The 126,051-nt window shown below is 32.6% G+C and overlaps 10 protein-coding genes, 3 long non-coding RNA genes and 2 pseudogenes across 22 annotated transcripts in view; 5 read left to right on the forward strand and 10 right to left on the reverse strand.

Moving 5' to 3' along the window:
* The window catches only part of LOC101206093 (binding partner of ACD11 1), a 4,232-nt gene extending 1,338 nt beyond the window's left edge, over nt 1-2,894 (reverse strand). The window contains exons 1-7 of the mRNA XM_004151801.3: nt 2,736-2,894; nt 2,508-2,617; nt 2,140-2,215; nt 1,260-1,331; nt 1,109-1,174; nt 367-707; nt 1-21 (exon numbers count right to left, since the gene is read on the reverse strand). The exon at nt 1-21 is cut by the window's left edge and continues 103 nt beyond it. Of these exons, the coding sequence (XP_004151849.1) occupies nt 1-21; nt 367-707; nt 1,109-1,174; nt 1,260-1,331; nt 2,140-2,215; nt 2,508-2,617; nt 2,736-2,741 (692 nt within the window). The 5' untranslated portion in view covers nt 2,742-2,894. The remainder of the gene's footprint in view (nt 22-366; nt 708-1,108; nt 1,175-1,259; nt 1,332-2,139; nt 2,216-2,507; nt 2,618-2,735) is intronic.
* Nucleotides 2,895-8,280: 5,386 nt separating this feature from the next.
* LOC101205625 (pentatricopeptide repeat-containing protein At5g14770, mitochondrial) lies at nt 8,281-13,307 on the reverse strand. Of its 5 annotated transcripts, none has more exons than XM_011651754.2 (7): nt 13,020-13,307; nt 12,477-12,527; nt 10,263-12,386; nt 9,847-10,094; nt 9,655-9,714; nt 9,001-9,140; nt 8,281-8,725 (listed from the first exon to the last, which is right to left on the reverse strand). In XM_011651754.2, exons 1-3 carry the CDS (start codon nt 13,236-13,238, stop codon nt 10,299-10,301), a joined length of 2,358 nt encoding a protein of 785 aa, XP_011650056.1. In that variant the 5' UTR covers nt 13,239-13,307; the 3' UTR covers nt 8,281-8,725; nt 9,001-9,140; nt 9,655-9,714; nt 9,847-10,094; nt 10,263-10,298. The 5 variants fall into 5 exon arrangements, with proteins under 5 accessions (XP_011650056.1, XP_011650054.1, XP_031736915.1 ...); XM_011651752.2 differs by having other exon boundaries at nt 9,001-9,144; XM_031881055.1 differs by lacking the exon at nt 9,655-9,714.
* Nucleotides 13,308-18,017: 4,710 nt separating this feature from the next.
* LOC105434702 lies at nt 18,018-22,837 on the forward strand. Of its 4 annotated transcripts, none has more exons than XR_004214480.1 (4): nt 18,018-19,938; nt 20,206-21,591; nt 21,664-21,861; nt 22,133-22,837. It is a non-coding gene; the product is annotated as an uncharacterized LOC105434702 (long non-coding RNA). The 4 variants fall into 4 exon arrangements; XR_004214479.1 differs by having other exon boundaries at nt 20,206-20,990; nt 21,126-21,861; XR_004214478.1 differs by having other exon boundaries at nt 20,206-21,861.
* Nucleotides 22,838-23,705: 868 nt separating this feature from the next.
* Nucleotides 23,706-27,816, reverse strand: LOC101222758 (probable folate-biopterin transporter 7). 2 transcript variants are annotated; one of them, XM_011651755.2, is made up of 3 exons: nt 27,244-27,816; nt 24,017-25,110; nt 23,706-23,908 (listed from the first exon to the last, which is right to left on the reverse strand). In XM_011651755.2, the coding sequence occupies exons 1-2, from the start codon at nt 27,494-27,496 to the stop codon at nt 24,041-24,043; spliced, it is 1,323 nt and encodes a 440-aa protein (XP_011650057.1). In that variant the 5' UTR covers nt 27,497-27,816; the 3' UTR covers nt 23,706-23,908; nt 24,017-24,040. The 2 variants fall into 2 exon arrangements, with proteins under 2 accessions (XP_011650057.1, XP_004151911.1); XM_004151863.3 differs by having other exon boundaries at nt 23,706-25,110; nt 27,244-27,814.
* A 3,813-nt stretch (nt 27,817-31,629) lies between these two features.
* On the reverse strand, nt 31,630-41,615 carry LOC101205390 (probable 37S ribosomal protein S5, mitochondrial). The gene is made up of 8 exons (XM_004151799.3): nt 40,814-41,615; nt 39,861-40,384; nt 38,701-38,751; nt 38,522-38,629; nt 32,641-32,736; nt 32,176-32,274; nt 32,024-32,083; nt 31,630-31,936 (listed from the first exon to the last, which is right to left on the reverse strand). Exons 1-8 carry the CDS (start codon nt 41,310-41,312, stop codon nt 31,871-31,873), a joined length of 1,503 nt encoding a protein of 500 aa, XP_004151847.1. The 5' UTR covers nt 41,313-41,615; the 3' UTR covers nt 31,630-31,870.
* Nucleotides 41,616-50,884: 9,269 nt separating this feature from the next.
* LOC105434703 (cytochrome P450 89A2) lies at nt 50,885-51,898 on the forward strand. Its single transcript, XM_011651756.2, has one exon. The coding sequence runs from the start codon at nt 50,885-50,887 to the stop codon at nt 51,896-51,898; it is 1,014 nt and encodes a 337-aa protein (XP_011650058.2).
* Nucleotides 51,899-53,951: 2,053 nt separating this feature from the next.
* Nucleotides 53,952-59,201, reverse strand: LOC101222518 (growth-regulating factor 4). The gene is made up of 4 exons (XM_011651757.2): nt 58,444-59,201; nt 57,383-57,740; nt 54,365-54,771; nt 53,952-54,289 (listed from the first exon to the last, which is right to left on the reverse strand). The coding sequence occupies exons 1-4, from the start codon at nt 58,682-58,684 to the stop codon at nt 54,282-54,284; spliced, it is 1,014 nt and encodes a 337-aa protein (XP_011650059.2). The 5' UTR covers nt 58,685-59,201; the 3' UTR covers nt 53,952-54,281.
* Nucleotides 59,202-73,242: 14,041 nt separating this feature from the next.
* Nucleotides 73,243-75,150, reverse strand: LOC116402009. The gene is made up of 3 exons (XR_004214366.1): nt 75,032-75,150; nt 74,860-74,935; nt 73,243-73,732 (listed from the first exon to the last, which is right to left on the reverse strand). It is a non-coding gene; the product is annotated as an uncharacterized LOC116402009 (long non-coding RNA).
* Nucleotides 75,067-76,644, forward strand: LOC116402008. Its single transcript, XR_004214365.1, has 2 exons — nt 75,067-75,231; nt 75,346-76,644. It is a non-coding gene; the product is annotated as an uncharacterized LOC116402008 (long non-coding RNA).
* Nucleotides 76,645-88,853: 12,209 nt separating this feature from the next.
* On the forward strand, nt 88,854-91,785 carry LOC101205148 (tocopherol O-methyltransferase, chloroplastic). 2 transcript variants are annotated; one of them, XM_031881431.1, is made up of 5 exons: nt 88,854-89,469; nt 90,307-90,411; nt 90,553-90,756; nt 91,104-91,154; nt 91,349-91,785. In XM_031881431.1, exons 1-5 carry the CDS (start codon nt 88,951-88,953, stop codon nt 91,361-91,363), a joined length of 894 nt encoding a protein of 297 aa, XP_031737291.1. In that variant the 5' UTR covers nt 88,854-88,950; the 3' UTR covers nt 91,364-91,785. The 2 variants fall into 2 exon arrangements, with proteins under 2 accessions (XP_031737291.1, XP_004151846.2); XM_004151798.3 differs by having other exon boundaries at nt 88,860-89,469; nt 91,052-91,154.
* Nucleotides 91,786-96,284: 4,499 nt separating this feature from the next.
* LOC105434768 (RING-H2 finger protein ATL16) lies at nt 96,285-98,043 on the reverse strand. Its single transcript, XM_011651917.2, has one exon. It carries the CDS (start codon nt 97,713-97,715, stop codon nt 97,047-97,049), a length of 669 nt encoding a protein of 222 aa, XP_011650219.1. The 5' UTR covers nt 97,716-98,043; the 3' UTR covers nt 96,285-97,046.
* A 1,984-nt stretch (nt 98,044-100,027) lies between these two features.
* On the forward strand, nt 100,028-104,228 carry LOC101204899 (NADH dehydrogenase [ubiquinone] iron-sulfur protein 6, mitochondrial). The gene is made up of 3 exons (XM_004151797.3): nt 100,028-100,254; nt 103,565-103,649; nt 103,765-104,228. Exons 1-3 carry the CDS (start codon nt 100,138-100,140, stop codon nt 103,872-103,874), a joined length of 312 nt encoding a protein of 103 aa, XP_004151845.1. The 5' UTR covers nt 100,028-100,137; the 3' UTR covers nt 103,875-104,228.
* A 1,527-nt stretch (nt 104,229-105,755) lies between these two features.
* LOC101204659 (ATPase family AAA domain-containing protein 3-B) lies at nt 105,756-112,449 on the reverse strand. Its single transcript, XM_004151796.3, has 8 exons — nt 112,035-112,449; nt 111,361-111,456; nt 110,678-110,788; nt 110,274-110,583; nt 108,847-108,937; nt 107,617-107,947; nt 106,974-107,122; nt 105,756-106,690 (listed from the first exon to the last, which is right to left on the reverse strand). Exons 1-8 carry the CDS (start codon nt 112,341-112,343, stop codon nt 106,171-106,173), a joined length of 1,917 nt encoding a protein of 638 aa, XP_004151844.1. The 5' UTR covers nt 112,344-112,449; the 3' UTR covers nt 105,756-106,170.
* A 5,698-nt stretch (nt 112,450-118,147) lies between these two features.
* On the reverse strand, nt 118,148-121,340 carry LOC101222040 (annotated as a pseudogene).
* On the reverse strand, nt 120,201-121,282 carry LOC116402047 (annotated as a pseudogene).
* Nucleotides 121,341-126,051: the final 4,711 nt, after the last annotated feature.

Genomic DNA, 126,051 nt, shown 5'->3' on the forward strand with positions numbered 1-126,051 from the left:
GCAGCACTTGCTGTCACATACCTGTTCAAAGCCAAGATGGAGTGAAACATTAATTCACTTCCGTCTGTTGTCATAACTGCTTAATTCAAAATGAATAGTAGAAACCATTGTAATTTATTTGGATAAAGAAATATACGACTGTATGTGGATGCAAAGTTTTCAAGAAGTTGAAACACTAGGGACCTGTTTTAGAGCTGTTTTAGAAAACTAGTTTTCTGCTTTCTTGCTAAGAGTGGAGAATATTCAAGATCTAAAATTTGAAGATAGCAGAAGGGAAGTAAAAATTTCTTAAGGGATGAGCTAGCAGAAAAGAGCAGTGCAAATGAAAATGACAACAAATGCTTCCTCAAGAATGATGATTCATACTTGCTTGTTTTGACAGCAGAGCCTGTATCATTGAGTTTCCTCTCAGCTGCGAAGATTGCAGCCATTGTTTTATCTGAAACATGAAGCTTTTGATCCACAGACTTGACTTTCTCGTTAACCACTGATATCCCAACTGTTAATTTCTCTGTAAGCCCAACCCTTCTGTCAAAGGATAATACTTTTGCAGATGCACTGGCTGTTAACTGATGTTTTTCGTCAAATGCTTTTGCCTTGTTCATGGCATCTTGTCCAATTGCTGAACCTTTAGCAAGCACAGTTGCGACTACTTCTTGTGCTCTATTAACATACATTTTTCCACTGCTAGGCTGGCTCGCAGAATCCTAGTAAATACAAAAAGATTTAAGGTGCAAAACAAAAACAAAAAAAAAGAACAGAAAAGAGGAAAGAAAAAAAAAAAAGAAAAGAAAAGGTGCCTCACTATACACTTGTATAGTTAAATAAATCATGGAAATCAAGATCCACATGAAAACTAAAACTGTGGAACTGTTTCACCAGTTCTTCACATTACTTTTAGTAAGTGTAGTGAGGTTCATGACGGCATGCAGTAAATGAAGGTTTTACTTTTCATCCAGCTACATCAACTTAAGAAAATCTGAACAAATCTTAAACATTTCCATTTGATGAAACTCCCCAGCCTTGGTTTTCCTTTAATAGTATATCAATGTGAAAGGATATGCTACACAAATACTTGATATTCGTAGAGTGGGGTAAGCACATTTACCTCAATGCTAGGAGAATTATTTTCTGTAGGCGTGAGACATGCAGCATTGTCTGCAACCCGTACTTCCTAAAAACATAGTAAATTTAAAATATTGAACATATAATAAACAGCTAGGTGGGCCTGGAAAAATATTCAAACACAAGAATAATACCTGCATTTCTCTTCTTGGTACATGATTTTCAGCAGGAGTTATGCTCACGATCTTATCCACAATTGTTGCTCCCTAAATAACAAACAAATAAATAGTAAAAAATGTATATAGTAGCTTATGGCATCAACCAGATATGAAGAAGGAAAGGTATATTTCCGGATAAAAATATAAAATAATTCCATTATTGTGTAAAAAAATGATTATGCAAAGAAAAGGTATTAGCTTACTTCTTTTTCAATAAACATGTCTATTTGGTACTACTTCTCACTTATGCTTTTATTTGTAACAAAAAGTAAAGCAAGGCAGATGTTTGTTCATAAAGTTCAGTTTAATAGATTCACTTTCAACTGTTACTCTCATTTCTTTTTCATCCTTGCTTTCCTTGAGTTGTTTTCCACTCCAAAATTATGGACTTAAAACCAATGCTAAATAACTTATGTATGGTTTTAATATTAGTATTATTTTATTAGAAAGAGCAGAGTGTTGACCAGAAAAACAAAATGCAAAAGCAGGGTAGCTTCAACCAAAAGATTGTATATTACAGCTCTAAAGAAATTTCCCTCTTTATGTTTGAGGTTACGTGTAAAAAATTCTTCTTCTGAAGAAAAGCAATAAACCGAGATTCTACTCATCCATCACTTTTCAACTCAATCAAAACTAATGGCAAGAAAATGAAGGAAATAAAAGCAAAGAGGCTATAGAACTAACTACACACTAACAATCAACATGGCTTAAATAAGAAGGTAAACATTGCTAAATGTTCAACCAAACTTCAAAATAACGCTCTTTGAATTCATTGTAAAAACCACAAATTCAACAAACGCATCAGGATAACTGACTTCATGGATATGAAAGAGAACCGAGATAGATAATGACATACCGATAACAACAAGGCAATTTCAAGAGCTTTAGGATCTGTAAATGTAACAAACGCAGTCTTGGATTCCCCTTGTTCACTGCAACAAGAAGAATAAATTAGACAAAACAATCTCAGGGCGGGTGTGCTTCCTTAATTAATTACTTGTCAGCTATAACAATTACAAGCCTCACAATTAAAAAACAAGAATAAAAAAGAAAAATCAAAGAGAAAGCCACAAAACCCACATGCTTAAACAGTAGGAAACCTAAAACTAAATATTCAAAATGAATGAATAAATGAACTAATGAATGAAGCAAGCACGTGATTTGTTTAGTTTACCACTTTTTGCAATTGTAGAGAGTAGTAACACAGAGTTAATAATTAGTTACCATTGAATCTCTATGTGCTCAATTTCTCCAGAGAAGGAGAAGAACTCGTGAATCTCCCTCTCAGTAGCTAGATCCGAAACGTGCTTGACTTGAACCGTCCTAGTCTGAGACTGAACAGAAGAAATGAAGATGAAAAAAAAAAAAACAACAAACAAACGAAAAATTAAAATTGATAACGGAAATCAGAGAGCAGAAATTGAAAGAAATGGGAATTGAGGGATTAACAACCTGCATAGCTCTAATGAAAATGATAGAAGAATACGAAGAATTTCTTGTAGAGAGAGAGAGAGAGAGAGAGAGAGGAAGTTTGTACAGGTTGGAGCTTTGGAGGAAATTTGAAAGAAAATAAGAGCACCAGACAAAGCGTGGGAGAGATAAAAAGTTGGACGATTAGTATGTCAGGAAACTCCACTTTCCAATTTTGCCCTTTCCATTTTTCCTTTTTCATTTTAATATAAACTCAAATCAATCCAAATATTTACAATATTTACTTAAAAGTTAACCCATTATTTAATAATTATTATTTATGACAACAAGAAAATAAATAAATGACTTAAGACATCGTCAATCTATAAGTCAAAACGCCATAAATCATATGAAAAAAAAGAAAGAAAGTCAAAATACCACACATTGTTTTTAATGATAAAAAGAAAACGTCGTGCATTTGGGTCCATATGCATTAAAATTAATAATAACCCTACATTAAAATACCCAATTTTAAGTAATATTGTTGATGCAAATTTTATAATGCAAGACCGTGTATGTGTTTAAATCATAATATAATTATAAAAAAAGGAAAAAGAATGGTAGAATGGTAAATAAAGAAGAAAGGGAGGGGGCAGGAGGGGGATAGGGAGAAATGGTTTATTAGTGAAGGAGAGAAGTTTGAGCGCCGAATAAGACTTTGTTTGGACTAAATAATAAAAGTAGAGTAGAGAGAGGCGTTGATTTGAATTTACCACTTCCCAGTTCCCACGCTCTTCAAAAACCTTTATAACCCATTCAAATACAAATACAATTAATTAATTCTAATCATTACTCCTCTTCTTCTTCTTTTTCAAAATATAAATTAAAAAGTAAAACTTACAATGATTAATTTAACCTTTCTTTTCTTTTCTTTTATTTAAAAAATTTAAAGAGCTCAATTTATAAATATTTGCAACACTGGAGCTGTCTTTTATTGTCTTATTCAATTTAATCTTTCTTTGAAAGAAACTGAAGTCGTTTGCTCTTCTTTTTACTTCATTCTAATTATGTGTTTATTTTATTTTAATAAATTTACAATTAATTTTTGGTGGGTGATGTTTTGAAAGAAAATAATGGAAATACAAATATAAATTTCATACCATATCATAGTTGATTTTAGGGTTTAAGTATTTGGAAGAGTAGGTGGTGAGGGACTAAATTTAAAATACAATTTAAAAAATGAAACTATTAGCAAAATATAGTAATACAATCGGTTGTAGAGCTCGATTTAACGAATTTTTCTGTATTTTGTAATTAATTTTAATATTTTGTTATTTTTAAAAACGTCTCTAATTAAAATATACCTAATCAAATTGCCATAAACTCTTACAATATTTAAATGCATAATCTAATCCTAAAATTCAAAGATCATCAACTAACTAAAGCAAAATTCAAGATAGGAAGCTACCCTTTTAATCATTTCACACTTTTCTTTTTTTTCCATCACATTTCCATGTTTCATCTTTTTCAAAAGTTTAGAGTTTCACGCCGTCTTCTCCAAACTTAAGATGAAGACCACCTTTGAACGAACTTCAAACAAAGTCCAAATTTCAACCTCGGTCGAAGACCATTTTGTTGACACACTTCAAGGAGATCGAACTTCAACATTGTCAAGGAACTTCAATCAAAATGACAAGGTATTTCATACACTTCTATTCACTTCATGGAGACCATTTGATTTATTTTTCTATTAGTTTATATTGTTGTTGAATATAAACAACTTTTTAAAACTAATATTTTATATATTGTTATTGACTACAAACAAAATAGAAAAAAAAATTAAAACGACAAAAAGAAAAATGAACTTTGAAAAGGCTGAAGGTTCAAAAAAAAAAAAAGAAGAAGAAAGAAGAAAGGATCATTGTTTAAGAAAGAGGTACTGTTGGTACTTGATTTGTTTTATTGATGTACCGCTAATTCACTTGTTTTTTTTACTCTCTAATACTTTACATATTATTAGTTTGATACACTTGATACGTTTTTTTTACTCTTTAATACTTTACATATTATTAATTCAATACACTTGATGCACTAAACATGTTGCACTTTATGTATTGTTGATACATTTGTTATGGTTTACTGATAACCTCACTGATACATATTATTAGTTTGATATACTTGATATGTTATTGATATACTCAATCAATTAAATACACTTTATGCACTAAGCATGATACACTTTATGTATTTTCGACACACTTTATGTATTTTCGACACACTTGTTATGATTTGATGATACACTTAATGAGTTCAATACACTTGATATATTATTGGTACACACTCGAAAGATTTAATGCACTTGATGTAGTTTATATGTTTGATACATTTGATGTATTGTTAAGTGTTGTTGGTACACTACTGATACACTTGATTGATTAAACATACTTGAGGTACTACTGATATACTTAATATACTTCACTAGTACAATCGATACATATTATATGCTTGATACATTACATGATCAACTTGATTGCTTAAACACACTTGAGGTCTTGTTGATACAGTTAATATACTTCACTAGTACAATTGATACATATTATATGTTTGATATACTTGATATGTTGTTGATAATGCATTGATTTGCAATAAAGTTGACCATGCAATATATCAAACATATAATATGTATCAATTGTACTAGTGAAGTATATAAGTGTATCAACAATACCTCGAGTATATTTAATAATCAATCAAGTGTATTAGTGTATAGAAAGTGTACCAACAAAACTTAACCATACATCAAGTGTATCAAACATATAAACTACATGAAGTGTATTAAATCTGTTGAGTGTGTATCAACAATACATCAATTGTATCATCAAACCATAAATTATATCGAGAATACTTAATCATGCTTAGTGCATCAAAGTGTATTTAATTGATTGAATGTATCAACTACATATCAAGTGTATTAAACTAATAACATGTATCAATGAAGTATTAGAAAGTAAAAAAACAAGTGTATATGAGCAGTATATCAGTAAAACAAATCAAATGTATAGTTATGTATAAGTAATTATCTTTTTATTGAACGATTGTCATTTCTTCTTTTATATTTGTTTTTGTCTTTTTCTACTTTTTTATCATTCACCCTTTCCAAAATTCTTTTCCTTTTTGTCATTTTAACCTTTTAAATCTTTCCCCTGTTTTTGTACAATATATAAAATATTAGTTTTAAAAAGTTATTTGTATTCGAGAATTAGAAAAAGAAATTAAACAATAGTCTCCCTGAAGTGAATAGAAGTGTATGAAATACCTTGCTGTTTTGATTGAATTGAATCGAAGTTTCTTGACAATGTTGAAATTTAGTCTCCACGAAGTGTATCAATAAGATGGTCTTCGACTGAGGTTGATGTTTGGTCTTCACCTGAAGATCGTCTGAAGTTTGGACTTTATCTGAAGGTGGTCTCATCTTAAGTTTGATAAACTGTTGGTGGAAGACGATTCGAGGAAGATGAAACGTGAAAACCTGAACGGAAGAAAGAAAAGGTAAATTTTACCATTTTTCCAAAGGTAAATGTTGTGTGCTATCGATGTAATTTATAAAACTATATTCACATCAATAGCCTATATATATATTAAATATCCCAATCTCTAATTTTCAAAATTTCTTATTAAATTCACGTTTTTAATTTTTATTTAATTATTTACTTATTAGCAAACTTATTTAGTTTTTTTTTTCCTATACATACCCCAACTAAATATCCCAATTTTCAATTTTTCTTATGAAATTGAGTTTTTTTTTAAATTTTAATTTGATTATTTTCTTAATAACGAACTTCTTTAATATTTTTAAATTGATTAGAATAATTTTGTTTCATTATTAAGGTTTGGAGTGATCTCCGTGATCAAAATCATAATAAACCATAAATAAAAGAGTTTTTTTTTTTACTATTCAAGATTTTTGTCTTAATTGAAATGATTTTATGTGAGGAGAATAAAAAAAAATAGATTTTATAAAATATTTACGATTTATAACAAATTCTATCACCGATATGATAGTCATTGATATACTATAGTGATAAAAAAACAATAGAATCTAAAATTTTGCTATAGCTTGTAAATATTTTAATTTACTTTGCTATTTTTAAACATGTCCCTTTATGTTACTCTCTTAATTCACTTTTGTGTGTTATTAGTTGTTTTTAGTTGAATGGTAAAAAAATAGCAAATTTGACAAAATATTTACAAGTTACATTAAAATTTTCGATAAATATTGATATTCTTATATCAGTGACATTGATAACTAGTGATAGAAATCTTTAAATTTCCAATATTATTGATAGAATCAAAATTTTTTGCTATAACTTGTAAGTATTTTAATTTATTATTTTTAGAAATGTCTCATTCTAAATGCATAGATTGCTTAACTTAATTGAACAAAAATATGTTAAGTTATTGTATGTTTGAGACCTTACCTACAAAAGAAAAAGTTATCAAAACATGGTACTCATGAATCAAATATTGTTGGTCACCTCAAACTCGTCGTCACCTCAAAACACGACCTCAAAACAAACCAAATCAGTCTCGATATATAAACATCATGTAATAAGACCTTACAAATTTAAATTTTGACAATCCATCGATATTGGATTGAGTTAGCTTGTCGCACTTTGACTATTTTCGTGAAAATAACCGGTCTTATTTTGATTATTTTCACTAGAAAATTACATGATTCGACTATATTTATCTACTAGAATGTCTTTAATTCATTATCTAGCATTTTGAACAACTAATTATGAAGGTCTTTTTGACCAATCAACGAGATGAGGTTTAGGGTCGGTGCACCGTGGTGGGAGTTTGGGAGCAATACCCTTGAAACTTATTCAAAATTTGTATACCGCCTATGTGATTATTTATGATTATTTATAATTATGATCCTTGGGTTTAGTGGCGCACAATATATAAACTGTATAGTTTAGGGATGTCATTTTGTACTCTTAAATAGTCTCTCTGACAATATCGATCTTAAATATTCTCTCTAATAATATCGATCTTAAATATTCTCTCTAATAATATCGATCTCCTTCTTGCTCTGTAGACATAACTAATAACTAATATTTATGTGTTGATTTTTCTTTAGGTTTCTTCTACTTCTAACTCGTTGATTTCATGACATTATCCTGTCTGTCAAAGAACTCTGAAGTTATATTGATATATAATTCAAATTTTCTATCAAAATTTGGAGAACTGCAAAAATCTATTTAGAGTTTCCTTCATCTCCATGACATTTTTTCTCATAAAAAATTTATGGGAACCTGACTTTCTTCATTAAACTCTATGCGAACTTTGACACTGTAGTCTGCAATTTAAAACATGAACATCCATCAATGTCCAAACGATTTCAAGAAATATGTGCTCGACATCAATGTTACACTAGTAAGAAACATGACATTTCAAAATTCAAATTGCCCGACTCAATGAACTGGCATTGAAAACTCCAAAAGCTTCTTTGAGCTCTATCCGAACTATGACTATTATTCTTTTGATTTTTGTTTTATAAAAATAAAGACTGATTGAGAATCGTGAATGAATTCAAGGGCATACAAAAGAAGTAAGCCCACAAAAGCCTTACTAAAGATTGGGGTTTCAATTGAGTAAAATGTTGCCTTATAGAGACTTTTTGAAGTTGAAGTCTTAAGAGAAACATAGAACCTCCACAAGAACCAAACATACCCACTGTATTTTTCTCACCCTCAAAGATCTTATAACGAAGCATACCAAAAACGATCTCTCTCAATAAAAAGCAGATGGAGGAGGAACTCCCTGATCGAGTCTCTCACAACCCTTGACAAGCAAGCACAAAACGATTCTTTTAAGAACAATCTACTCTGCTATATTCTAATGGCTTATTCTTCCAGCTACTTCATTGCAATGTCTATAAAGTCATTCTATCGACCATCATCGTCAATAAGAATTAGGCAGGCTTGAGGCTGAGAGTTAGTTGCTCTTAATAGTGCCCAATCATCTTTTTCCTGAAAATAGACAAGAAAATATTGATTTTCCACTTGGTTCTAAGATATTACGAGACAAAGTTTGACAAAATGCTCTAAAGATATGCTAAAAAATCAACACAGACAACCAATTTTGTTTGAACTTTAACCTTATACCATCAACAAGTCATCAAAAATGTAAGAGAACTCATAAAATAAGAGACTAAGTGAGTAACTAAACCTTATGAATGAGACTCCTCGATTACAGAACAAGTGCCAAGTCAGTATCTAAGTATGAAGAGAAAATAACTACTCACCTGAAGCTTTCAAAATCCCCATGAAATGCTTTGAAAACGCCGTCAACCTTGTTGCATTGTCAGCAAAGAGGAGCATGCAAGAAGTCTTCTTGCTTCTAATTTGAAGACTCGATTCTATTTTTCCTTTTTCCTTCCTCCAACTTTCTAACATAGAAATGAATAAATTAAAATACATCTTGCAAACCCCTATGCAACATGAAAGAAATACTACATTATGAGTTTGTTGAACCGGAATCACTTCGAATTCAAACTAAATTCTTCATATGTATATTTTTTTATCTTAGCATACATGCATAATCAAAATCTGCATTAATATTTTAGGGTTCAATGTTGTGACATTCTAAAGCAAGAAAGTCCTACGTCAAAAGAATAATTATTGATTGAATTCAATAAGATAATGCAAGAAAAGGATCAAAGAATAGTCTTAAAACCTAATCAAGAATCACTACATTATGCAACTTAATTCAAACAGTTTTGCATAGAGCTATTTGAATTATGCAAACAAGAATGCGAGTCTTAGGAGCTGTCAATTGATTTAACAGGAAATCCATTAAAGATTAAGCATAGAATCCAATCAAGAATGCATCTAATTCAATAATTAAAACATGGATTCTCAAGAGTCAACTCTAAATCCCTATTCTCAAAGAAAGTTACCTCTAGTTTTTCATTCTTCTTGGGAAAGCTTCAAGAATCATGTTGAACTTCAAAAGCCAACTTCAAAGAGATTGAGAGAATTTTTATTGAATTTTGAGAGAGAATTACAGTGTTCTAATGAAAACTGATAACTTATGTCAGAAATCTGGAAAAATAGGCTATTTATATTTCAAAACTAGTTGAGGCATGCACCTATCTTTTTTCTCGGCAAGTTAGATAGCGCAGTGCCGTTGGGTGAAATTTTCGTAGTGCAGCGGTGCTCCAAGATTGTGCAACGGCGCCCTTCAAGGGCTCTCTGATCTCCAGCACACTGGTGAGAGCAGCTGTACTCCAGGGGCAATTTCATAATTATTTTCAACTTCGTCATTTTATGCTCTTTTGCTCAGTATTGGGTCATTTTTGTACTGTTTGACTATTTTGCCCCTCTTAATGCATATTTCCTACAAAACACAAGGGAATTGATGCATAATTTTCGCTATTCTAGAATATTTTAACATACAAAATATATAGCACCTTTACGGTGCTATCAGTAACCAAAATTTTTGTTAATTACAATGCCATGGCACGGGAGATAATAAGATAAATTTCAGAGTAAAGATAATACTCACTATTTGAAGGAATTCAGCCCCTACAACGAACATATCTCACTCGCGCTTTCTCTTGTATGTACTCTTCAATAACATTCGAGCATCAGCCTTCTTCCCAGGTGCAGCAAATGTAGAACTAATGCAAGCTTGAGTACTTTCACATGGAACAAACCCTCGATCATTCATCTCAATGAATAATCTTTTTGCCTCAGCTCGGTATGATATTTTTAGTGTACTACCCAGATCTGGCATTTTCAACAGATTGCACCACCCACAGATCAGTATGTCATATGTGGTACAAGTGGGGGATACACCTTTTGTCTGCATCTCATTCATGAGCTCCTTAGCTTGTTTCATTTTTCCCATCTTAGAAAAATAGCCAATGAGCATGTTATACGCTCTTGGTTTTGGAATAAATCCTTTAATTACCATCTCACAATAGATTCTTAAACATTCCTTTGTATTTCTAACCTTGCAATGGCCGCACATCAAAGTTTCATAGGTACAAGCATTGGGAACTAAGCCCCTTTTCTTTATCTCACTAAGTAGGTCATCTGCCTCGTGTATTAACCCAGCTTTAGACAGGCCACCTAGTAGGAGATTGTAAGTTTCAATATCGGGAGAAACTCTTTCAGACAACATTGTTGAATAAGTCATAAAAGCTCTCTTTAGATGGCTGCTAATGCAGTATCCATGAATCAGCGCATTGTATGTTGTGGTGTCTGCTATAATTCCTCTTTCCTCCATATCTTTCAACACTGCAGTTGCCTTTCTAGTCATTCCTAGTTTGCATAAGTTGCTTATGAGAATATTGTAAACATCCTTATCAACTTTAAGTTGCATATTAACAAGCAACTCATGGGTCTGTAAAATAGTGTCAGCTCTTCTACTCTTTGAGGATATATTGAGTAAAATTCTATAAGTAGTGGATGTGGGGTACAAACCCATCAAAACCATTTCTTTTAAAATATCAATTGCATTTTCCATCCTTCCAGCTTCACAAAGACCATTAATCATAATGTTACACGTGATTGCATTTGGAATCAACTTTCTGCTTTTCATCTCATTCCACAACTCCAGGGCACTTGTCCAGTTTCCCTTCTTAAAATTACCATTTAGCATGGTGTTGTACGTTGCCAAGTCTGGAGATAACCCCATCTCCCTCATTGCTGAGTAAATTGATTCTGTATCACTTTTCCCAAGCTTGAACAAACAATTAATTAACACATTGAAAGTAACAATATCAAACACCACATTCTTGGAAGTCATTTCCTGAGCCAGGTTAAGAGCAGATGATACTTTCCCAGACTTCAAGAACCCATCCATCAAATTTGTGTAGTTGACAAGGTCGGGTTTTAATCCTCCAGATGCCATTTTTGCAACAAGTTCCTCAGCTTCCTCCATCCTTCCACTTCTTTTCATGTTGTTCACAAACGCATCCAGTATGAAAACATTATCCTTCAATCCTCCCTGTTTCATTTTGCTATAAAGATCAAGGGCAATATCTTGCCAACCAGCCTTGAAGGAACCATCAAGTAGAATTGCATATGTACATATATTTGGCATGGCATTTTTGTGAACCATTTTTCTCAATACTTTAAATGCGTCATGAAGCAGTCCTTGCTTCACATAACCATTGATCAAAGATGAATAGGTGATGACATTAGGGACACAATCTTTCTCCTCCATCTCATGCAGTGCAGATTCAGCACCATTTATGTCTCCTAGCTTGCAACGGCCATCAATTAAGGCAGAATATGTGATATAGTTTGGAACAAGATTAAGTTGATATAAGTTGCAGAATAGATACTCGGCCTCTTTTATTTGTCCACTCTTGAATAATCCATCAATCAGAACAGTACATGCTATTACATCAAAGTTATTCCCACGCACAATCATACAAGCTAGCGTCATTAATGCTTCTGCAACTTTTCCAGCCTTAAACAATGCATCAAGTAGAATAGTATATGAGACATTATTCAGATTCATACCCATCTTTCCCATCTCTCTCAAAAGCAGTTTTCCTTCAGACAACTTTCCATGCTTACAAAGACCATATAAAATGGAACCAAAAGTAACTACATCAGGGAAGATTCCACTTCCAACCATTTCCTCATACAAAGTAAGTGCTTCTTCGAGCCCATTCTGTTAACAGTAAGGATCAACATATTACACAAAGTTCTCCTAAATAGCAGACGTTTTAACAAGTAAAAGTAATTACAAGAAGAGTGATACCTGTCTAGCATTTCTTGTTCTATTCACGTCAATCAATTTCTCATCAGAACCCTATCGTTATTACAAAACAGATATATTAGTCAATAAAACAGGGCTGTTTTATGAAAAAATTCATTGAGGGAAAACTATAACATAAGAAAGAAAACACAAATTCAAACAAAGCTGAACCGTGAGGAACACAAGTACATAGAGAAATTAATCTTTTTGAACGTAAAATAGACCCAAAACAATACTATAAATGCAAAAGTTAACTCTTGTTGAACTTTGTTCTCAATTAATCAATATAAGCCACAATTTGGCAGATTCTTCACCACATACATTCACTAACAAATTTAAAAGTAAACTACTTTCTTATTTCTAGTAAATCCCAAAAAGGGATAACATGATAATCAAACAGCAGAGCAACTCAATGCATATAAGACCAAGAAATGAAGAAAGAGAGCAACGACTTTTCCATTCTAGAAAGCATAAATGAAACAGAAAGCTTGTCGGGAAGCAGAACAGCAAAATGAAACAAAAATACTTGGAGAGGAAATTCGCAACCGATTCCATCAACTTCAAATGCTTCTCCATCTCCATCTTGGCAAGAAGATGCCGCACGGCTGTAGGTGTGGAAGTGGAACAGAAGGGTCTGCCCAACAGAGATGGATTTGAGGTTCGAGCTGAGGGGTACAATTCATGGTATGTGGCGCCCATAGGGGTCTTGAGGGCTTGATTGAGGAGAAGGCGAGAGAAGGGCAATCCTACTGATCTCTTCGCCATTGATATTGCTTAATTCATAGAACTCTAATCCGAACACGGAGAAGAAGACGGGCAAATTTGAAGGAAATTGATAAAAATGACCCATTTTTGTTTTTATTTGTGAAAATGGGTCTACTTTCAGAAAAATTGTTTCCTTAGACTCACTAAAAGCCAAAAGTGATGAACCTCAACCAAATATACTCAACGCTGTTCGGCCCTCAGATTAGGAAGAATTGGAGTGAACTATTTTAACTCACTTTCATGCTTGTCCGATAGATTATTATAATTTTAGAATTAAGATTATAATTATTATTTCTCATTTGTCAATATTTTTTCACTTTTCCCTTCCACTATTACTCGCTTACTTCTTTCACTATTTCTCACTTCCCTTTTCACTATTTCTCACCCTCATCTTTCCTACGTGTCTGTTTCTCATTTCTCTCATTATTTATTCACTTTTTCAAACATACATTGTAATAGCCAAGACTATAATAACGTGTACTCCAAACACAAACTATAATAACCCACTAACTATTATAATCCAAAGGCTACAATAACCACATATTATAATAACTCACTCAACGCGCCCAAACGTTCTATTAGAGGCGGTTTGAGCCTCAAACTAAGAAGAATTGGAGTGAGCTATTAGTTCACTCATTGTTTTTTTCATAAGAGATAACCGTGAATATGAAAAATTTTAGTAAAATAAAAGAAAAATAGCAAATATGAGAATTAATAAGATTTTAGCAAAACTGGCAGTTATCATTTTTATTTACCTGTTTTTATCCCTTTAGGTAGGAAAATATCTTTTTTTTTTTTTTATCGTTGCAGTGTATTTGCATTATGCGAAAGTGAGACGAGATATTACACATTGCATTGGCAAACTACAGTAAGTATTGAAAAGTTTTGAACTAGTTTATGATATTTTTTATAATAATAAGATTTTTCCAATATTCTCTAAGTATTTGCCTATAACCCACAACATATTTTTTTAATTTTAGTATTTAAATCAAATGAATTAATATTTATTCATTTAATCAATAAGACTCCTGTTTGAATAAGGATTTTTGGTTATGAGAATTTCAATTAATAAGATTTGTTGTATTTTATAATATTTTGAATTCAAATATTATATCATAGGTCTAAAGTAATGGCAAACATACATAAATTAATAATTTTTGTATTATTTATATTTCAAATTATTTAAAAAAAATTATCAGATAATACATAACACGTTTGATTAATAATAAAAAAAAATAATTTATTGTACCAAATGTATCAAATAATTATTTTCTTCACCTAATTGTGCATTTAACATAATAAACATAATCTTGTAATTATCATTGCTGTGGTATGTAGCTTGTCTTACTTTTTTTTATGACATAATAAACATAATGGATCATCATACTTTTCTTTGAATACCTTTTTTTGACAATTTTTGTTGCAACCATTCTGGTTGTTTCTTCTCAATCTTAGTTACCAATAATGACATCTTACCCATTTGAATCGACTGAACTTGCTTTATTTTTCTTTTCCCTCATTATTTCTTTGGTAGGGTAGTCTAGTGTACTGGGTTACGAATAGTTCGTTCACTACAGTTTAGGTAATGTCTTTGCTTAGCTTTTCCTAAACAAAGAACAAAAAATCCACCATGACCAATTGTTGTGTGAACGCACTTTCAGAATAAAAGATCTGCCACTTTCGTTGATACCAAATGCTTGTGAAAGAAATAGTTACAGGTAATGCTTTTCGGTTTTGTAACTTTGTCATGCTCTAGTGTTATCGATGGAAATAGCTGAAGATGTGAACAAAACAGTCAAATGTAAATATTTTAGAGGAAGGGTCTAGTCCTTGTTTTGTGGTTATTCTTTCCTCCCCTTGTTTAAAGTTTGAAATGGGATTGTGTTTGCATAGAGGATTTCTTTCACTAGATTATGATATTTAAAATTCATCTCTGTATCCTATTTTAATTAGATTTAACACTCATTCCATCCCGTGGTTGTTGATGCGGATGAGATATCCAACAATGAATCCTTAGTATAGAATGAGCAGCATAGTAACATCAATCCTTCGTATAAAATTAGCGATCTTCTATAATAAAACAATTATTATAGTACTTAAATGATAGACCATTATTATTGTACTTAAATGTGGTCTATCACTAATAGTACTTATATGTAGATTCCATTTATTGACACCATCTTATTATTTTTCTTTCTTTCATTCTTTTATGCTTGCTACAAAGTAAAATGTTCTGTGAATGTCTGCTATATTTATGTTGTACTATCTTTAGGTGAGTTGTACTCTTTTGCCCTGTGATGTATGCTCATATTCATGTTGTCTTTATAGGTTCAACTGGAGCCGACAACTGCATGAGTCTTCCTTCAAAGAAGCTAATTTGGACCATCAAAATACACTAGCTAGCATGGTTCAAGCAACAAAGAATATTTTCATATATGAAGGCTTACTGGTTGATTGTTTATGCTTGTGCAGAAAATCATGTTATATGTATTCTGATGGTATTTGCACTGGTTTTGATTAAGAGTTGGAATTTCATACTTGTAAATTTAAATCTTGATTGGAAATGTACGAATATTACAAAGTGTATTATAGCGTATATATATTAAAGTGTTGACTATTTGTTTCTATGTGGGTGTGATGTATTATAACATGATTGTCATTTAAATTATTCGTGTAATGGCAGAGTGACAAAAAGAACAGAGAAAAACGATAGTAATTGAGGAATTTGCAACAGGAAATAAATGTCATAATATATGAATTCGTGACATTCCTTAATTGTCATCAATATTACAATAATGACAATTTATGATAAAAAGAACTGTCACGATTGACCTAACTTTGACAGGAAAAAAATATCGTCAATAGCGAAACAATGACATTTAATTTTATATAATAACTGTCACGATTGACATATATTTGACAGGAAAAATTGTCATAAATTACGAATTCGTGACATTTCTAAATTGTCGTCAATTTCGAAAATATGACATTTATTTTTATAAAAACTGTCACAATTGACATATCCTTGACATTTAGAAAATGTCATAAAAACGAATTTGCGACATTTTTTTAACTGTCGTTAATATGCAAATGATGACAGTTTTTTGTTGTCATAATATAAAATATGACAATTATTTATTGTCATAAAATAGTAATTAATGACATTTACTATCTGTCATGTAAGGACTTTCTACAACAGACACTATGACGGTAAATAATTGTTACAGATTTTATTCGCGACAAAAAATAATTGTATTTGTAGATCATTTTTGTTGTATTATACTATAAATAAATGTTGATAACAAAATTAAAAGAAAGATTATTGTAGATGAAAAAACGACTAAAAATATATATATAAATAGTAAACTTTTCAATATCTTTCCATGATAGATATATAGACATCATAGATACTTCTATTATAGTCTATGACGTTATTGATATTGTTAATTTGTGAAAACATGTACTAAGTGTATTTTATATATATTGGATTAAGGACATAGGTTTTTTCTTCCAAAAAAATTATGTACTAAAAATTTTATATTGCATCAAATGACAAAAGAATTTAGAAAAAAACAACCCATAATATATCTTTTATGTATATTGTAAATATGACAAGTAATTAGATATATTATAAAACTATCATAAGGCTATCAACTCACTTTTGCAATTTAGAAAACACAATCTCATGGCCTCTATTATCATAAATTTTCTTTTACTATTTTTACAAACGTCCCTTAAAAATGTATTATCTTCATGTATTTAGCTTAATTATATATTTCACCAACCACATCCTTCTCTAGTATTACTACGAAATAATTCATTCCATTTCTATATACCAGACAGAAAATGCAATGGCATAGTTTGCATTTTCTATCATTGCTTCATGAAAATCAAAATAACACAACTTTATTTACCAATTCTATTAAAAATAACAGTGATGGATATTATTGATTTTATTCACAAGGGATCCAAATTAAGAATAAAATATGAGAAATGAAATAGAAGCAATCTGAATCCAACCTCAAAAACATTAAAAAAAATTAGATCATTTTGCATTGATATCATATCTTACCTTAAATATATAATTATCCTCCTAATTAAACATCATCACAAGAGCTTCTGGCCCATATAAAATGAACCAACAAAACCAAAATAGTTGAAATCATTAACAAAAGAAGTCCAAAAAATGATGGAAAAACTTTTATCAAACTTGTGTTTGATAGTATTATTGTTTGGTTTGGGATCAAACATTTTTATCAACACAGGTTTTGCAGGTTCCAAGAAACAAGGGGTGGGTTCGGACTGGGTAGTGTCAATTCACAATTTTCAAAAAGACGCCACTCTATTGACTCATTGCAAATCGAAAGACGATGATTTGGGTGCAAAAGTTCTCGACGTTAAAGGTCAATACAGTTGGAGTTTCAAAGAAAACATTTGGCAAACAACATTGTTTTGGTGCGATTTTAGTAGTTTGAATGGACATGCTTCATTTGAGGTTTTTTGGCCAGAGAAGGGGGAATGGCTTGAATATAGATGTGACTATGGAAATTGCACCTGGGCAGCTACTAATGACGGGTTTTTCTTGGCAAATATTCCTGAAAGGAAGTTTGAATTTATGCACTATTGGGAACATTAAAATAAGTAAAATATAATGAATGAAAATAATCTACATCTCTCCCCTCCCCTATTTTTCTACCCTAAAATGATATCACAATTAATTTCTTCAATGTTGTTTACACATGTACTAAAAACTCGATATTGAGTTTATTGAAATAATATCTATGAATAATTTCGATTGGATGTCACTATATCTTAATAACTATTATAGATGTGGATTCAAGTGAGAGGACTAATTACCCCTATTGCCGTAATTGACACAATCAAGCTATCATTTTGGTGTATAATATCTTGTGTATTTATTTGTCGTATACTTTCCTTCTATTGCTTTTGTTTGTGTATAATTGTACATGTAATTATGGATTCTATATACAAGAAAACATCCATATTCAATAAAAAGTCCACATGGTATCAGAGCCCTAATTTTCTTTTAGAAATTTTGCCGCGGCTAGTTCAATTCCGTCCGCCGGTCATCTCCCGTTCAACTCTCCGACGACCACCTCCGTTCAGATCTCCGACGAGATCTCTGAAGCAAGTCGTACACATCTGTCACTCACACCAGATCTGTCTGTGACTCTTCTTCTGTCCACGATCCCAGATCTCACACGCCTCAGTCGCTCACGCCACCTGCCAATCCTCGCTCTGCTTGTCACGCACGTCCGCCATTTTTCGCCGAACCATCTGACCATCAATCTTCCTAGTCGCCGCCCGAAGAGATCTCTGAAGCAAACCACACGCGTTCAACTAGATCTATCCGTGGTTCTAGTTCTGTCCACGATTTCAGATCTCGCACGCGTCTGCCACTCACACCAGCCGTCTTGTTTTTGTCCGAGAGTTGAAGAGTTGCCGTTTTCGTCCACAATTCCGTCCACGATTCCAGATCTCCTAGTCACACGCACGTTCACCATTTTCGTCCGAGCATCTCACCTTCAACCTTCTTGTTTTTGTGTAACCCAGGTCTAAAGTCCAACTCATTGCCAAAAAAAAAAAAAAAAAATCAGATCCATCCACCTCTGCACAATCTATTTCCGTTTCCAGATCGTGGTTTCATTGTAGTTCACAATCTGTCGCATGGAGAAACATGATGTTCCTCGTCCTATAAGCCCCATACTTGATGGCTCCAATTATATCACTTGGGCTCACCAAATGAGGAGCTTTCTGATCGGTCGAAAACTATGGCGTATAGTTATCGGCGATATCACCAAACCCACTCCTCCCAAGAGAACAATTAGTAAAGTCACCAATAAAGACATTGATGTCAATAGAGGACGACAAGTACATTGAAAAACTTGAGGACTGAGATAGTAAAAATCATCAAATCATCACTTGGTTGGGTAACACCTCTATCCCTGCAATTCATACTCAATTTGATGCATTTGATATTGCCAAGGATCTTTGGGATTTTCGGTACACAAGGTTTCAGTCCATTGGGCTTGCTCATTATTATCAATTACACTCGTCTTGTGAGTCTAACCCAGAAGGGAGGACAATATGTGAATGAGTATCTTGCCACCCTTCAGCCAATTTGGACTCAACTAGACCAGGCAAAAATTAGTCCAGATCATATTCGCCTCATTCAAGTCCTCATGAGTTTGTGCCTGGAGTATGAATCAATTCGGGCCGCTCTCTTACATCGCAATCCTCTACCATCTCTCGATGCCGCCATTCAAGAAATTTTATTTGAAGAAAAACGTCTTGGCATTGTCTCTCCTTTACCCTCTGATGTTGCGCTTGCAACCACCTATCTACGACCTGCGAATGAGACCACTTTCTGCAAAAATTATAAACTTCATGGTCATAAGTTTGCTAATTGTCCTACTATTGAGTGCAAGTATTGTCACAAGCGAGTGCAAGTATTGTCACAAGCGAGGTCACATCCGGGAAAACTGTCCCACTCGCCCACCCCGCTCTTCTGGTCACTCCTATAAACCCAAGTCTTCTCCTAAAACTGGTTCTCACCCTGTGATTGCTACTGCTAACCCATCTGATATTATTGCCCCTCAAAATGTTCAATTAAATGATCTGCATGACTTACTGAAATAGGTGATCTCTTCCAACTCTACTGCTCTTGCAGTCACTCCAGGTACCTTTTGGCTTCTTGATTCAGCTTGTTGTAATCATATGACTTCTGACATTTCATTGTTGACTTCCCCTATTCATGTTCAATCTCTTCCCCTCATTCATTCAACTGATGGTAATCACATGTCTATTTCTCACATTGGCTCTGTTAATACAACCACCATAAATCTATCAAACACATATCATGTTCCAAATCTCACATTTAACCTAGCCTTTGTTGGCCAACTATGTGATCTCAGACTAACCGTTATATTTTCTTCATGGGTGTCAGGTTCAGGATTCTTAGACGGGACAGGTGATTGGTACGAGACGGAAGGTGGGACGATTATTTGAGCTCACATCTCCTCAGCATTCTCCTATGTTCCCACTCATCTCAGCACCAGTCACTGATAATACTATATACTAGTGGCATCTCCGTCTAGGTCATACTTCCTCTGATAAACTTCATAATTTAGTTTCTACTGGCACCTTGAAAAATGTCCCAAAATTTAGTCCCTTTGACTATTTAAATTGCAAACTTGCGAAACAACCTGCTTTATCATTTTCTAATTCTGCTTCATTATGTGATACTCATTTTGGTCTTATTCATTTTGACATTTGGGGTTCTGCTTTATGTACTACTGTTAATGGTTATTGATATTTTGTCTTATTTATTGATGACTATTCTCGTTTCACTTGGATTTACTTTCTTAAACACCGTTCTTCGTTATATCAAATTTATGTTGATTTTGCGAATATGATTCACACACAATTCTCTAGCACAATTAAAATCCTTCGCGCTGACAATGCGATGGAATATAAAGACTCCCGTCTTCTTTCCTTCATTGCCCATCAAGGCACTTTGATTCAACGCTCATGTCCCCACACCTCCCAGCAGAATGGAAGAGCTGAACGCAAACACCGTCACATTCTAGACTCTGTTCGTGCTCAACTTCTTTCTACTTCCTGTCCTGAAAAAATTTGGGGAGAGGCTGCCCTCACCTCAGTCTATGTCATCAACCGCATTCCTTCTCATGTCATTCATTCACAATGTTTCCCCTTTTGAGCGACTATATGGTACTTTCCCTTCTTACTCTAATCTCAAGGTCTTTGGTTGTGCATGTTTTGTATTATTACATCCTCATCAACATACCAAACTTGAACCAAGGGCTCGTCTTTGTTGTTTCTTGGGTTATGGTACTGAACATAAAGGATTTCGCTGTTGGGATCCCATCTCTCTGCGATTACGAATATCCCATCATGTCACCTTTTGGGAACATCGTATGTTCTCTACTCTTTCTTCATTTCATGCATTTCTTTTTGGTCCTCACTTATTTTTCACTAATCCTTCTACTGACCTATTCCCTACTTCTTGCTTATCACTACACCTTGTCCTCTACCCATATCTGAGCTCACTCAACCAGAACCTATCCCTGCGCTCCCGGATCTTCCATCCGTCTCTTGTGAGGATTCTGCATCTGCACCGGCCCGACGGTCTACCCGGGTAAGAGAATCTCCTCCTCATCTTAAAGATTACAATTGTTTTTCCACTATCATGTCTTTGGTTGAACCTTCCTCATATAAGGAAGTCAGTACTAACTCATTGTGGCAGCAAGCAATGAACGAAGAACTCCAAACCTTAGAAAAAACTCATACTTGGGACTATGTATGAAAATAAGTAAGCACAAGGTGAAAATAAGCTTTTAATCTTGTCAAACTTCCCCTATTTAGTATTTATAGACTTTTTCAGTGAAGCCTCCCATTCTGGAATGACTACCTCTACGTAACGGTGAGGATCATTCAATCTCAAAACGCCACATGGCTCCTGCCACTCTTATTTTGAACTTGGTGGGCGACAAGGTCAAATCAATTCGTTGACCTTATGACATCAACTATTTTGTGGTGAAGGAAGCTCTCATTCACCTCCCATCTCAAGGTAAAAAAAATGGTATGTATTTAACAAAAACTGAAAAATTCAAGGGAGATGGTTAAAACCACTTAAAATGTTAAGAAAATTTTAATAACAAATGAATGTACAATAATACATGTATATTTAGTATTTCACCGTGCTAAGCTTATTTTATTTTGATAATTACACGTTTAAATAACTTTTTAAAACACAAACTAGATAAATATTTAAGTGATTTATTATGTTGGCGGTAGAATTAAAATTATGTCTCGATAACATTTTTGCAACTAATTGAATCTTCTTCTTTTAGGTTTTATTTGAGAATAAAAAAAGGAGATTGAGAGAGGTGGCAGTCGACGCAAGAGACAAACACAGTGAGAGAGAATTTTTCTTGCAAACAAGAGAGGAGAAAGTGTGGCCGACGAAGAAGAAGACATTGGAGTTTCGACGTCAGTGATGATAGACTTTTTCGAGCAGCATTTTACAGCGTATGACTTTGGTCGTGGGTTTGTAGGAAGTTCTGGCATTCCAGCGTTTGTTGGAGTCAGATTTAATCGACTTTCATAGGTTTAATTGCAGATAGGAGAATAGAAGGGTCGAGTGGCGTTTTCGACAAGTTTAATTGTGAATTTTGTCGTTGGTGTTTTTTTCTTTCAATTGAGGTTCTTCTTGGGATTTTTAGTGGGTTGTTCGACACATAAGTCTCCGATCAAAGGAGCCAACAAGAAGAAAATCCCAAAGCTTCCAATCAGAGGAGCCGACAAGAAGAAAATAAAAGTATGGAGACTTTGAAGAGTTTGAAAGTGACGAAACTAGAAGCTCCAATAGTTTCTGCAACTGACGAAAGAATTTAATGTTAATTTGTGGATTTTGGAGGAAATTAGGATTTTGAGAGGTGTAAGTTGTGTGTTGAGAATTTGATTTTAACTATAGGGTATTAGTGATTTCTTGAATAATTGTATTCATGATTCAATTTTTGAATTAAGTAGAGACATTTAAGATATTGTTCCAGCAATTATTTTTTCATATATTTTTATTTTATCAGTTTATGAATTAAAATAAAAATTTGTCATTTATTCAAATATTTTGTTATTCTTTCTTATCAGCCTTCATCCGTAGGAAATATTTTCTACTATTTTTTCCTTTTTACTTTGGAGAATTTTCTTGATTAGAGAATTTTCAAACGGAGCAAATTTTACAAAATATTTACAACCTATAACAAATTCTATACTGATAGTCATTGATATGTTATAGTAATAGAAGATTATAACTTGCAAATATTTTAATTTATTTTGCTATTTTTAAAAAGGTTCTTTCTTGATTTGTAGTGAAAACGCAAATTAAAGCTAAATTTATTTAATAACATTTTAATTGACAAGATTTAATAAAATTAGTTTAAAAAATGTGTATTTCATATACCGTATATATATATGTCAAAAAAGAGTATGAAAAACACATATTATAATAATCTCCACCTCAAACACATATTATAATAACACATAGTATAATAAAGTTTACACCCTAAACATAGATTATAATAACCTAAGCTATAATATTCAACACCTTTAAACATAAACTATAATACTCTACACTTGAGATGCAAACTATTATAATCCTCAAACTATTATAATCCCTAAAAACTAAAATGCTTGTATTGAAACTTAAAAAATCAGATAGACGTGAAGATTTTATGACTAAATGTGCATTTTACCTAATAAGAAAATACGATTTAAAAGCAAAATATACAACTAGCGAAAATGACAAAATATTTTCATATCTATCATTACAATGACTTTTTTTCTATATTAAAAATATTTCTAACCATTTTGTTATTGAAAATAACTTCTAGGTTCTCAGATTCGTTATTCTATGAAGACAAAAAGTACTAAAAGGACAGTTTATTTAGATATCGAAATATTACATCACCATATAAAACCACCTGAGATGTTCGTGATAAATTACTATACATTCCTAGACTCATCTCAAAAAGCTAAATGGTAGGATGATCAAAGTAACTTTAAAATTTTGAATACTAGCACCCGTATGATAACTCTCTTTGTTTTGAATAAAGCTTAATGCGCTTAATCTACAAAATAAAAAAATTTAAAGCAAAAAAAAAAAGGAAGAAAAAATGGTTATCAAACGGAAAATAAATATGCAATGGAGTGTATATATCTGTATAGAATTCACTGACCATGCTATCAAGTCTTCCACTGTGTTACAGCTGTTTTTTGGAGTCTTTTCTTCTGTCTTTGGCTTTGATATCATCAGGAATGCACCATGAACAACACAGTGGCAGAAGAGTGCACACTGCTTGTATTATTAAACCACGAGCAAGGCCAGAAAAGTCATTTGCGGTTACACCAACATAAGATGCAAGCGCTACACCGAGACATCCACTCACGATGAACGCGAGGGCAATGGCTGACATGACAAAAGCCATGAGAGAGCCCTCACATCCTGGTGGGCAAAGCAGAGCAATCAAAACACTGAATGGCAAGATCTTGAAGAATAACAGAACCTCCGAAAGTCCAGAGAACAAAACAACATATATGAAGTCTGGCACGCCCATTTCTCGATAGACTCCCTTCACGAACAGCATGTCTGAGATCATAAACACCGCCATTAAAACCTGAATACTTGAAATAAGTTTCCTAGACGGGATTGACTTCAGATGCCGATTGTAAATTACGCCCCATAACAGTAGGGCTGCTTGGCCAAAAACTTTAGAGATGCCTAAAACAGACGACTCAATTTTCAAATGCTCTGTCTGATAAAAAAACATGGTGCCAGTCAATGCAGGTGTTATGCTGTAAGATACAGCAAGCCATATTATGGAATAAGCAATTTCAGGTCTTTTTAGCACAGCTGCGAGTTCTGAGAGTTGTTTGTTGATACCAGCATTCATTGAGCTTTGAGGGAGATTAAGAGAGCGTTCACGAACAATGATGGTTAAGAAGAATTGAAGTGAAAGGAGAAGGCCAAAGAATAGGAACATTGCTTGGGGTGAGAACCTATCAATAGCAACGCCTCCAAGAAGATTTCCAAGAATCCCACCAGCAGAAGATGCAACCCAAACAAAAGCCTGGAGCTCACCCGAGGAAGATGCTCGAGAATTCTTGGAAGAAGTGGGCTGTTTTCCTGCCTCTGCAACGATGGCATCGTTAGCAACCTCAGCTATTGAAGCACCGAGGTTGCTAAGTAGAAGATATATGCTGATGGTGAAAACTGAAATCCTAGATGGTGGCATAAGTGCTATGGGTAACCATGACACTGCCTGTAAGAAAGCTGCATCAACATAAACCAGAAGAGGAATCAATAATTTTTCAAAATTGACCAAACAATTAGAGAGTTTCAAGTAAATATCATACAAATTAAAAGCTTCATTTGATAACCATTTATTTTTTAGTTTTTGGTCATTGAAAATTAAGCTTGTAACCACTACTTCCACTCATTGGTTTTTCTTTGTTATATTTTCTACTTTCTTAAATAAGGGCGTTTTCAAAGTTCAAAGTCTGAGTTTTGAAATTCTTAAAGGTTGTTTTTGTTATGGAAATCTGGTCAAGAATCAAAATGTTTACTAAAAGAAATATGAAAACTAGGATACATATTTTGTAATGTAACAAAAGAACTTTCAAAATCCAAAAATTCAAATGGTTATCAAACAGAAGCTAAAAAATCAAACATATTGATAAGCAACTTGAACAATTCACATTTATAACTCACGATAAATGTTTGGTGCCAAGCTTCCTAAGGCTCCAGCATATAGTTTAATGCCTTAAAAGCAGTTCTGACATCTTTTAATTACTATTCAATACATATCAGTGGCAATACCAATTCATTTCTCCAAAAAACTCATACAATCAGCAGTGAAGTGCAGATTTATATAATGCCTGTTCGCAGGAAGCCTATGGTTAACAAAAGCAATCATGTAAAACAGTTTATAGAGAAACTGATGAACAGGCAATGCAAAAAAAGCAATCCAGTTGACAGTTCTAATAAGCTACTTTTAAAGATACTGGAAGAAGGCTGCCTTCTGTCTACCTCTCTGTTGCCAACCTTGCTTACCCAAAAAGGGAAGCATTTATGTAAAAGTATTGTTTTATAAATCAATAACGTGAAGGTGCTTTGGCAAGGTGAAAATCATTTTACACTATGCCAGAAGGCATCTCCCTCACAAAAATCATCATGTTTGATATTAGCATAAATCGCTTTGAAAAACGTCATAACTACCTTAAGGTACTTGAAAACAAATGCAAAGTGCTTTTGGCCTAAATGGTTGACGAACTTTGTTAATACGTCATCAAATATTTTACTCTTGTGCTAGATGTAATTTATTTACAAGCACTCCCACACTGAACATTTTTTACAAGACTCCCCCACTCACATTAAACATATTTTCGTGCATTTCTGGTTTGGATATTTATCAAGTAAAAGAGTTTGAATTCTTAGCCAAATTTTGAAAACAAATACTTTTTTAAAATCTCTTTTTTTAGTTTTCAAAACTTGGTTTTGTTTTTAAAAAAATGGTAAAAATAAGATAACAAAACAAGGAACTTAGAAATGAAAGAGGTGTTTATAAAGTTCATTTTCAAAAACTGAAAACCCAAGACCAAATAGTCAATGAGGGCTTAGTTTTTCTTTTTCTGTTTGAAAATTATTATTCTTTTCTCACCATTTCATAATCATGGTGAGAATTAGAAATGAAAGGGGTGTTTATAAAGTTCATTTTCAAAAACTGAAAACCAAAGACCAAATAGTCAATGAGGGCTTAGTTTTTCTTTTTCTGTTTGAGAATTATTATTCTTTTCTCACCATTTCATAATCATGGTGAGAATTAGAAATGAAAGGGTTGTTTATAAAGTTCATTTTCAAAAACTGAAAACCAAAGACCAAATAGTCAATGAGGGCTTAGTTTTTCTTTTTCTGTTTGAAAATTATTATTCTTTTCTCACCATTTCATAATCATGGTCTACATCTTTTACAAGTAAAGATTTGGATTCTAAACTAATATCTCAAAACGAAAACTACTTTCACTTCTAACTTTAATAACTTGACATGGGTTTTGAAACATCGGACAAAGAAATCAGTAGGTGAGAATAGTGTTCATAAGGTTAATGGGTATGAAAGAAGCCTAAGTAATTGAGGAGTGGCCTCAGGACTTGTACGCCATCACTGCAATGTAGTTTCATCAAAATTCTAAACAATTCAAAGAGTGATCCGAAATTGATTTCAAAAGAAGAAACAAGAGAATTCAACTTGTTTAATAAACATATTCCAGATTTTCCACAACAACAAACAAACGTAATAACGAACACAATCGAATTCAGGCACAGAACAAAAGGCCACAATCGGTGTTAAAAAAAAAAAAAACGCTTCCATTAACCGAATCAGAGATTAAAGCAATTCAGAAGAACTCACCTCCAATGGCGATGTAAGGGATGCGATGTTGGCCGGAAATATAAACGGCATCAGAGAGAATCCCGTAGAGAGGCTTGGCAACCATGGGAAGATTGGCGGAATTTTGAAGAAGCTGAAGAGTAGAAGGGTCGACATTGAGGCCGTCCTTGAGGAAAAAGTTAACCGCCATCCATGGAAAACAACGGAAACCCTGAACCCAATATCCCAATCCGAGAACCTTCCGGATCGGATTATCGGAATTGGATTTGGACATCGTAGAGAGTAGGAAAAAAAGGATTGGATGCGAAAATAGAAGAAGATACAGGCAGAACTTTCAAAGATGGAAACTATGTGGGACGGCGGAGATGGTGGCGGTGGTGGTGGTGGTGGCGATTTTGAGTGTCATTTCATGCTTTGCTTCTTAGGAAGGTGATGATGCTGTTGTTTGTCCACGTGGTGGTTCTTAACTTCCTACTAATTCTTTTTTTAATCAATTTTTTTGGTGCCCCTTTACTTGTGGATTAACCCTATTTAAATCGTTTAATTACAATATTTTGAATAACACGTATCCATTTTGAGTTGGATTTGTAAAAATATAACATCCTACTCATTATAATTAAAAAGATTAATATAAACTTTCTATTTACAGGTCCATGTAGAATTCAAAAACATAATTTGTATAAATCCAACTCTAATTTATAAATTTGTTAAAATTATAATCAAAACAATTTATTTTTGTATATGAGTTGTCAAGCATTAAAATATCAATATTATAAGATAAATTAACAAAAAATTAGAAAGAAACTAAACTTTAGGTGATGATCACGAAAAAAAAAGGATGTAAATGAGAAGTAGAGATGAAGAAAAGAGTAATACAAAATGGTTGTAGATTCCATATCAAAGTTGAAGTGTGGAACAAAGCTGCTTGTTATTCCAAACTCATGTAACCCACAAGTATCGTAATAAAAGAATATAAAGTTAAAGGTAAGTGATTATTTGAATACTCTCTACTACTACATGAACATATAAAATAAAAGTCCAAAAGGAAGTGGACAGCTACTAAGATCAAATTCCTCCCATTTACATTTTTTCCCTTTACACTTCATCATCACCTCATATTTTATTTGAGGTATATTTATAACTTTCTTTAATTTTGAAGTAAGTTGGAAAATATCCTTAGGTTCATCGGATGGATTATGTTTGTTGATATCAAAATTAAGTTAAAGTTAATTTTGGAGTAGCATGCCTTTTTCATGTCTTATTCAGGTCTTACTCTTCTCCAAGCCCAAAATAGGTTGAGGCATGCATTATGTATACTCCATTTCTTAGGTGAGGTCGATCGATCTTAACCTTCATCAAGGTCGACTATATTTATTTGGGTCCTTGGTCCAAACTTTCTTCTTCCCCATGTCCAATTAAGCCTTGAATGTGGCTTTTTGCTCAAGTTTCGTTCCTCTTTTAATCCGATTGTCTGTAGATTCACTTACAGTTGAATATGTCTTATAGTCCAAATCTACTTCAATGTTGATTTTATCGAATCGATTAGATTTTTGTTGTTTTAGTTGAGTTAAGTTTAAAAGTTGATTTTGATTTCAGATTTTAAAAACTATTTTATAGATAAATTAGCTTCAATTCTCACTAAAACTTAAGCTTGAATAAACGTGATTACTCCCTGGTCATGGAATGACTTTTATCACGTGTTTCAATATGTTTTTAAGATACATTTTCAAATATAATTAGGAAAACTGTAGTTGACAGTCTTGTGAGAATATGATATAGTAAATATAACACATTGTTTTATAATTTTGTAAGTACAACAAAAGTCTCACTTTTTAAAATACTCCCTCCATCTTAAATTTCTTATTATTCTCAAACTGCTGTTTAATAACTTATTTCTTCTCCTCTTTTTAATACCCTATTCATTCTTTATTCCTTTTTCCGCTTCTAAGGCCCTAATCATCATTTCTTATACGGAAAAAACAATTTGTTCTTCCTATTTTAATCTTGATTTTAGGATACCAATAGTACATTAATTGAAATATGGAATATAATAATTGTTGATTGAAGTAATTTAATTTTGTTTGTGATTTTCTCTACTTTCTTTAATGTATATTTTGAGTTGCATGTAATTTCAAATAATTTTGTTTTATATTTTTACATTGATTTTACTTTGTATCAGTTTTGTATATCAGTGTTGTGATGTACTTATATTATGATATATTAGTTGGTTGATATACTTGTTATATGTGATTTTCATTTTTTTTCAAATTTTACGCAGTTCATTATAATATTATTAAGTATATTAATAGTATAACTAGTATATCATTATCATATATATCAACGATATATTATTAAAACATATCAGCATATTAGTAAAGTAAATCATTATCAAGTATATGAATCAATTTTACATGTGTATATCAATCGAATTTAAAGCATATCAAATGTATAAGTGAAAAATACTAAGTGTATGTACAGTAGATCATGTGTATCAAACTATATTACAAAATGATGAGAAGAAGAGAATTTTTGGATGTGAGCCTAAAACTTCACAGAAATGAAGATGCTAATTATGGTTAAAGTTGTTTGATTTTAAATTCTGACAAGTGTTTTTAAGTGCTTTTCCTAACCATTACTTTAGCCGAAAGTACTTTAACAGTGAGGTACAAAGCATTTAAAATGCTATTTGACTTTATCTAAAAGCACTTGGAAACCACCTCCGAATAAGTAATGAAAGAGTGGTTTTTAACCACACCAAAACTACTTTTTTAAAGATTGAATTGTAGATTATTGCTTTATAATTTTAAAGATCAACCCTTGAGGCAGCCTTTCAAAAATACATCTAAATTATTGGGTAAATTATCTTCACTTTCATATATATTTGTTTTTATTTATATTTAAATTATTATTTTACTTAAAATTCAACATTTTAGCATCGGGCATCTAATATACTTCTAATGTTCCTTTTTCGTGATTTTTTTTTTAAATCGTTGTTTTTAGCAACAATTGTCGAACAACTTTTGACCACAATTCTGTCGACTGTTTTCCAACGATCGTTGATGACCAACTTCATGCAACTGTTTTTCAGGAGTCGCTTCCAAAAAACCTCTAATGACTGTTTTTCAACAACCGCCCTCAACCAACTTCCAATCAATGTTTGGCAATGGTCATTGATCATATTAAGTAATCGTTTTTAGCGATCATCGGGTCCGACCACCGTTTCTTGATGGCCACCTCCAACCAGTATCTTTGATAGTTAGTTTTTGGGTGATCGTCAACAACCAACTTTGTGTGACCATACTTATAGCAATCATTTCCACTAAACTATTGACGACCGCATTTTAGTGACCATCATTAACCAACTTTCGCGACCACTACTACTAGCGTCTAATCACCATTTTTTAGTGACCATCATTGAACATTGTTTCCGACTATAGTTTTTCAACAATTGCAATGACCAACTTTTTAATAAAAACAATTTTAAAAAATTTATATGATTATAATTAATTGATTAAATAATTTTCAAATATAAAATATAATTCGGTAGTTTAAAATTCACTTTTTGAACCAAACAATACACTAATTCAAAATCATTTTTAAGTATTTAAAAATCATGTTCAAAAGTTTTACATTCTAACATCTTGCGTAATTTTGAAAATAAATTTTAAAAAAGTTATCGTGAGTAACCCAAACCAACCTAACCTACATTTAGTGGGGTTCATTATTCAATTATAGTTATTTGAGTTGAAGAAATGTACAACTCGATCTAAAAATGTTGGAATCCAATCCACAAACTAGGGGTGTTGATGATTCGATTTCAAGCTAAAATCGCACCAAGTCGCAAAATGCAAAAAAAATCTCATATGAGACCATACCAAATTACACATTTGTGTCAAACCAAATCAAAACCAAACTGCATATGCAGTTCAATTTAAATTCTAAAGAATCTCATACAACCAAGGCATTGAGTTCAATAAAATTTTCCTTTCTATTTTACATATCGAACAATCTCAAGTCATCAAAGCACCAAGTTCACAAAATTTGCCTATTTCTTTCAAATTTCAAAAACTCTCAATCCACCAAAGCACCAAGTTTTATAAAATTTCCTTTCTATTTTAGATTTTAGTGGATCTCGAGTCAACATATTTATCCGAGTTTTAGAAACAAAACATTTATGAACATTTCTTAAAATTTGTTTTAAATTAAGAAGTTCGATTTGATTTTAGAATCGGTTTAAAACATTAAACCGAACCGAACTGCATAAGAAGCAGTTTCAACATAACACAAACCACACCAAACCGCATACAATTAGCTTCGATTCGGTTTGGTTTGATTTTCAAATATTTCATGAAAATCCGTCCGACATACACTCTTATCACAAAGAAGGGGGATATAATAACAAAGGCATGCTGAAAATGATGTTCTCTTGATTATTGATGTAAGAGATTGACCACCTTGAACATAATCTGTCCTACAGGTTAAAAAATGATGCCCTTGGGTTTTAGAAGGGAGATAATCAAACCTTTAACAGAAGTTACAGCCTCGATGTCTTAACTTAAATACCAAAATTCCTTTTTGTACATCTACTTGAGAATCGGCAACTTTTGAATTAGAAACAAAAAGGAAAGAGGAAAAAGAAAACCTCCTATCATAGCAAGTACTTCTCAACAACAGTCCGTCCGAACTTTTCTTGAATATCCTTCGGAGTCTCAATCTGGAAAACACGACATATGATCAGAACGTAACTAGAATGTCCCTTGTGGAATCGGAAAATAACAATCTTAATTCAATGGCTACTTACTGCATTTAGAGCTTTGAAGAGGGCCCTCATAGTGTTCAGGGGGTTTCTTGAGCCAATAACCTGTTATTTGAACTCAAGTTAGAAGCAGTGGAGGAACGAAGAAAAAATACATTTTACGTTAACCTCCATAATAGAGGACAGGAATAAATTACCTTAGATTTGACGTTTTTAAAACCAGCCAGATTCAGAACAGTTTGAACAGTTTTCCCTGCTTTCATGCCTGTGGTAGTTGATGCTGGCCAAAGATATATCTTAACAGACAACAAAAACAAGGAGATTTAAGAAAGGAATCATTAGTTTCCATCAAATGAAATACAAGCAAAAAAAAGTAATTTTTGTTGGAAGGACTCCATATGGATAATCTAAAACTAGAAAAAGAGAGGATTGTTGTCCAGCAGTCGGTACAAGTTGTCAGGGTGCAACCCATCAGCCACATCCACCGGTGTGGTATTTATCTGTTAGGCCTCCAAATTGTAAATACTGCGAAAGGATTTAGTGTCCTTACTTTTTCCTCTGGTGTTTTCCAGATGCTGGAGGGGGCAGGACCCCTCAATCCATGATTAGAGGTTGAGGGAACTTTTGATGCAGAAAGAAGAACATTAGAGATGGTTGAATACCTTTGTTTTCTTGTATGCCGTCTGAACTGCATGTGCAATTGTGTGCTCCTCATGTCGTTCCACATAATGAAGATTTTGGAAACATTTCTCATATGCCTGCTCAATAGCATCAAACACACATTAACAATGTAAGCTGAAATTATAAGTACTATGCACTGGTTTGATTTAGATAGAGAGATAACATGTACTTGTAAACTGTTAGTATGCTCCTTCCAAGTAACTGGATTTCTTTCTGAAGGATAAGTACTAGATATTTAGTATGTGTTGGTTAAGGAGCATAAAGGTAATCACATAGATAGTGAGATACTGGTAGTCATTGAATAAGGGTCGTTATACTTGTTATAAATAGAGGGAGGGCAACTGAGTGAGGGGAGGTTATTTTGCAGAATGATATACTGCAGCGTTTCTTTTAGAAGTGTCTACGATGTCAACCCAAATCCTTTTTTTATAATGGAAGATGCGTTGGTTATGTTCAAACCAAATCTCAATTAGAAGCGCTTTTATCAAATTAACCCAAATATGAAAAGGTTTTTTTGATAGGTAAGGCCCCCTCAATGATTGGAACACACTGGTACTTAGCAAACCATCAAAGACCCAAGCTGTTTTAAGCATTGAAAATATGCTAAATCAGCAATTAGATGAAAAGGGACAGAAAATGAATAAGAGGGCACACTGATGGTAACAACATATTGGGAAGCGTCCTTTGCATAGTCTCGGAACAATTTAGAGAATCAACTGCCACAATCCAAACCAGGACACTTATTCTCCTTGGACTGCTGGTTTTCCAAAGTGCTTTAAAGCAGTCTTTTTCCAAATGAGAAGAGGGAGAGAGGTGCTTCGAAAGGGACTTAATTGAAAAATGACCGGAGTATTCTAATGACCAAACTCTCTTAGCATCCAAATCCGTTAGACCTTTCAGAGATATGAGTGCTAATAGCCTTTGAAAATCTTGGATTTCATCTTTTAGCAATCCACGAAAGACTAATGACCAAGAATTAGTGACATAATCCGAATGGGCAGCAACTGAATCATTGGGGAGCTGAGTTAATCTGAATAGATTTGGAAACTGAGATTTAAGAGGGAGATGGCCAACCCATGAATCTGTTCAGAAAGCTACTCTCCTTCTGTTCCCTGGTTTAAACGTTGCCAACTCAACCACCCTTTTCCGATCTCTAGAGATACCAATCCACAGACTTTTAAGGTTGTTTCCTGATTTGTTTAGAGTCCGCCAATCAATTTTTTTGCAGCCAAGGACACTTTTAATTACTTGTCACCACAACACAGAATCTTCTTTCAGAAACCTCCAACCCCATTTAGCAAGGAGGGCCTTGTTTTTATATTTTAAGCTGCCCAAACCTAGCCCCCATCTAATTGAGAAGGCTTGACCCTTTTCCAGGAAGCCAAATGATTGATCTTGCTGCCCGAATTCCCCTCCCAAAAGAATTTTCAAATTAGCTTTTCAAAATTAGAGATAACCTTTTCTAGAATGGCAAAGATGGACCGATAGTAGGTAAGTTGGGAGGCACCAATACCGAGTTGCAAAGAATTTGTCTTCCACCTCTTGATATATTAAACCTTTTCCATCTATCCGACTTTTTGTAAACTCTGTCTACAACTGGCTGCCAAAACAATTTCTGCCTAGGATATCCTCCTTGAGAGGGAATATCGCCCTGTTGTGGTTTCCCATCAGAGTGATTTTACGGATATCCCATAAAGTAAGGATGCCTCCAGATGCGCCAAATGAATCCATTGATTCCCAACCTATATCCATAAGCTCCATATTGTTTTAATGAAATTTAATTCCAGAATTTCCATTTTTGATTCTTGTCCTGGTGATGATTTTTTATAAACTTCTTAAGAGCAGAACGTTTGGATGGGTCTTCTTTTAGGCCTCTTGTGTTCCAAGAAATGATCGTGAAAATTCTGAGCATGTGAATTACACAGACTTACTTAAACTAACACAACTTCACAATCGTTAGGCAACAATTCCTTTGGAATTACTGCTGATTTGATTGGGGAGAAGTAAGGGAAATTACTAAAATTGCAACCTTCAACTTCGAAAAGGGAAATCAGGTCTACTGCTTCGATTTCAACATTTGCATTTTCTTCTAGAATGTGAGCTAAACCTGGAGGTCTACTCAAGTGGGAGATTTCAGGTGCCTTATACTTGGGGTTATCTTGTGTTTCTTTATAGTTATATTTTTTTTATATTCAGATATTGTTCTTGTTAGGAAGACATGATCACAGGAGAAAAATGCCAGCGAATAATTAATTTTTCAAATAGCTTGTAAAAAATATCCAATTTCGATATATTCTTAACGATGACTGATAGTTTCTAAAGTTTATACTAATAATCAAAATATCTTACTTTTCCAACATCTCAAGTTCTAGAAGTTTGAGTGAGGAAGAAATATTCATTGTAGTAAATGAAGTGTAGATGTTTTTAACCAACAAAATAAGACAAACACATGAGGGTGACGAATGACTAGTGGAACCAAGATAAAGTAAATAAAGAAACTGGTCTAAAACCCAATGCTGCTACCATCTTAAACCGCCAAGAAAAATAGAAGAATCATCTTATGATAGGAGTTTGAGTTCTTAAACTCGAATGTTGATTTCCCAATTTGAAGCTCCATGCCAGATTAGAGTTCTCTATGTCCCTTATTATTCAGGGATTGTGTGACGGTGTGAGGAGTTGGGTATGTTGAGAGGGTCATTTTGGTGCATTGTTCATTTGTGGGACTTGAGGAAAGAGATGGTCCATTCCAAAGGTCAATGATATTGCAATACAGTTATCTTTTCATTTTATGTTGTGTTCTTATACTTGGGATCCTAACAATATCATATTGTGTTTATACCGCCAAGACATCAAGTAACAAAATCTTCATAATCATGAATCCCAACTTCTCCTCAAGCCACTGATTGTATAGAATATTTTTCTACTTAGATCTCTCATAGGAAAAAAAAAGGTAGCTGATTGATCATAGAAGAACATCGTTTTAATCCAATTTGCAATAAGAATTTGATTAAACAATATAGTTATCATGGGGGACTCAACACATAAATATCCGTTTAACAATCACAAACGTGATTCTCTCCTACTTGTGCAAGAAGAAAATCAATTCAAAGAGAGAGTTAGTTAAACTCATTATGTACCCTTCCAAGTTGACCCTTTCGTCGAACAATAAAGTTCCTTTAATTCTTTCCAGGGTTGTTTTAATTGATTCCCATGGAGACTCAAGAGTTTTGATCTCTGGCTATCCTAGCTTTAGGCTTGATTGATGATTGCACATGCCTGTTCCAAGATCATGCAAAACACTTGGCCTATGATTTCAGGATCTCATAAAAATCTCCAATAAAATTCAATTTCAACCATGCTGTCAGCTATGCTCTTTTAGAAATAGAAATCTTTAACAAAATTATCAAAATAATTTTCCTTGTCCCCCAAGGTGGGTGCGTTCCTTTCACTCCAAAGAGACTAGAGGAGAGCCCTACAAAAGCTGAGCCAAAGAAAGCAGCGGTAATACACTTTCTTTAGGGGTTTAGCAGAGTTTTTCGTACGCCCTTGAATTCTTTCATCCTTGTCTTGATGAAATATTTCAATTAAAAAAGAGTGAGCAAAAAAAATCTTGATAAAAGTATCCTAACAGGTACCTAAGAAAATCAAGTGGCAAGTTTTGCTAGGTTGGGTTAATACCGTTGAGAGGCTTGTTAGGAGGACTTCGCTTGTTGGGCTTTTTTTCTGCATGCTTTGTCAGAAGTCGAAGGAAAACCTTAATTATTTTTCTTGGGATTGCCGGTATGTACGGATGTGTGGAGCTTTATTTTTTATCTTTTATACGAGTTCGGTGCTAGCCATCAGGGTGTTTGTGCAACAGTCGAGGAGTTCCTCTTCCATTGCCCTTTAGATAGAAAGGGAGTTTTTAATGGCTTGCAAGAGTGTGTGCCATTTTGTGGGACATTTGGGGGGAAAGGAACGATTAGGTGTTTCATGGTAAGGAAAGGGATCATGGTGAGGTTTGGTTTTTGATTAGAATTTATATATTCTTTTGGACTTCGATTTTGAATAACTTTTGTAATTATTCTATTGGTAACATTTATTCAGTTGGACCCCTTTGTTTTAGTCAGGAGTTTTGGTTGACTAGCTTTTACTTTTATTTTTTTGTATGCGCTAGTAGTCTTTCATTTTTCACATGAAAGTTGTTCTTTCTATCAAAAAAAAAAAAAAAAAACAGAGGTAAAGGAGCAAGGGAGAAGTAAATGGTAAGGGAGATAACACCTTTTAATGACCTCCCTTAAAGTGTGGGAAGAGTCGTTTCAAATCATGACAATACTTCCCAAGGCACCCATACCTTCAGTAGTAGTCTAACCAATGCGCCTATAGCTTTGGAGCGAACTAATGGTGACCCTATCAACAAACTGAAGCTTAGTTTTTGTAAGATATCCAAAACAAGGATATGGTTTAAAAACTGAAGCTTAGTTTTTCCACACGTACATGCTTTTCCCAAGCACCCCAACCTCGTAAATTCTGTGAGACGATGATCGATGGAGGTCAACCCATCCTTACCTGGTTTTAGAAAAGACTTAACATATAGATGAAACAAGTCCATCTAATTCCTTAATGTCCTTTACATAATTTGTTTTCAATTGGCCAAGAAAGAATATAACATTAGTACTCTAAGAAAAGGCTAAAGATACTTTTTCTGGATCAGTTTCATCGTCAAGGTTTGTGCACTTTTCTTCCATTAATGATTAAGGTCACCCATACCATTGTGTTTTGTAGAGTGATAACAAGTGAGAGGAGGAACAGAAAAGAGTATCAGGGGAGCCACGGAAGGGGTCGAGAGGGTTGATGGAGAGATCTTTGAGTCAAATTGATTAGGTCAGCAAAGATCGACAATTTAGTCCCAGTGATGAATTCAGTTTGCTCTTTGGTTAAATGGTAACTGTTAAGTCTTTTTGAAAGAGAGAAAATTGATTAGAGTTAGGTATGGAAGTAAAAGATAATAACTTACTGAGAAAAAGTATGAAGCTGTGTCCCATCTCCAAGTTGTGGTCAGTGGGCCGACCAAGTGATTTATTCCTAAAGCCAAATACTACCTTCTGAATTTCCTATAATGTGAAATAAGCTTCCAACTCTTCTCTCTCCCTTTCTAAGATGGGGCACCAATCTAAACCATTGTGGACAGGTCTAGGAACACACTAGGAGGGGGCTCAGTCGAGAAAAATGAAAAAAATGTCCTCAATCACCCTTTCCTCCACAACCACTGCACCAAGAACTCAATCAAGTTCGTTTTTCTCCTCTTGTGATACTATGGAAAAAAGAACTTTCATCCTCCTCTTAAGCCCACTTAACCTTTGTCTTTGTCTCAAACTAGTGTCCTCCTCATTAAGACTTCAAATTCATTTTTCAGTGGAACTCTCCCATTTCTCGAGGCCCTTGATAAACTCCCTTCTCCTCCCCACAATCTTTTGTAAATGTTATTCGAACTAACTTCTTTTATCGCCCATTTCATCTATCAATGAACAGTTTCTGCTTCATTTTAAAAACAATAATAACAATAATTGAGATTATATAAAAATATTTCTATAAATTTTTGTTTCTCTCACTTTCGCATTACCACATATTCAATTTCTATCTCGTTTACATAGATCAACCCAGATGCTTCCATGATTCCATCCCTTAACTATTTGATTTCAGATAAAACCTAGCTAAATATTTTCAAAGCAACTCAAGCAAAACACTCACTGAGCACCTTAAAAATCAAATCACTCTGTGGCATTCAAGAACTCGAACTTTAAGCATTTGATTAAATTCTCAAATTTCAATAAAACTAAATGAGGAAGAAAAGGAATCTACTGAATAGGGCAAGCAACATGCCTTTTGTAAAGCAATCGGGACTGCCGGTCCTTTGGCTGTTGCATAACCAACAATGCCATGGTAGTTCCCACAAGCCAAGATAGCAGTGTATTTGACAACTTTTCCACCCTAGATCAAAGTGTACAATCATCAAACACTATTTATTTGAATAGGATATTTAGAAGGGTGGTTTTGCATACCTTTGTAACTTTACATGTTCTGTTCACATCAATTAATTTCACATCAAAGCCCTGCCATCATTATGTAACAATCAAAGTTAATATTTTTTATTAATAAATTCAAATATTAACTTTCTTTTCTTTATTGACAAAAAGGTAAACTAAAAAATACTAAGGGATCCAAAAAACTCAAGCCCACAAAAGCACCACCCAAGAAGAAGGGTCTCTAATCTAGAAAATATGACCTAATGAATAATTATAAAAAGAACTTGTCAATAACGCCCAAAGAAAAACATTAACATTTCCAAAACTATAATCATAATTTATAAAACAAGTATAAAGATATATAAGACAAGGAACATAATATTGTATGCTCCTTTCAAGAAAATAACAATTAAAATTGTGAACTCCGCCCACATTACAGACAATAAAATGCACCACAATTGCATCCATTCAGCCTGTCTGATAAAACTACCTACATTTATAGATCAATAGTACTTCCAAGAAAAATCACTGTAAAAGTATACTTTGTATATGTGTTAATAAACCCAATTGTAAAAGAGTTTTTCATGAACCCAATTATAAAATTGTTGAGCAATAATCTAATCACAAATAATGAAATGTTACATTTTGTTAGATATTATATTAAATTTGCTTTTCACCCTATCAGTTAAGCTTTTGGGTTGAATTGGTGATTTAAGACACTTAACTCAATCAGTTTCAGTATTAAATTGTATTTGATACCAAAAAATATGGTTCTTTTTTTTCCTTGTCTTTTCCAAAACATGGTATAGGAACATTGTAAAAAAAAATGCACTAGGCCGCAAATCAGAAACAAAAAAGCTCTTTTCAGAACTATAGTTACAAATACTTTGCTTTTAAACTAAGCAAAAAGCCAAATATATACATATATATACACAACATAAAGATTTAAGGAAACAGAGAAAAGCTCATGCCTAATTTCTAACAAATTTGTCAGGTCCTAAGAATAAGCAAAAGTAAGAGAGGAAGCCTCAACTTAGCCCTTTGAATCCTCGAGCACAACATTGAAATTTGATGATCAAGAAAATAAACAATTAACTATTGAATCTGCAAACTTAGTTGGAAACTATCAACTGCCAAAAGAAGACAGAAGACAACAAAGTAAAAGGTGCACACAAACAAGATGAGGAGTAACATACTTTTCGATAAAGTGGCCTTCTCTTCTTCTCAGTTAACGAGTTTCTCTCCTCTGCAAGATCTCGGATTTCCTCTTCTAGAACCTTCCCTTTCTTTCCAAAGGTATGGTCCAGCTCTGCTAGCTTCTCTTCGAGTTTCTTATCTATAGCATTGAGCTTCTCCAGTAGTATATCATCCCTTTCTTTCATGTCATCAAACTCTTCCTCATCATCATCATCAATCCCCTGTATGGTTTGCTTCTGTTTTGCAAATTCTGATCGTTCCTCGAGATTAACTGATGGACCTCCTTGTCTACGTTGAATGGCACCATAGTTGGCAGGATTATTTGGGTCATAAGCTTCCTTCCACTCCACTATTCGCATAGCCCTATTTAATTTCTGCTGAAGCATGAACTTTTCCTTTCCCTCCGCTACTTTCAAGCGGTTCATTAATTCACCAATTACCCGATATTCAGGACGAAGCTGGAAGTGTTTTTGCTCAAACCTGTCGATTTTACTCATCCATTTGAAAGCATCATCAATGTTATCTGTCAAAAACATGTTGGCGATGTTGGAAGATTTTAACACAAGTCCAAAATGTTGAACAAACGAAAAAAATGTTCAAATGAATTTTCTTTTGGTTAAGATAGAAAGAAAGAGAGAACATATTCCAATGTCAAGATCAAAGAACGCCATCAACAACTGCTGGACTCTTGCAACATTTCAATACATTTGTTCATGTTGCGTTGCATTCATGGAGAACGTTACTAAAAGTTTAACCCGCATATTAGTCCATTGCAACAAAGTATCAAATAACGAAAAAAAACAACAAAAGTTAAGAAAAACAGAAGTTAAAAGATGCCACTATATTCGGAGTCCTCCAAAATTCGAGCCAATATGCATTAACAAAAACTACTCCAAATGTTAAGAAATTAAAACAAGTAGGAAATGAAGGCACTCTCCATAATTGGTCATACCAGCATCAGTGAAGTTCTTCAGCAATTCCTTGTGCCTCTCGAATTTCTTCTGAAAGTTTTCAAACCTCTTTCTGACAGATTCTCTACTAAACCTTTCATCGTCTGCATCACTATCAGAATCAGAGGGTTCTTCATAGGCGTTCAAGTCCCCAGTGACCCTTGAATTTTTCTTGTCGAGCTTCTCTATCAATGGCCCAACACCCATATAATCCTCTTCATCTTCATTGTCAATATCCTTGGTATCAAGGCCAGCCCTTATCCTCTGCTCCCTTTCTCTCTTCTTCTCCTTCTCCACCTCAGCGAGAAGATCATGCACAACTCTAGAATGAGCAGTGGAGTAACACCGCGTCAACGAAATCTTCGAAATTTTCTCGATAGGGAAGCGTTGGAGACCGGAGATTTTACGGGAAATATGAAGTGGGGTTTTGATGAGGTTTTGGTGAACGACCTGGTTGAGAAGGAGACGCGACCAAGAAAATGCTTGCGACTTGTTCACCATTTCTTTGAGCCTAAACTTCAATCACACAACTAAACCGTCTCACATGCGTAAAATGTTCAAACCATTCAATTCAATCAAATTCTTTTCCTAGAAAACGACATTAAGTTATGGGTGTGGTGGGTGCCGGCGGCCGGCGACGGAAGTAGTTGAGAGAGAGAGAGAGAGATGGGAAGCGGGGGGATGGAAGGTTGATGAGTGTGGTGGCGTTGGGAAGCAATGGAGATACCGGTAGGAGAGAAGGAAGGTGCCGATGGGGCGTGCGGCTGGGGTAAAGAAGAGAAGGAAGAAAAGGGACGGTAAAAGAAATATGAATAGGGAAAGAATCGAGGAGACGAGTGTAGGATTTTCTCTCTTTTACAAAGGTCTAATGAAATCCTTATGCTTGTATAAAATCGGTATCTAACAATTTTTGGTTTGCTAACCAAATAAATATTCCAACCATTTTTTTTAAGTCGGCAACATTAAAGATGGGTTGATTCTCATGTTTGCTGAGAGGTCTACTCGGTAAGCATTGGGGCCGAGTCTTTCCAATATTTGAAATGGGCCCATGCGCTTGTTGGTCACTTTGGAGTGATGTCCAGCAAGTAGTCTTGACTTTCGAAGGTGCACCATAACTAGGTCACCTACTTGATATTCCTTAAAGCGTTTGTGATAGTTGGCGGCTGGTTTGTAGGAGTCATTAGCAAGCTCTAGATGTCTCTTGACTTCTTGGTGTAGCTTGGAGATACGTTCAGCCATTGCTTCAGCCTCCATACTGACATCAACAACAGAAGGTAGATTAGCTAAATCAAAAGTTACCCGAGGGAGACTAGTGTATACAACCTCAAATGGAGACTTCCCTGTTGAGCGATTTGCCATGTGGTTGAAGGCGAATTATCCTTGAGGTAAAGCTAGGTCCCATTGTTTAGGCTTGTCCCCGCTAAGGCATCGAATGAGGTTGTCAAGAGTTCGGTTGGTCACTTCTGTTTGGCCGTTAGTTTGTGGGTGGCTGGCGGTACTAAACAGGAGGTTGGTGTCGAATTTCTTCCATAGGGATCTCCAAAAATGGCTCAAGAATTTTACATCTCTATCCGAAACTATAGTTTTAGGAATTCCATGCAATCTAACAATTTCTCGAAAAAACAAGTTAGCTATATTCAAAGCATCGGAAGTTTTTTTGCAAGGAATAAAATGAGCCATTTTGCTAAAGCGATCTACAACTACAAAAACAGAATCATGGCCCCTTTGGGTTCTTGGTAATCCTAAAACAAAATCCATAGATAAATCCTCCCAAATTGTAGAAGGAATAGGTAAAGGAGTGTACAAACCTGTATTTTGAGAGTTACCTTTGGCTGTTTGGCAAATGGAGCATCTTTTGAAGAAATTAGTAACATCCCTATTGAGTTGTGGCCAAAAGAATTTAGAGCTGATTGCAGCCAAAGTTTTGTCTCGGCCAAAATGTCCTGCTAATCCACTAGAATGTGTTTCTTTAATTATTGCTTCTCTTAAAGATGTATGAGGGACACACAAAACATCACCTTTAAAGAGAAAATTATTAACAATGTGGTAATCTTTGCAAGGTTTATGGTTAGAGCAATTTTCCCACATACTTCCAAAATCAATGTCAGTAGGGTACAGTGTAGGAAGGTGATCAAAAGCAATTATTTGAGATTGAAGAGTGGTGAGAAGTATACCTTTTTGGCTGAGAGCATCAACAACCTTATTAGACTTACCCGAAGTATGTTTAATCATAAAATCAAATCTTTGCAAGAATTGTAGCCATTGGGCATGCATTCTACTAAATGTTTTTTAGGAGTTCAGAAATTTAAGAGAAAAGTGGTCAGTGAGCAAGATGAAAGTATTAGCAAGTAGGTAATGTTCCCATTGTTTTAGAGCATGCACTAGGGCATATAGTTCTTATTCATAGGTACTCCAATTTTGTCTAGAAGTACTTAATTTTTCACTAAAATACTCTAAAGGGTGACCTTCTTGACTAAGGACAGCTCCTATACCTAAACCCGAAGCATCTACAGTGACTTCAAATGGTTTATCAAAGTTTGGTAGTTTTAAAACAGGGGGGCTAGCTAAGGCTAATTTTAATTTACAGAAACTGTCTTCTTCTACTTGTCCCCATTGGAAACTGCCTTTCTTTAAACAGTTTGTCAAAGGTGCTACTATGGTGCTGAAATTCTTGATGAACCTTCTATAGAAAGAAGCTAAATCTAAAAAGTATTGAATATCTTTTGGAGTTTTTGGTTGTGGCCAAGAACTAATAGAGTCAATCTTTTTGGGATCAACAGAAATGCCATCACAGCCTATAATAAATCCAAGAAAATGAATACTATAGCACAAAAATTCACATTTTTTTAGATTAATTTGTAATTCATTTTCTTGTAAAGGCTGTAAAAAGTAGTTGGATGTGTTTTAGGTGATCTTCCCTAGATGAGCTATAAATGAGTATGTCATCAAAGTATACCACAATGAATTGATTCAAAAGAGGTTGTAGGATTTGGTTCATCGATCTCATAAAGGTGCTAGGGGCATTAGAAAGACCAAAGGGCATAACTAACCATTCAAACAATCCTTCATTGGTTTTTAAAGGCTGTTTTCCACTCATCCCCTGGTTTAATTCTAATTTGGTGGTAGCCACTCTTAAGATCTACTTTGGAAAAGATGGAAGCTTTACCTAATTGATCAAGGAGGTCGGATAAACGAGGTATGGGAAACCTATATTTGATTGTAATTTTGTTTATAGATCTACTATCTACACAAAGTCTCCAGTTACCATCTTTTTTTGGTGCAAGTAGAGCTGGGACAGCACAAGGACTTAGGCTAGGTTGGATATGACCTTTGTTAAGAAGCTCTTCTATTTGTTTATGTAATATTTTGTACTCTCTAGGGTTCATGCGATAATGTGGCAAATTAGTTAAGGTACTACCGGACATTAAATCTATAGTGTGTTGTATATTTCTAAGAGGTGGCAGAGAAGTGGTTGGTTCTATAATGTTTGGAAATTTGGTTAGAAGGTTTGATATCTCACTAGGTAGGTAGTTTTTCTGAAGGTTCACTGTTGTTTCCTTTAATGACAAAGGCTAAGATAGGTGTTATTTTTGAAGGCAGGAACTCTTTACCCTTAATTACAGAAAAAGTTGTTTTCCTTTACTAGGGTTAGCTTTTGTGTCGGTGGAGCTGCCTATAGGTAAAAGAACTACACGACGACTCATCCAATCAAACTTAATAGTGTTAGATCTTCCTCTATGAATGTAATCTGTGTCATATTGCCAAGGTCTTCCTAAAAGGATGTGGCAAGCATCCATATCAAGAACGTCACATATTATTTGGTCTTTATAGTGTTGTCCTATTGACAAAGAAATAGTACAAACCTCACTAACAGTAGCTTCACCCCCTTTTTTTATCCAACTAACCTTATAGGGATTCGGGTGTGGGTCAGTTTTCAAATTTAGGGCAGAAACTAGTTTTTTAGATACTAAATTTTCACTACTACCACTATCAATGATAACTTGACACACTTTACCGTTAATGGTGCATCTTGTTCGAAAGAGGGAATTCCTTTGAGGTATTTGTCCAGCCGTAGGGGTGAAAAGAATTCTCTGAATGACACAAGATAGTTGATCTCCTTCATCCGGTGTTGAAATCTCAAAGATGTCATCCGAGTCATTATCTTCTTGTCCTTCTTCAATTGTCAAAGTTCTCCTTTGAGGGCACTCGTTGGAGAGGTGCCCTTGTTGTCCACACCTGAAACATTTACCCAAAGTAGGACGGTTATAAATGTTGTCAACCTTTTTCATTGTGTTATTCTCACCTTGTTTAGTGGCTGGAATCTTTGATGAATTTTCATCTTTCTTGGCAAGCTGTGAAGTTGTGGATGAACTTCCTTGTTGAAAGTTTCTAAATGAATTAGTTAAGTTAGTTCTTTGTTGTTTGTCCCAATTATTCTTTCTTTGAGAATTCTTGGTTTTCTTGATCTCTTCACTATCCTCAATCTTGGAAGCTAAGGAGATGGCATCTGAAAGAAAAGTTAAAGGATGTAAGTGTACAATATCTTTAATCTCATCTCGTAGGCCATGAATAAACCTGGAAATTTGTTGGTGTTCTGTCTCGAGAAGATTATTTCGAGCACCAAGTCGATAGAATTCTTCTGTATAATCCATGATGCTTCGTGAGCCTTGATGACATTGTTGATACTGATTGTAAAGTAGTTGCTGATAGTTGATTGGTAAGAATCTTTTCTTCATTAGACGTAACATCTTTGGCCAACTTCTTATTGATTGTTTACCGAATAATCGTCTATTGTTTTGTAATTGATCCCACCAAGCGCTTGCGCCACCTTGAAGTTTGAGAGCAACTAATCGGACCTTCTTGTGTTCGGGTGTATTGGCATAGTCGAAAAAAATTTCTACGTTCTTGATCCAATCAAGAAACTTCTCCACGTCCATTCGACCATTGAAGGTAGGGAGATCCACTTTCATACGTATTTCTTGATCTTCTTGAAAGTATGGTCGAAGTCCAAGCCTTTGTTGAGGTTCTTGATGAATGTTCAGCAAGTTGTCTTCATCGGAAGAGTCAGAATCATCTAAGAAATGTCCAGGTACGTTGTTTCCATACAATCGATTATTGTGGGTGTGAATAGGTTGATTTCTTAGTAGTTCTTGGTTTACAACATGATTTCTTGGTCTTTCTTGTCTTTCTTGGTTTGCTGCAATTGGGCTTCTTGGTCTTTCTTGGTTTGTTGTAATTGGGTTTCTTGGGGGCTGAATTGTTTCTTCTAAAGGTTGGACATGAAATCGGGAAAAAAAGTTTGTTAATTCTACTAACGATTGCTGTATATCCGACTGCCCTTTACGAAGTTCTTCAACAGCTTGTTCTACCAACTGCAAGCATTGGTTGAAGGAGGCTTCCGCGTCCATGGATAAGAGTGGTGGGATCCAAGTTTTTTTTAGGGAAGAGTGAGCTAGGATCACGCTCTGATACCAATTGATGCAGTGACTACAAAGTTAGAATTCTATATGTATAATGCCTTTTTTTTTTATGTCTTATTAATGAAAATAAGAAGCCTTTTTATAGGCTAGAGATTACAAGAGTTGTTAAACTAACTTGGGGTTGAGTTAGTTTAACTTGAAGTTGAGTTAGTTATAACTAACTCAAGATACAAAATTGGTAATTAATCCAAAACTATAAAAATGGTAATTCAAACCCCTCTTCTAGGATAAAATTCAAGAAACATCAAGAAGGGAGATGTTCTACATCAAGAAGGGAGATGTTCTACATCACTTATGTTGATGCTTATTGTTTGCATAATTATGCGTTTGAAGTAAGTTGTTGAGCTAACGCTTCTCATTTGTTGATTGGGATGATTGTGTGATGTGCAGTGTTTGTTGATCTTGAGGGGATAAAAGCCCAACATAAATTTTAAATAGAACCTTAGCTTAAATTTAATTCAAATTTTAAAAAATACCATACACTAAAAAAACAAAATTTCTATGGCTAAGCATGCTATATAGAAAAATGCATAGAAGAAATGCAAAGAAGAGAAAAAAAGTACTTACACTCGTTGAAGTCTCTATATCTGTCAATCACCAATTTTAGACACCACCACTTGGAAACATCTCTATGCTTTGAGAATGAGATTTTGGCTTTATAGAAACCAAAATTGGACATTAAATTTTTAAGAATTTTTTTTTAGAGAGTACTAGTTACAAAAGTCTAAAAGCACCTCACTTCTGTCTACTCTTATTTCCCCATTTTTCAAGACGAAGAAAAATGAGTTAGAAAGATTTTGGGATACGTGGGAGAACCACCCCCGTTCCCTATTAATTTAATTTAAAGGGAATTTACATAAATAGAAGAAAATTGAAACTATTTATATACTATGGCAAAAAAGTCAGAAGGAAATATATTAATTTTCTTTTATTCCAAAAATACCCCTAGCGTTTTACTCAAACATTTGCCCTCCATCTTTTTTAACGACGACATATTCTTATAATTTATTCATCCATTGTTTTTATTATGATCTTTGTTTGTTTTTTCTAATGGTGTTCATCATCTTCTTCTTCGTATCATTTTCTTCGTCTATCTCAAATCTTGGGTTTTACGACCAGTGTTTCCACATCCATCATCGACGACACTTTCTATCATGGTATTCCTTTTTTTTTTTTTTCCTTTCCTTAATCTTATTCTTCTATATTCTTGAATCACTTTTAATTATACAGTGTGAAATTAATAGGAAGACATGAAGATCGAATTCTTGAAAATGATAATTTGATACTTACTTACAAGATTAATAGTAATTAATTCAAATCAAATAAAAAGAATATTCTACTTAGTTACCACAAAACGAGAAATTAAGTCTTATAGAATTCAATGAAAAACGTTTGTTATTGTAACTCTTAAAATAATCGTAAGGATAACAAAACCATTAAATTCAAGATTAGCATACAACATCAGCGTATCCACAAAATTTCTTTTTCTAACATTTTCCCCCCTTCTTTTTCTTCTTGTTCTTCTTTCTTTGGTGGTATTTTTTTTTTAATCTTTTAGGTTTTAATTAATTGATTATGTGTTTTTGTGTGTGATTTTGGTGAAGTAATTTAAATTTTGTGTACACTGATGGACAGTGATAGAACTCTATCACTTCCTATAATTGATATAGTTGTATTCACATCTTTAGCTTTTTATATAATGTTTTTTTTTTTGTAGGAACTTGATATCATGGTTAATATTATCATAGTAGTTTTGTATGGTGGACAATGGACACAATACAATTCTTACGAGAATTATAGTGTTGCTAGAGTATTTATTGATGATATGATGAATTTGGGTGGTTTAGTTAGTTTGATTCTGAATGAAATTCAATTGAATGTTTCTATTGATTTATCGGTGTTATTGGACTTTGGACACATAAATATTCAAAATGTGTTTCATTTAAAACAAGATAAGGATGTTCGTTGGATTCTGTCTTTGAGAAAATCGTTGAGAAATGGAGTTTCCTTTTAAAACAAGGGCAATTTTGGAATATTTTAAAAAAGAATACAAAATTTGCTATACTTACAAATTGTTTAGGAAATTGCTATATACTTAATATTTTATGAAAAAAAAAAAAGGTTATGCAGTATAAAATCTCTTTAATTTTTCCTTTTTAGATTTTGAATACACAACATACATATATATTCAAAGTGTTTTCAAAATTTAGATTAATTTTTTGAAGACTTAAAAAACAAATGATATATTATTATTTCAGAGTTTGGAGATTAAATGTGTATATTATTATTTCAGAGTTTGGAGATTAAATGTGTCTTAATAATGCTAAATTTATATATATATAAAGTTAATTTTCATAAATAAAATAAACTATCGAAATATTTACATTTTGGTAACAAAATGAAAAATTTCATGAAACTAGTCATTTTTTAAATATTTCAAGTTTGTTCTTCTTCTTCATTGTCTTTTTTCTCTTCTTCTGCCATTTTTTTCTATTTGATAGCCATAAATGATAGTGTACAAATGATCTTAAAAAATTGTTTAGGTTTGAGTAGCCAAAATTAAACGATCAAATCTAAACGAGTGTTCGATTTTGTACCAAGTATAAACGATTATGTACAAAAGAAAATTATGAAAAAAAATAGTTTAGATTTGACATCAAAATTTAAACGATCAAATCTTAACTACAAAAAAATCTTGAAAAGAAATAGTCTAGCCAAAATATAAACGATCGGAAAGAATAGCTCAAATCCAAACAATCGTTTTCCAATTATATTACTAGCTAGATTTTGGTACTTCTCATTGTGGAACTGAACTTTTTTCGTTTTTAAAATTGTTGTATAATCATATAAATATTTTACTGTTTGGTTATATTTTTGAAAAAAAATGCTAAAAAGTAAACGATGACAAAAAGAACTCAAAATAAATAGGTTACCATTGTCATCAACATCAACCTAATGTGTGTGAATTGATATTATATTAGGACAATAATTATATTAGGACAATGATTAAGTGCATTCTATCTATATGCTTATCATCTCTTGGTTGCACCAAAATAAAAGCTAAAAAAAATTGAGGTGGCATCAATGCGTTTTTTTCTTTTATATATTATATTATTGATAATATTGGTTAAATATATATAAAAAAAGAAACAAAACGTCACTAATTTGGGACCATAGGGAAAATAATAAGAAATTATAATACAAAAGATGAGAGGCCTACCTCTATGCTAATTGAACATTTTTTTAAAAAAAAAATCACTCAACGATGACATTTATTAATTTTAATCAACGTTTCAATCCATATAATAAGCTTGGGACATAGCACACATCATTCATAATCACATTAACCATTTATATAATAATAGTAACAAACCAACCACTCCTACTTGACCATTTGTATATTTTTTATACATCAAGGTGATGTATATCATTAATCAATAATATTTTAAAAATAAATTTTTTATATAATTAGTAAGGAGATAATTTTTAAAATAGTAATATAAATTAAAATATTTACATGCTTTTGGATTCTATCACTGTAACATATGAATGACTACAATGATAAAATTTATTATATGTGGTAAATATTTTGTAAAATCTATTATTAATAATAAAGTAAAATTGATATTTTTTTATTTAAATTTTTTATAAAAAGATAGAGATTATTAAAAGATAAATTTTTTTCTAAAAAGTTGTCAAAATCTAATCAAAATATTATTGAAATTTAGTCATTTTGTGAAATATTAGCTATAAAGTAGGTTATTTCATAAATCTATTATGAAAACTAAATCCAAAGCTTACTATAATTACAACTAATGGAGAGAGAACGATAATAAATCAGTAGTGATTGGATTGAGATCGAAGGTGAATGGTAATATTAAACTCATTTCATTTCAAAGATTCTTCTCACTTTTGCATGTGTATTTTTAGGTATATATATATCTAAGCTATAAGGCTGAGCAAGTCCAAGTACTCTTTATTTGTGCATGACTTTGATTATGTCTTCTTCCATCAAGGGAAGACCCTAAGACCTACTTCAAAATGGAAATCAAATGGCTTTCAATTCTCATAACAACCACCATCTTCATCATCACAATCTTCAAACTCATCCGCCATGGCCGCTCCTTGAACAACCTTCCACCAGGGCCATCACCTCTCCCATTTCTTGGCAACATCCTCTTACTCCGTAAACACTCTTCTTCATTCTTCTCTCTCCTTCACACCCTCCACCTTCAGTACGGCCCCATCTTCACCCTCCACTTCGCCTCTCGCCCTGTCATTTTCATCGCCGGCCATTCCCTCGCCCACCAAGCTCTCCTTCACCACGGCGCTGCCTTTGCCGACCGCCCCCCTCCCTCCATCACCACCAAAATTCTCTACAGCAACCATATCACCATCTTCACCGCCTTCCACGGCCCCAATTGGAACCTCCTCCGCCGTAACCTCATCTCTGAAATCCTTCACCCTTCTCGCCTGAAACTCCACTCCGACGCTCGCCGGTGGAGCCTGCTCTCGCTTGTCTCCCGCTTGAAATTGCACTCCCAGGGTGGCACAGCCGCCGTTTGCTTTGTGGATCATTTTTGGCCGACGATGATGGAGTTATCGGTGTTTATGTGTTTTGGGTTGAAGATTGAAGAGGATCGAATCAAAGCCCTAGCCGATGTCCTCCATCGCGTTCTATTGTATTCGAGTAGCCAAAACAAACTGAATCAATATCCATTAAAATTGGGAAAATTCATCTATCCTAATCTATGGAACCAACTCTCAACACTTCGAAACGAACTCGAAACTGCAATAATTCCTCTAATTGAAGCTCGATTCAACAACAGACGAGCCGATACTGAACAAAGGAAGAACGAGTTAGAATCAGAATCAGAAACAAAATCAGAGCAAATTTTGCCATATCTTGATACATTGATAAACCTACACTTACCAGAAGAGAATCGGAAGCTTGAAGAAGGTGAAATCATCAGTCTATGCGCGGAATTTCTCAATGGAATCGTCCATTCCACAGTAGTGGTGATGGAGTGGGCAATGGCAAACATCGTAAAATATCCAGAAGTCCAAGAGAAGCTATGGAGAGAGATGAATCAAGTAATGAATATAACATCATCGAAAGAACACATAACAGAGGAGGATCTAAAGAAATTGCCGTACCTGAAAGCGGTGATAATGGAAACGTTGAGGCGGCATCCGCCAGGGCATTTGGCTCTACCACACTTGGTGACGGAGGAGGTGGTGTTGGACGGAAAATTTGTTGTGCCGGAAAAGACAACGGTGCATTTTGCGGCAGCGGAGATGGCGAGGAATGGGGAGGTGTGGGAGGAGCCGATGGAGTTCAGGGCGGAGAGATTCTTGAGGAAAGAGGAAGAGGAAGAGGAAGAGGAGATTTTGTCGGGGAAGAAGGAGATTAGGTATATGCCATTTGGAGGAGGGAGAAGAATCTGCCCTGGGATTGGGATTTCGATGCTTCATTTACAGTACTTTGTGGGGAATTTGATATGGTTGTTGAAATGGGACGCCATTGGTGAAGTTGATCTTGAGGAAAAGCTTGAAGTTTCCATTGTGATGAAGACGCCATTGGAGGCTCGCATTTCAGCTCGCTAAGAATACGAACATGGAGATGTATAGACAACCAATGTGGCAATGTGCATATGTTTTTCTAGTAACTTCCAAGTCAAGGAATAAATCAAGAGCATCAATAACCAACGTCAACACCCTTTTATTTCACCTTTTTACCAATGAGACCTTATTTTAGGTTTCGCATTATAATTTTATCATTTCATAAATATTGACTCCTTTTGTTCTAATTTTGTGTTACTAAAATAATAAAAACCCAAAATAGTATCTAAAAAATCACTTTCACTCTTATACTATTTTTAAATACAACAAAACCTTTCAAACATATTTACAAAATATACTAAAATACCACAATAAACTATTCATCTCCATATCTATTTTACTATACTAAATTTAGAACAATTTACTATACTAAATTCGTTGTTTTCAACCATTTTCAAAAATATTTATAATATATAGCAAAATTTTATTACTGACATTGATAAAATGTGATAGAAGTCTATCGACTTCAATCATACACAGAATCCAAAATTTTACTATAGTTTGTAAATATTTTATTTTATTTTACTATTATTAAAAATATCTCATTTTATTTTATTTTATGTACAAGTTTGAAAATAATGAAAAATTTGTTGAATTTGAATTATAAAATTTATTAAAAAGAATAGTAAAATAATTAATAGTTAATTTTAAATAAATTTTGGCGGAAAAATAAGAAATTTTTCGGATTTGAAGAATTTATCACAGTTTTTAACCGTCATAAATCTATGAAAAATTTTAAATGCCATTAAATATAAATAATAAAATATAATTTTTATTAGAAATTATTAAAAATATAATTTTTTCTCCTTAATTTGTTTCCAACTTTTCATTAAAAATTATTAAAATATAAATTTACTTTTATTTCCCCTTTCTTCGTGATCATACTCATGATAGAATCCCAAAAAATCCAACCCCAATTCCATTCTTCTCCATCTCCACTACCTTTTTTCTCAGCAACGGAGTACGGCGAGGAGACCCACTAAGACAACCTACAACGACGTCGAATTTAAACGTTTCGAAGACAGCGACCCACGCTCTTTTTAAAGATCTCAAGGACAAGTTAGTGGTTAATACCTAAAAAAATAGACCGTGGGTTAATTGTTTTTTATCTTAAAAGATTAAACAGGAAATAATGAAACTCAAAGAATTTGCCAATGTGAAATGTCTACTCCAGATTCCCATAAATTGATTAGTAGTTCAATTATTCTCTTTTTCTTTTTGTGTAGCCTACATAGTTGATTGATAGAGATCTAAAAAATCAGTTTTCCTTCGTATATAATAATAGTTACATATTTTTTTCAAAAGAATAAATTTGAACTAATAATGATAAAAAGTTACTTTTTAACCTTTCTTTTTCAAGTTTAAAGATACATAGAGATTGAACTCTATCACCAAAAAGGTTCAGAAGTTTTATTAAAATAAAAAAAAAGTTCAACTTATCAATAGGTTTAAAGATGTATTTGATCAAATAGTCTACAAACTCGACCTAAAATATTGAACTACATGAACAGAAAAATAGTTCTATGAAAAAGAATAATAGTTTTATATAGTCTCAAAATTCATTTAGACTAATTTTAAAATGCAATGTGCACAAAGAATTTCCAAAATTTCGTATTTTTACCAAGTCTAGCTGCATGACAAAAATGATGAGCTAAACTATTTATTGAACTAAATAGATGAAGTGGTGAGATACGCATAAGTTTTACAACCAAAAAACCAATTGGTGAGCCACATGAAAGTTTTAAAATCACATATATTTTAATTCTGTTATCCAATATCCAAAATAAAAAATCTTTCAAAACAAACATGATCATAAATCAACAAACATAACTATGCTTCCCACCCAAGAGGTTAAAAGTTCTAATCCTCACTTCCATAAGTTTTTGAACTACATAAATAAATAACTTTAGATATTACATTAGTTACATTCCTACTAGTTTTCAAATACAGAAAGAAGCACAAGTTTCTGAGGTCCATTGTCAAGCAAAGCAACTTTGTCCAACAAAATATGTTTATGATATATATATAAACGTAAAAGTAGAGAAGAAACATAACTAGAAATATCCATTTGTTGTCATCCTCATTATAATCTTACTTTTATCTAGACTTTCAAACCACAGTTTTGTATTATTCTAAGCCTAATAACAACATTCACCTTCAGCTTCTACTAAACTGTTTGCACATAACCGAGTTTTTGATACCCATAAAAACAGAGCAGCAAAGGGAAAACAAGACAAGAATACAACAGAATTCTCCATCTACATGGTTGCTCACATATACCGAATGTGAACAGCTAGCTTTCAAAATACAGGCATCGAAGTTGAGAGATAAAACTTGAAAATTTTCTCAAAGCATCATGCGGCTTTCATCAATTATCTGTGGAGAACAATATTGAGGATGGACTAAGAATATGGAAGAAACCGAACAAGCGTGGTAGTAGCATGTACTAACCATGGGGAGATTTTGAACTTGTGGTCGATAAGTCAGACGAAGCCATTGGAATTGATATGGAGAGCTGTGTTGTGGAGAAGGAAGTTTGATTGGATCTTTCATCGTCTAGTCCAGTCCATGACTCCCTAGTTCTCGGCCATTCATCAAAGAGCGGCTGAAGAGATTGCCCCTCTTGTTTCAGAGTTTCCCCAGATGCATATTCCCCACCAAAGAACGAATGCTGTGCATATCCGCTTTGGAAGATTGAGTTTTCAGTTGATTTCGATGCTGGGAAAGAAGGGGATCTGGATGACATCATTGGCCATGTGTTGTCAATCGGTGCATCCATTTGAACAGCCCTGCTGCTTCCAGATGCCTCAGAAAAGAAACTATGCACTCCAGCTTCAGGTCTAAGCCCTTGAAGATACCTGTAATCCAACAAATACAAAAATAAGTTAAGAATTTGCATCCATATCCTCAACTTCCTAGCCAATTTGAATTCCAATACACAATGATCCATGTCAATTCATCCATTTTCACTATGAGAAACATATACTACTATGGGTTAGGAAGACCAGGCATCAAATTTGCTTTCAGTAACTTGATTTTCATCTATGAACCAATGACAGTATGACGATATTTTGGGCTGTAACCCCCTTGCTCCGTCGCATTCTTTTGATTGTATAAATAGCTCCAATAACATCATCATGCCGTAATGCTATAACAATGACACAACAGCTGATCAGAGTCTCTGACCAGTTAGATTTACCATGTCAGATGGATAATTAATGTCGAGTTCAAAACCGTGGAAGCTCTATATTTGTAGTTCCCTAAAAGATGCCCCCCCTTCAACTCACTTCCACTTCCCTTTGTAATTCACAAAATGCAGCTACCACGGCTTGTGATCAAGATAGATAAAGGAGTTGAGTGATTAAGGGTATATAGAGCTCTAGATTGATCCCAAAAAGGGTTAAAGAAAGCAGAAGGAGAACAGGGTAGGAGGGGAAATCAAATTAGGAGATTGATGCTGAATAAAAATAGAAAGATGAGACATTAAAGAAGGATGAGGCAACTTAATTAAGATATTTTGAAGATTACATTCAAATACACATATTACCAAAATTATAAATGAATCAATGATAATCAGAAGTTGAAAACAGAAATATCAAATATTGCTTTAACCCAATATGTTTAAGGCTGCATTTTGTGGTTCTCACACACATCTTGTGACTATGATCAAAGACATTGAAAGTGCAAGAATATAAGTTATACAATAGATAGATTCAAATATATTAACACTATTTTTTGCTGGGTACATCAGAGATTTTGAAGCAAGAAATTATATTAATGAAAAATCAAAATACTTCAAAGACATGGCACCTTTTCCTCACGTAGCTCCACTAAGAGAAAGTAGTAAAGGGGAGAAAGGTAAAATGTGGCGAATGCCTTCTTTCAAACGTGAAGAGATTGATCTCAAAGCCAAGTCGAAAGCTAAAAACTTATGCCTCTATTTGGCAACAATTTTGTTTCACAGAATCATGCTTATGAAAATTACTTATAACTAAACTTCTTTGGATAATTGATAAAAAAATGTTCTTGAAAACTACTTTTCTTTCTTAGTTTTTGAACAGAAGATAACAAAGGAAATTAAAAGCAAAAATATTAGAAAATGTGCTTAAATGGACAAATAGTCAATAAGCAAGAAGTAGATTACAATATGTTAGGTTAAAATGTTGAACTATGATGCTAACTAGAAGAGAGCAAACCACCTAACACTGATCCAAACCACAAGGTATGACCCTCAAAATTACTCAAAAGTAAGATGACAGAAAATGAAAGTTTAAGCTTGGTTTACCACTAAGGCCCATAATATCAGTCAGCTCACCCAATATAACTGCTTCCTTTAAAGTAGAAAAGGCAGGTAGGAACAATTAGAACTAAATATCAAGAGTTCAAAAGAACATATAATGGTTGTCAGAGTTGTTCCCTGTGAGCAACAAAACTAAACTAAGCAGCCATCTGCAGACATTAGGACCCAAAGTGTTGGACCATGATGAAAAGAAAGCAGATAATGGTAAGAATTTTCTAGCTCATACCTAAATTTTCAAGAATTGACCTAGAATAAACCAGATAAGGAAAAAAAATTGATCAGTTAAAGTTCACAAAAGTCAAGCCGACGACCATCAGAATACAGCAAGGGAAAAGGATACAACTCTTCAGCAAATATTGATTGCAGAATGTCAGCACAATATGAAACATTACCATAGTTTACATCAGACACAAGTTGATTTTTAGGGAAAAAAGAATAGATGAGAAAAGCCAAATAGAGAGAGAGAGAGAGAGAGAAAAAAAGAGACAAATTCAACTTTACAGACCACTACAATTGGGCAGCACTGACATTTCTTTTTCTTTGTCTTCATATCTTTTAACATAGAGCTAAGGTATAACCAATAGGGTTACTACAGTTGTTTTAACAGCAAGACAATTTTTATTGTTATGTCAGCGTTGCATCAACTAGAGAAAACATAAAAGCAAGGCATCATAGGCAGAGAGTAGAAAAAAGAGTCTGTGAAACATGTATACTTAAGATAACAAAAAAAGAAATTATGAAGAAAAGAAATGAATAGGGCCCAAAAAATTGGATCCAAAAGAATTGAAAAAGGTCTGTTGAAATATTCAATAAAACATATGGCAGAGAAGAGCACAGTTTTGGGTTCCCACCACATAACTTCAATATGGTCCCCAAGAGTGCAAACATTATGTGCCTGCTTCAAAACACAGCTACATTTGAGCTTTTTTTGTTCTTGTAAATAAATGCATGCAATGCCCCCATGGAAAGTCAGAAATTGATCTCCTATTTGAAATCAGCTCTAATATACAAGCATATACTTTCTACTAAAGGGATGGGAGGGGGTCAACATCATGCTTTCCGTGAGTAAATACCGAGCCCATCATGGCAATTGGATATGAATGTTCATAAATTCTTGCATTACCATATGATTAGACAGAATGGAGTTGCAGTGAGAATTTATAAGATACCTATAATCTTTGCTTGGGATTCCATAGGGAATGGAGTCCAAGGGATAATGAGGCTGACTGGTCCCAGTGGTAGTGGTTTGGGAATTGCTCAAGGCATTCAATGGAAGACCATGGAAGCTTCCAGTTCCGGTGCTGCTACTTCCGGTAGCAGTAAGAGATGTCACAGTGGACGACGACTGTGTCATGGTTTGAGATTCCACAGGCTTTCTTGAACGGTTGCGGCCACGATGCATGTGGCGCTCACAGTATTTGGAGTCTGGGTATGCATCTTTGGAGCATCTCCATTTCTTTCCATCAGTCCTCCTGCATCTTCCAGGCTCGGGGTCCACCTTCTTCCCGTAGAAGGAACAATAAGCCACTGCACAAATTACACCTCAAACCTCACAAATCTCGCACATCAAAACATGAAGTAACATAAAGACAGATAGCAAAAACATGTTGTAAGGCTTTGCATACACAAAAAGAAGATGCTAAACAATGAAGATATTGGTTCCAGACGTAAGATTGGGGGATTGATTAGGCTATTAGATCCCACAAACCAAATAACAGAAAGAAACCCTCAAAAAGTGAAATTATTGAACAAGATTAGTCATGTGCTAGTTGGATTTGAAACCAGAGAAACATCTCCATCTTCCTATGGTTATCTCCAAGTGAAGAACTAGACACTAAACACCAAACCCCTCATTCATTCAGCTGAAAAATGCCATGATTTCTTACCTAACTTGCAGATTCACAGCTTCAAGGATATATGGAAATCACAAAAAGAGACAAAAGGGAAGTGAAAACACAAGGTTTTGGAACAAGGAAATCTCAAAAAAGCACCACTCATGAATCCAAATGAACACATTAGTCAAGTAAAACAACTGTAGCATAAAAATGACATCTAGAAAAAAGAAAAGAGGGAAAAACTAGAAGTAAAGAAGATCCCTAAAATCAAATCAAACACAAACAGAAACCAATCAAACTGACAACACCCAGAGAGAGAAAGAGAGAGAGATAGGGAAAGAGGAAAAAAAAAAAGGAAAGAAAGAAAAAACAAGAGAGGGTCGAAGTAAGATTACTGGTGGGATGATGGAAGAACCTATGAGAAATGGACTCGAAGCTCTTCTGAATAAGGAGTACAAGTTCAGGTGGAACAGGCTGACCTGCCATCATAAATTTGAAGATCAGAGCCTGAAGTTCCAGCTCCTGCCACTGTAACACTGTGAAAGGTGACCTATTCATCCCCATCATTCCACTTGCTGTTCCACCTAAAACTACAGTCCTACTCCCATCCTCACCACCACCGCCACTGTTGTTCATAATAACCACCACAAGAGTTTATCCTCCGCTGGCGACCACCACCACTTTCTCTAGCAACTAATACTGTAAAAACCACAACCCCTTTTGGCTAAAACACCCCAGAAATCCCTCAAACATAATCTGAGACAGAGAAGAAAATCATGGGACATAGATCAGCCTCTGTCTCCACCATCTGGATTGCTCTCACTGTCACTCTCTGTAGTGTTTGTTTTTAGTGTCCGAAGGTTTGTGTGGGTAAAGGGGGGGCAGTATCTGTATCTGTGGAGGAACCGAAGGAAGCCAAGTTTGGTCTCATTTTTATTTTTGGGTATTTGGGATTTGGGATTTTGGGAATTTGGGTGTTGGATATTGGAGGATTTGGAATTAAAAAGATTAGCTCTTTTTGCTTTTAGATGATCTTGATTCTAATGGGTGTTTGCTTAATTAATCAAAAACCACTTTTTTTCCATTAACACACACAGAGCTAAATAGCTATGATTGTTTTTGTTGGTATTGGAATCTGGGAGAAAGAGAAAAGAGTTATTGTTCCAAATCTTCCTTCTTTGTGGTGTTTGAATTGAATTTGAGCCCCACATTGTTTCTTTTCCGTTTTCATTTTCACCATCCATTAGACTGGGAAGGAACAATAATCCTCCTTCCTCTTCCTTTTTCCATTGGTAAATTTTTACTAACATATCCTCTTCCTTCATTTTTTATTTTTTATTTTTTATTTTTTGTTTTTTTAAGAAAATATATACATATTTTTCCAAGATAATCCTCTTCTCACTTTCATGTTTATCATCTTCATTATTCATAGCCACACCATCTCCTTTATCTTCCATTTATTATTATTTCTTCTTCTTCTTCTTCTTCTTCTTTTCGCTTTACAATTACCTTTCTGACCCTATCTTCATAACCTTTATTATTTACATTTTTGTCTTAGAAAGAATATTTCATGTCAAATATTATGGTATCTTCAATATTTTAAACTTCAGATGTTTTGGTGTAGATATATATACATTTTAATATACTTAGTTCTAAATGTTTTTTCTTTTCTTTTCTTTTCATTTTTGTTGAAAGATAGTTATTAATGATTCCAGACTGGTTCTCTATGTTTCTGAATTTGGATATTATTTCAGAAAAATATCTTTTTCTTTTAAAGACACCAAATGCAAATTAAATTTATTATCATCAATAGATTTAGGTTACCCTGGTTTCCTCTCATTTATACCAAAGATTTTAAAAAACAAGTGTCACATTACAAATTTGTATTAGATGTTAGTCCGTTGTACAATTTGGTATCGAGATAGCTTTTAGAGTTTGTAGACACTACTATACTCCAATTGACAACATATTTGTTTCATCTTTCAAGTTTTTCTTTTCATTTTTTTTTTCCAAATTATCAAAAACAAAAAATTTTAACAAAATATTTACAACATATACCAAAATTTCAAATTCTATAAATAACAAACTTATAAAAGTTTATTAGTTTCTATCGTTCATACAAACTAAAATTTTTGTTATAACTTTTAAATATTTGTAAAAAGGTCCCAAAAGTATCTGTTTTTTAATTATTTTTTAGTAAAACAAATAAAACATAGTTTTTTTAAATAGACTAAAATGAGCTAATTTATTTATAAATAGGAGAATTTTTAAAATAGTAGATTTTACGAAATATTTACAACCAATAGCAAATTCTATCACGAATCTTATAAATGTTATAAATATTTTAATTTATTTTGTTATTTTAAAAAATACTTCTTATAAATATAATAAAATTTTTCTTTTTTTTTTTGTAATGAACATCTACGAGCATATGTCTATTTGAAACTCTTATGATCTATAGCCAATTTTGGTAAATTTGTAAATGTTTTAAGCAATTTTGTTGTTTAAAACAATTTTCCTCTGACTTATTTTATAGCCAATTTTTTGTTTGTGTTTAATTTTATAATTCAAATAGAATTTAGGCTAATTTTCATAGATGTAACAAAATAATAGAATTTTTAGGACTCGTGTAACAAAATAAAAAGTCTATAAAATCAGCTATTTTTTTTAAAAAAAATTATAGGTTTATACTTGTCGCTTTTGAATTTTGCACGGCTCCAATTCTTTCCTTTTCATCTTCTTCATAACGACAGTCTCTCATTCTCTTACTCTTCTGCAATTTTTATTTTATATTTCTAAATCATGATCATTGTTCTACATTTGTTATTATTTTTTTTCATTATATTGTTACTATTATTATCTTTGTTTTTAATCAATCATCAATTTTTGTATTATTTTTTTTTTCAATGTGTGGTGAACAGAGATGAATTACATGAACGTTTACTATAAGACTTTTAAAAACCATCGTTTATCATAAACTACATGATCGTGTAACATAAACTACACACGAACGTGTATGATCATCTACACATGATCATGTATCATCATCTGCACGATCGTTTACGAGGGCTTTTTCAAAACTATCGTTTATCATGAACTAACAATCGTGTATCATAAACTACGCGATCATGTATCATTTCCTACATGATCATGATCGAGTATCATGATCGTTTAGAATAAAATTTACACGTGTGCGTGTGGTTGATTAGTCATATGTTGACGGAGACATTTTTGTATTTTTCATTGTGAGCCGTGATCTTTTTTGTTTTCGAAATTGTTCTATACAGTGTAAATATTTCATCGATTTGTTATGTTTATTTTTTAAAAAAAAAACCGTTGAATTTAGCCTTACAATATATATTTAAAAAAATTGGCATATGTTCTAAAACAACATAAATAAGTCGAAGCTACGCCTTCATCAAGGCACACTTTTATTGAACCCTATATATACATCAACGCACATTTATATGTTTTCACACCATACTACAGAATTTATGTTTACACTAATTTAACTCATATCTCTAAAAGATTGATCCAAATCTTAAACATTGGATTTGGTTTCAACATTAATTTACATTACATTTGATAATATTTTTTATTTTTTATTTTAAAGATGTATGCTTGTTTACTAGCTCGAGGGTGTGCAAAATTTTACTACTCCTTCGATAAGCTGTTCTCGACGGTAATTTTATTGTCTAGAGAAGTTTAATTCTTATTCTGATGATATTTTAAATGTAAGTTTCTGATCCTATTTATTTAATTTTACTTTTACATTTGTTAATGAAATATTTGGAATCTTACTCAAATTAAATTTTGTAAGACAAGTATAATATAATTATTTATTCGATAAAATTTAGTTTTCACAAAATAAGATTATACACACTATTTTCAGCCCTTAATTATTTGATAACTAGATTTGTGTTTGTGACAGAGTAATCATCATGTTATCGTCTAACCCCTTGAATTGTCTCTTCAAGGTTGATCAACTTGTTGGTGCATGTCCAAATGGCTTATATATTTTTCAATTAGGTTGAGATTCTTTGAATATAGTTTTGAACAAGGGTAGAGTAACAATTGAAATAATAGGCATGTATTTAAATATTTGGATACTACTTCTCTCTCAATGTACAAGTGATAGACAAATAAAATAACTATAGCTAGAACACAGGTGACATGATATGACTCACCATCAGAATAGACATGCTACATTCTATATCATTAAGTTACAAATTAGCTACAATAACAGTGTTCTTCATATTAGTGCTCTTGATATTTGGTATAACACGGTGTCATTTGATGCATTTGTTTTCAATATTTATGTTAAATTTGATAGTATGAGGTTCCATCTCAAAACCAATTGGCAATGTGAAGAGTAGTCTATCTATCTTATATGAAGTATGAGTTCCATTGGTTTTTTCAATGTGAGACTTTCAACTTCTCCAATAATCTAATCTAATTGAACATATTTTAGATAACTTTTAGTTAATGACCATAGAGTACTCCGATCATCAACTTATTGATAAAAAAAAGATCTAGACATATTTATTGACGAATCAAATCATCATCTAAGTCAAGTTTAAGGGACAAATTATTGAAGTGATCATAAACTTATGGATTTTTTATTGCAATAAATTGCTCTTCCTCTTTTATGTATATCCATTATCAGTACGACTCAAATTAAACAACTATACAATAAATGGAACTCTATTTCTTTTGGTTTGATATTGCAAATCCACTGTTGTCAAAACCAATTCACATGCAGGCTAGCTACTTTGAACAACTTTGTAATTTTTTCATTGAACTTTTTCTTTTTACTTTTCATACAAGTTTCAGAACAAAGCTTGAACAAGGGCTTAAAATAACATACATATAAAGAACTTGTACAATTACAGGAAGACACACCAAAAACATAAAAAAGGAAACATACTCATGCAGTAGTTTTCTTCATTTTTAGTTTTTCTTAATTTGTCTTTGCCCCAATCTAAGGACAAGAAAAGAAACACAAAAAGTGGGGAAAGAGAGTTACACAAAAATAATAGGTTTAGAAAAGGAAGGACATTGGGAGCAACTTGAAGTTGGCACTTCCGATCAACATTTATTCTTCAAATGGTAGCTTTCCAATGGCTCTATCAAACTCAAAGTATCTTCTTCCATCTAATTCCTTCTTTTCTCAACTTTATAAGGCTTAATAATATTCTTTGTTATGTAAAGCTATATTCACAATGACACTTATATTACTTCACAACATGTGATCAATTGCAAAAGTAGCTTTGAAAAAAATACCCTTTAATTTGTACCATTTGGAACCATTTTCTTTATTTTGGAGTGGTATCTATCAAAACATTAAGATTTAATAATAGAGACTTCAAACCTAACACTCACTCAATATAGGACTTTATATATATATATATATATATATAAAGAAAACATAAGTTATATTATATATATTCTTGGTGTTTCTTCTACTTAATTTTTCTTTTCTAAAACAAGACATATATATTCAATGGAAAAATAGTGAAGCATATATATGCAGAAGTGTCAATGCATATAGTGTTGCCAAGTTTAGTAAAGTGATAATAGAACAGAACCATGCTGTCCTTTAAAGTTAGGATCTAATTTTATATTCATGTATTAACCCTACTTTTAACTTTAGGTTGTTTTGAAGAATATTTATGAGAAATCAAAACGTAATTAGAATGAATAATCCATAAATCACCTTTAAATTTTATAACTAATTTTACATCAAATTGTTGATACTTTATTCTATTGAGTTTAGACGAGTAACTAAACCACTTGTTGGATTTTTTTTCCATTTCATCCCTAAGTTTCAATATAATCGTTTGTCATATGCTTTCTAGTAACATTTTCAAATAAAAGTCATCAAACTTTGAAAACAAACAAAAAAAATTTAAAATTTGTTTTTGTTTTTGTTCGTAGAATTTAAATAGAAAAATCAGAAGAGAATGAACATATATTTTAAAAATAAAATCGTTATCAAACGGGACCTAAAAGTTTGTTTGATCTTTACTCTTACCTTGAATGCTTCTTAATTTTCGTGCAAATCACACCCTTTCTACTTGATCACTTTTCTCATCAGCTTAACTTCTCTACTGTCTTAAAAAATTGGCAATGGAGGCTTTTATCTTCTTTCTATTTTATCAGTACATTCAACATATGAAAATCCCTTTCTTATGTACCTTCTTAATTAGGTCGAAAGGAACTCCTCGGTTAGAGGCTTTAACTTCTCCTTCAACATAAAGTAAAGGTTAAAAATATATAATGATCGTCCGTCCTTGATAGCACTCGGAAAGTGTTATCATAGGACTTATTAATTGGTTACTTTTGTGCTTAATGTGTACATTTTGACACCCTTTATTATTGATTTTGTAGAAACCCAGCTGAAGATGAGAAATTGCAATTGATGAAAGATTTTGATATTGTAAGTGATAAAAGGTGTATTAGTAATGGAATTTGGGACTCAGCTGACATGGAGAGATTGAAGAGAATAACCTAAAAAAAGGCCAAGGGGAAGGGAGAAACTTCAAAGATATTGAAATACCATGAATGTATTATTTGGTGCTGGTTTAACTGAACATTAAGTACGAGAGTAATCTTGTTACCATGCATGCTAGCGTTATGTGAAAAAAGGTTTCATCATCCGATGCTCGGCGTTAATTATATCGCATTTTGCGATGTGTTAGCACATCGAGATAGTGTGTATAGTATCTCTTGATGCTCTTGCCACATTTTATACCATTCTCATTTCATTTTGGGTCAGAGGAGTGAAGTTTTTGGACAGGGACAATGAACAAACATTGTTCACTTTCCGGAAGTTGTTGAGCCCTAGAGTCTTGTGGGAATTGAAAATCAAAAGTTAGGGGCAAAATTAAAGTACGACTGTTGAGATAGTTTCCTCTACCTTTCTTTGCTTCTTAGTCTCGTGGATGATAAATTCCCTTAATTAGGATGTCAAAGTAGTTACGGATCACTAATGGATTTAATTGTATGTTCCTTAAATTGGAATGATGTTGATAAATGACTTTAACCTAAATATATATAAAACGACAGTATGATAAAGGACATCGAAACCTCCATTAATCTCCACAATGATATATATGAGATAGTGTTCAAACCAATGAAGATAATGTTATCACTTATATATCCACGATTGTTTCCTTTCACAATTAATGTGAGGCTTTATTCGCCCCTAATTATATAATACTGTCAAGTGGGAAGGATGTGATAAGTTTAAAGTGGGCTCTAACACGAATATACATTATTTTGATTGAGGGATTTTTTCATGAACCAACCAACAAAATTAAGTTGGTCAAATCAACTACTTGTTGAAAGACCTAAACAAGGTCTCCAACTACTTATTTTTAGATTTAGGTTGGGTTCGGGTCACTCATTTTTTTTCCTCCACTTTTCATTGTTTCTCCTTTTTTCACCTTTTTTTTTCTAGAACTATAGGATCACATGCGTGAGATTATTAAGAATGCAATTTGGTGGCTCGATCGTTGAGAATTGAAAGTTTGAATGAAAAAGAAAAGAATCTTCAATAGAGAAATGTTCAAATTCAACTTTGCATAGTCCAGTTTGTTCAGATTATCGGTTTATTTCAACACCCCTATTTTTTGATATCATTTGATAAGGACAACAAAATCTCCACCTATTTTGTAAAATATATTGTCTAATTTAGACAAAAGTTCTCGTGGCTATACTTTTGAAACCACACCTAGAAGGCCACGTACTGATAAAGATAATTATTCACTATCATCTTCTTATTTAGTTAATGTGAGACTTTATTTGCACCTAACAATTAACCGCACAATATTTCATACAAGGCTACTAATCTTTTTTATACCGGGTTGAAAGGAGTGATAGATTCTCTAGGTTTCTTTCCCTTAGAATCTATGGATGCTTGGATGATAATTTGACACATTTGTCATTTTTCATATGGATCATATTGATTCGTTATTTAAAACTAATAATTAAAAAAAAAAAAAAAGCAGGAAGAAATGACTAACTTCCCTGTCAATAGGACAAAAAATAAATAAGTAACTTTTTTGTTGATTGTTTTGTGTTTTGTGTGGGAGCTAGAGATTAAATTCTACAAAACTACCATGACCCAATTGTATTTATCTTTGATTTGATTTATTAGTTATCTTCTATTGGTAAGAGGTGCATGTAGATTGTGAAGGGGTTAGCTACGCATTTATTTTCTATACATAGATGGGTGTCTAGATCATGGTGAGAGACTAGTAGTGTTTTTTATGTGCTCCCTTTTGGATAGGGCTGGAGGCCAATGTTTGTGGAGAAAATTGATGAGATTTCTGATTTGAGGTTATGGGTGAGTCAATTTTAGTGTACTTGTTTGGATGGAATACTAAACTTAAGCATTTACAACAACTTTTATACCAACAAGCTCTTAATTTTGTATAGCTTAAAAAGATGTAGTGAGTACTTGACTTTTTGGGGAAACCCTAATTGATTTAAACCTTTCTAGAGCTTTATCTCTTTATTTATCAACTTTTATTTTTCTCTTTGGTACATATATATATATATATATATATATATATAGACAGAGAGAGAGAGAGAGAGAGAGAGAGAGGAAAAGAATAGAAAAGAAAAAAGAAAAGTAGTTAAAAGGTTAGGGTGGGGAAGGTAATGTTTAAATAATAATGAAATTGTGCCCTCACCCACCCACTGCTACCTCTTGGGGTGACAGCAACAACACGTGATGGGCTGGTCCATACACTGCCCCGGGCCCTCTTTCTTTTAGGCCCAACCGGTTTACCTCTAACCTCTCACCTCTCACCTGCTACTCCCGGTTTCTCCTTCTTGCCGGAATGCAGGTGACATTCCAATCTCTGCCCCACACCCCCTAACACAAATTTCACTTTTTCAATTCCTTCTTTTTTTTCTTTTCTTTTCTTTTTTTTTAAATTAATCAAGCTTCTTTACAAACATTTTCAAATTGTTAAAAACGTTTTTCTTTGTTTCAAAAAAATATGTCATAATTAATTTTTACCCTACAACTCTCTCCAAACATTTAACTCACATATTTTTTAAAATATCAAATAGTTTTTAATAATTTCAAAATCATGTTTTTGGGATTGATTTAGTAGAATGTATTAGATTTCATTATATTTTTCATCTTCTTCTACTCTTAATTCCAAGAGATATAAATCCTATACAGTATTCTTAGGTTTTAGAGGTGTCTTACATTTCATCATATTTGTTTAGATTTTATGTTTCAATATTTTGTATATATATCTTTACTATATCTTCTCCTAATAATTAGGATTATATGTGTAGGATGGACGTGACAATCCTAGAGGAAGTGAATAGAGTTTTTCAAATTAATGATAACTTTTTACCAAGTAAGCTCATTTAAGCAAATTAATAAACTTTTTGCTATTAAGAATTTCATACAAATGTATTCATATCAAATTGACTTATAAAGTGGTAGAAACCAATCCAAGCATAAATTGTAACAATTAATTTTATATGCAATGAACTATATCGACAAATCAATTGCAAAACAAAATAGGAAAGGAATAGAGAAATTAACACCAGTAAATTTACAGTGGTTTGTCTCAACTGACATACGTCCACTTTTGAAGCTCCTCTTGGGTATGACACTAAAACTTGGAACCAACTCTTTTCACATATTAGAGGCAACCACTACACCCCTCCTTCTATAAGTTCAAGAGCAAACTCAATTGTTTCCTCAAATCACGATCAAACCGTCCCAAATGACTCTTTTTAAGGATTAAGAACAACACCTTTAGAAATAGATTTGAAATGAAGAACAAAACAAGGAAATCTCTCTCAAAAAGTAGATTTACAAATTTAAAGTACTCAACAAATAAATCCTCATAATACAAAATAACTCTCTCAAGAATTAGATGAAAAGAATAGACAATTTTAAGTTACAATGGATATCAATCCAAATAAACAACCATTGTTCTTCCTCCATTTGCTCCACATGTCACCCACTAATTGAATCAATTCGATGATTTCACATCAATGCCTTGAAATTTTTTCACATAAGGTTGTTTTGGCTACAACTCATTCTTTTGAACTAATTTGATTTAGACGATTCAAATTGCATTGGATTCATTATTTTGAGCTCTACACAATAGACTTACCAAAATATTAGAATTGTTAATAAATAAAATCAGTTTTGTTATCCTCAAAACATTAATTAATTAATTAAAATTAATTAATTTGAGATTAATGGTTAAGGGCAACAAACTTGTATATACCTTTTTATAAATATCATTATTCACTATAATTCAAAAACTTCATTTACATGAGTTTTATTTGATTATAAAGAGTTTTTAAATGTTTAATTAGTTAAGTGGAATTCATTTGAACAAAGTCATTTTTTCTTAAACAAAATTATGTTCAACAACTTGTGAAATTAGATTTATAAAAGATTTGGCGTCTCTTCTTAAAATTACTATATAGCTTTTCATGCTTAAATTTGAAAATTAGCAAATATTGAATACAATTTGTTTGTAAAGCTATATTAATTCAAAATCAAGCTCTACAAATTAATGTGTTTTAGTACTTCAAAATTTTAATTAGGTTGATATCATTGTACTTAAAACTTATTTTACTCCCATGCAAGTTCTTAAAATTAATAACTTTAGTTCTTGTCTCAATATAATTCTACAACTAATTATTTGGTACAATTATAAAGTGAGAAGCTAGCTTTTAACTTTAGTTAAGTTAAAAGCATGCATATAATTGAAAATATTACAATATTAATATCTAAGTTAATATAATCATCACATTACATGAGTCTACAACTAAACATCTTAGACACAAATTTTGGTCAAAATAAACATAGCTATACTTACATAAAAAATTATATCATCAATTATTCTAATCTGCGATAGATTTCTATTATACGAAATTCATGAGAATCAAAATGTTTAAAAAACTTTATCCCCCCCCCCCCCCCCCCCGGCCTTTAGGTTTAGAAATGAATGGGGCCTTTAAATCTGTATGCATTTGTGTTTTGGACCACACATTTTCTCGAATTTAGCAATAGTCCCCATCTTCCTTTTCCTATGAGCCCCATGCGGCCATGCCTCTCTATTTACTCTTCAAAACGATCACCATCCCAAAATATTCAACATATAGTAAATTTCAGACTCTATTATTAACTATAACATGATATAAAATGAGTGATAGATCTAAAATTTTGTGAATATTTTGTTATATTCAGAGATGTTTCATTTATAATCGAATTTAAGATACTATCTTAGTTGGAAAAACAAAATATTTGGCTAATGTTTTTTTTTTTTTATATATATATAAAAAAGTGTAATGCATCATGTCAAATATTGAATTTTTGTGACTTACTTGTCCATTAAAATTAATTTAATTTGGTATGTTTGATTTTTGTGATTTCTTACCAAGAATAGATATGTTGAGTAAGTTTTACTCAAAGTATAAGAATATCATAAAATTTGAAAAGTAAGTAGAAATTGATTTGAAATTAGGGTCAAACTATAAAGATCAAAAATATAATTTAGCCTTTGATATTATTTCATTGAAATCTAACTTTGATAATAGTGATGTGAATATGTAAGTAATTTTTTTAAGTAAACTTTTAACTACATTTTTAATTAACTTCTACTAAAAAGGAGAATTGAAAAACAAATATATAATTAAATTTAACAAAAAAAGTTTGAATATAATATTGCACAACTAGAAAAATAAGGTTTTTTCCTATTAATAGTAAAAGAAAACAAAATATATACCCTTTGATTGTATAAGCTAACAAAAATCCACTACACACAATTTTGCTATAAAATGTATATATTTAGTGGGTTTTTTTTCTTTCTAAAACTTCTCTAGCTCTTAATTTTATATATATATATATATATATATATATATATATAAAAAGCCGTTTAACTCATCTTTAGTTTGGAATAGTTCATAAATTTGGATGTGTGAAAGAGTACAAGTTCTGTACCTAAGATCAAACCCTAATAAAGAACCATCAATAAATGGATATATCTACAGTGAGTTGAAAAGAAAAAAATTAACCTGATTTTTTGACGATGTTCTTCACACTCAACACGATATTAGTTATGTCCAATAGTGTTACGTCCAAACATTTTTACTAGTTCTATTTTTTAAAAGTAAATTAGTCAGTCCAAATTAAATTATTTGAAAATGAAAAAGTTACCTTTTAAATGCAGGAAATAGGTAAATAATAAGGGTAGGGTGGGAGATATTTTATTCATGTATCAATTCATATTATTTAATGTTGTTATATATATATATATAAGGTAAAATGTGGGGGAGGTATAGAGTACCAAGTTGTACATACAAGAGCAGACATTAAATACCAAAATTCTAGATGGAGCCCATCTAAATAATTTCAATAAACTTCAAAGGTGCATACAAAAACAAAACAAACAAGCAATTTCTTGGATTTTCCCTTACCACTTTATTTATATATATAAGAATAATTCTTCTCTCTTATGTGTTCTATTCCCATATTGATTGTATGTGGATAATTTATAGCCACATGTATCATTTATAATCTCCTCAACCTTAAGAAAAGAATCAACCGTGGGGTTTTTTTTTCTAATGGTGTAAAGTGAGTTATTCATATCAAATTTTCTGAAAAAGTTATAACTAAGATATTTGAACCTTAAACCTTATTTGTTTATGTTGAAGATATATGACTTAAGAATTGGAACATTGTCACTCAAATATTAATTTGTGAGATTTCTATTGTATAAATTTTATTTATATCAGTGTTCTGTGTAATATATAATTGTATAAACTTTGTTTTTCACATTTTTGTTTATTAGTACAAGTTAGCTAGATGATTTGAATTTGTAATCCGATCGTTTTCAATACAATATAGCTATCAGTTGAATTAGATTTTTAACGTAGTTACTAATTTAAAATTTGTAGAGATAGAAAATTGAGTTCCACGTTGTTTTCAATGATTGAATACTTTATTATAATTTGCTTGAGTTGTTCATAACTTGGCTAAATTGTTTACTTTGTTCATATCTTCCGGGAACCAAAATATTTGTTTTGTCAACCAGAGTTGTAATTACATGGTGTGGTATCGCGGTTTATCAAATTCATTCTTAATCCTCGTGGGTCATTTTAGTGGTGGGCTATAGTTTGTATTGCCAAAGTATTTGGGCAATTTGTCTTCTAATTCTTTTTCTGGGTGTTGGCGGACTATCCATTGTGTTTGACATGCCTTACAACCCTTTTCTAATTTTTTCTATTATAGAGCACCTCGTTACGTTTTTCAGTTTAGTTCATCTTTGATTTACTTTGTGATTGTGCTCTATGTGAGTTATTTCAATACCTATAAGTATTTTAGATTGTTCAGTGAGCTTAAATTAATATTTAATATTTGTAAAAATTTAAGCGTGCATGTTCTTGAACGGTATGGGTGATACATAGTTAATTTATAGATTAGGGAGCTTAATCAAGTATTCAGAGTTTCCAAGAGTCTAAATGACCAAATTACCTTTGAGTGCAGTGGTACTACACAAAGTACATTGATAGTTCGAGACCAAAAAGAGCATAACACCGCAACAATATTAAGGTTTTCTAGCAACACAATGCCAAGACGCATTTTCACCCATTCAAAATGAGGAATGGTTCTGTAAAATTTTCTGTTGTCAAGAGCTTTTATCCCTTCAAAATGAATAATTGAGACTCTAAAGAATTAAAGATCTAAGTAATTGAAGATTATTTGAACTTCTAAGAGCTCTCAAGACGTGGAAGTTCTTATCGACCTCGAGGTTTCCATCTTTTGAAAGATTGAATATTTTAGAATATTAAACCTTCATTGAATTCCAAAAGATTGAAGCTCAAATTATTAAACCTTCATTGAATTCCAAAAGATTGAAGCTCAAATTGGTTTGCAATCACAACTTTCTAAAGATCGAAGAATAAGAAGTTCTAAGTTTTAATTTGTATTCAGCAAAAAAACATTAAATGAATAAATTTTAGAGTTAGATTGTATCCACTAAATAAATTAAAATATACAAAGTTCAATTCTACGAATTGCATTTCTTTGAAAATCTCATTTCAACGGTTATTTTTTTGAATTTTTTTAATAAAACATCAATTTATACTATCTAGTCTTTAGAAAGGAACCTTCACGACATAGACTAAAATATGCACTTTTTAAAGTTTGGAGACTAAAATGGATGTTTTTAAGAGTTCAAATATCAACATAGAATAAGATACAAAGTTTAGGGACCAGAATAAAATTTAAACCTAAATTAAACTATGCATGGTAAATGATATGAAAAAAATACTAGTTTTTTTAAACATGAAATATATCTATAAATCCAAGGACGGATCCATTAAGAGGACACGGGGCACGTGTCCCTTACATTATCAATTTTTGTATTTTAATATTAATTTTGAAGTATTAAGTTACAATATATATTAAATTTAGCTTCACATTGCATAGTTTCTAATTTTGCTGTAGTGGTTGTGCCCTTCATGCCCAATCCTTTGGGTGTGAGTTCAAATCTTACAATTATTTTCTAAAAGGAAGATAATTTTTTAAAAAGTGAAAAAAAATTCATCGATAAAATCCTAACTTATTTCCTAGCTCTTATTTGTTATCTAACAATTTTTTTAAAACAAAATGAACAAAGTCGGTGATTCAAACTTCCACTCTCTCAATAACATTCGAGGCAAAAGGTATTAATCTTTCTTTTTTCTTTTCTTTTTTTGATAATAATATTAAATTCACATATTTGCATTACAAAAAATCATGTGAAAATTGTCGGTATTTCTTTATTGCTACAAATATAGTGAATGTTATTGGAGCATCAGTGAAACATCGTGATATTTTTTAGTCTGTTTATTATATAGTGCTTCGTGTCCCCAATATCAAATTTCTGGATCCGCCACTGTCTACGAGACTATAATTCAAGCAATTTCACAAATAAATTAGTACATTAAGTACACTACAAAAATGTTTCCAATATAAATTTCTGGATCGTATTCGTAGTGTCACCAGGATAAGGTATCCAGTTTTATCCATCTACTACAGACCATTTAGGTTATCACTTAAATATGATTCACTTATATTTCTCCACATACATGTTTAGGTTACAGAAGATAACATTGGATGTTAGTTTATTGATTCTGTGGGTTAATGCAACTAAATGTCAAATAAAATAAAATACTTTATTTTACTAAATAAATAAAATATTTGTATAATATATCCAATTACAAACTATAAGACTACAAGATTTAAGGCAAATGATGCTTCAAATGAATGTTTGAAACTTATGTTTTGAAAACGAAAGATTTAAGATGTAATCTTGGAGATGTAGCAGCAGCAATAGATTCTTCATCTTGCTATGCCTCTGCAGCAGCAACAACAGCTACATAAGCTTGTCTTGCTTATTCCATTTTCTTCATTTCCACATCATCTAAGTCATCAATGGAAGGGAAGCTAGCTCTAAGGGAGATGCAATGAAAGATTATAATCTTTGAAAGATCACTGCAATCGTTCTTTGTCAAGCCTTCAAGTAACAACATAAATGATGAAACATCCCCCTGCAAGGACTTGAGCTGTTCTTGAAGTTCTTCTACTTTTGTATTTGATGTTGTTACTTCCCATTGTATCTTCTCCAAGGGAGCTTCCATGCTTATCTGCCACGGGTGTAAAAATATAGGTTGAATCCGAATAACTTGGACTACCCAACCCATCTTATAAGGGTTGGATTGGGTTAGGTTAAAATATGAGTTGAGTTGGATTAAAAAAATTGAAAATTTTCGGGTTGGGATTGGGTCTCGGGTTAGAGGGTTGAAAATTTTGATTCAACCAAACCCAACCGAATTAATATATATATATATTATTTAATAAAATAAAATCTAAAAATTAGGTCTTCCTCCCTCTTCATTCTTCATCCCCTCGGGCCCCGCTCATCTTTCTTCAGTGTGTTCGATTCTTCTCCCTCACAATCTCGTCGTCCACCTCCCTTTTCGATGATTGGTCTTCTCTCTCACATTCGCGTCGTTCACCTCCGTTTTTTGTTACAAAGTAAAAGTAGAAAAGAAAAAAAAACAACACAACTCGACAATCCAATCCATATTTTACGGATCGGGTTGGGTTGGAAACTAATTTCGGGTTATTCGGGTTGTCAATCCATATAACCCGAAAATATGGGTTGGGTTGAGAATGTCTCACAATCGTCTCAACCCGATTGCACCTCATTTATTTGCAAGCTTAATCTTTGCATCTGAAAATTGGGAATGAATAGATTTTTTCGGCATGCTCGTTTACTTTTGCATTTGATGTTGTTACCTCTCTTTTCAGTGTGTCATCAACCACGAGGCTCGCGATTAGAAAGCCTCTTTATCCCAGCTGGCCATGGCGGCCAATGGTTTGAATCTAGGGCTAAGAAAACTATCTCCATCATTTGCAATTATGGAAGAGGAGAGATGGAGGCTAAAGGAATAGAAGATGCGAAACGAGGGAATGGAGGCGACTACATCCCAGTGAGTTAACAAGGCAACAATACCATAAACTAAAACGGAAATATTAATTTTACAAAATTAAATAAATATAAAAATGAGCTTTAGAGGTTTAAAATCTCTTTCATCTACCTTATGAAAAAGGATCAATTTTCTTTTTTTCTTTTTTCTACCGAGATCAAAAATTAGATTTCTTTTAGTGAAAAATAAGAAAAAGTAATTAAATTTATGATTGAATGTATTGATATGAAGCACTTAAATATAATATTAATAATTATTAAGGCTGTGTTTGAGAATCTTACCTGTACTGTGTGATGAAATATCTTTAATAGGTTGAATTAATCTTCACTGTTGATCTCAATTAATTTCCTTCTTTTCCTGAATATACAAGAAGATTAAAGTGACAAAATTTTAAAATATAAAAATGCAATTTATTAATTTGAAAACCATCTCTATATAATTATAATTCTGTACCTCTTATGGATAATAGCATTTATGTCTTGCCCTGGCCAGATTTGAAAACAACATTCATCTATCTCCATGGGATTTCAATTTGGGGAAGCTTAGTATTCCATGTGAAAATGTCTCCATTTCATACGATCCATATATGTACAATACCTCCAACGATGGAAACTTAATCGTACATTTTCCGTTGTCAAAGGATGCTAATCTTGGTAAGCCATATAAGATGATTTCTTTCAGGTGTTTGAAAACAATTTCACCATTTTCTTCTTCTCCTTCTTCTGCTGCAACTATACATCTCATTTCTCTACACTCATGTATTACAGTAGACTCCAAATTTCCCAGATTTTCTGCCACCGAAGAGCTAAACAAGTTCATCATTTTATTGCATCCTCCGACCCTAAGGTACTTCAAATTTAGGAATGTGACTGAGGATGGCAATATGCACTTCAAATTCTCACATCCCCGTATGTCAATGTTTTCCAAACTATCAAAGCTAATTGTGGTGACTTCGCTACTTTCTTTCCACACATGCATAAGCTTTGGAAGATTCCATAATGTCAACTTCTTCAACCTTGCACATCTTTGAACATCATTATTATTGCTTCTACTTAATTCTTCAGTTTCAAACACTTGTATCAGCTTACGAGCATCTTCGATTATAAATTCTTCAATATTGTACAATACTTCACTCATTTCCAATGGCAAACAAACTATGTCATCATCCTCACAACCAATCAGTTTAAGACTTATGAGTTCGGAGAATGATTCTGATTTTTGGCAAAACCTTTTCTTCACTGATTTCAAGCTCAATTCCATATTTCTCATACCCTGGAGGCTTTCAATCTGAAAAGAAACAGAGATTCAAAAACTATTAATTTTCAATTTTATTTTTCTTTATTTCAAAATCCCAGACTTCGTACCTAACATTGTTTTTCCCTTCATTTTATTTTAAGTGGTTTTTTTTTTTTTTTAAATCTAAGATAAGGGTAGAAAAATGACCAAGTATTTAAGAGTCAGTAAAATGGGTTTTAAAGTTAAGGGTAGAGTGGTAATTTGGTTTTATGGCAAATTTGTAATTATTCCGATCTTCTACACCTTCTGTCTTTTAATTAGACAAAAGAAAAGAGAAAGAAAAGAGGGCAGCCGACAGTCAAGAACAGACAAACAGGGAAAGAAAGAGCGAACTTCGAACGGCTTCCCAGTTGACGGTGTTGACTGCCAACGGCATTAGTTTACGGAGGCTTTCGGTGTCGGGTTGGTCGACGGGTTCTTCAGTGTTGGGTCTTGACGGGTTTGTTGGAACGTTGGATCTGTGGCTGGTTTTCTACGAGTTTGGGTCTAGGCATCAGTTCAGCGTTGGTCTCTCAGTCTTTCTTGACGTTTTGGTTGATACTATGGTTGGGTTTGTGGTTAATTACATATTGCTAGTCTTGTTGATTTCTTCGATGTAAGACCAAATAATTGGTCGAACTACTATATACAGCGTTTTTGGTTGGGAGTTTGTTATAGGTAACAGAACTTGGTGTGTTATTTCCAACCGTAAAAAAAACTAGAAATCATGTATTTAGAGTAGATTGTATAACGTATAATTTGGAGGAAATGAAAATGTGATCTTTTCTTAACACAATTGGGCAATATAAATATAATATATCAAATCATAACAAACTAACCACAGTACACCACATATACTAATAAACTCACCAAAGTAAAACAATATATGTTTAATATAACCATTACACTACCCCAAGATGGAGCGTTAGAGAGTAAACACACCCATTTCTTTGGCCATGAGAGATTTAATGGAAGCACTTGGAAGAGCCTTCGTAACAAGTTGAGAAGTCGGTCGGATAGGAAGAACTTTTAAGAAACCAACAACAATTTTATCCCAAACAAAATGACGATCAATCTCGATATGCTATGTACGCTCGTGAAAAGTGGGATTATTGGCGATAAAGATAGCGGCTTGGTTGTCACAAAAAATCAGGGGCAAGCAATGGATAAGTAATGTGTAAATCTCGAAGAAGATGATGAATCCATGTAAGCTCACTAGAAACAGAAACTAATGCATGATATTCAGCCTCACAATAGAAGAACAAGAAATGGTAGTGTATTTCTTGAACTTCCACAACATCATAGTCACCTAAGAACACACAAAAACCAGTTACAGATCGTTGAGTGTCAGGGCATGAACCCTAGTCAAAATCAACAAATGCCTTCAGCTGGAAAGACAAAAAGAGAAGCGATAAAAGAACACCCAGTTTAATTGTGCCTTTAAGGTAATGTAGAAGGTGGTGCACAACTCTCATATATGCTCTTCACAGCGGTTGGCAAGGAATATATTGGCTAAACTTAATTATGAATTGCAAAGCAAATGTCCGGTGGAGCGAGATATTTGAAGATAAAGTACTTGTCCAACAAGTATTCGATAGACAGTGTAGCATCGTCTGAAGATAATAGTACACCGACCTCTTTTGAAAGATGTAAATTAGAAGTCATAGGATATTTAACTGGCTTGGCAGCTAAAAACCTGTGTCCTCTAAAATCTTAAGGCAATATTTTCGATGAGACAAGTAAATGTCATCCTTAGGATTGAAAGGGAGAGTTCCAAACCTAGAAAGAAGTATTTTGCAGTTCCTAAATCCTTTAACAAAAAATGGGAATGAAGCAATCCTTTTGACCTCAATTTTGTTGAAATTAAATTAATCTAAACTTAATACATGAACTTGCATTATTAAATATGCATGAATAGTTGGATACATGGAATAGTTAATCACTAAATACATTGATATATGAAGAGTCACGTGTATTGATATTTATTGTTGATGACTTTTAGCTTGCTTTTCTACGGATATAAATATGTGTAAGGTTTCTCATTTTACAAATGAAAGAAGGTAAGAAATTCAGGTTTAAGAAATATTATTCAATTTCTTTCTTCTCAATTGTGTGAATAAGAGAACAATCTTCTTCTCTTGTTTCTTGATTTGTATTGTGAGGACCTATTAAGTTTCCAACAAATTTTAGCAAAACAAGGTTCGGTAGGCAAAATATCATCCATATATACTAACATAGCAACAAAAGACAAGCCAGAACCTCAAGTAAAACAAACTATATATAGTCTACCTTCGATGGGGAAAAACCATGTAATTTAGAAAAACCATTGCTGAGAAGCTTGTTTAAGACCATAAAGTGGTTTGTTTAATTTATAAACCATGGGTGGACCATTATTTAAAAAGGCATTATTAATATCTATTTGGCATAAACTCCAACTGAATGAAGCAGAAAGAGTTAATAAAATTTCGACAGTTACAATCTTTGCAACTAGAGAAAACGTGTTAGCTAGAATAGTCAATATCTTCTTGTTGGCTACAAACCTTAGCAACAAGGTGAACTTTATAACGATCCACAATGCCATCTGGTTTATACTTGATATGATAAACCCATTTACTTTCAATGGTGTGACGACCTGAAGGAAGAGGAACTAAGGTTCATGTGTTGACTCTTTCAAAAACATGAATTTCATCATCCATGGCACACAGACAATGAGGAAACTTCACGGCTTGATGAAAAAATAATTGGGTTCATAATCAGTTAAAACATGAAGCAAAAAATGTTGATGAGCATAACTTAAATTGACACAAGAAATGTAATAAATGATAGGATACGCCAATGGGGAGAGGAGTTCCAAACAACAAATTACAATGAAATTCCTTTAAAAATCCAAGAGTTTGACATTGTCGTGTAGATCATCAAAGACCAGCATGGGGAATATAATGGCAAGTGGCAAAACTACAACATCATTCTGAGAAGAACCTAAATGAGAACTCATAGGATGATGTGCAATATTGTCTCCAACATCAGTAGAAGGAGAGAGGATTGCTCTCAGTTTGTGAAGTAATATTTTCATTTGAAGCTTCAACTTGAGATGGTTCAACAACAGAAGGAGGAGAAAAAACTTCATGGATCAACATCAGGAACCAAATCAATAGCAGTAAAGGGCAGAACAACCTCTTGAAAAAGGTTACCTTGTAGCATCTCATAAACTTCTTCAGCGGTATGAAAAAATGTCATATTTATGTCACATAAGATAAACCCAAGTAAAATGAGAACAATCATCAATGAAAGTAAAAAAAAAATATGACTGACTAGCATAAGTGGGGAAATTGAAATGACATTTTTTGAAGGAAAAGCCAAAGGCTTCTATTTAGCAAGCGTGAAAATTGAACAATGAGAATATGGAAAAGTAGTAGCCTTAAGTTGTAAAAAATCCTTCAATAAAGCTAAACAATTAGAAGAAAGATGACCCAATCTACTATGTCAAGTTTGAGTCGAAACTGGACACTTTCAAAGTTTTCACGGCTTTGTGTCTATAAATTTGAAAGGAACAAGATAAAGAGATAGTTCGAATTCGCAGTGATCATGGAAGAGAGTTTGAAAATGCAGCTCCAAGTGAGTTCTGTCTCAATCAAGGGATTATTCATGAATTTTAGACTCCTCTTACTCCCCAACAGAATGGGATCATTGAACGCAAAATAGAACTCTACAAGAAATGGCCGAGTTATCCTTCATGCGGAGTCACTTCCGCTGTATTTTTTGGCAGAACCTTTGAATTTGTTAGATTATTTAACAAATATGAAATTAATTTTATTTTTATTTAAAGAAAGGTAAAATATCTTTCTTATATTTATGATTATTTATAAATATGGAGTTAAAAGATCTTCCTTAAATATCTCATTTAAAGAAGAAGACAAAAGATATTTCTCCTATTTAGAATATTTTATCGTAAAGAAGTTATTCTTTCTTGGCTCTTTAAAAACGAGAAGTTCTAAATATAAAATTCATTCTTCACAGTGGTTGTTCAGAAGTTTATATTTTTGGTGAAGAATCTGTAGGAAGGTAAACAAGTTACCTTACCTTCTACATTATGACAGATTATTAAAGATCATCAAGGGATTTGACATAGTATCGATTTATAAGAAATATGAATGAAGGCTAAGATAATTGTATTGCGGTCAATGAATGCAAGAGGAGCCTGAATTCATCTTTGAGGAGATTCAAGTTTACCGTCAGGGGAACTTGAGTTTATATATTTAAGTTATGGTGATAACTTGTTAATATAACTTTAGGATTAAATTACAAACTTTTGAATCTCAATAATATTTTTTATCTAAGCAAAAAAGCCCCTTAGATGTAGGTTGTATTTGTCGGGTTATCAAACCCTTCTATGTTATTTTTGTTCATTTTGTTACGTTAGTTATTCCTGCGGTTAATCACTCATTAGTCATAGCTGAAGGATAATATTTATTGTCTCACCCATTTTTCATATTGCTTGTCATATTCATAACCGTATCTCTCTTCGATCAAGTACTCTCTTTATAAACAATCAACTCTTTAAGGATATTAGCATGAACTCAATACATCCAATATATCTAAAATAACAAAAGAAAGGAAAACATATAGATTAATTATATAAATTTTAAAAATAATCATTTCCTAAACCTTAAATTATTAAACAAATTATCAAATCATTGTTAGTGTAAATAAATTTTGGAGAAAAACATAATAATAAAATAAAAGAAGAAATTGGCAAACAGATTTCAAAAATCATTAAGTGAATTAAAATCATTGAGTATATAATCATTTAAAAATCATTGAGCAAATATGAATTTGGTGAAAAGAAAAAAAAAAAAGAAAGAAAAGAAGGATAGAAGGCGTCTCTTGAAGAGACATATTCAAGAGAGAGAATGGTAGAATGCATCTCTTGAAGAGAGCATTCTAATAATTAAAGACAAGATTTTCACCCGTTTTACTCAATTATCCGAACAAAAAAACTCATGGAACAATCCACGTGCCAAAAGTTGAATTTAAAGCAACATATATTTGGCCATTACATTATTTGGTAAACAACTAAATGTTGAAATTTATGTCCTACAACTCATAGTTTGTTATTCTATTCAATAAAGTGGTTATTAAGAACTTATTAGTGAAAGTAGAATATTGTAATCATGAATCCAATAAACTAAGGTCTCAAGGCTATCTAGTGTAGACTATGTAAAGACATAAATGTAGATCAAGTTCAAGTATATATTCTGGGGACACTATGAATGCGGCCCTCTTTGTAGTTAGTACAAACGATATGAACTTAAATCGTTTAAATAGAGACATGGAAGTGGGGGACATCTTATGTAAAGAGTTTACATAAAGAATGGAACCATAAAATAGTCACTTTTAAGTTATAACAATGTTGACTATAAAAACCGACTATTTTGATTATTGACGACCTGGGTAACTAATCTTAATTATGAGCTAATTATGAACTTCTGTTAAAATAAAATTATCCTTAGATCTGCATAGATAAGCGCAACTCAATAATGGATGGATGACTAATAAATGAAATTATCCTGAGCTCAATAAGCCTCTTATTTCAGAGGTAATTAGATCGGGTAGATGGCTAGAGACATATGGTGCAAGACAAAATTTACTTCTACTCGTTTTAGGGATAGTAAATAGGTTGTTCCCTTAAGATCTGAATCCAAGTCTAGAACAAGGGGACCCATCTCTCATTAGGCCAAGAGAGATTCGATTTATAGGTTGGACCTAAACTCAATTGTTCAATAACGTGGATCGGTGGAACTTAATGAGCAAAATGTAGTCACTAGGGTAAAATAATATTTTGACTCAACCAAGATTACAAACAACATTTGAAGGATTAACTTATCGATCATGGTTATATCAAATGGACACAAATATATCTATAGTGAGAGGGGTTCAACTAAGGGACTTTAGTATAATGACTCGTTAGTTAACAAATATTGATTAGCTCGGTCTAAAAGAGTTTAGTCAGTTAATCTAGAATTGTTGGAGCTCATGATATCTATAGGTCCATTGGGTTCCCCTCTTAGTTCATATGGAATTAACTTAGAATAATATGATTGAATAGTTTGAAATGTTCGAATTCGATAAAGAGAGAGAAATCGTCAAGTATATGTGATATAGTCATCGGTTATAAGTTTGAGATAGAGCTTTAAGTTTTAATGTGAATTAAATATTAAAAATATGAATACGGATTCATAATCGGAAGCTCGAAATTGATGGAAATGATCAAAGTTGTAAAAAGGCAAAATGTTGACTTTTGATTTTGAAAATTCAAACTTTGACTGGTTTTATATTTAAATATAATTTGAATTTCAAAAAAATCAATGTGCATTCAAACTCGGGAGGTCAGAATTAGTCAATATTGACAAAATGGTAGAAAGTCAAAATGTTGACTTTTTACTTGAAAAGTTAAAGTTTGACTTTGATTTGAATGGTCAAATGAACCATATTGACCTTCAACTAAAGTTAAAAAGTGGCAACATAAGATCAAGACAACATTTTTGGTGAACTAATGGTTAGTGGAATGTAAAGTGTTGAGATTTTGTGAACTAATTACATGCTTTTTTTTTTCTTCATGTAATTAGGTTATTTAAAGGACTTATTTCAAATAGTTTTCAACCTCAAGACCAACACTTTTACCCATGCATCCCAACCTAAAACTTCAATCTGATTCTGGAGAAATACTCTCTGACCCATCAGCATACAAATGTCTCATTGGTAGACTTCTACACCTCACTGTCTCACGTCCAAACATTACCTTTGCAGTACATAAGTTGAGTCAACATGTAGCTCAACCTCGACAGACACATTTGCTTTCTGTTCAGGTGCTCTTACGGTACTTAAAAGCATTCAGTGACGTAGATTGGACGTCATGCATTGACTCCCAAAAATGTACCACTAGCTTTTGCATATTCATGAGAGAAGCATTAATATCCTGGAAGGCAAAGAAACAAAGTATTGTATCGCGCTCTTCAGTAGAAGCAGAATATCGTGCTTTTGCCACAACAACCAATGAACTTAGCCGGATAAATCAATTAATGAAGGACCTTCACATTTCGTCTCCATCACCTATTGTCATATATTGTGACAATGATGCAGTCGTCTACATTGCCTCCAATCCCATTTTTCATGAACGTACGAAACACATCGAGTTTGATTATCACTTTGTTCGTGAAAATGTCCTCCAACATAAGATCAAGCTGCCGCCAATACGTTTTAGTCAACAACTTGCTGACATCTTCACCAAACCACTTTCGTCTCATGCTCTTACTCCTTTACTTTTCAAGATTGGTGTAGTCAATCCATTAAGTCCATCTTGAGGGATATTAGAGTTAACTAACCTAGTTAGATTTTAGTAAGCATTATTGTTGTTACACTGGTATATTTATGTTATTAAAACAGTTGTAATAATTGGCTATTTATATGCCCTATTCATTTCAAATAAATCAAGAAATGGTTTATTTACCTTCAATAAAAGAAGTAAGAAAATTTCTTATCCCTTCTCTTGCTCTCTCTGTTTCCCAAGGAGAAAAAAAAAGGGTTAATTTTTTTTTTTAAAAAAAAACAATGATAATAATAACAAATAAGAATAAACTTTTCCTCCTTCCTTTTTTTCTCTGTCTATGTTTCAAAAAAATAGAAGAAAAACTGGCTAAAGGTCATATCTATAGCTAACTAAAGAAAGTCACTAAAATCACCATAAAAAATGCAACCACAAATATTAAATAAATAAATAAAAACCAACTTTTTTTTTTTTCTTTTTTGGTGTGGGGAGGCTAGTGAAGGAGGAGATGTAGAGATTATTTTTTTAAAAAAATCTTGTTGTTAAATGATCAAATGTAACCTTATTTATAGACAATTTAAAATCTATTTAAAAATATAAAATTAAATATGTGATTGATTAGGTTATTGAGAGTCGATAACCCTATGATATTTCTCTGATAACCCTCTGATAATCTTTTGATAACCGTCTAAGATCACTAATTACTTGTCATATTTGTTATATTCACAATATGTAAAAGAAGATATTATGAACGGTTTTTTCTAAATTAATCCATGGTTAAATTAGAATAAAAAATGGTCGGGGGTTTTAGGTTGAAAAAGAAAAGAATAATGGGAAAAAGGAAAAAATAGTAATTTACTAGAAAAGGTTGGAAAAATTGATAAAAGTAGCAAAAAAAAAATTAGTTTAGATTTGAGTAAAAATTGAAAATATATATCTGAATAAGTTTTTTGAAAAGATAAAAAAATTAAATAAAATTTTGGAAGATTTGAAAAATGGTGGAATGTTGGTCTAATGTCTACAAGATGTACCGTGAAAACCCAAAACAATCGATCTAGCCACGAGATGGACCGAGAAAAGGAGTTTTAAAAAAGTGTGCTACTTTTGACAAATTTCCAGATAAATGTGGGAGGAGGGGTTTAGTATGAGAGGTGTTTTAGTAATTTTAGTATAACATGAAAAATCGTATGAATTCTCGGTGAATCACTAAAAAATCTATTTTCTCAAATTTTGGTTTTGAATGTTTTCTTTATAACAATTTATTTTTCAAATTTTATCAAACGCTCGAAAATGTAATCCAACCATATACCATAAAATAGTTTGGAAAGATATGAATTACCTTATCAATAATTCAACCAACATTGTGCAGGTATAAGCAAGAATGGTTGAGAAGTAGCTATCTCTAAAAAGTTAGGTGCAAAATAGACCACACAAAATAACTCCGCCCAAGAGATTGAATATAATAGAAGTCCCATTTGTAAAGAATAGTCAAGCAAGCAAAAGGACAAATAGGGCAACAACTTGTAAGCAACAATAAGAACACTTCTGCAGAGTGCAGCTGCACACATTTTCTTACCAAACTTGATATCTCATCATCATTATTAACAACCAAAAGGACGAAAGAAAGAAAGACAATTGAAGGACGAAAGAAAGAAAGACAATTGCACTTGTACTTCCCAATATAATACATGGGAGAGAATTTAGATTCACTAAATTAAAAGTAGGAAAAATGGGAATGAATGAAGTTGATAGTATAAATTTGATGTCAACCAAAACAAACAAGTTTGTCATGTACTTTCAATGTAACTATTGATTAATTACAAAATTCTATAAGGTATAAAAATTGGATAACTAACAATAAAAGTTGTGAACAAGTAAATTGGTGATTAATTAGGGGAGGGCTAGTTGATAATTTTGGATATACTTAAAAAGTATCCATATCAAATCTTATCCTTTGCTCAAAATCTTATCTTTAGTTTGTTGTGTATAATATTTTGTCATTATGAGAAACATGTAGTAGTTGGTGTCAATCAACAAATACTTGGAGGAAAAAAATAAAGACTTTGATTTTATACTAAAACATCTTTTAGCTTGTTTACAAATATGCAAATTCAATTGTGAATTAATTGCATGAATGCTCAAAATTTGACATTAATTACAATTTAGAAAGTAACAATAATAGACCACAAAGGATGGTAGGACTTTCGTGTTTTCTTCCCTTGAAAAAGGCCGTATGTATTATCAACTCTTTTTCATATAAAATGACAAATTTTGGTAAATGTCTAACTCGCCTTCTCACCTCATGTGTACGTCACTAATTAAGTTATAATATGATTACTCCAAAAAATTAGATCAATATTGCTAGAGCTAATTATCAAAATATAGCAGTTTTCAAACTAATTATTAACATATTATTGTTTTTGTTTTCATTTTCATGAAATTGAATTTTATTTTGAAATAATATCTTTTTTAAATTAGTTTTTATTTTACGCACCAAATAAATTTTTTTTTTTTTAACAAAATCAAATGTTAGTTTTTTAATTTAAATAGCCATTTATTTTTCTCTCTCCAATCAAAAATTAATTTTTAAAAAAATCAATTTTATTGTTATTCAAATTTATTGAAAAGATATATTTATTGAATTTTTTAAATTGATGAAATTTTGTTCGACCTTTTTCTTTAATTTGTAAATTTATGTTTACATTAATTTTCTAATTTGTGCATATTTATAGTTGTAATCCACAATTTTTGTATTAATTAAAGGTCGTAAATTGATAGTATGTACTTTCAATTGAAAAATAATTAAAAATTAAAACAAAGTATCCAATACAGTAATTTAACAATTTTCTTTCAATAAAAAATAAGATCAATCTGTACTAAATATTTTGTTGATTAAAATTAGTTGTTACAATTTTTTTCTACCAAAAATTAATAATTTGCATGAAAAAAAAAAGTAGAAATGAGTATTAATTATTCGGGTTGTCAACTTAACAAACTCGAAAACATGACAACCAATTTACAACTCTAGTTAAAACAAACCGATAAAAAATATAAAATATTTTTTAATTTATTAAGTAAGGAAAAAACTATAATATATTTAGAGAACATATGTTAAATGATAAAGTAAATATTCTTCTGATGAAAAAACTATATGGTAGATAATATATTTAGAGAATATATATGTCATGTCTATTTTTAGTGTTGAATTTTATGAAATGTGATCCTGCTATTTTTTTAATACCAAAATTTTAAAGGATCCAAATTTCAAAATTCATCTTTTAAAGTTAATAATATATTATTCAATTTAATTGCTCTACTATTATATTTATAATTTTAATAACTTTTAAATTTGAAATGGTAACTTTTAATTGTATTTTTAGAAAAGTTTGAATAAAACCATATCCAATTTTTTCCTTCATCATTTTTTTTTTATCTGGTTGTAGGTGAATTTTTTTAAAAAATTATTAAAACGTAGTCATCATATTTCAAAAGAAAAAAAAAACTCAAATGAATTATAACGATATTAAAAATACATTATAACCATTATCCATCAAAGAAAATTAATTATTGGTTTAAAAAAATTTAATTTTTGGAAATGAACTACCAATTTCTTAATAATAATTCAATATGTTAGAGAAAGATTTCTCATTTTAGCTTAAATCGATTAATCTCGAGTTCCACTTTTGCCAAGCCTTAGAAATATAATTGAAATTTAATATAATTGATAATTTTAATATAAAATAGAATTAAGAAAAATAATTAAAATAAAAGTATAGAAATTAAATAATTATTAGTTTGAGTTTTAATTAACCCAAACCATAAAATTGATGAGTATAAATGAATTTGTTTTGCATTTAGATTTAGAATTGTGTGGATATATAAAGAGTTAAAGTTTGTTAGATGCATTATGAGACCTCCAATAAGTAAGTAAGTAAGTAGTAATACAATAATGGAATGGTGCAAGTGGGTATTAATAGCATATGTTTGGTATTTAAGTTGTGGGTAGTATATGTTTGGCAATGTCCTGCTTAATTTTCTGACTTTTCATTACACTGCTTGCTACCATGAATCAAACTGTTTTTTCTTTGTTCAATAATTGAATGTGGAGATTCCATCTTTCATATTTTAGTTGAGATTATAAGAAAAATTATTTAGTTTAAATTGATCCGTTGTTTCATTCATATCCATATCTTAACTTTTTCATCTTCCTTTCTCATTTTCACACCAAATAAAAATGCAAATTAAATTAAATGTGTTACTAAAAGAATTTAAATAAATAACGACATACTCTCAAAATGACAACAAAATTGTAAATCTTGTATTCAAGTCGTTATTTTTAAAAAATTTTAAAAAATAAATCAACCATTGCTATCAAAATAAAAATGATAAATATTGCACTCTCAAAACTAGCAACCATTGGTTCTCACAAGTAACAAAGTGTGATAGAAAAATGATTGCCATGGAAATGGAATAATCCGTATTAATGACTAAATTTGATTATTTCGGTTATGGATGATCTAGATAACTCGACTTTAATCCTGAGTTAGCTATGAACTATTGTTTACATAAGATTATCCTCAGATCTACGTAGGTGAGAATAGTTCTTTAGCGCTAATCTAATAGACCTTCCATTGTAGGGGTACAGATCGAGTGGATAGCTAGGGACGTAAGTGCAATACGAAATTTACAACTCATACCCGCTTTTAGGATCGGTAGATTAGATTGTAACAATGCAAAAGCTCTAATTAGAAATTAGACACAATCAAAAAAGCATTTAAGCATATACCCCAATCTAGAATCTGACTCTGAAATACCAAATGATATGAAAACCCTAAAATTTAAAATTTAGGAACTCAATTGAGTGAACCTTAGTATCAAATTCTAAAATCCTCAAATCAATTTGATATCAATCCAAGGGAAGAGATTAGATTTGGATTACCCTTTGATGGATCGAAGACCAACAGACAAGGAGAACTAGTTTCTCACTTCAAGTTCGAACACTCCACAAGCAAAGTGATCAAACTTACTTGAATGTTTTTGGTATGCAACAACCTAAATCAAGAATTGCAAAATGATGATAACAAGGTTATGTCATCTACCATATAATTTCTATTGATAGAAAAAAACCCTAAAACTTCAATGAAAAAAAAAGTACTTTAAACAACCTAAAAGCAAGACTTAAATAGCCACCCAATAAAACTCTAATGCATTTTAACAAGTTTAAATTAATAGTCAATGTTATTTAAAGTTACATCCCAATTGTTAAATAAAATCTAATTAATAGTTTGATGTTTGGCCTATTCATATCATATTTGGTTAATAGGTTGGATCTTAAACCAATTGTTTATTAAAGGATCATTGAGGCGTAAGGAACAATATGCAATCTCAAGGGTAAAAATTGATCCAACCGAAATTACGAACAACTTACGAAAGAGATTGACTTACTAATTAAGAGAATAGCTACATATTATAGTGGACAATTTTGATTAGCTACCGAATATTTATTAGCTTGATTAAAAAAGTTTAGTCAATTAATTTTGGATCATGGGAGCTTATGATTTATAGGTCCATTAAGTTCAATAGATGAATTTGAATTAGTTGGGTAAAAGAGGCCGCCCTCTCATGTAACCCCACATCATTTTAGACTTAAATTACTTTTCATGAAAGAAAAAAACAAACGTCTGTCCTTTCTTTCAGTATCTTCTCTCTCAGCATCTCCCTGTTTGCTTTACGTTCCCAACAAATTGGCATCTATATTATATAACCAACAACAATGAACCTCACCGCAGCAACTCCAATCCATACCTCCTCCTATCCCCCTTCCTCTCTCCATTCCAATCCCTTCAACTCCATCTCTCCCCGCCCTTCCTTTTCTTCCTTCACCCCTCGCCGCTTCTCTCCTCTCCTTGCCTCCTCCTCCGCCGCCACCACCCCGCCCTCCCTCCACATGGACTCCCATCGCCTTCACAAGGGAATCGCCGAGTTCTACGACCAATCCTCTGGCCTTTGGGAGAACGTTTGGGGCCAACATATGCACCATGGATTTTACGATCCTCATTCTTCCGTTTCCCTCTCCGATCACCGCGCTGCGCAAATCCGGATGATTGAGGAGACGCTTCGCTTCGCCGGTGTGGAGGCGGCGACTGCTGTCGTGGATGTTGGGTGTGGGATTGGGGGAAGTTCTAGGTATCTGGCCACCAAGTTTGGGGCGAAATGTAGAGGTATTACTTTGAGCCCTGTTCAAGCTAAACGGGCCCAAGAGATTTCTGCCGCTGAAGGATTAAGTGATAAGGTGTGTATGGTCTTTGAATCATTTTTGTTCTGGTTTGTTCTGGTTTGTTCTTATTTGTGCTGGTTTCTTTTTCTACATTTCTTCTTTTTGCTTTTTTTTTTTTAAGATTTTCCGTGACGCTTTTGTTTTGACGTTTACTTTGATTGGATACTAAACTTGGAAATTAGTCCTCAATCAACTAATACAACCAAAATAACGAGTACCTTCTAGATTAGTCCTTTCCAAGTTTGATTGCCCATATAATTACTATATTTCAGATTCTTTGTTACAAGTTTGATCTATTTTAGTTCTATGTGACAGTGTTTTTGAAGTAAGCTTGAGTTATCCCTAAAATGAATATGGAAAAAGTATTTGTTGGGTGGGAAACATAGGTCTAACAAGCAAAGCTAAAAATTTGAACATCTGGCCGCTCAGTCAAAAGATGTGACTAAACCAATAAAACCATATTGATGTTAAGTGAAAATGGTAGGAAAAGTCAAAAGAATCCTTTTGTCCACTTTTTTAAGTTCAACAATATGTGAAAGTGAAAGCGAGAGAACACTGGTGTTTAATGTTTTGTGATTATTGTAGAAGACTTAAACCATCATAAGTTGGTCTAGTGGTTAAAAGGGTAACATAGTTTCAATATCTAATTAAGAGGTTATGGTTCAATTCATTGTGGTCACCTATTTAGGAATTAACTTTTTATTAGTTTCTTCGACACCCAATCGTTCTGTAAGATTAGTGTAAGATTAGTCGAGTTACACGTAAGTTGATCCGAACACTTACATATATAAAATGAAAGATTTGACATGTGGGATTGACATGAGTTTGAGGAGGATTATTGGTGAGTGGTAGGTATGTTTTGAAGTGGCAGATGCTCTGAACCAACCATTCTCAGATGGGGAATTTGATCTGGTATGGTCCATGGAGAGTGGGGAGCACATGCCTGACAAATCCAAGGTGATTTTTTTTTTTTTTCTTTTTCTCTATACTCTCTCACTTTTTATTATAACTTCCCTTTGTTTTAGAAGTTAGGTGTTTGTTTGTGTACTGTGTCTTTATCTGTGCTTTGATGATATATGCTTCTTTCACACCCTACAGTTTGTCAGTGAACTAGTTAGAGTTACAGCCCCAGGTGGCACTATAATTATAGTTACATGGTGTCATAGAGACCTTGGGCCTTCTGAGAGTTCCTTGCAGCCATGGGAGTTGAAGCTTCTTCAGAAGATTTGTGATGGCTTCTATCTCCCCGCTTGGTGTTCCACTGCTGATTATGTCAAATTACTCCAATCCCACAATCTCCAGGTACTATTTATTATATAGAGCTATCACATCTATTTATTATTGATGCTCCTTCAAATTTAAACACGCTGTAAACTGAGTTGGTGCCGATAAAAAGTAGTTCACTCACAACCGTTAAAATTATAATTGAAGAAATTGAAGGAAGCCAAGGCATGTGGTGGGGAATGATGAGAGTTAATTTTGGGATGTAAGGGAAGGAACATATTGATAAAAAAAAGTTGAATATTTTATATTATATATTTAAGAATAGTATTGGAAAAGCAAAGATGATGTAAAGAAAAGGGATTTGTGTTGATAGGATATAAAGAGAGCAGATTGGTCTGAAAATGTGGCTCCTTTTTGGCCAGCAGTTATTCGCTCTGCATTCACTTGGAAAGGCTTCACATCACTCTTACGAACTGGTAAATATCTCTCACATTAATATAAATAAACAAAACAAATCAAATCTTCTTGTACAATTATTTTTAAATATAGTAAAATAAAAATTTATTTATTTTAAAGTTTGTGTATTTCTTTGCGGTTAAAAACAGATTTTTTTATGACTTGAAAAGCAAAGTTGATTGAGTTGGTTTATATTATTTGTTGTTACAATTAGGATGGAAAACAATAAGAGGAGCACTAGTAATGCCATTGATGATTGAAGGTTTCAACAAAGATCTCATCAAATTTGCCATTATTACTTGCCGTAAGCCACAATGAAGAAGAAGCTAATTCTTCATAGACTTCCATAACCAAAACCAATCACTATAAAACCTCACAATCAAATTATTCCCTCCTAGTAATTCTTCTCCCTTTTATTTTCTTTTTATGTTGCATTTCTTGCCTTACTACTTATTTTGTAACATTTTTTTCACGAGTTACTTCCTTTCTTTATATTAGAAATGGGTTAGATTTTTTCCTCATCCTTCAACTTGTTTTTCTTTATGTATATCAATTGGTGTTAATAGGTGAAACATTATTCACATTATCCTTTGTAATTGCTAGAGATAATTTGTATATTTAGTGAAGAAGCTTACGTTAATTCCTATTGAATTATGTATTCGCTTTTTATAATCTAAACAAAATAAAATTGATTAAAGGTTACGACAAAAGTAAAAACACATCACAATCTTTTTTGACGATATTTATGAAGATATAAATAGATATATATAGCAGTAGTTTGCATACATATCAAAAGTTTCCAACCATTATGGAATTATTGGAAGTTGTTTATTAGTCCAAAAAATAATGTGGGGGAATCTAGACAATATCATGTGTGGGATAGAATTAAAAAATGTGGAGAGTTTGGATTTTGGCGTTTTCGTTAATTTCTTGTCCATATTTCTTGATAAGGGTTAATGGTTTTTAATTCAAACGATTCTTTTGTTTAAGATGTGAAGTTCTATTAATTTGCACTTAAAACAAAGTTAACCATTATAGTTTTAACTATTACGAAAATAACATACCATTTTAATTTTATGTTATTTTGTTACTTTTAAATTGCTCAAATCTTAATCCACATATTTTTAATGGTTTAATATCAAGGCTTTTCACAGTGTAAGTTTAAAATATTTGGTCCATACCACAAACTTATATGCTTTTACAAAAATGGTAAAAACAAAAAATTCAAACGGCATAATACACATTTGATACATTACTATTATACACTTGAGAGACCTATGATATACACTTAATATACTAAACACATTCCATTCTATAAATTGATCAACTTACTTACAAAAATATCACATTGTTTTAGATATTACCAAAATGTGATTAGACATATTTACTTAATTACCCTTCAATTAAATTTTTTTAATATCTTATCATTTTCATCATTTATATATATAAATATGTGTATTAGGTATATCGGGTGTTTCGGATATATCACTTAGTTGGACTTGTCCATATTTCTTGATAAGGTTAATGATCATCGGGATGTTTTTAAAGATAACAAAATGAACTAATTTATTTACAAATATAACAAAATTTTATTTTCAATTTGTGATAGACTACCTCTCATTTTACTGATAGATCATTCATAGATGTCTATCTTGGTGTATTGTAGTCTTTCACTGATAGAAAATAAAATTTTCTTGTCTTTGTAAATATTTTTAATAGTTTTATCATTTAAAACAACCCCTCAAGATTTCTTTGACAATTAATTAAGAAAACATATATAGAACACAATAATGTCAAATTTTGTTTTTTTACTTTTTTTTTTTTAAAAAAAAATTATATAAGTATATTGTTGGAAAAATCAAACCCGTAACCTTGAAATTATAATACATATACTATGTCACTCAATCATATGTATTAACCCACAAAACCTGCAATAAGCTAACATCCAATGTTATCTTCGGTAACTTAAACATGTATATGAAGACATATAGATGAATCATGTTTAAGTGATAACTTCAACGATTTGTAGTAGATGGATAAGGTTAGATACCTTATCCTAGTGATACTATGAATACAACTCATGCTTGGTAGTTGTTACAAGTCGTTCTAAAGTGCTACAAATGTGTTATGATTTTGATCTTTCATGTCGAGGACATCAGAGTGAGTGTATTTTATACAAAGAGTTTGTATAAGACCAAACCATGAAATGAATAGTTTCGCTTATTAACACAGTTACTATAAGAGGTTACATTATACTAGCTGGGGTGATCATAGGTGACTTGACCTAAATCTTGAGTGAGTTGTGAACTTCTGCCTAAGAAGATGGTCCTTTGATCTACATGGGTAAGGGTGGCCTATGTTGCTGACTCAATATGCCTACCATTCTGAGAATTCACTCATTCTCTATAGGTACGAAGACTGAGTAGAAAAATTATTCTCTTAAGGGCTGATTCTATGGGATGAGCATAATGTGGCATCACACTCTCTTTTGGCTCTTAAGGAGTTCAATTATAGCGTGACTATAACTTTTTGTTCATTAGAGGGATCAGTTGTACTTAAGGAGTTTGATATAAATATAGGGGGCAAAACAATAATTTTTGAAGAGTCATTGCAGTGTTGATTAGTTATATTTAATGGATATAGAAAAATATCTAAAGTAAAAAGAGTGCAACGGTTAGTCTTTAATAAAATGATCGATAGTTAATGAATGAAGATTAATTTAATTAAAGAGTATAATAAGTTAATCTTGTATAATTGGAGGTTCAATTTATAGGTCCAAGAATTAATAAAAATAAAATTTATTTTGATTTAATTTAAATTGTTGAAATTGATTAAAGAGAATAAATTATTGTATATGATACAATTAATATAATCTATTTAATAGATTATAATATAAAGTTTTATAAGAGAAGTTAATGTTTTAATATGATTTAAATAATAATAATAAGATGAATAAGATACATAAATAAACTTATAAGTAATATGATAATAAGAGATGAAGTATGTTAAGGTATCAAGCTATTGTGTATGGGTGATCGTTTTCAGTTATAAATGTAGAAAATGAATATCTACAGAGCAATGGGTGAAAGAGACATTGAGAATGGCATGAGAAGAAAAGTTTAAAATAGAAGAAGGTAACATAAGAGAGAATTCCAATTGTACAGGCCAACATTTTTAGATTTAATTTTCAAAAAATGAGAAGGGGAAAGAGTAGGAATTTGAATTTGTGAATTTGAAAAACATAAATTTTATTGGATATTCTATCAAACGGATACTACATTATCACACCAAAAGAGTATTTCAAAACTATGTGAAAGAGAGAGTCAATCATTGAGAAAAAAACACAATCTAAAACTAACTTTAAGGGGTTATTTGGGGTAAGGAGTGACTTATAATAGTCCGATTTTAATAGTTTTTGTTGGAGTATAGAGCATTATAGTTTGTGTTATTATAATATGTGTTTAGGGTGCAGAATATTATATAGTTTGTGTTTTATAATCTGTATGTTTGGAGTGAAAGTTATTATAATCCGAGTTTTTCGCTGTCTTTTTTTGGCATGTACATGAAACATACATTTTCCCAAAATTGATTTTATTAAATGTGAACTATAATGTTCATTTAATAAACTTAGCACAGTGCTTGTAACAACTCAAACTTTTAAACTAAATTGAAATCACTACTCAAAAGACAAATAACGAAAGACATTCTCTTGGAATGATAAAATTAGTATCAAATAAATGTTCGAAAGACATAAAATTGACAAAACCAATAAAAATAATGTGAAAACATGACTCGTAGGTTCTAAAACTTTTTAATGAAAATAAAGATGAATAGATAAGACAACTTTAAATAAAATATCTGAAAATAAAAATATTGAAAACTGATGAAAGAAAGGTGAAAGCAAAATTAGGTCTCCATATGTCACGAATCCTTTCTATCGGTCACCAGCTTTCTAGATCATCTATCTTTTTGCTTGAAATATTAAACATTTAAAAGAGTGAATATATAAAATATACTCAGTAAGGGACCCGACCACTACTAGTCTCGCAAGGTGATCTGTTAACCTCCAACCGTGTATGTGATTCGTGGGTACACCTCTAAATCGTGCGAATGAACTTATGGGTAGGAACACAATACATGTGGGGTATAAAGCCTAACAACCAAACTAAAATTAACAGATACACGATAGACCAAACACATGTCACCATCAACATAAACATGACATGAATCCTTAGACATAGCAGTTCACAAACCATAGCTAGTCCATAAATCATGCCTAATGATCAACATGTATCATCAGTCAACATCTACGGAGTTCAACAACAGATTTAGCTACTATCATTGCATAATCTATAAAAAAATTTCATAAACAAATGTGTAGTCTCTTAAACTCACATGTATTTTACAATGTTTCTACATGTAGCCATTACAATGGAGGTAGATAAAAAAAATTCTCAAAAGAACAGACAAATTACTATTGTTTCATAGTTACAATATACTTCTACATTAATCGAATTTATGAGTGAAATATGCTTTACAAAAACTATGCGTTTTAAAATGTCGTATGATGATAATACATTATAATATAAAGTTTACACTTAAATTGAACCTTGTTACCTAAATTTAATTTTGGATATAATTCAAAATTAATTTATGAGAGAATAAAATATTTGAATGAGTTTAAATATTAATTTAAAGTAAATTTGACTCATATTAAAAATATAGGCTAAAATTTAATGTATATACGATACCCATTGTAACTATAGATTATGTGATAAATTTATATATATGTGTGTGAGACTATGATATCAGATTAAATCAATGCATGTGAAAACTTTTTCTTTACCTAATTAATAGTTATTTTGGTTCTACAAATTTTAGGTAACAAAAATATAAAAAATAAAAATAATTAACTTAACAATAAATATGCTAAACAAGACTAACTAACAATGAAGTTGAGTTTAAGCTAACTCCTGATACGATTAATCATTCATTTGAAGTAATTATACCCCAATGTTATTGTACATACGTCATTAGGAGTAAGTTTACACTTCTGACAAGGTGGCAACTGACGTCAAAGCATGTATTTCGAAAGGTATTTCAAACGATGCTAATGGCATTCGAAGAGGATCTCCATATGCATTTTCAAATTTTTTTTTTTTTTTTTGTTTTACTATTATAGGTGTCAAGAGAGTGCATTTTTCTTACATTATAGAATCGTGTGACATGCGGATATATAGTGACAAATATATTAACATATCCATTGATAGTTTTATGTTTGATCTACATTAAGCATGAATATATGTCCTATTGATTTAGAGTTTAGACCCCTAGTTTTGGTCGTCTTATTTTTACTATTAAAAAAGATTGTTTTTCCAAATAAACTAAACAAAGGATGTCCTCGTGGGTTTTCTTGTTTTTCCATTTACGTACTGTCTACTTCCACAAAGTTGGAGTCATACAGAGTTTGACCCTTTCTCACCTTTCTTGTAGTTAATGAATGTTCAATGAAGATGGTAGTTTCTTCTCAACCTATGTGTTATGTGTTACTAACTAAATTAATTGATATATTGTTTCCTTAAATAACAATGTTATTTTCCCCCTCCAATTTGTAATTTATTTTCTTATTTTGTACACTGTTGGAATCAAATGAAGACGTGGACATACACACTCAAACAACAACAAAAATTCAGAATCATCAAACGAATTTCGATCAGCAAAGTCGTGGAGTATGGAACCTAAAATTAGCTTCATTATATTATTCTAATTCACTAACTCATTTTTCAGTTTGTATTCAACCAAAACAAAACACAGAAATATTCACAATTTTTTTTTTATCACAAACCACAACAAAAGAGATGTTGAGTTCGATTAATCAAGATGATTAAAAGAAAAAGGGATGATTTAGTGTGCTATGCTTCTAATTCCCCTCTGCACAAAGGACATGAATTGCTGATTTTAAGCCATTTGAGAATACATGACTTATGAAACATGTGCCCGCATGGGATCCTGCTCACTTCCTTTTCCTTCTCTGTTTTCCCATGGAGATCTTCATAACAAACACTACACTCATCTTCCATCTCTTCCCCTCCGTTCCCATCATATTTCTCCTTCATCAACCTCTCAATCGCCGACCTCGGCGCCCCTTGCCTCACCGCCGCTGCATCTTCTGCTGGGTCCAGGTCCACCCAGTGCGTGTACACAAAATCCAAAGCGGCTATGATGTGGAAGTTGGAATTGAGGTTACCGGCAACCAATTGAAAGGCAAATGAAGAGATCTTGAGGAAGATGGCGTCACAGACGGCGTCGGAGATGTTGTAGGAAGAGAGAAAGCGACAGAGGGAGGAGTGGGAGATGAATGGTGGATCTTCAAGCTCCCGCAGAGGGAAACGGATCAGAGTATCAGAAATTAGAATGGGGGAAGTTTGTTGAAGGATTTGGTGAGAAGGTGAAAGAACCAGTTGGCTGAAATGTCCCAATCGGAGTTCAACGAATTGCAAGGGTTGACCGTTGGTGGCAGCACTGCCGTTGGCGTTGCAGCGAATAGAGCATCGGAAGGAGAAAGTGGTTGGGGAAGACATAGTGATGAATTTGAGTTGAAAGTGAAATTGAGATCAGAATTGAAATTGTTAAAGGAGGGAGAAAGAAGCGGGGGTCTGATTTATAGAGAAGTAGAAGCATAAAGTTACCGTTAGCATTTCGAATTTTGAATAGATTTTACGAGATCGGAAGAAGACTTCAACCGGTGGATGGATAGATGATCAACGACTGAGGTTCGTCATCACTAGGATTTGATCAACGGCACTTTTTCAGCTTCCTCACTGTCTTCTCATTTTACTGTTATTTTCTCTTTTTTCCTCTAAAATAAAAACAAAAAGTAAATGAATTATATTTCTTTTTCTTTTTGAAAATTTACTTAAAAGTTAAAACTATCCTTTTCTTTTCAATTCCGAAAACTATTTTAGGACAATTACCAAATGGGTTTTTGTTAAAAGTAATGATAAATAAAACAAAATTATCAAATAATTGGCCATTTTTCTTCCATCTTAATTTCTTTCAAATTCATTTTTACTAAGAATCAAAATAATACACTTAAATATAATAATCCGCCATTTATCTATTTCTATATTTTTAAATGTTAGTTCATCACAATAACTATATGTTAATCATAAGTATTGGTTAATAGTCACTTACATTTTTTTATTTCACACTTAACTATATGTTAATCATAATAACACTAACTAATGGAGTTAGATTGTATTTGTGATATAATAGTCAATAAATTTATAACTATATTTTTAGCTTAAAATTTTGGTTGGTGAGAAAATTGGCGTAAATTTTCGATTTGAATATACTTTTAAGTGCTATTTTTTTTTAATTTAACCTCTTTAAAACAAAGTTAATTTACTAATTAAAACACATGTAAAAAAAAAAAAAAAGCCCAAAGAAGTCACACTTAGACTCTCAATTTCGCGTTGAATGTTTGTGCGTCTTATTTTTTCACATTACAATTGTATACCAAAATCTAAACAATCTGACATAATAAATCACTATCTAATCCATATAGATAAGTGATAAATCTAAATGATCGTTTATTTTAACAATTGTGTATCAATATTAAAATGATCCGGATACAACACTATCTACCAAGATCATTTAGATTTGGTAGAAGATCGTGTACCAAGATCGTTTAGATTTAGTATTATGAACGATAATTTACCAAGTTTTTTGAGTGCGTGTTGACTCAAATATTTTTTTGTATTGAAGGGATAAAAGCCCTATGACAGCCGAATAATTTAAAAGTTCATTATTCAAATTAATCTGAGAATCTTAAAATACCAATACATTAATTAATTTGAGAATCTTAAAAAAAATTTTAGAATAAAAATTCTAAATAAACACTAAGCATGCTTTTAAATTAAAAGGTACATAGAACTTACTTTTGATGACGTCTTTGAATCTATAAATCACCGAATTGAGTACACCACTCGAAGACCTTCCAATAGGATGAGATTGATTTGTGAGAACTAATTGGGATGGAAAAAAGGTTTAGAGAAACTATTTTCTTTTTGCACAGCAAAAAGTTTTGGTTTTTTTTTATAAATTTTGTTAAAGAAAATTGTTTTCTTATAAATATTTATATCTCTGTTTACTTCTTGAACTAGGAAAATGAGTAGGAGAGAATGATTCTCTAGTCAAATCTACTAACTAACAATCAATTAGTTAAATCATATTTAATTAATATTTATTCAAATCTATTCTATCCAATATCTTATAGATATATATTAATATAATTAATTAAATTATATTTAATTAATATTTCATTCAAATCTTATTTGCAATGCTATCTTACAAATTTAATTAAATCAAATTTAATAAAATAAAATAAAATTATTAATTAACTCTCAAATTAATTAATAGTTAAATTAAATATCTTATATTTAACTTAAATTAAATTTGAATCATTTTCAAATATAAGTTTCTCCCCTCAATAATTCTAATATGAATTAAATTTACATTAAATTAATATTTAAATTTATTTAAATGTTTTATCTAATAAGTTAATTTAAAATCATATATAAAATTAAAATTTATATAAAGTTTTACGAACTTTATATTATTATAACGTATTACTAACATCACATTTTGTTTAGAGTTTTTGTAAAAATAGCAAAAAAAAAACAAGTTATAATAACGTAACTCATTGTATTTTCTTAAAATAGTTATTCCTTTAATATCTCTCCAATAAATCTCTCTTATACGGTTAATTACTTGTCATGTTATTTTTTATATTTGCAATATTAGTGAAAGAGTTAATGTGTTTTTTTTTTTCTGAATTTCTTTTTGTCATCAAATTTTCTTTTATTTTAACTCCTTATTTATTTTCGAAAAAAAAGAAAAGTTATATTCGTGGTTTTTACTCTAACCTTTCCCCGGCCATAGCTCTTCGCGCTCTCTCTCTCTCTCTCTCTCTCAGCTCAGGTTGTGCGCATCGACGGATCAATGGCGTCGAGTCTGTTCAAAGTGCTTCTTGAATCTTCTTCTAACATCCCATCTTCTACGAGAAATCTGAGTCTTGTTGCCAATCAAATCGGCCAGCACACCGCCAAATGGATGCAGGTATCCACTAATTTCTCGCTAATCCCCCCTTTCCAAATTTTTACTTCTTCTACGCCCGTGTTTGATTTGATTTCTACAGATTCTGTCTTCTCGTTTACAGTTCCTTATTCTTTCTAACTTTACCTGATAACTGATTTAGAGCTTGGGTCTGAAGGCTCCTTTAATGTTAATGTTGTTTTCTCAAATCGATTGTTATTAAGTGGAAATTAATTCGTGTTATTTTAAGGGAAGAGAAGAGAAGAGAAAGAAGCTTTTTTTCCAGTTTCATTGATGGATGCTAAACCTTTTGGTGGTCATCGTTCACTGAAGCGAATTTATCTAAATTATACAAATATTTTATCTCATTAGCTATCGTGCCCTCCCATCCCTACTTAGACTATGTCTTATCTTCTTCATGTTTTGTGGGTTTTATGTGTACATGAAAATTATCAGAGAATATGCCTTTCAACCTTTAGAAATATTAACTTTTTCATTGATCTTTGAGAAGTTACAAGCTATTGACTTCCTAAAGAATGCATAAAAGTTGAAAAGAGAACTCCTTCAGGTTGTATTCATGCTGCTTGCAGCCTAAGAAAAAAAAAGAGAAGAGCTGTCATGAATGACTAGGTAGTGAACCCCTTAAACAAATGGAAGGTCCTATGACTGTCGATGTTGATTTATAATGGCTTTCATATCTTCTCAATTTTTTTTGAACAAGATACTAGAGGAAATGGATTAGTAGACGCACTAGGATATATCAACTAGATTGACACCTCCATAACATCCTCATCATCTTCCACTCAATTATTATTATTACTATTTGTAAGAAAACAATTTTTATTAAGCTACAGGCCATGAAGAGACAATCCGAGGCAAAAAGGAACTATGACTACTAAAAGAGGTTCATTAAGAACCAAAACTGAAGGAAAATTACAAAGTACATACTGGTACTGGAAGACACTTAGATAGAGGTATTGAAACAAGTCAATCCTCACATCCCCTCCGAAAAATCCTTGACCTTTTAAGAATCCTCCAGTTTCTTTCAAACCAAATGTACCCAAAGCTATAAGCTGCTTGCCTCATAATTTCCCCTTTACCATCAATGCATTTACATCCTCCATTGTTGAATATAAGTCTTGTGTTGAACCAAGTGAACACCAGATTTTGAGATCTATTCCCCCACCCCACACACACAAGATAAGAAACAAATTCTATTGATGTGAAATTTACAAAAGAAGGATGATGGCCAAATCAATAGAGTTACAAATGATTTCTCCAATTGGTCAAATATATCTGACATATTTATTGCCTTGTGACATATTTATAGAGATCTTGCCCTGAATTATTTGCAGAGAGCTTGCTTTTGACTTTCGAGGTGTGTTTTGTGTGGGTATGGCCATATGGTAAAAAGATTGAAACTATGTTTCAGGGTATGCTTTCTCTCTTAATGAGTTTGCAGTTGTTTTTGGAAATTTGCTGTTTGAGGTTTATCTTACTTGATTTCACATTGGAGAACTTGTAATTCACCTATAGGTGTTTGGGATTTTACTCTGTTTTATTCATCAATGAAATTATTTTTTCATCTAAAAAGGAAAGGTTCTCAACTACAAGAATGCATGTTTGACATGAACCTCTGTCTTGTGAATCTCTAGGAAAACATGAGTGAGAGACCGTCAGATTTTTGACGGACCTAGGGTTCCTGTTGAATGTTCTTTCAAACCCAACATTTCATTGCCTTGCAGTGGGAATGTCACAAGTTTGAAGAATTTGTACTTCAAAGGAAACAATTATCTTTGATTTTTCTAACAGTAGTCTAATCTGTTGCACGGTTGCAGCATTTACCGTTCTCATGCATTTGAAGCTTAAATCAACCCTTCAAGTCAGAGAATGTCATTAGCAGAGACTTTATATCACTCTAATGATATGATGGATCCGATCAGCTCTTTGTTGAAATATGAGACTAGAGGACTCTTTGTTGCATAAGATTTTGCACCGTGTCCATTAACTAGGAAGGCTTGAGTCAGTCTAACAGTGGAGATTTTTCCTATCTTCTAAGTTTGTAGCATGTACAATTGTAGATTAATTAAATTAATTTAGATAATTTGGACTGCCTTCAAATGCTCTAGAGTATATGAGAACTATCCACGGTTTTTTATCTTTCTCACAGATCAATTCTTCATAGCCCTCATGCATTTTTCACATTTTCAAGAAGTTTTGAGTTGTGATAGTAGGGTCCCATTCATGTTTTGACAATTGAAAGAACCGTAATTGCTTGGGAAGTCTTCAAGTAGGTTATTCATCAACACCTTCTGTGTTGCTTAACTATTCTTCATGTATTTGCTCGTTGAGTTATCGATCCCTATGCTCAAAGCTGGAAATTAAATTTCTGTTTCCTCATCAGTTACATACTCTGCATTGCAGCTGTCAGTACGTTTTATAACTGCATCAGTTTCAATGGCCTTGTGATTTTTTATTATGCTCTTGGGATTAAGCCAACATTTTTCCTTTAAGGAGATGCTCATTTTCTGCCTTGAGATTTTATCAACAGTGTATTATAACACAAATCAAGCCTCCATACCAGATATCAACATTCTTCCTTTAAGAAGATGCTATTTTTAAGGAAAAGTGAACCAAGTGAGGAATATTCTTTTAGATAATGAGAGGCAAAGTCCAGGAATGTTATGGCTCTACGGCTGTAAGAAAATTTTGGATGCCCAGATGTTAACAAGAAGACAAACGGATAGTAACAAATTTCTGTAATAACCCATACAAGATTGCAATGGACAAGGTTTGGGCGTGGATGTTATCGATTAGAAGTCCTTAAATATAGTTTGTGATATCCCAAACTTCATCCTAATTTGTGGTTCACAACTAATTATTTTGGAACTTAGGTAAACCAAGTTCGATATTTAAAACAATAAAACAATGATATTTGTAACAAAGGACTGTTTTTTAGCCCAAATATTCTTTTTAGCTTGCCTGTCATCTCCCACATTTACAAGTGATATCCCATGGCCTCATTTTGCTTATGGAATATTTTTGTCTTGACCACTGTTCTCTATTGATAATTCATACATTGTTTGACATTTTGAAAGTTGAATTTTCTTTGGCATGACCTCAAAATATTTTGCTTTCCGCCATCTCTATCCTTAAATTATTGAGTGTCTATCAAGTTTTACTGACTGTTGCGATATGTTATAGTTCTTTCTCAATTTATTTCGTTTACTTCTAAGAAATATCCTTCCATTTGTTGGGAATCCGATATTACCCTTTGTGATCCTGTCCAATGCTGAAGGATATATGAGAGTTTTTATTTTATTTCCATCTCTAGGATACAAGTAAGAAATCACCCATGGAGTTGATCAATGAGGTTCCACCAATCAAGGTTGCAGGCCGTATCGTTGCTTGTGAGGGAGGTTAGTACCTTAGTGCATCTCCATACTTGTGTCCACGCATGCATACTTTCCAAGTAAATGATTTATTATGGAAGGTATGGTTCCTTATTTGGATTCAAACTCTTGCTGAATGCAGACAGCAATCCTGCCCTTGGACATCCAATCGAGTTCATATGCCTTGATCGGGAAGAGCCTGCTGTGTGCAAGTACTGTGGCCTGCGCTATACTCAGGGCCATCACCACTAGAAAATGTGCAAATGATTATTCCAGCAAGCAACCCAGAACTTGGAAAGACTATCCTACCTCTCTAAACTCAGACTTCTGTAATGGTTTATACTATTGGCTGCATAAATTAGGAATTTAAGAATTCCATTCACTGAGCACTTCGGCCGGTCCATTGTCGTTTGCCAAATTTGTTCTATTGCACTGTCTAGTGAACATATCTTGTTGAGTCTAATACCCAATAAAAGGTTTTAGATCTCTTGGGAGTTGCAAGCTTGAAATTGGACTTTTTATAAGATCACCATTTTTAAGGGCACAAATGTTCATTTGGCTCAGTGGTGTTTGAAATCAAATGAAATTTGTTCTTTCGTACGTAAATCTTGTTTCTTCCTCATTTTGATCTTTTTCCTCATCAAACTTGCAATTTATTTTCCTTCACTTGGACTCCTCCTCTGGTTTCTTCTATGTGCTCCTTGGTCTCGCTCTCTCTTCATCCTTAGGTGAGAGGTTGCAGAACGAAAAAGGATGAAAAGGATTTAAAAACACAAATAAGGAAAAGAAGAGTTAGCAATGAAATGGAAAAGGAAAAAAACTAGACTTTTAGAATTGGGTCATTTTAGTAATTTCGTCCTATACTAACTTGAGGACCTTATTTGCCTACATTTGCCTAGTATTACTATGGCACATATTTCCATTGATTATATTAGTTCATAGTATTAATTTATTTTAATTGGAGATTTGGTTGTATTGTAGAAAGCTTAAAATTTATGAATTTCCATGCTCAGGCAGTAACATTGTCTGGCTCACATAATTATTAATTCTTTGCTCACTGGGTTAACTATCATCCACCAAAAACACATGTTATGAAGGCATTGCTTGAGAAATATATTCTCCAATGTAAATAACGAAAGGCAAGTGATAGTTGCAAATATAATAGTTAGATTCAAATGATTCATAATCCTCCATAAAATTAGTGCAAGCTTCATAATCCTCCATAAAATTAGTGCAAGCTATCACTTGCCACAAAAGAATTGCCTTATTGAAGGAAGAAAATGAATTGCTTAATCATCTTTCTATACCTTGTGTTTAACAAATTATGAATTAATTAAAGTATACATTTTTATGTAAGATGTTAGCTCTATCATACTGAACAAAGTTTTATTATAGTTTAAATTAAACACTTGAAAACATATTTCAACAAGGTTGAATCTTACGATAAAAAAAAAAAAATCATTTATCCCTAATCTTAAACTTGAGTTCCCAAATCTACGACTTTTGCAAAACTTTGTCGAGTTAGAGGAAACTGTCACAGTCAACATCATTTAGTTAAAAAAGTTGGATTGCGGATCGTTTCATTATCCAATTAAAGTCCTCTTAAATTCATTCACTTCCCATCTCCAACCAACCTTGACTGCTTTCCCATAAAAGTTTCGCATAAGAACAGAGGCTCTGAAGAGAAGTAAATAGAGATTTCACAAACAAATGAGAAGCTGAGCTTCAACCTTAGAGAAGAAACTTCTCATTCACGTAGTAAGTTTCCACTTGTTATCTCAACTACAATTGAATATCATGCCAACAACAAACATTACATCAAATATTAGTCGCATTTATTTTGGTTCAACATGTGGCCCGCAAGGATTCCAAAACTTGAACCAATATTAATGCATAAATTCACGAATAACACTTCAGAGCAACATTCTCACAAGTCTCATCTCTAAATCCAAAGTTGGGAACCTTTGAGAAAACATTTTCCTTTGTATTTTTAGCTAAAAAATCAATCTATTTTTTCCATAGCTGAAAACTTGTAAATTGTCATATATGTATTCTTGATAAATTTAGGAAAAAGCTCAATCAATTTATACCATTCTCCTCCCGGTCCTTGCTTCTTGAAATTTAAAAGAATTCAAATATAACGGAGTTAAATCACTCCAAAATTTACTAATCCAACATTAAAAACTGAAATCCTTTGTATATGTTGTACAAAATGGTAGATTGAGATGATCAATCCAAGGGGCGGAAATCTTTTCACCTACACATTCATTATTTTATGTAACTTGTTAGAAGTTCGTAGGAATACCTTGTAGATCTTCTATATGACCTCTAGAACTTCAATTAACAAATGACATTTTAAATACCCAACTGGTGGGTACAAATACCACTTTAACTTTAATGTAATGAAGACTCACATCAGAGAAATACAAAAAATTTCCCTCATCAATGAATGGACAGCCTCTAAAACAAACTACCAGACAGAAACCAATCAATCTTCCTCCATCTCAAAGTACTAGCCTCTATAATAATATCATATTATAAAATACCTTTAATTTTGCACACCGCCTCCTTCCGAGGCAGCGAGTTTCCTTCTCTGTTGATGTTCAGCAACCTTATAATCTACCACCTCGCGAAATAGGTTTGGATCAAGCACACACGTCTCACTACCATAAACAGCAGCTTGTACACTTGCCATCAACTTTGCTATTTCTCTCCCAGAAAATCCATCAGTTTTTGCAGCTGCTTCGTGTATGATATCATCAGTCAACCCCTTGATCTCAATCTTCTTTTGTTGTCCTTTAAAAACGTTTTGGAACAAGCCAGACTTCCTCAATCCGGCATTTGCTATGTATTTTTCTAGATAGAGCTTCAAGAGCTTGAAGCGCTCCTCTTCCCCAGGCAAGGGGAATTCTAGAACTTCATCAATACGATCGCCTACAGCTGAATCGAGATCACCAGGGCGATTTGTAGCAAGAGCAAGAACAATATCCTTTGACTGGTCACCAGTGCGAAAAAGAAGAGCATTGAGTGCACTTCTTTGGGCTTCACTCATGTATGTTTTGTTTCGCCTAAAAATTGAGATAGTACTCAACTATCAGTGGTTGAAGTTTCATCACATCAATTAGAAAGCTTGGAAAGGGAAGAAAATTTTCAATTGTATTAATTTTTATGAGATTATAATAAATGAATGAATTATAGAAAGTTTCTATATAGTGAGAAACTAGACCAAGAATGAAGTGCTATAGTTGATAGATCATGCTTCATTACAGATCTATTAAACAGAAGAAAAATAAAAGAGATTGAATAAAGGAAGAAAATAACGTTCATTTATATCAAGCAAGTTTGACATACTCGCATAAAAATGCATCTGCTTCATCAATGAAAAGCAGTAAGCCCTTTCTCGATTTCTTAGCCCAATCAAATAACTGGTGTATCTTAGTAACAGCTTGTGATCCCAGAGGAGCAACATCCCCTCCTGTCATCAATGCATAATCCAGTCCCTATGGGAGTAGATAAAAAAAGAATAAAAAGGTGTTATTAGACAGTAAATAAGAAAAAAGCTGTTACCACATCAGCAAGAAATTCATGACTAAAACTGGTCACTGAACGCGTACAAGCTAGAAAATCATCAATTGACCAGTAGTAGTTTGAGTGTTTGAACAGTTAAAATTCAAGAGTTCAATGCTTAACCATAACTGCACATGTTAATCCGAATATATACTGCCAAAACAGCCATGCAGCCCAGTTCACAGGATTTGTACTACCCCACATTATAAATTGAATTAAAAGAAATTTAATTTTGGAGTGGGTTACATTGATGGATTAAATCTTAGGAAGAATGAAAATACAAAAAAAAAAAAAATTCCTCGCACATGAAGGCCTAAATTTAAGAGAATTAGTATCCGTGATAATGTCAGATATATTAATTGATGTTGATTCTATTATTTTGAAGCCTTCAACAATTTAGCCAGAGAAGATATAGAAGTACACTTACAGATTTGCGAGCTAGCTCTCTAGCAGCCATTGTCTTTCCTGTTCCAGGAGGGCCATAGAAAAGCATGTTCCGGAATGGAGCCTGATGAGACTTTGTATTCGATGTTGCATTTGCTAGTTGTTCTATCCGCTTCTGAAGTGAAGGGTGCAAAATTACATCTCCAAACCCATTTCCCTTTTTTGAGGAAGACCCCTTATCCGAATGTGATACAGTGTCCTTGATACGTGAAAACAACCCTGACCAAGGGTATTTCCCTCGAGAGGACTCTCTAATCAATGATGGCTGACCTAATATTCTATCCACATAGCTCCAAACCACCTTCGCACCCTCCCTGCAGTAAAGGAAAAACCATAAACTCTGCAGTCACAGAACAAGAATGGAAAAAAAATGATCATATGCACAACAAAATTTATGAAACTTAATCGACCATCCATTGTAAATGGTATAGAACAAACCAGATTAAAGTGATGTACAAGTAGAATTATGGATTAGTATATTCAGTTCATGATGACTGCCTCACTATTGTCAATGTAGCAGGGGAAATAAATGTACTTACACAATTGCTCAGCATACCTTATAGTGAAACCTGTCTCCTAACCAAAAACATTACAAAACACCAAGAGACAAAAAACACACAATGGAAATTGGAACGACAAATCTTCCTAATAGCATAAAGTGAAAAATAAAGAAAGTTTATCTTCCAAAAAACAATCCATTAACTTGTTTAGTAACAAATGACTACCAAGACAACAATCATCCACTCATCTTTCTGCAAAGATGCCAAAGAGTGGAATCCCTTTACAAGTATCACTCTATTATCAAAAAACAAAAGCGAATTGACCCAATAGTCAGAGTGTGGTAGCACAGAACAAGGCATCATAATGAATATATAACTCCGCACCTCCCTCATCAGCAAAAACCTATCCTCAAAAAAATTTCTGCTGTAGATGCCCCAAAGAGTAGCAAACATCTGATCTGTCAAACAACCTTCCTGCTTATTAGGAAGGGTTCAGAACAAAGTAAAAGCCCAAAAAGAAAAAACCAAACTAGCTACTTTTGAATGAATTCAAATCCAAATCTAAATACCAATAAATTGCAATCTCAAAATCTTCATCTGAAAATGGCAAATAAACATTTGACGCAGCTGAAAAGAAAAAAGGCAGGCAATAAAGAAAATATTTCATACAAATACAAAAATCCTAACAAAACCTTCTAGCGCATGCAAAATACCTTGTTGTGTAAATGCCTGCAGCTAATGCAGTAATTCCACCAACAGCAACTACCAATTTATTTTGATCAGTCAAAATGGCCTTCAAACCTCCTGCAAATGTTAATAATATCAATATCAGACCAATTCTTCTCAAGTACTACGCCCATTTTTTTTTTTTTTTTGGAAACAGAAAAAGAACATTTCGTTGATGGAATGGAAAGAGGCTAATGCTCCAAATACAATGAAACAAGGGAGCAAAAATACATGAACATGGAAAATTGGCTACAGCTTGTGAGTATAGAACCATTTTTCGTAGAAAATTCTATAAAGTCACTAGCTTATTCTATATGGGCTGTGATGCATTGGCATTCAAAACAAAACAAAGAAACATGAAAGTACTTAGCCCCCAACATAAAGGCCCTACACAATAACACAAACATTAACTGTTATCATCAAGAAAATTTCTTTTAATATTAATTATTAAATCACATTTCAAGAGCCTTAAATTGGTTAAGGTCAGCCATCCCTTTATGATGTAAAGAGATAATCAACTCTCTGCTCCTCTCCAAAAAGATCAAAAGGTAGGGCACAGAGAAAACATCCGGCACCATTGTCCTCCAAAAGAACAAGTTGTTAACCTTGTAGCAGGTTATTCAAGATGCTAATCACCCAGTAAATAAACTAATTTGATCATTTTTAACATGGCCTCATTATTTTGCGTGTTTGAGATTGGGCATTGATGATTTAAAAGGTTCACTTTACAAACAAAACATGTGAAATGGATTGGCTGGGAGAAGTTTAGAGGTAACAAAAATTGATGGAGGAACATATAAAGAGGCATACATAATTTCAATTTATTCACGAGAAGAAAAAGCTTAGAAACAAAGACACTTTAGCTAGTATGTTCGTGTCTGACACATGTCAACCACTTGGACACTCCAACACTAGTTGGACACACATATCAAACATTAGTTAGCAGCATTGATGTGTTAGATACCAGTTGTACAAAGTCAAAGTAGGCCCAAGTTTTATTAGACATGAATTAAACCTTCGTTAAGTATACTAAATAAACACATATGACAAAAAAATAAAATAAAATAACAAAGTTTGAGAGCAAAATACCTCAAACTAGTTTTTATATAAATGTATACTTCTATTGTCTTCAAATTTTCTCATTGTAGTTAAACATATATACATCTTTTAAATGAATATTTTAGTAAATGTGTTCTTGCCATATCAATTCCCTAGATTTCTTTTTCTAATTTAAAAAAATTGTGGTTCCGTGGTGTTCATGCTGAATCCCTGTCTCGTATCCATATCCGTGTTTCTTGAGGAAAAAGCATATGCTTGTCATGGAATAGTTAAATTGAAATATCATGGAAAAGTTGTTCCATTAATACCTTATGCTTACACTATTGATCTAAACTTAATACAGTTAAGGTAATACCTCCAATATGATCAAAAGTAGTATTAATTGCAGCAATCCATTTCTCTCTCTCTGCATTTGCACGATCAACTAGCATTCGCCTGTTTACGTCTTCAGCAAGTTTTGCTTCATGGGCTCTTCCTTCTGCTTCTGCCATTGCCCTAACTCTGATGGTCTCACGCTCTATCTCAGCCTTCTCCCTCTCTGTTTGCCGTCTTTGGGCTTGAATTTGCTCTTCAGTAGCTCGACGTGCTTGCTCTTGCCGAATTGATGACTCTTCTTGTAGTTTTACAAGTTCTTGATTCCTGGCTCTTTGATACTCATTTTCTGCCTGTAAGCATATAAATCAATAAATTTGGGGGAAAGGAGCGTGCATATTGAACAGATTTAAAAACTACTCAACTTGGAAGTTAGCAAGCACCTACCTGCATCCTCTTCCTTGACAATTCATCCTCGTACCGTGCCATTTGGGATTTAGTCTGTGCTTGATGCTGAGCTAACTTCTTCTGCTCATCATATATAACCCTTTGTCTTTCCTACAATGCAAACAAGAAAAACAAATCCATCATAAGTTGGAAACATAATGAATTGATGTATTACACATTTCTTATCTTTCCCTTTTTCTTAACAAATATATAAATATCTGTTAAAGAATAAGCACATTTTTCTGTCGCCCAAAACAACGAAGGAATTCAATGCAACATGAATATTGCTTTTATTTTCAATACTTTCCTACCAATCTAGTAAGCCTTCTAATTTGATAGACAAAAAGAGTTTTGTTTTCATCCTGTTACAAGCCTAGAAGTTACAGTTCATATAAATTACAATTGACAACCTATTTCCAGATTCACGACAATTTAAATATGTAAAACTCAAGTACTGAATATGGTGAAGTTAAATTTTGAACAAATATAAACTTTTCCCCCTCTTATAAAAAATGATCTCAAATCAATTTTAGCATTTTCAAGAATAGGTCCAACACTGGATTCAGACCTTCAAAAGTTATCCATTAAAGAAAAATACAAAGTAAACTGAGCATTGTTCAAAGGACATAGAGAGGGTATTGATATTATCAGAGTAGTTAACTGTAAGGACTGGCAAAACATACGGTTTCAGCTTGTGCTTGCATAGCTTTAAACTCAGCTGCCTTTGCCTGCAACTCTACTTGTCTTGTCTCTTCTTGCTTCTTCATGACTTCAAAAGCCTACCCCCAAATGAGGTCAGCAAAGGGCAAAATATAAGATTTTGAAAGTAAACGAAAAATAACATCATTTCCACGATGATCACTTCATATTGCGGTTGAACTACACTTAGAAACAGATCCAAAAAAAAAAAAAGTTTCAAATGATGCAAGCAATGAAGTGCTATTAAAATTGGAAAAAAAATTAACAAACGGGAGAAACTAGATAACTGAAAATTTAAAAGTAGTAATTACTAATTTAAAGCCACCAACTCAAGAAGAAAAATAAAATCAGTTTGAGCATATTTTATTCGGTACTAGTATCTTAAAGAATTTACTGGTTCAGAATATCTACTTTTGCAGCTTCATCCTTTCTAAACCTTTGCTTGTTTCCAGCTGTAGTATTGTACAAGCGAAAGGCAAATATAAAAAATCACCATCCAAAAGTTCTAACAAGCAACTAAAAACACAGAACATACAACAACAACAACCCTAACCTTCCAGAGAAGAGAACAATAAACTCCTACCAAAAAAGTGAAAAAGAACATTAAAGGTCAATAAAAAAAAACAAAACGAGCATCGAAGCTTAAATAAATTGAAACCTTCTTGGCATGCGAAGAGGTAGTGATCTCTCTAAGAGCTTTGGCGCCACGCTCGAGCGCTTCCGGATCAAACCCAGAAGAGGAGGTCCTCGGATTGTCATTACGAGGCTTTGGGGCAGAGGGTTCAGGATTAGAAGCAGGTGAGGAAGACTGTGGAGCAGGAGAAGGCAGAGGAAGATTGGCGGGAGGAGAAGAGGAAAAGGGAGGAAAGTTGAAGGGGCCATCGGCATGGGCGGAATGATGTTGGGATAAAGACGTAGAGGCTGCAATGGCGGAAATTAAACCCACGGCATACGTCGTCTTGGCCATTTGGTAGAAAAATCGGAGCAGGAAAGCTGAAAGAAACCTAGAGCTCGGCTCGAGGTTTCGTGTTAGAGAGAAGCCAGCAGAAATGATAGGGTTTTAAAGAGGTTTTAACAAAAAAAGGCTTTACTTTCTCTTTCCAAGGGTTTAAGACAAATCTATACTTCAACATGAACTTTGGGCCCAACTATTGCATTTTGCATTTTGCATTTTGCATTTTGCATTTTGCCATATATATATCTCAAATGTTTGTTTACATTTTCATAATTTACTCTATTTTTTTCCTCTTAATTATTAGTTACCTTTTAAAGATAACAAATCTAATTTTATTTACTAACCACTTTTGGTATTTTGATCGATTCATTATGTAGAGTTCCAAAATACGAATTCAACACAATTTGAATAGCTAAAACGAAAAGAGTTGTAGCTGAAACAAACTTAACGGAAAAAAATCTTGAGTTGGATTGTTAATTTACAAGTATACAAGGCTTCAACCAACAATTCTCTTCTTTTCATTTTTTTGATTGAGAAAGAAATTTTATTTTGTAAGGATTGATTTGTTGAGTGTTTTAACATTTAAATCTACTCTTTGATAGAGTTTTTTCTCATCTTGTTCCTTATTTTCTAAATACATTATAGTGGTTACTCTTAGAACCTAAAAAATAGTGGTTCTAACGATTTGATCCTAATTTGTGGAAACGATGGAGTTTGCTTTTGCACTCCGTAAAAAAAGTAGTGTAACAATTGTCTTTAATATGTGGATAGAGTCAAAAGTTTTAGTGATATGCACTCAAGAGAAGCTTAGGAAGTCGATGTAGGCGAGATTTTGCTTAACCACCCATACAAACAATGGTCAAGATATAGATGCAATTCGTTGATTGCTAGCATCAATCATTTGTTTCACTATACTTTAACATTTGTTGGATCGGCAACCCTAAAGGGGGGTGAATAGGGTTTAAATAAACTTTTTGACAAATAAAAAGTAAAATCAACTAATTAGATATTTTTTAAAATTTAAATAAAGAACTTTGTAAACTTTGTTAAATAACAAGATTGATAAAAAGATATGAATGAAAGTATGCAATCAAACTCAACCAATAAGAATATGTAACTAAAATTAAATTAAAAAATAATTAGAAAAGAGTTAGAGAAGAAGACACCGTAATTTTATAGTGGTTCGGTTAAACTCAACCTACATCCACTTTCCCAAGCACCTCTTGGGATTTTGATTGAAAATCTTCTTTGGACTCTTTCCACGGATTTGAGCCGAACCGATTCTTGCTCCTTTTTCGGGTTCAAGAGTAAACCCGATCCTTTCCACGGGTTAGGATCCAACCGTTACAATATGTTGAAGTTTTTAAATCACGCAAAAGAAAAACTCTCTAAAAGAGTGAGTATACAATTTGAAGCTCACAAATTTAATCCTCACAATACAATAAGAAGCTCTATGAAAAGAATAAAAATTGGAAGCTTTAGAGAGAATAACAATGTTGGCTTTTTGCACTTTTTGAGGATTGTAAAGATTTTATGATCTTGTGTAAATGTGAAGTATTTAAAAAGAGAGGAAAGATAAATTCAAAATCATTTGCGTCATTAGATATAAGTAAAAGAAAAATGAATGGTTGAGATTTAAACTTAATTAGCCGTTAGACACCATACAAATAATAATATAATAATATGTCTTTTCAAAATACTTTATTTAAAAAGAAATCAATAAAGCAATTTCACCCTCTTTTAAAATAACTAGCCGTTAGACACAAGAAAAAATAATAATATTAAAATCATTTTCTTTTTAAATTCATTTTCTTTATAAAAGCCAATAAAACATAACAAAAAGCCACATTTGTTACTCCTTCATTGCTCCAAGTGGCTTTCTCTAATTGGTTCAAATTGAATGCTTGGTAGCCACGTCAACATCTCGGGTATTTTTCGTTAACCTTCTTTTAGCAATATTTTCTTCATTTGAACTTCGATTTGGGTGATTCAAGAGGCATTAGAATCATTTTTCCAAGCTCTATGATATGGTCTATTCAAATTAATAAAATTGTCAATAAAAAAAATCAAATTTGTTATCATCAAAACATAAATTAATTGAATAATTAAAATAAATTAATTTGAGATTAAGGGCCAAAAAGCCAACAACATCAACATCTCTTCCTACAATTTCATTATCGTCAAGTTTTGAAATTGTCTTTGGAAAATGGCTAATAACATCAATATCTAGTCTTGCAGATTCATTACCGACTAGTACTCATAAAGGAGCAACGTCATTGAAATGTTTTTCTAACCGTTCTTATTTTTTTTTCACCATGTTTCAATGAAATATGAAAGCATTGCTAAAAGAAGAAACGCAATTGCATACCTTCATTTTTCTTGTTTGTATTAGAAGTTAAATAATTAATTTAGCAAGTTGTTAAGTATATCAATACTTTATTCATTTACCATTTGTTGTTATCTTATCATTAGTTTCCCAACAACCAATAGTTGCTCTCCCTTTATGTATAAATACCCATTAGTGACAAAAATCTCGACACTAACTCCTCTGATGTTTCGAATACCACTTCGATTGAAGTCCCTAATCTTAGTCGGTTTTCAAGCTCCCCACAACCACCAACCAATCTATCAGAATCCTACCTCAATCCATACTTCCTACGTCATAACGATAATATGAGTCTCTTACTAGTCACAGAGTCTTTAACTGAAGAAAACTATGCTTCGTGGAGTCAAACCATGATCATTGTCTTGTCAATCAAGAACATGCTCAGATTCATTTATGGAACTATCCCTCAGCCAATAGGTGAACTTCTTTCATCTTGGATCTGAAATAATAACATTGTAATCTCTTGGATTATGAACTTTATTTTTGGAACTATCTAGGCAAGCATCTTGTTTATTGACTCTACCATAGTTATATGGTTGGACTTATAAGAACGATTCCAAAGAAAGAATGCTCCATGCATCTTCTAACTCAAGAGAACTCTTGCAACTTTTGCTCAGAATCAAGACTCTGCTAGTATGTATTTCACCAAATTCAAGACTCTGATTGATGTATTCAATAAGTATCACCTTGGATGCACAGTGGTAGTGCTTATAAATACGCAAAATAAAAGATATGACAGAATTCCTTCAAACCAAATATCTCATAGATTTTCTCATGGGACTCAATGAGTCTTTTTCACGTGCTTGAGCATGCTATTGTTAATGGATCCACTATCGACTTTAAGTCGTGCTTTCCCTTGGTTCTTTAAGAAGTACAACAGAGGTCTATTGGAGCTTTCTCCTCTCTCCCTTCCGTCGTTGCTTTGGTAGTCACTACATCTCCTTCACAATCGATCAAATGTTAAACAACGTAAAAATAGATTGCTTTGTTCTCATTGTCCCCTTGTTGGCCACACCATTGATCGTTGTTACCAGTTGCATGGCTTTCCACCAGGGTACAAATCCAAGCAACAAGAATAAGCAAACAACTATACCCCTCCACCTAATACGACAAACTCTGTCATTACAAATAACAACCAAACCATTGCTAATCCAAGCTCTCAGTCCACTGTCGATGCCCTGTTATAATGCAAAACTATACTCAACCAACTTCAATCACAATTATCCATCTACTCATTGGCTGCACCAATAACAAATATCACAGCTTCTTATATTGCAAAAATTCTCTCTAAATTCTTGGATTATTGAATCAAGTGCTTCTACACATACCTATTTCCATAAAGATGCTTTCATCACTCTTATGCCATGTTCTAAGCCAGTAAGCTTGCCTAATAAACAACCATTCAAAGTATAGTAATGAATAATGTCATGTATATACCTTACACGAGATTCACTAATAAATGTTCATTTCTCTACTAATTATTGTATGTTTCAGGACAAGTACACTTCAAGGGAGATTGGTAGTGCTAAACTTCATCATGGCCTCTACTTTCTTGACTCGCCGAAGAAAGTGTCACACGGCCCTCTCCCATACCACCTATTCTCGACTTGAGACATAGTGTGAAGTCAATTGATATCACTCCCCTCCTGAACGAAATCAATTGACCCTGATTACTGCTCACTTTAAATTCTAAACAATCTATCAAATTAAAGCTTAAACATATGGCCAATACAACAAATAGAGATTAAATAAACTTCCTTACATAATCTCTGAAAATAAGTCAAGGGTAAACGCCATTAAGTACATACCACACTTTGAACCAAACGAAAACTAACAACTTGACTAACTTAACTTCACACATATATACATAACATGACTTAACTTAAAATACCTAACTCAAACTTTCTTTTCAGTTGCTATACCACAAGAATCACAAGATAGAATCTGAGGCATCCTTATGGGCCCTCATCCTGTGATATGATATTTACGAGAAGAAATCTAAGACACTAGTAGTGCCCTCGCTCATTACAGCTATAAACAATGAGATGGAATCTGAGGCGCTCTTACGGGCCCTCATCTATTTGAGTAGTGTCATGTCATTATGCTTTGAAGTGCTAAGTGTCATTTATTGAGTTCAATCAAATTGAATTTGTTGTTGTTGACCTAGACATGCCCCATTCCTATGGAGTTTGTTGTTTTCGCTTTAGACATGTCCCCACCCTCCTTTCTTATTTATTTTGTTACGTTACACATTTCAGATTTTATGCACAAATGGTCTTCTATACAAAATTTTGATGTTGAAATCGGATGAATATGAAAAGAGTATTTGGTTCGTATCTTATAATTTTTTAAAGAAAGATCATTTCATGATTCCAAGACTTGTAGGAATTTTTTGTTATGCACAATACTTTTGAACAAATGTAACTTCATAGTCATGACTTTGAAACTAACTTTGGACATCCATTTACTTGATGTAACTTCATACTTATAACTTAGGTTGACATTTGCTTGAACTATTTATAAAATTATTGAAGTTTCTTGACATATATTTCTTGTGATAAAGTTGGTGTTATTTCATGTTGTCTAGTGATAGTTCTTAAGATTATTATATTTGACATTTTATAACAGATTTATATAATAAATTGGATATTTTTTTATTTTTATTTTACAAGTTTGATTCATATTTGCCTCTTGTTGAGTAATATTTATGTTTTAATTTTTTTTGTTAAGTATTATTGTATCAATGTTGTACCAAAAGTTCATAAACCCAACCCAACCTATTTAACCAAGTGCATTTGGATGACTCACCCAAATGGAGGAAAAGGGCAAAATTTTCATAAGGAAAGAAACTTGCTCATTCATGGGATGAGCATTGCAAATGAGGTTGGAAGAGAAAATTTTGGTGGATTTCATGAAAAGGAGAAGTGGAGATAATACTTTTCTTCGTGGGGGAGAGAGATCATTGTGGTGTGGAATAAATGTGGATTTGAGACTGTAACACTCAGATTTAAAATGAGAGAGAAATTACTCACACAGTTTCTTTAATTAGCCTCTTTCTAAAAACTGGAAAATCCACAGATAAAAAATCTATCTTTTTTTTTCTAAAAAAGAAAGAAAAAGGGTTTAGAAATTGATAGAAATCAACTAAATTTTTTGTATAATTATTATGAATCAGTATTCATTGAAATTGGAAGATTTAAAACTCAGAGACAAACACAGCATTAAACCCTCTTTCTCCAATTCCTGCACCACAGTGATGGAGTTTGTTTATTTTAAGTTGTTTTTTTTGTTGCTTTTATGATAGCTTTTAAGAAGTTTTATGATACTCATATTCATAATAATAAAATGCAAGTGTTGAATTCATTAATAACCACAAAAGAGATCAGAATGAATGAAGTTGGTAAACAAATATGATTAGGATCTTGAGAATCTCAATTTGCATCCTCTGAAACAATTATTTGTACATAGTTTTTACAAATGGAAAGCCAAGAGAATTCAACTCTCAAAAGTTTAGTACACATTTGCATTCAACACCAATAAAATATATATATATATATATATATATATATATAATTAAAAAAATAAATCCAAGGTACTATAAGCATAACTATTGAAATAAATCTGAATTTCTGGAAGGTAGGAAAGTTTGGCCCGCTTCATCTCACCTTCGTCAAGTAGTAGCTGTGGACATTTATAAGCATACAATTTTTTTAATTTGGTGAGACGTAGAATTGCTCCTGTAGAAGGCAATTTTTTCAATTTTTTGCAATTAGAAAGACCGAGTGTTTGCAAACATACAAAGTTTCCTAACCATTCTGGCAAAGCTTCAATGCCTCCAAAATTTTTAATGGACAGAAATTCCAAGGCAGTGAGGTGTTGGAGTTGTTGAGGAATTTGCGTTACACTATTGTTGCTCAACTCATCCTCGACTAAAGTAATTTGTTTAAGGGAAGGAAGGTGCTGAAGGATGCCAAAATCATAATTATGCATATTTCCAACGATTTCCATTTCCCTCAAATTCATGAGATGACATAAATCTTTTGGCAGCTTCCTCAACGGACCAATGTTTAAATAACACAATTTCGACTTATTTCTCATATCTATGCTCAAATTTGAACATTGGTCTATTCTCACATGTCGAATGGAACTACAAAAGTGTAGTCCATTTGGAAGTTTTGTCAATTTATTACAGTGTGAAACGGACAATGACTGAAAGTGTTGCATACCATTTTCATAGAAAACTTTTGGAATGTTTAATAATTTAGGACATCTACTTATCTCCGAGCATTTAAGATTGGGAAAACTTGTAATATTTGATGTTAATCATTTGCCATTACTTCTTTCCATTGCTCTAAGTTGATCATCTCATACATTACAAATTTCTCAAGCTTTGGGAAGAACCTTCTTTGGTTTGGATCATTACCATAGAACTCGTTGTCTATAATTCGGACACCAAGGAAGCTGTAAATCTCAAGTTCCTTTAGGTTGTTTAATTGTCCAAGCATTGGAAGCTTTACACAATTAAAAGATGAATACAAATGTATCACTCTTAAATTCTCAACAAAAATCTTGTTAGGCAAACGTCTTTCTGCAAAGCTGTGGATTATTAATGATTGGAGATTTTGGTTTGGTTGAAGTCCTTCCAACACCTCCAAATCATTGTAACTGTTGTTATCTTTTCTTTCCATATCCCAATTCAAGTGCAGCTCTTTTAAATTCTCCTTTTCTGCCAAGTTTGCTCCATTGGCTTCCTCTTTACTTTCAACTTTCTCCGAACACAAAAGACTCAAACTACCTTGCAAGTTTTTCAATCGACCCAATTCAGTAATCTTACAACCTTTTTCAAACCCGACTACAAAATGAGACAATATTTGAAGTTGAGTCAAACGACTTAAATGTAGAGGCGTTTTGTCAGAACTTACCCATAATTCCAAGTGCCTTAAACTTGCCAAATTTGTAAAGTTCATCGGAAATTCTTCAATCTTTGAGTGTAGGAACTTCAATGTTTGCAAATTATGAAGCGAAACAATAGATTCTGGAAATTTTAATCTCATTGAATTACTTGAAATCTCAAGTGTTTCAATTGACCAATTGACTTGGATAACTTCTCACTAGAAATCTTCAAAATACGCAAACAAACAAAATTCCTTATCTTAAAGTGATCAAAAAGTGTATGATCTATATTGTGAGGAATCTTTTGAATGAAATCAATCGTGCGTAGCTTGCATGCAACGTTTTGAATCTCTTTCTTCTGAAGTTCCTTCTCCAATATATTGCTAGGATTTAGTCGCAAATTTTGATCCCTAGAAATTGCTATTGCAATATCATGTACAAGATCATGCATCTTATAATATTCTCCCATCTTTATTTCATTGGCAACTTGAAATAAGCACTGTGACAACAAGATCTTGAAGTACATGTCTCCTACATTTTCCATCGTCACATTTCTTCCTTCTTGTGGTTGAAGAAAACCTTGTGCCATCCATATTTTAACTAGTCCTTGTTTTTCAAACACAAAATCCTTCGGAAAAATTGAACAATAAGAAAAACATTGCTTTATGATGGCAGACGATCTACACTTAATTTTAATGAGACAAAACAAAATTTTCCTCTTGTATTGGAGTTTTTAACACACTTTTCAACATTTCCTTCCATCTCTCAACATCTCCTTCAAATTTTACTGCCCTTCCTAAAACTCGTGCAACTAATGGTACGCCACCAATTTTTTTGACTAACTCTTTTTGAACGATCCCCAAGTTTGAAGTCATTGGATAATCCATATGCATTTGCACTTTCTTTAAATAAGGACCAACAATGATCATTAGATAATTTACTTAAAAAATAACTATGACATGTTTCCATGATTTTTGCAACTTCAGCACTTCTTGTAGTCACAACAATACTATTCTTAGAGTTTTCAGTGATCTTGAGTAAACAACATTTCAACTCATTCCATAGAAAAGAATTTTCGTTCCAAACATCGTCAAGCACAAGAAAATACCGTTGCCCAAGCATCTCTTTTTGGAGTTCACGAATAAAACTTCCTTACTATCCCCTCCATTAGATTAAAAATGGTGCCTTTTAGATTTTGTAAAATATTTAGCAAAATCTTGTTGACAATAAATGGTTCAGAGACACAAACCCATACAGTTTTATCAAAATGTTGTCTAACCAACTCATGGTTGAAAACTAACTTTGCCAAAGTTGTTTTTCCTAATCCACCCATACCAACAATGGGTAGGATAGATGTATGTTGATTATTGCTACCATCAATCACTTGTTTCACTATACTTTCAACTTCAACATCCCTCCCCACAAACTTATGATCTTCGAGTTCTGAAATTGTCTCTCGATATTGACTAATAACATCGATCTCAGGACTTGCATTTTCATTTCCCATTAGTCCTAAAGGAGCAGCCTCAAGGTAATGCTTTTCTAACAATGTTATAAGAGTCATCATTTTTTTTGCCATGTTAAGACGAAAGATCAAAGCATTGGTAGAAGGAGAAAAGAAATCACACACCTTCTTCATTTTTCTTGTTTGGACCTTTTGTCGAAGATCTTCATAAACAATTTCGTCTAATAGATCATCGGCTTGATAAACAAGATGTTGAAGATCGTCCCACCCACATCCTCACAGAATATCAAGATGTAATTTTCTCATGTTGATATCGCGTAAGAAAGCTTCAGCCTTGAGTAGCCATTTTTGGAGGTTGGAGAGATGTTCCTGGAAGCCCCATGCTAGTCGAGTTTGCTCCCCTGCAACCTTCAACACCTTCTTCAACATTTCTTCCACAGCAAAAGTCCATAGGAAATCAGCCATATTGTGCAATTCTAAGGTTCTGTCTCAGAAAGAAAGCTCAAATAATGATTTGGAGAAGAATTAGATGTAAAATACAAATGATGTATGAAAAGAAATGGAAGTCTTTGCAAGTCAATGTGGACTTGGGACAGAGGAATGTAGCTTCACAGAAATTAATGAAATGTGGTTTGAAATTAAAGGTTGTGGCATTATCATATTCATACGTAACCCAACAAATAAACTAAAATAAATAATCAATCAATCAATCAATAAATCCCCATTTGTTACTCTCAGGCTCAACTATTTGGCTAAAAATTGACGTGCTACTTGAGTTCGAGCCAATCTTGCCACTAAAGTAAGTTTATTGTGTTAGATTTGATAAATTATTTGTTCTTGATTTGAGTGATCATGAAATTCGTCCAACCATGCATCTGGATTATTTTAGAATATATTAAAAAACAATCGAGAGATGCTTTAATTTTTCTCGAGCTTCAAGGGTCTCACACCTATTAATAAGAATCGAGTTCTGATTTGTAAAGCAAGGAAGCACAAAGGGAGGATGAAAGAAAAGCAAGAGATCAGTTAAGAGGAAAAAGTATGTGAGTGTATTGAGAGAGTGAAATAGTATTCTCTCTAAGGGTGTCCATCTTTATAAATTATTAATAAACGCTATTTATTTCTTCCATAGAGACTCTCTCTCTTTCTTTTGTGTCTATTTCTTCAACAAGAGTGGTATAACAAAGCCAAGATGCTTTAACTTCGAGTCTAGAACAAAGCTAATTATTATGGAGTTGCATTTGTCACTACATGGTGATGAGAGACCTTTAAGTTGCTGGAGACAATCAAGAAGCTCAGAACTCAAAATTAGAAAACATGTTCTACGTGGATGAAGTCATATCTGCAGGAAAATTTGTGAGATGTTGTAGGAGGCAATGGAGTCAAAGCCACCTTAGAATGCTGCTACTTTAAAAGTTGAGGAAATGAACTATCAAGGGCAGGTAAGGCCATGTGAAACACATCTCAAAAGTGTGTTATAAAGCATAAATTTGTGTTGGTTTTAATGTGTAAACGAGTGATTTGATGCTTCTCTTATTTAGTTTCGTAGGAAGCGAGCATTTAGTGTGGAACAAACCAAATTTGGAGTAGGAAAGGTCAAAATGCAGCACACCACACAGTGATACCAAGTAAAAAAACAATTGTTAAAATAATTGGATTTAAAAATTAAAAACAACTTTGTAACGCAAACAAAAATTAAGGTAATTTTTAATTTAATTATTTTAATTTTATTTAAGGAGTAATTGCAAATTTAGCGATTAAATTTAAAATAATTAAGTATATAGCAATATTTTAAAAAATTTACAAATATAACAAAATTTGTCAAATTTCATCGGCGATAGAAGTTTATCACCGATATACCATGTTGTAAATATTGATTTATCACTGATAGATCATAATGAGTCTATTAGCGATACAAGTCTATTAACGATAGTTTTGCTATATTTACAATTTTTTTAAATGTTATTATATCCTTAATTATTATTCTTCAAATGGCTATTCTAATTGTGTTTGAGTTTATTGAGTGTTATTTTGATGAGAATTATTTGAAGTTGAAATTAATTAAATATTTGTTTGGATGAATATTTAATTAATTAGTGACTTTGGGTGTTATTAGAATTATGATTAATTATATATATGGGGAATTTTTAAAATATATACAACCTATAGCAAATTCTATCACCCATAGTCATTGATATGTTATGGTGATAGAAGACTATCAGTGATAAAATTCAAAATTTTGTTATAACTTGTAGATATTTTAATTTATTTTGCTATTTTTAAAAATGTCCCTTGTTTGAATTTACCTAACACTACAATTTTTTTTTAAATAGTTTCTTTTTTTTTTTGCAAAATTAAAGACTTCAAAATCCCAACAAAACACAATCTCGGAATTTTTCTTAAACAAAGTTGAATTGGTTTCAACCTACTTTTTGGAAAAGTTAATTTGGAATGTACGATAGCACATTGTTAATTTTATTAATTAATATATCGAAATTTCCCTTTATGATTTTAAGATCGAATTAATTTGAGAATTTTTACTTTTTTGACTAATCTTTGAAATAAGAGATTCTACCACGGGATCTTCGAACTTGAATTTAAGAGCTTTCATGTATTTACTATTATACATTGATGATAGCTAAAATGCATAATGTGATGTTGTTAGTTAATGGCGGATATTATATGATGACAATGATTATTGTGTGCATTGTTTTATGAATTATATGATTTATGGACTTTATGACTCAAATTGTCATGTTTAGGATGCTTGCTACATGCTTTGGATTGTGATGTCTCTATTCACTTCGACCATTAGGATTTGTACCTACATGTACGATGTTCCTCAAAATCATCACCTTCCACTAATTTATGACTGTGTGCATTCGACGAGACCACCAGTTTATCATGTCGTGTTTATGAGTGGTCCGACGGGATCAGTTACAACTCGATATCATGGGTGTTTCTTTGGGTTTATCGATGGATGAGAGTTTTCCTATGAATCACTAGATTATTTGTGTTCCATGGAGCAGATGGTAATTTTCGATGCCTCTTAATGGGATCCTAATGGAAAGTTAGTAGATCACCTAGTGAGTCTCTTATTGAATATATTTTTATGTTTGCTTTTTTTTTTTTTTCAATGTTTAGTATTTCAGGCAAAGATTAAGGTAATGAGAAGCTGACGAGCGATAAGAAGAGTTTCGTGACATGTTATATGGAGACTCAGTTTTGCTTCAACTCTTTCGTCGTTTGTTTTCAATAATTTCCATTTTAAATATTTTATGTTAAAGTTTTTATGTCATTTATTTATTTTTATTTTCTTAAAATCCTTTAGAACCGTGAGACATGTTTTCATGGTAAATTTTATTGATTTTTCTAATCTATGTTTTACGAACAGTTATTTGAAATTATTTTAATAAAAATATAGTTTTCCTCTTTTCAAGAAAGTGTCAAAAAATTTATTTATTTTAGAGTAATGACATTAGCTTAGTTTAAAGAGTTGGATTGATACAAACTTAGTCGGATCCCCTAATAAAAATCATTAAAGAAAACAAGCGTTCAAATAAATCATATTACCAACTAACCCAAATGTTCATAGTATTCAAAAATTATACAAAGAAAAATAGAAATAATAAGTGAAATCATCAATCATATCTAGTCCCATTGGCATGGTCACTAGTCCCTCTTATCACTCGTCGACTTGCCTTTACCTTTGCCTGAAAAACTAAACATAGATAGGATGAATATACGAAATACTCAGTAATGAATCCACTATTGTCCTTACTAGTGAACTTTTAACTTCCTATTAAGGAAACACTCTATGTCATATAATAGTTTAGTGATCTCGTAAGAGCATGCATTAGTCAGTTTGTTGAACCCGTGGGAGTACACGACTAAACAGTTATAAGTGGTAATCCCAAAGGACATTGTACATATATAGTGTACTAGCCTAATGGCCAAAGTTAACACAATTACCATCGGTACAAAAACATTCTAATTCAATCAAACTTAGTCCAGTTAAATGATAAACAACTCATGAAACATTTATTTAATAATCTTATTCAATCTACATAATCATCACCTTCATGATTTTGCCAAAATAAATCACAATTAATCATGATGTCATTGCAATTTAACCCAATTCAATTCAACTTCTTGATATATATATATATATATATATATATATATATATATCCTTGTCAATGAAATTTAATCCAACTTAGTGCATTCAATACATATTCATTCTTACTTGGGTTGCGTTGAAGACCTTGTAGTAAATCTCTTACCTTAAACTTTGAGTTAATTCATTGGTTGCAATTAAATTCCCAAATTCAACCTAAATAGAAGGAATTTAAATTAATAGTTTTATCGGTAAAATTATCAATTACAAACCAACTTTAATTCTCCAATTTAACTTACCCATTGATGTTGAAACTCCAAAATTCCATCCTGTTGGAAAAAACAGAGATAAATGATCATGTCCTGCCCTAAAGTCACCCCTTCCAACTAAGTGGAGGTGTGCGGCTTAGACCTTTATCACATACTCTTGTGGGGTATTGTGTATCGCGCTAAACGTCTAGTAAGAGGAATAACTTAACTCTTTTCACTAAGTTTAAACACCTCTTTCTTTTTACAAGGACACAAGATACGACAACTTGACTAAGACGTCTTTGATACTGCGCTCTCTCTTTTAACCTTGTAATTAATTACACGATAGACACAAATAACACAATGGAATGAATATAACAATTCTTTATTAATTAACCTAAGGCTTTTACGATGTTTAGACATTACAAATACAACTCTTGAACTCTCTTAGCACTGATACTTGCCCCTTCGCTTAACAACTGCCCCTTTTTATTCTAACATTGACGTTTCGCTTGCTCACCTCATTGTGTAGCAATACAAGTCGTCATTCCTTTCTATCTTTCTTGCTAGATGGTTGCTTCTTGATGTTTTGGGTACTTTGAGGTATGAAG

Source organism: Cucumis sativus, chromosome 2 (genome assembly GCF_000004075.3).
Source record: "Cucumis sativus cultivar 9930 chromosome 2, Cucumber_9930_V3, whole genome shotgun sequence".
Lineage (NCBI taxonomy): Eukaryota > Viridiplantae > Streptophyta > Magnoliopsida > Cucurbitales > Cucurbitaceae > Cucumis > Cucumis sativus.

Bases quoted from the DNA above. Each gene is read 5' to 3' on its own strand.
- LOC101205390 (XM_004151799.3), bottom strand. From the start codon at position 41,312: ATGGTGAACAAGTCGCAAGCATTTTCTTGGTCGCGTCTCCTTCTCAAC. The intron at 38,630-38,700 runs GTATGCAAAACC...ACTTTGATCTAG, and splicing joins GAACATGTAAAGTTACAAAG to GGTGGAAAAGTTGTCAAATA. The intron at 32,084-32,175 runs GTAATTTATTCC...TTCAAATAACAG, and splicing joins TTAAAAACGTCAAATCTAAG to GTTATTGGCTCAAGAAACCC.
- LOC101204899 (XM_004151797.3), top strand. From the start codon at position 100,138: ATGGCGTCGAGTCTGTTCAAAGTGCTTCTTGAATCTTCTTCTAACATC. The intron at 100,255-103,564 runs GTATCCACTAAT...TTCCATCTCTAG, and splicing joins ACACCGCCAAATGGATGCAG to GATACAAGTAAGAAATCACC. The intron at 103,650-103,764 runs GTTAGTACCTTA...TGCTGAATGCAG, and splicing joins TATCGTTGCTTGTGAGGGAG to ACAGCAATCCTGCCCTTGGA.
- LOC101204659 (XM_004151796.3), bottom strand. From the start codon at position 112,343: ATGGCCAAGACGACGTATGCCGTGGGTTTAATTTCCGCCATTGCAGCC. The intron at 110,789-111,360 runs GTATGTTTTGCC...TTTGCATTGTAG, and splicing joins TGCAAGCACAAGCTGAAACC to GAAAGACAAAGGGTTATATA. The intron at 107,123-107,616 runs GTAAGTGTACTT...CTACTCCCATAG, and splicing joins GAGAGCTAGCTCGCAAATCT to GGACTGGATTATGCATTGAT.
- LOC101205148 (XM_004151798.3), top strand. From the start codon at position 88,951: ATGAACCTCACCGCAGCAACTCCAATCCATACCTCCTCCTATCCCCCT. The intron at 90,757-91,051 runs GTACTATTTATT...TTGTGTTGATAG, and splicing joins TCCAATCCCACAATCTCCAG to GATATAAAGAGAGCAGATTG. The intron at 91,155-91,348 runs GTAAATATCTCT...TGTTACAATTAG, and splicing joins CACATCACTCTTACGAACTG to GATGGAAAACAATAAGAGGA.
- LOC101222758 (XM_011651755.2), bottom strand. From the start codon at position 27,496: ATGTCCAAATCCAATTCCGATAATCCGATCCGGAAGGTTCTCGGATTG. The intron at 25,111-27,243 runs GTGAGTTCTTCT...ATGTTGATGCAG, and splicing joins CCCTTACATCGCCATTGGAG to CTTTCTTACAGGCAGTGTCA.
- LOC105434703 (XM_011651756.2), top strand. From the start codon at position 50,885: ATGGAGTTATCGGTGTTTATGTGTTTTGGGTTGAAGATTGAAGAGGAT.
- LOC105434768 (XM_011651917.2), bottom strand. From the start codon at position 97,715: ATGTCTTCCCCAACCACTTTCTCCTTCCGATGCTCTATTCGCTGCAAC.
- LOC101205625 (XM_031881055.1), bottom strand. From the start codon at position 13,238: ATGGCGAAGAGATCAGTAGGATTGCCCTTCTCTCGCCTTCTCCTCAAT. The intron at 12,528-13,019 runs GTTGCGAATTTC...TAATAACGATAG, and splicing joins ATTTGAAGTTGATGGAATCG to GGTTCTGATGAGAAATTGAT. The intron at 12,387-12,476 runs GTATCACTCTTC...TACTGTTAACAG, and splicing joins GAACAAGAAATGCTAGACAG to AATGGGCTCGAAGAAGCACT.
- LOC101222518 (XM_011651757.2), bottom strand. From the start codon at position 58,684: ATGAACAACAGTGGCGGTGGTGGTGAGGATGGGAGTAGGACTGTAGTT. The intron at 57,741-58,443 runs GTAATCTTACTT...TAATTTGTGCAG, and splicing joins GTTCTTCCATCATCCCACCA to TGGCTTATTGTTCCTTCTAC. The intron at 54,772-57,382 runs GTATCTTATAAA...GTTGGATTACAG, and splicing joins ATCCCAAGCAAAGATTATAG to GTATCTTCAAGGGCTTAGAC.